At 39.9% G+C, this 123088-nt stretch overlaps 1 protein-coding gene and 1 long non-coding RNA gene across 4 annotated transcripts; one reads left to right on the top strand and one right to left on the bottom strand.

Annotated features, from left to right (window-relative positions):
- Nucleotides 1-19690: 19690 nt before the first annotated feature.
- On the bottom strand, nucleotides 19691-50219 carry LOC148789909 (uncharacterized). The gene is made up of 3 exons (XR_016079306.1): nucleotides 49992-50219; nucleotides 47431-47537; nucleotides 19691-20400 (listed from the first exon to the last, which is right to left on the bottom strand). It is a non-coding gene; the product is annotated as an uncharacterized LOC148789909 (long non-coding RNA).
- A 98-nt stretch (nucleotides 50220-50317) lies between these two features.
- On the top strand, nucleotides 50318-118185 carry LOC104590247 (putative protein phosphatase 2C 59). 3 transcript variants are annotated; one of them, XM_010248825.3, is made up of 9 exons: nucleotides 50318-50489; nucleotides 59421-59688; nucleotides 113555-113682; nucleotides 113951-114049; nucleotides 114152-114310; nucleotides 116182-116268; nucleotides 116359-116450; nucleotides 117372-117446; nucleotides 117868-118185. In XM_010248825.3, exons 2-9 carry the CDS (start codon nucleotides 59612-59614, stop codon nucleotides 118024-118026), a joined length of 876 nt encoding a protein of 291 aa, XP_010247127.1. In that variant the 5' UTR covers nucleotides 50318-50489; nucleotides 59421-59611; the 3' UTR covers nucleotides 118027-118185. The 3 variants fall into 3 exon arrangements, with proteins under 3 accessions (XP_010247127.1, XP_088748840.1, XP_010247126.1); XM_088892714.1 differs by adding an exon at nucleotides 104943-105025 and having other exon boundaries at nucleotides 113951-114310; XM_010248824.2 differs by having other exon boundaries at nucleotides 113951-114310.
- The last annotated feature ends 4903 nt before the right edge of the window (nucleotides 118186-123088 follow it).

Genomic DNA, 123088 nt, shown 5'->3' with positions numbered 1-123088 from the left:
TCTAGAGAAGGATGTAGAACATAGAGACCGTTCTCCAGTTCCCCTTATGTGATGAATTTGTTGTTTCTTTTAAAAGTAATTGTATTACTAAAGAAGACAGAATATCCATTCGCACACTGTTTCGAGACAGAAATCAAATTTCTTCTTAAATTCTGTACAAAAAGACAATCTTTAAGTACAATGGATCCCCAAGTAAAGTGTTACTTCTCCTTCACTCAGCCTTCTGCTTACCTTGAACCCCTGCAGTGAGTTACACACATGAGTTGAAGCCCCATAGTCAATACACCAGGACGCAGAAGCTACCAACAAATTGGTTTCTATGACACAAGATTTGAAATTACCTTTCTTGGATTCCAGGTATTGAGGACAATTCCTCTTCTAGTGGTCGGTCTGTTTGCAGAAGTGACATGCATCAGATGCCCTGTCCTTCTTCTACTTCTTGGACTTAGTGGCTTTCTTCTGGGGTTTCTTCTTTGCCTTCCTCTTTTTCTTGCCTGACTTGCTAGCTTCAACAAGCATAGCAATAGGCTCATCCTTCTTAATCAGATCCTCGGCCCTCTGCAACATATTGCTAAGTTCTTGAATGCTGGCATTCAGCTTATTCATGTTGTAATTCTTGATGAACGGATTAAAGGAAGGAGGCAAAGAATGCAGGGTGGCATCTATCTGGGTTGCATGATCCAGCCAGGATACAAGAGCCTCAAGCTCATTGATGTAGCCCATCATCCAAAGACAATGGTCATGAACTTGCTGCCCCTTGGACATTTGTGCGGTCATGAACTACTTCAAGACCTTTTGCCGAGTAGAACTATTCTGTTCTTCGTACATTGTCTTTAGACTGTCCAATATGTCCTTGGCATGTTTGATCTGATTAAACTGCCTCTGTATCGGATTGTCCAGGGAGGCAATGATATAGCACCGGGCCAAGGAGTTTTTCTCTTCCCAATCCGGATAATCCCTCCAACGGGCCTCAGAAGCCCTATCGCCCGGACGCTCCGGGGCAAGGTTTTTAGCCACCTTGTCCAACTTCTTAGAAGTCAGGACCAACATAAGGTTATGGTACCAGTCGACATAGTTTGGGCCCTTAAGCTTGTTGTCATCAAGACGCTTTGCAAATTGTCCGTTTGCCATTTTCAGATAAAAGAGCAAACATCAGTCCACAATCTAAGTTGATTCATGTTATCTACATAGATATGACTTTTAATCTATGTTCCATTCTCATTTATTCATCTCTGATATTTCCCTCCTATCTTATTGATGGAGACTACGAATTGTCTCTGGAAATGTGGGAAATCACATAGGGTGCATGGAGCCAACTGTTTCAGCTACATAGCCCCACCACCTTTCTGTGAAGGATCATATCCACTCATCGTATGAGCTTTCCCTTTGGCCTCTGTCAGACAAGGTTCATTGCCATTTTAGGTTGAACCTTTCTATCCAGTGAGTGCTCACCCGTCATATTCATGAACGCCAAGGTACCGTGAGAGAGTCTCTCATTTTCTGGTGAGGCCCCTCCCACATCGATCTATGACACCCCTATCATCTTAGGAAACATTCCAATAGATACAGCAGCAATTTGGATGGCCCATTTTCTGGTGCTTCCCCTCATTACTTGAAGGACCCATCTTCATGCTAATGATGGAAGGCCTTTAGAGAGTTCATCATATGAATATCCCTATCACATGCACTCATATTTCAGGAGGGAACAAAAATTACGCCGTAGTTTAATTTAGGTCAAACCAGAGTGGCTCCCACTGACTTTCATAAAGCCAGATTTCTGGTGGGCCCTAAACGATAAGGGTTCCGCACGTATCCTTTTCAGGGGTGTTGGGGCCACCACTGAAGGAGATCATCCAATGATCTTTAGGGACACCATGGCAATGGTGTGCATTCAGCCATGGTGTGCGCAAGAGTCACTGTCGTATCTGCATGAGTCAAGTACTTATGGCCCATGAACGTAGCACATCACACATCCAAACATCACATGCAAGGATATAATTGATCCAATCAATTAATATCTGTAAAGCCCATTAATAAAGCCCCATTTTAATCCATAATATTATTGATTAATATTATCTAGGTATATGGGCTGAATAGCAGTTAGCAGTTCGGCCCATATAGCTTTCCTACAATAAGTGGGCTTTTGCAGTTTTAACACCTTAAAAATGGGCCTTATAGGTGTGGGCCGAATTAAGTCTCTTAATTAACCATCAATCCCATGACCCAAAAGTGGAAAATTAGGGCTGACAATCAGCCTCCATCGAACCACAGGTTCGGTCCAACCAATTTGGACCAACCTGGTTCAAATGGGTCTAGGGTTTGATTTTTAATAAAGATTTAATTCAAGAAATGATCTAAAATTAATTTACTGATTAAAGAACAAGCAAGAATCAGTCATAAGGCTGTTCGCACACCTCCACCCTACAAAACAAATGTCAGATCACAGTTTGCAGTTTCATAAACTGCAAATCGCGAATAGCAATCTTGATATCTGTGAAATCTCCTTCTACGCCGCCATCTTCGATCAAGAAAATAAAATAAATAGAAAACCTAATTTCTATTAATATTACATCTGATCGAATCCTATACATTCAGTCTAGAAAAAAAATAAAAAATAAATTAATTACAGACCAAAATGTAAAAACAAAAAACTGCAAATCGCAGGTTCACTGCGCCAATCAAGATTTCAATCTCCATTTGTACGAACAGCCCATAAATCAAGAAAATAATAAAGAACAGTTCTAAATAAATTCTAGATTTATAAAAATTAATTTCAGATCATTCACCCTTCAACTTGGAACCGATTTCCCAGAAAAACCCCAATCTGCGCAAATCGGGTAGAACGCCTTCTGCCCATTTGCGCAGGTTCAGATCTACTCAATTTCGGTTCAAGATTTGAACCATGGCTCCGATACCACTGAAGGGATGAGAGATCCATTTTCTCTCTCTCCCATGTGGGAATCACATTCCCTGTTTTAGAAAAACTGCATCTTTCAAGGATCAATCTTGAACCAAGAACCGAACCAGATCTGAACCAAAATAGTAGGAGAGGGATATACCTGATACGAAGATGCAATATCTCCCAACGAAGGTGTTCACGCCCAAAGAAAGAATCCAAAGACTACTCCCATTGAAGATGACACAGCGAATGGTGGAGCAGAATCAGCAGGGTCCAACGAACCGAATTCTTCAGCAAGAATTGGTTGGAGGCAGTGAGTACGACTTCTAATCAGCCTTTCTCTAAAGACTGATATCAAGACTCTTCTTGATCGCTTCTACAAAGGATGGAGATCAAACTGGCTGTGGCGGCAACTGGAGGAAATCGCAGGGAAAAGATGGCGCAGTCACATTGTTGTTGTCTTCTCTCTAGGTGCTCTAAGATCTAATCTCTGAGATGCTTGGGATGGTTGGGATGAGCTGAATGGTTCGCCCCCTCCTCCTTTTATAGGCTTAAAGAGAGCTCCTAATCACATTAGGAGTTTCCTAATCCAAATCTGTATTTGGATAAGGAGTTCTCTTTAAGAGATAAGGTTAAGCCCTTATCTTATTTGCAGATTAGATCAGCTCTCTCTTAATCTCATTAGGAGGTTTCCAGATCTGAATTCAGATCCGGACTCTCTGAGTGGATAGGGTAAGACCCTATCCTATTTGCTGATTTAATCCCAGATCCACCCCTTTATTTAACTAATCAAATTAGGCCAGTTCGAAATGGGCTTTAGGCCCATTAAGTCTAAGTGCTCAAACTACTTCCAACCTACTACCCAGTTGGGCTTCTTTGTATGGCGTGGGACCCAAACATTGATCTACACATCAGCCACATGGGTTCAGCCCAGCCCTTGTTACAAGGCCTAGCCAAATTCACTGAAATGATAGAGAACCCCCTGAAGCCCATCACATGGACTCCTAATGGGCCCAACACTTACATTAAGTGGTCCCTGGGCCAAACCACGTTATAAAAACCCAGGGACTGCGGGCAGATGCAAGATTAGCCCATCAAGTATTACCCTCAATGGTCTTACACTTAACCTCTCAACCCATAATGATCAAATACTGCCCGACAAGAGAGGACCTTTCCCTCGGCTGCAAGGAACAGTGTTGCACTCTCTACTCAGATGGATCACGGGAATTAAAACCCTTTTGCAAATGTTTAGAAACCGTAATATATATATATGTATATCTTTATATAAATATATTTTGCAAAAAATAAATCTCAATGATTGAAATCAACTGCCGGCAGTTTTGGTTTCCATCAGAGAGAGTGCATCCCTGATCATTACCTTTGTCCGACAAAGGGGCTGATCCTGTCACTATCATCACCCACTCAGATGAATTCTCGGACTGTCCCAACATACCCAGGTTTTGACCCCCTCTAAGGATCTCACTGATTGGTACATCAAAGACAGCCCAATCCGACACCCAGTGTAGTATCATATCAAGTCTAGGGGTCAGGTGTAACATTCCAGTTTTGCCCACTTATCACCAAGGTCCAAGGCAACACTGAAATTCTGGTCCGGTTCAAGGTTTCAAGTTAAACCTACACTGCATGTACCCCGAGTCTCACCTTGGCGGCTGAGACAAGCCACCCCAACCAACTTGGCGGCACATCAGTGTCAGGCTTATCAGGATAGATCTCCACAGATCGACCCACTAGCTGTGAACATTCTAAACTAACACGAGTCCCGTTATGTGTCAAGTTTAAGGGTATTACACAGAAACACACCACTATAACATGAATCAAATATGTACTTTATTCATTTACAATAAATGTCATAATGTACATCAATCTGATTGGAGCTAAGGGCATACACTGTCTAACAAATAGAAGCCTCATAATCAACAAAACTGTGAGATCTAATTTGATTTTTATTGTTTGATTTATACTTTGAATATCGAATGTTCTTCTATGTTCATGTTTATGATTGTTTCGTCTGATTGCTAGGAGGCCAACTAGTTTATTATTCATTGCAATCTACTACTTGGTTAGATATCAGATTCGTAATTGTTTGATCCCTCTAATCTGCGAAGCAATTAGGGTTTAATGATTTGCTGCATTAGAAATTGTTAGATCTTAGGAAGAACACTCGACTGAATTAAATGCAATCGCTTGTGCTTGTGTTGTTTAGCTTCATCGACCTCTAATGCTTAAGGCTACTGCTGGATTAAATCTTTAACGCTTGTTTAGGGGTTACTCAGTAGTAACGGTTAAGAGGATCGCTTGTTTTCTGATTAACTGAGATTAGGGAGATGCAGGAAAGTAATTCCTACGATGAATATTCAAAGTCTGAATTGATATATCTTTGCATCGATGAGCAGTAGTGAAATTCTGATGGTGGATGTTGACTTAGACCAAGACTCATTCTTTTGATTAATTTTAGTAATCTGAATTGCATTGTTTCTCATTTGATTTTTGTTCTTTTTAATTCTGATTTTCTTTCCTTTTAGTTCTGGTTCGTTACATACCAGCCCCCCTCCATCTTTGTTCATGTAGCACACAAACTAGGTAAGATACTCTCTTTGGGAATGATCCTTACTCGCACTATTGCATTTATTTTTAGGAGTATAGGTTTTATTTTTGGGTGCCTACGACAGCACGCCAAATTTTGGCTCCATTGTCAGGGAGTTTTTCTAATCAATTTTTGTGCTTATTGTGATCATTGTTTCATTCTTGAAACTTTTGAAAAAAAAATAGAGATCACTTTGATTGTTTGTGTGGAACGACTGCTGAATGCTTGTAAATTTCTGCTACAATGATATTGCTTCAAGGAGGCTTCATGCTTCTTCTCTTGAATTGAGGCACGACCCAAGGGTGTTCTTTGGCTTCCAACAGGTATTGAGGGACTCTAGGGATGCTAGAAAGTGAGTGGGGAAGCTTTGGGACATGGGTAATGGCTTTGGGAGTTGAGCTCTCTCCCTAAGCTAGCTTGTGTCTAGGTTAGATTGTCTGTCTAGGATGTGAGAAAGGGGTGGTATTTATTGATTTTTTGAGAGGGAAATGGAGGGCTGGGATGGGAGACAACAGAGATCAATGATTGATGTTTAAGTGGTTTTTGGAGGGAGGTTGATTGAGAGAATGGGTTGTCAAGATAGGTTTGTTAGAGATTCTCTCAATCAATGAAGACAAAGAGTGAAAGATTTCACCAATTTATCTAAATTGGACATTCCAAATTTAGGTGATTGGCTTGATTGATTGGAAGTTATAGCTGGTCAAATCTTAGATTTTCAAGATGTTTCTAGAGGATGAGGAGAATTTTTGGTCGTGGAATGCCCTAGGTTCAAAGTTATTGTGAAGAGGATTCTAAATGGAGGGCCAGGATCGAGTCTAGCTCTGGGTCTCAAGATGGAGGGGCTTAACGGTGTCGGAATTGGACGATCTTGGTACCGTTGGACTCGGAATTTTGAGATCTATCCATATACAGGGCTGGATTTCATATTTTATAGGGGTTAGGATTTAGGATCAGAGATGATCCCGATCGGACGATCGAAATCAGTTCTGGCTTCGGGTCTTAATAAGAAGGGGTAAGCGGTGTCAGATTTGGGTGATCTTGGTGTTACTGGATTTGGATTTTTGGGATCTATGTATCTATGGTCTCAGATTTTGGATTTGATGTTAAATGAGGATTAGGATCAAAATGACTCCGATTGGACGATCAGAATCAGTTTCAGCTTCGGGTCTTAGGATGATAGGGTAAATGGTATCGGACTCGGGTGATCTTGGTGTCATCGGATTTGGATTTTCAAGCTCTATGTACCTATAGTTTTGGATTTCTGATTTGGAGTGATATGAGTTTTATGATCAAAATGACTCTGATCGGACGATCGGAATCGGTTCTGACTTCAAGTCTTAAGATGATTGGGGTAAATGGTGTCGGAATCGGGTGATCTTAGTGTTGTTGGATTTGGATTTTGAGGCTCTACGTACCTATAGTTTTGGATTTATGATTTGGAGTAAAATGTGGTTTAGGGTCAAAATGACTCCGATCGAACGATCGGAATCGGTTCTAGCTTTGGGTTTAAAGATAAAGGGGTAAACAATGTCATATTTGGGTGATATTGGTGTTATTGGGTTTGGTTTTTCAGGCTCTACGTACCTATGGTTTTGGATCCTTAAGGCCCCAACTTATGTAAAATTTCAAAAATACCCACAGGTCGATCACGAGGTTAGCTGAAGCATGCTTGAAGACAAAGTACTGCAGAAAGACCAAAGAGCACAAAAATGGGGTGTCTACATAGAAGATATGCCATATCACCTCCATTTACACCTTCATTCATTCTCTTGGTTAACATTCACAGCTTAATCCTTAAGAAGCTAAAGATTTATTAAAAAAAATCCTTAAGAAGATGAAGCAATTCCAACTGGTCCATCCTCTTAGAATGACAAGCCATTTAAAGAATTGCAAGGGTAATAAAATATGCACTCTCCCTATTCTGCCTAATAACTATGATTAATGATCTAGAGGGTCCAGACTTTTGTGGAGTGATACAAGTCATATAACATCATTCTCTTTATGGAAAACTTGAAAATTTTAGCCATGTAGATTGATGATTTGACTCGTGTAGTTATTGCAAGGTTTATAATCCACTAGCCATTGAAATAAACTTCTACATTTTGTTTTAAAAACTCCTCAAAATCATTTCTGCATAGAGGGGAGGATTTTTGGGTTTAAATTTAATTGTCACATGAAAATATTGGAGATTGGAGATAAATATAGAGCCCATTTTGGTTTATGTAGTTGGGTCATGGGTTATATATATATATATGGTTTTAGACTCTCCATGCTGAGAAAATTTAGTAAAACAAGCATAGTTCTCTCCATTGTACCCTTCCTAATTTGTAGTGTAGTGGAAAGTTAACCCACTTTGTTTGCTCCTATCTAAACTAACATCAATTGGAATTTTTATGGAACAATATTCACAATTTATTAGACTTTAAAAAAAAAATGGATCTTTAGAGGCGGCCAACAATGCCTCTGAATATTAAAGCATATATATTTAGAGGCGGCCGAAAATGTCATTAAAGCATTTTAGTTGAGATTTTTCTTCTTAGAATTCTTTTAGAGGCACATAAAAATGCCGCAAAATCGTTTCAAGGCTTTCAAATGCGCCTAAAAATTGAACTTTCAGAGGCAGTTTTAACTGCCTCTATATAGGACTTTTAGCATCAATGCAATAAAGGCAGTCTGCCTCTAAAAGTGCCAATTTAAAGGTGGATTATAAATTTGCCTCTGATTCTCAACCAAGCACCTCTAAAACATTTAGCGACATGACTTTTAGAGGCACTCACCTAGCCACATCCAATTAGTATTAGAGGCACTTTTTACGCTTTCAAAGGCAGTTTTTTAACTGCCTCTATAGATGAATTTTCCGGTAGTCATAATTAATATTCTAAATTTCCTTATACAATACATCATCCACCACTTTGGTGTACCTCTAAGAATTTGAAAACTAAATTTTTCGAATTGATCTTGTACTGAACCGGACCAAATTTGAAACCAAACCAAAAAGGGAAATTATACCTGATATAGATACCACAAGAGCAGATACCAAAATGTATGTCTACACCCAAATCAATCCTAAAACTAGCCTCCACTGAATATGGCGCAATGTGTAGGTGAAACTGGTTCAGCAAAACTGTGATCCAAAAACTGGTTTTCTTCAACATTTTTCTTGTAAAAAATAGAAAAAAAAAACTGATCAAAAATCAATTCTTAAAATCCTAGGTTGTGATAGGGTTTCTTGGGAAACAAAGAGAAGAGAGAACAAGAGAGAGAGGTGTTCTAATTCGGTTCACCCATTTCTTCTTTTATCTCCTTATGAAGAACTCTCCTAATCAAATTATGAGATCAAACAAATCTGATTTGGATCTGGACTCTATTAAGATATAAGCATATCCCTTTAACAAGATAGGAGCTCCATACTAATTACCAAATCCATATTTGACCCAGAGCACATGACAACTATAACTTAAGTTATCATGTGACAATTTACTTAATCTTATTAATTACGGGCCTTAAGCCCATCTACTTCAAATGCTCATGACCAAAGGTATTGCATGGCCACTTTAGGCCAGATATTGTATAGCGTGGGACCCCACAATGATCTCACATAAGCCCACAGGGGTTAGGCCCAACCTCTGAAAAAGGCTAGGCCGAATTCACAGCTCAGGGGAGTGAACCCTTAACCCAATCAGCATTGGTCCAGTTTGGGCCAACATTTACCCCTAAATGATCATTGGATTCAGTCACCTAATGAAGACCCAAGGATAATGGACTCATAAAAGACAAATCCTATCACATAATCAGCCTTGTTTTGGTCTCTTACACTTAACCTCTCGGCCCATAATAATCATAACACTGCCTGATAGGGAAGGAATTCTCCCCTGGCTGCAAAGTATAGTGTCACACTCTCTACTCGAATGGATCCCAAGATTAAAACCTTTTACAAACTTTTTTCATAAAATAGTAGTATATAACATATAAATATATTTTACAAAATCAGATTTCAAACAAAGATGAAATCCACTGTCGGTAGCTTAGGTTTCCATTAAAGTGTAAACCTTGATATTCACTTTTTCTGACAAAGGGGCAGATCCTATCACTATGATCACCCACTCAAGTGAATTCTTATACTTCCCCAACATACCTAGGTATTTAACCTTTAATGGATCTCACAGGTTGGCATATCAAAAACAACCTAGTCCAACACCTAGTGCAACACCATAATCAAGTATAGGGTTATGTGTAACTTTCCAATTTTGCCCATCAATCTCCAAGGTCCAGTGCATAACTAGAAATTGGTCTAGGTTCAATGCTTCTAATAAACACCCACCGGTTGTGCTTAGGGTTTAACCCTAACAGCTGCAACAAGCTGCTCCAACTCCTTGGCAGCATACCAATGTCAACCTTGTTAGGATAAACTCCCCAAATCTATCCAATGTCTAAGAACATTCTAAACTAACACAAGTCTCTTAAATGTCCAATTTAAGGGGTAATACATAGAAACATACCAATATTAGCGTGAAACAACAATGTATTTTATTCATTTACAAGTAAATGTTTATGTACATCATTCTGATTGGAGCTGAGGGCATACAATGTCTAACAACCACCACATACTACCCATATGAGAATGGGCAAGCTGTAGCCACAAACAAAACTTTGTTAAAATTGCTTAATAGGACAGTGGCTGGACATCAGAAAGACCGATTGACAAACTTTCTAGCACACTATGGGCCTCAATTAGGAGGAAGGGGACCACGTTGACAACATACTCCCAAGTCTATGCTCAAGAAGTTGTCCTACTAGCAAAAATACAAATAGTGCTAGTCATGGTGGCTTACACGAAGGGAAAAAATTTAGCATAGCTAACATGGAGCAGTTGGTGTGTGATAGGCTAGACACTTTGGATAAAATCCATAATCAAAGTTTTTAGCACCAAGTAAAGTACAAATAAATCATGGGCTCAAACTTTAAAAAAAATTGTCAAACCGAGAATCTTCAAAGAAGGTGGCAAAGTATTGAAAATGGCATTGCATATGCAACAAGGAAAGTGATGAAGCGCACTTTGGCAGCTCCCCGGCTGGCAGGTGACTCGGATGCCTGGCTGAATGGTGACAAGCTGGAGAGGTGGCTCTATTGCCAAGCTGAATGGTGACAAGCTGGAGAGGTGGCTCTGATGCCTAACTGAGTGGTGATGAGCTGGAGAGGTGGCTCTATTGCCTAGCTGAATGGTGATGAGCTAGAGAGGTGGCTCTAATGCGACCTACAAGGAAACAATGTCAGAGTGCCCGTGTTGCTTTACCCGGGGTGAGCACTCCAATGCTTAAGTTAGTGAATCAGAGATTTTAAGATAGCCAAATGTGAGAGAGCTGGAGAGCTACGAGAACTAAATTGCGCATCTACCCCCTAGAGTTGGAGGTAAGGCCTTTATATAGGCATTGTTTGGTGTGAGCATCACGCAACACGTCCGGGATCTCCGAGACGACGTGCCTAACTGCTCTGAAATCCTCGGAGGTAGTCATGCACGTAGGCCAATCTTTGCACCTTACTCGGTTTTTCCCAAAACATTCAGTGTGAAAGCTAATTTCAGAGAGACCCGGGAGTGATGGGATGCATGCAGAAATCGACGGCGAGCACATCTCGTAGGTCACCACCTGGACCTCAATCAGGTCGGCAAGCCCCTGAGGGAGGTCGCTCCCCACGTCGAGGTCACTTTAGCCGATACTGATGAGGTACCACAAGTCGGCCCTAGACGAGGTGCTGCTATCCGCCCTGAGTCGTGGACGAGGTCGCTGGAAAGGTTTCTACTAGGTTGGAGGTGGAGGCAGGTCACCAGGTCGACGCTAGAGGCAGGTCGCCATGTTGGTGGTGGAGGCAGGTTGTCCGTCTTGCTCGAGGATGGGCAAGGTCTAAGTGTGGGGGGATTTGCTAAGAATGAAAATTATCATATTTTTATCCCATAATATTCTGACTTTTATACTTATTTAGTACCTAATTGGACTCACTATTCTTGTATTTCAATTTAGGGCACAAAAGAAGGCGTTAGGTAAAAAACAAGGCTAATCGGGTAATTTTGCACAGTTTCGGCGCCGTGCAGTAATCTGGGCTAGCTCTCCTATCCAGAATCCGATTGAGATGATTCATGATGAATGGGAAAGATAAGGAAAAACTCTACAACTTTCGTGTTTTAAGTTTTGATAGAATCAGACTGTATAGAGGTCAAAATCGAGCCCGAAGTCTAAGCCAATTCGAAGAGAAGCCCACCTCGCAGCAGAAGCCCAGTTCGCAGAGAAGCCCAATTCACCGAGAAGCCTTGCAGCGGCCCTGTTCGTTGAGAAATCCCAATACAAATTTAGCATGCATGAATAAGAATCATAAAAGAGTCCTATATTATTCAATTTTCTATTGTATTTCTAGAAAGATAAAAGAGATTAAGATTACCAGTTAAGAGATAGGAGTAGATTAGATCTAATCTAGGCATTATCTATTAGAGAACCAAACTCCCAATGAAGAAAGAACTCCTTAGAGGAGAAGGAGATAGCTCCCTCCTAATTCTATATAAAGGGGGTGGACTAGCACCCAAGGGCACCATCAAATCCTCCAAGAGAGCTTCAACCTTCGAAGAGAGCAATCAGCAACCCAGGAGGAGAAGCAAAGTTTGCCCCCTCTCATTTGGAAGCTACAATTTCATCATGAAGTGTGTGTAAGGTTTTATTTTCTGGTTGAAAGGTTAGGGAAGCTTTGATTCTATAAACATTGTGAGATCTAATTGATTTTTATTTCAGTTCATTGTTTATGAGTATTCATATGTTTTCTGCGATTTCCTGTGAAGATTATTTTTATTGATTAAGCAAGAAGGTGCCCTTGCTCATTCAACAAGAATAATCTATGGTTGATTGAACCTCCAATTTCGTATATGATTGGTAGGTTTAATCATGGTGGAAATTAATATAATTGATTATAGAAAAATTTTTTATTTATGTTAGGAAGATATACGATCTGGTTTAAACGGTCCGAGCTTGTGAGATCGCTGACCATAATTGGGTCTCTCCCCTCTTAATGCTATTAATAGATTAAATCCTAAGAGCTTGTTTAGGATTGTCTATTTATAAGAGAAGCAATCAAAAATCTTGTTTTGGTTGCCAAATAATACGAGTAGAGGTTGGTTGTTAGAGCTTGTTAATGGCTATAATCAATTTATTCATAAACATATGAAGTTATCCTTGCATCAATGATCAATGATAAGAATCAAAGCTGAACTTGTCCCTTCAACCAGAAGCTATCTCCCATTGATTTGATCATTGCTTTTTGTTGTTTTCTTTTATTTCATCTTATTTCCCTTATCTTTACAACTCTCTACTTTGTTTACTTGGAAATAAATCCACCCAATCCCTGTGGAGACGACCTTGCTCATCACTATATACAAATATTTAATTTGAGCATGACATTTATCTTTGGTTGGATTCGACACCCACCAAATTTTGGCGTCGTTGCCGGAGATTGGTGTCCTAAGTAGATTTATTTCCTTTTGCTTGGTTTATGCCTCGTTCTTCTCATGTAGGTGAACTTCACTATGATCCTGAGATTGAAAACCCAGTTCGCCGCTTGAGAAAAGAAGCCAAGCAACGTCGCAATCAATCAGCATCACTCCCATCTCCCGGGGTGAAGTCGGCTATAGAGATCGTTGAGCCATCTAACCACCCTGAAGAAGAACTCATGGCCAACATCAACGAGAGAACTCTTAGAGAGCTAGCCGCACCAGATCTGCACCAACAACCACTCTGCATCGAATATGCAGATTTAGCGGTACCTTTCGAACTCAAATCTGGTCTTATCCACTTACTTCCTACTTTTTGTGGACTTTCAGGTGAAGATCCCCACAAACACTTAAAAGAATTCCATGTAGTATGCTTAAGCATGAAACCTCAAGGTGTTACTGAGGAGCAGATCAAACTGCGTGTCTTTCCTTTCTCATTAGCTGATAAAGCTAAAGATTGGCTTTACTACCTACCCTCCGGTTCTATCACCACATGGAACGAGATGAAAAAGCAATTTCTTGAAAAGTTCTTCCCCGCCTCCTGAGCTGCTAACATCAGAAAGGAGATCTATGGTATAAGACAATTCAGTGGAGAAACTCTCTACGAGTACTGGGAGAGATTTAAGCAACTCTGTGCCAGCTGTCCGCAACATTAGATTCCATACCAGCTCCTTATCCAATATTTCTACGAGGGATTATTACCGATGGGTCAGAGTATGATTGATGCAGCAAGCGGAGGTGTGTTGGTGAACAATACTCCTACCCAAGCAAGAGAATTAATCTCGAACATTGCAGCCAATGCACAACAGTTCGGCATTAGACAGGAGTCCATTCCAAGAAGGGCCAATGAGGTAAGCACTTCTTCCATCGATCAAAGACTAGATACTCTTACCTCTCTTGTGGAAAAATTGGTGGTAGGTCACGTACAGCAAGCAAAGACATGCGGCATTTGTTCAACTATGGGTCATCCAAATGACATGTGCCCTACACTTCAAGATGAACCCTATGAACAATCCAATGTTGTTGGAGGTTTTCCACAAAAGAGATACGACCCCTATTCAAACACCTACAATGCAGGATGGAGGGATCATCCTAATCTCAGCTATGGAGCCAAGCCCTTTGGCTTCCAACAACAGCAATCTAGACCGTCGGCTCCACAATATTCATCTTCCAAACCAGGTATGTCTCTAGATGAAATTGTCAAGGAACTTGCAACTAACACTCAACAATTTTAAGGTGAGCCAATTGGAAACTACTGTGAGTTGATTGGAATCACAAGGATCAGGAAGGCTACCCCCCCAGACCATGGTCAATCCGAAGTAGAATGCTAGTGCAATTATCTTGAGGAGCGGGAAGGAGCTGAATGAACCTAGTGAAGAAGCACCTAAAGATACAACTAAAGAAGAGAAAGAAAAGGAGACACCATCACCCCAAAAGGATTCAAGTGGAAAGCAATCCCAAGCCGTAGTCATCGCTCCACCTTTCCCTAGCCGATTAGCAAAATCCAAGAAGGTGGAGCAAGACAAGGATATTCTCGAGACATTCTACAAAGTTGAGGTAAATATCCCCCACCTTGATGCAATCAAGCAAGTACCCCGCTATGCTAAATTCCTCAAGTAGTTGTGCACTACTAAGAGAAGGCTGAATGGCGATGAGAAAGTCCATATAAGGGAAAATGTTTCAGCCATTCTCCAAAAAAGATTACCCCCTAAATGCAAGGATCCAGGTATGTTCACTATCCCCTGTAAAATAGGAAATGTCAAGATCAAAAGGGCAATGTTAGAACTAGGAGCTTCGAAAAATGTCATGCCCCATTCTATTTACGTAACCATGAATCTTGGACCATTGAAAGAGATGGATGTGATTTTGCAACTTGTTGATCGATCCACTACATACCCGAAGGGTGTTTTGGAGGACGTCTTAGTCCAAGTTAATAATATGGTCTTTCCTATCGATTTTTATGTGATTGATACAAAAGAAGATAATTCTTCCAATTCGACTCCAATTTTGTTGGGAAGACCCTTTCTTAAGACGTCCAAAACTAAAATTGATGCGAATAAGGGGACACTTACCACGGAATTCGATGGTGAGATTATCAAGTTTAATATCTATGATGCCATGAGATATCTTGACGATGTGCACTCTATCTTTTCTATAGATATTCCTGACTCTTTAGTGTAGCAAACTTTTGAGTTGGAAGATGAAGATGCGATCGAAAAGGATTACAAAAAGCGGAAAAAAGAGTTTGTGCTCAATCCTGAATTGCAAAATCCTCCCCACCCACCTTCCGCTGCATCAAAAGCTCACTAGTCAGGGAAGATTCCTTATCTTTATACTTCTATAAGCTTTCTGAATTTAATTGTGGGGGGGGGAGTATAGGATTTAATTCAAAATTTCAATTAAGTAATTGATTTTTATTTCAGTTAAAAAAAAAAAAACTCAACTCTTTTGAAATCAATTGAAACAATATTCTAGGGAAATTCTTGTGAACTTAGTAATGAGGTACAATCAAGAAGTACACGACTTACCTGAAGCCATTTCCTTTTAAGCTAGTCCTAAATTCAGGTTTAAGTAAATAGGGTAAATATTTCACCATTGCTGCAATTGGTAGGATGGAGCATAAAATGCACCTACCAGCCAAGTAATTCAATAGTAGGATGAAGCATAAAATGCACCTACTAGCTAGCAATTCAAACAGTAGGATGGAGCATAAAATGCACCTACGGACCAATTAATCCTAAAAGTGAGATGGAGAATAAAATGCACTCACTTCCACCAAGGAGAAAAAAAAAAAAAGAGAGAGAGAGGAAGTAAAAATGTTTTCCCTAGTTTACTACCTAGTTTATAGTAGTAAAGAAGGGATTGGCTGATAGTTGAGTTGAGTATAACTTGGTTGTGTTGACTTAACAGTTTGCAATAACCGACCTAGGATATTTGTGGAAAAAGATGAAGGAAGATTGAGTTTAAAGACCAGTAGGATAGTTGTTTGTTTAGTTTGCTTGAATTTTGTCTTGCTCGAGGATGGGCAAGGTCTAAGTGTAGGGGAATTTGATGAGAATGAAAATTATCATATTTTTATCCCTTAATATTCATAATTTTATACTTATTTAGAACCTAATTGGACTCACAATTCCTGTATTTCGATTTAGGGCACGAAAGAAGGCATTAGGTAAAAAACAAGGCTAATCGGGTAATTTTGCACAATTTCGAAGCCGTGCGGTAATCTGGGCATAGCTCTCCCATCCGAACTCCGATTGAGATGATTCAAGATGCATTGGAAATATAAGGAAAAAATCCACAACTTTCACATTTTGCGTTTTGATAGATTCGAACTGCATCAAAGTCAAAATTGAGCCTGAAGTCTAAGCCAATTCGTAGAGAAACCCAGTTCGCAGTAGAAGCCCAGTTCGCAGTAGAAGCCCAGTTCGCAGAGAAGCCCAATTCACAAAGAAGCCTTGCAGCGGCCCACTTCGTTGAGAAAGCCCAATATGAATTTAGCATTCATGAATAAGAATCATAAAAGAGTCCTATATTATTCAATTTTCTGTTGTATTTCTAGAAAGATAAAAGAGATTAAGATTACCAGTTAAGAGATAGGAGTAGATTAGATCTAATCTAGGCATTATCTATTAGAGAACTAAACTCCCAATGAAGAAAGAACTCCTTAGAGGAGCAGGAGACAGCTCCCTCCGAAGTCTATATAAAGGGGGTGGACTAGCACCCAAGGGCACCATCAAATCCTCCAAGAGAGCTTCAACCTTCGAAGAGAGCAATCAGCAACCCAAGAGGAGAAGCAAAGTTTGCCCCCTCTCATTTGGAAGCTACAATTTCATCATGAAGTGTGTGTAAGGTTTTATTTTCTAGTTGAAAGGTTAGGGAAGCTTTGATTCTATAAACATTGTGATATCTAATTGATTTTTATTTCAGTTCATTGTTTATGAGTATTCATATGTTTTCTGCGATTTCCTGTGAAGATTATTTTTATTGATTAAGCAATAAGGCACCCTGCTCATTCAACAAGAATAATCTATGGCCGATTGGACCTCCAATTTCGTATATGATTGGTAGGTTTAATCATGGTGGCAACTAACATAATTGATTATAGAAAAATTTTTTATTTATGTTAGGAAGATATATGATCTGGTTTAAACGGTCCGAGCTAGAGAGATCGCTGACCAGAATTGGGTCTCTCCCCTCTTAATGCTATTAATAGATTAAATCCTAAGAGCATGTTTAGGATTGTCTATTATTAAGAGAAGCAATCAAAGAACTTGTTTTGGTTGCCAAATAATACGAGTAGAGGCTGACTGTTAGAGCTTGTTAATGGCTATAACCAATTTATTCATAAACATACAAATTTATTCTTTCATCGATGATCAATGATAAGAGTCAAAGCTGAACTTGTCCCTTCAACCAAAAACTATCTCCCATCGATTTGATCCTTGTTTTTTGTTGTTTTCTTTTATTTCATCTTATTTCCCTTATCTTTACAACCCCCTACTTCATTTACTTGGAAATAAATTCACCCAATCCCTGTGGAGACGACCTTGTTCATCACTATATACAAATATTTAATTTGAGCAGAACATTTATCTTTGGTTGGATTCGACACCCACCATCTCCCCAGACTTATCCAACGGCTGTGAACATTCTAAAATAACACAAGTCTCATATGTGTCCAGTTTAAGGGTATTACACAGAAACACACCATAATAACATGAATCAAATATGTACTTTATTCATTTACAATAAATGTCATAATGTACATCCTTCTTATTGGAGCTAAGGGCATACACTATTTAACAGTTCCCACTTGCACTTAAGTCCAATCGGGTACAAGCCGGAGTCCCAGACTTTCCACGTGTTTCTCAAACACTTTCTGTGTCAGTGGCTTAGTCAATGTGCCACATTCTCCGTTGATGCTACCTTTTAGCATTAATCTCCCATAGATCCAATGTTGTCACACAACAGTGTAATGGGTGATGTGTTGAATTCCAAATTCCAAAATGAACACTGATAGGAATAAAAAGTATCATATTTTTATCCCCAAATATTCATTCTTTGACATTAAATTAGCACTTAATTGGATTCATTACTCTTGTATTTCGATTCAGGGCAAGTAAGAAGGCAACTGGAGGAAACAAGGCTAATCGGATGATTATGCACAGTTTCGGCACCATTCAGTAATCTGGGCATAACTTTCACCTCCGGACTCCGATTTGGAAGATTCAAGATGCACTAGAAAGATAAGGGATAACTCCATAACTCTCATGTTTTGGGTTTTGACAGATTCGTTCTGAATCGAGGTAAAAATCAGTCCCGAAGTCGGAGAAAATTCGTAGTAAAGCCCAGTTCACAGCTGAAGCCCAATTCGCAGGAAGCCTTGTAGCAGCCCAAGTTATTAAAGAACCCAACTCGAATTCAAGAATAAAGAGTCCCATCAGATTTAAATTTCAAATGTAATCCTAGAAAGATAAGAAGATTGAGATTAGATCACTAGATAAGAGATAGGATAGGATTAGTTCAAAACCAATGAGGACTTTCTAATTTTGAGGATAATCTCCTAAAGGGAGTTGGAAAAGGGGGGGGGACCAGCTTTAGGCATCAATCAAGAAATCAATTCAGAAGATCAGTCCATCCAATTGGGGAAGCAAAGCAAGAGGGAAGTCGACAACCATGAGCGGCTAAGCTTTTCTTTTCTGATTCATGGGGGATTTTCGATTCAATTGTGTCATCGTGAGGTTCTGTGTTTAATCTAAATTCTTGCTTTTAATTTAAGTATTCGTTGATTATTGTGCATGTTCTTATGGATGTTAATGTTAATTAGTCTGACAAATTAATTAATGTTGATATTCCTACTGCTATCCATGGTTCGATGATCCATAATTGTCACGAATAGTGGTACAAGTAGCAATTAGGTTATTATCCTACATGGGTCAATTGTTCATGATAGCCTTTGGCCAATGTATGGGTATGTTTTAACCTAAGGGGAATCAAAGGAACAAGATTCGATAATTGCAATTATCTCAATTATTGTTATTTTGGTTTTACTGTGATAGCTATGATTATAACCCTAGCAAGTGCACTAGTTATAAAGTAGTATAAAAATATCGTTCCCACGAGGATTCAACAAAATAAGTATTAGAACTACAACCTTCCCTAATTATTTGGACAATTGAATTTCATATTTGAGAATAAGAAAAAAGCAGAAAAAGGAAAACAAGAGCAGAAGTAACAATGCTGAATTATGTAACGATTGGTTGAATTTGCTAGGGCTTTCGGTCCACCTAACAATTCCAATGAATATTAATGGATGAGATTATCCAAGACAATTTGTCATTCCCATAAGCTGAAGTTTTTCCAATTTTATTTAATATTCTCTCTCGAGATATACTAAAACTACTTCTATCAGGTAACCCCTCGATCTCTCGACTAGAGTTCTCAAGATAGAAGCGCATTAAGTCCAAGGAAAAATTATTATATTCAAATGAATCATGTGTATATACCCCAATATACCATTTAATTCACACCATGAATTATGTGGTCAGCTATGCGAATTCCTCTCTCGATTCATTCACATACGCCTGATCAATTAAGAGATGGTCACTCCTAATAGCATTAAGCAAGATAATTCATAGACTATATGGAAATCACGATCTTGAATAAATCAGAATAAAAATATATTCATTGATATGATTAGGCTTTCCACAATCCTAAATACAGATAAATTAGTTCATACTAGCAGAAATAAAACAAACAAGAGGAAAGAAAGAACTCATGGTTTTGCCCTTGGAGTTGAGATCTCCTCTTCTCTTAACCGCCACCTCCTTCTTGCAGACTTCTTGCTTGATAGCTGGATTGCTCCTCTACTTCTTGATGCCTCTCTAGTCCGCCCCCTACCTCTTAAGGGGAAGGGGTGGTCTCCTACTCTTTCTTGAAGTTAATCTCTCAAAAATAGAAAGTCCTAGTCTAACCCTACTTTTATCTCTTTATCTAATGAACTCAATCTCTTTATCTTTATGGGATTACATCATAAATTTAGATCTGATAAGACTCTTCTCAGTTTCTTGTTCTTGGATTCGTGTTAGATCTCCTCTGTGAATTGGGCTGCTGCCAGGCTTTTCTGCAAATTGGGCCTTCCTGCAAATTTTCTCTGACTTCGGGCCCGGATTTGACTTTGATGCAGGCCGAATATGCGAAAGCCCAAAACAAGAAAGTTGTGGATTTTTCTCTTATCTATCCAGTGGGTCTTGAATCAGCCAATCGGAGTTCGGATATGCGAGTTAGGCCCAGATTACTGAACGGTGCCGAAACTGTGAAAAATCATCTTATTTGTCTTTCTTTGCTCCTGATACCTTCTTTCATGCCCTGAACCGAAATACAAGAAATATGAATCCAATTAAGTACTAATTAAGTATGCAAGACGAAATATTTGGGGATAAAAATGTGATAAATTCTACTCTCATCAAACCATTTTCACAAAGGTTATTGCTATCATTAATTGATATGGAACGCTATCGTACCTAGTCGGTTAATGATAAGTGTTGATCGAATGCTAGGTTTGGTCAACTAATTTAGGAAAACACGAGGTTTATTATGGCTATCCTAATAAATCCTAAGGTTAAATACTTGAATTGCAAGACTGCTGAGGTTTACCTATGATCGATGACCAATTGACTCAATCCGAACCCTTTGATCAGAGTTGGTAAGACTGAATATTCCTTGTTAGTTGTTATTTGCTCTTTTGTTATTTTAGAATTATAATTATTCAAATTTCCCACTCTTTAAATTGCGCATTCAGCTGAGAAATTAATAACTGGCTCCCTGTGGGATTTGACCTGGTACCACTGTTATTACAATTTTGTTGTAAGGTGGGACTAGAATTAATTTTGAGGGCTTTGACAACTCGTCAAAATTTTGGTGTTGTTGTCGGGGAGCTATTTTAATTTCTTAGCTTCGTGCCTTCCATTTGTGCTAACCTCTTTTGTTTTTCTCAAAAAGGTGAACTAGAATATATTCCTGAAATTGAGAAGACAAAACACCTGAGGCGGCTTGGCAATTGATCTCCAACATGACTGAGAACTCTAAACAATTTGGAGCAAGAACAAATGGAGCTATCAGACGTGTTAATGAGGTAAGCTATTCTAATCTAGAAAGTCAAATTTCTGATCTAACTGCTTTGGTTCGTCAATTAGCTGCAGATCAATTAAAAATTACTAAGGTTTGTGGCAAATGCTCAATTCTTGGGCATCCTACGGACATATGCCCATCGTTGCAAGATGATTCAATGCAACAAGTCAATGCCGTAGGAGGATTTCCTGGCCAACCTCAACGCAAATATGATCCCTATTCTAACTATTACAATCCTGGGTGGAGGGATCATCCCAATCTGAGCTATGGAAATCAAGGAGGACCACAAAGATTCCAGCCCCAACCTTTCAACAGACAACCTCCAATTCCAGCACTTACCCAAGCCCAAAATCAACCCTCAAGTTCAGGTATGTCTTTAGATGAGATAGTTAAGGCTCTAGTGACTAACACTCAACAATTCCGACAAGAAACAAGGGCCAACATCCAGAACTAAGGGAACCAAATCAGTCAACTTGCTACTTCTATTAGCAAGTTGGAGGCACAAACTTCTGGAAAACTACCATCACAGACAGTGGTGAATCCCAAGGAGAGTGCTAGTGCAATGGTGCTAAGAAGTAGGAAGGAATTCCAGTTACAACTTGCTTTGCCAAGGAAAGTGGATGAAGAGCAGAAAGAAGAGGAAGAACAAGATCCACCTGAGAGTTCCAATAAAACTTAATTCTACGGTTCTTATCGCCACAGTTGCAACACTTGCAAAAGTCCCCAAGTAAAGTGTCACCTCTCATTCACTCAGCCTTCTACTTACTTTGAACCCCTGCAGTGAGTTACATGCATGAGTTGAAACCCCAGAGTCAACACACCAGGACACAGAAGTCACTAATAAATTAGTTTCCATGACACAAGTTTCAAAAATACCTTTCTTAGATTCCAGGTAGGCAGGACAATTCCTCTTTCAGTGGTTGCTTACAGAAGTGATAGGCATCAGATGCCTTGTCTTTCTTTTGTTTCTTAGATTTGGTGGCCTTCTTTTGGGGCTTTCTCTTTGCCTTCCTCTTCTTGCCGGATTTGCCATCTTCAACAAGCATGGCTATCAGCTCATCCTTCCTTATTAATTCCTCAACTCTTTGCAACATATTGTTGAGCTCTTGGATGCTGATATTCAGCTTGTTCATGAACGGGTTGAAGGACAGAGGTAGAGAGTTGAGAATAGCATCGATCTGTGTGACCAAATCCAGCCCTGAACCAAGGGCCTCCAGCTCGTTCATGTAGCCCATCAATCGAAGACAATGGTCATGCACTTGCTGCCCCTTAGTCATCTGTGCAGTCATGAACTGTTTCACGACCTTTTGTCGAGTAGAACAAGTTTGCTCTTCGTACATAGTTTTCAGACTATCCAATATGTCTTTAGCAAGTTCGATCTGATCGAACTGCCTCTGTATCGGATTGTCCAAAGAGGCTATGATATAGCAGTGGGCCAGGGAGTTTTTATCCTCCCATTCTTGGTATTCTCTCCTTCGGGCCTCAGAAACCATTATCCCCCGGACGATCTGGAGCAGGATTTTTAGCCACCTTATCCAATTTTTCTGAAGCTACGACCAGTATAAGGTTTCTGTACCAGTCGGAATAGATGGGTCCCTTAAGCTTGTTGTCATCAAGAAACTTAGCAAATTGTTCGTTTGCCATTTTATGATAAAACAACAAAACGTTAGTCCACAACCCTAGTTTGATTCATGTTATCTACATAGACATGGCTTTTAATCTACGTCCCATTTCCATTTGTTCATCTCTGAGATTTCCCTCCTATCTCAGTGACGGAGACGGCAAAATGTCTCTAGAATTGTGGGAAATCACATAGGGTGCATGGAGCCAACTATTTCAGCTGCATAACCCCACCACCTTTCTGCGACGGATCACATCCACTCATCATATGAGTTTCCCTTTGACCTCTGCCAGACAAGGTTCAGAGTCATTTTCATTTAAACTTTTTGTCCAGTGAGTGCTCACCCATCATATTCAGGTTACGCCAATGTACCATGAGAGAGTTCCCATTTTCTGGTGAAGCCCCTCCCACATCGGTCTATGACGCCCCTATCATCTTATGAAACACTCTGACAGACCCAACAACAAATGGATAGCACAATTTTATGGTGTGTTTCCTCATTACTAAATGACCCATTATCATGCTAATGATGGAAGGCCTTTAGAGAGTCCATCATATGGATCTCCCTATCACATGCACTCATATTACCGGAGGGAACAAGATTACACCCTAGTTTTACTTTAGGTCCAACTAAAGTGGCTCCCACTGACTTTCATAAAGTCAGATTTCTAGTGGGGCTAAATCGGCTAGGGTTTCCGCACGCATCCCTTTTCAGGGTTGTGGGAACCACCAAGAAAGGAAGGGGTCAGTGACCTTAAGGAACACCATGGAAATGATGTGCATTCAGCCATGGGGTAAGCAAAAGCCACTAACGAATCATCATGGGCCAAGTGCTTATGGCCCATGTTCGCAGCACATCAAACATCCACACATCACATGATATGGAAGAATTGATCCAATCAATTAACTATTGTAAAGCCCATTAACTAGCTCAACAATAACACAATATTAACAATTAATATCATCTAGGTATATGAGCCGAATAGCAGTTAGCAATTTGGCCCACATAGCTTTTCTCACAAAAGTGGGCTTTTGCAATTTTAACACTTTAAAATTGGGCTTTACAGGTTGGGCCAAATTAATCCTTGCAATTGAACATCAGTTTTGGGCCTAAAAGTGTGAGAAATCTAGACTGAAAATAGTCCCCTTTTCGAACCCTAGATTCGGTCCAAACAGATTTGGTCCAATCTGGTCCGAGATGGTCTGAAATTGATTTTCAATTTAAGAATTAATTCAGGAAAGATCTGAAATTAATATTTTTGATTTTAGACAATCATAAATCAGACATGGAGTGTTCGCACCACCTGCAAAATAGAGGTTAGTCACTAGGGATGCAGTTTCATAAACTGCAAAATGCAGAATGCGATCCCTTCATCCGCAAATCTTCAGCGCCACCGTCTTCTTCAATCAAGAAAATAAAATAAAATAGAAATCCTATTTCTATTAATTAATTACATCCTTGATTGAATCCTATACATTCAGTATAGAAAAATAAAAAAAAAAATATTTTACAGACCGAATTGAATAAAAATTACAAAAAAAAAGGAATGCGTAGACAATTTGCGCCAATTCTGCACTTCATTCTCCAGGTACGAATAGTCCATTAAATCAAGAAATAAATAAAGAACAATTCTAAATAAATTTCATATTTAACAAAAATTAATTTCAGATCAATCACCCTCAATAAGAAACAGTTTCTTGAAACAAAACAACAATCTGCGCAATACCCGAATAGAACAGCTTCTACTGAATTGCGCAGGTTCAGATCTGATCTTTTGGTTCAAGACTCGAACCAGTGGCTCTGATACCATTGAAAGGAAAGGTAGGATCCATCGTATGGACGCCAAAACTGTTGCGGAATGGGTGGGCAAATTTCAAAAATTTCCTACCTTCCTTCCAACTAGGAATCGTATTCCCTGATTTTAGAATCAAAATTCAAGGATCCTGCTTGAACCAAAACCGAACCAGATCTGAACCTAAAACAAGGGGAAGGGTTATACCTGATACAGAGAATTAGTATCTCCCAACGTCAGTGTTCACCCCCAAAGAAAGTCCAAGATCTGCTCCTGCTGAAAATGACACAGCAACTGTGGAACAGAACCAGCAGAGTACGTCCTACGCACTGAATCCTTCCCAAGAATCCTCTAGAAACAATGAGCACCGAACTGAATCATCCTTTCAGCAAAGACCGGTATCAAGAACTCTTTCTTGATCTTTCCCTCACAGAGAAATCGTACTGGGTGGTGGTTGGCGGTGGCTGATGGAGAAGAAAGCTAGAGAAGAGAGTGGCGAATTGCTTTTCTCCTCTAGGGTTTTTGATATCTAATCTTCAGAATGCAAGTGTGTTCTCTGCGAAAATCCCTTGGGTTCGAATTCTTGTAATTCGAATTAGGGTTTTTCTCCTCTTGCTTAATGATTAAGAAAACCTCCTAATCATATCAGGAGTTGCCCTTATCCAAATCTGTATTTGGATTAGGACTCTTCTCAATCTTATCTGTAGATTAGATCAGCCTTTTGGGCTTAACCTAATCTCATATCCGCCCCCTTAAGTGACTGATCAAATCAGGCCAGATCGAAATGGGCTTTAGGCCCAATATGAATCAAGTGCTCAATAGTCTTCGAAACTGCTGCCCAGTTGGGCTTCTTTGTATGGCAAGGGACCTAAGCATTGATCTACACACCAGCCACATGGGTTCAGCCCAGCCTCTGTTACAAGGCCAAGCCGAATTCATTGGAAAGTCCAGTGAACAACTTGAGCCCATCACATGGACCCTATGGGCCCAACAATTACACTAAGTGGTCCCTGTGCCAATTCATCTTATAAAAGCCTAGGGATTGTGGGCAGATGCAAGATAAGACCATAATGATCAAACACTGCCCAACAAGAGAGGACCTCTCCCTCGGCTGTAGGGAACAGTGTTGCACTCTCTACTTACATGGATCCGGAGAATTAAAACCATTTGCAAACATTTTAAAACCATACATATCTATATATTATATATATAAATTTTGAAAAACAAAATTCCAATGATTGAAATCAACTGTCGGCAGTTTGGTTTCCAATAGAGAGAATAAATCCCCGATCATTACCCTTGTCCGACAAGGGGGCTGATCACCCACTCACTTGAATTCTCAAACTATCCCAACATACTCAGGTTTTGACCCCCGCTAAGGATCTCACTGATTGGCATATCAAAGACAGCCCGATCCGACACCTAGTGCAGTACCATAATCGGGTCTAGGGGTCAGGTGTAACTTTCCAGTTTTGCCCATCAATCTCCAAGGTCCAGGGCAATACTGGAAATCCGGTCCGATTCAAGGGTTCAAGTAATCCTACACTGCGTGTGCCTTGGGTCTCGCCCTGGCAATTGAGACAAACCACCCCAATAGTTGGCAGCACACCAGTGTCTGCCTTGGCAGGATAAATCTCCCCAGACTTATCCAACGGTTGTGAACATTTAAAACTAACACAAGTTTCATTAAGTGTCCAGTTTCAGGGTCTTACATAGAAATAAATAGACAGCATGAATCAAACATGTTCTTTATTTATTTACATTAAATATCAAAAGTACATCAGAATTGATTGAAACTAAGGGCATACAAAAACGGTCCAACAACTCCCACTTGCACTTAGGTCCAATCTGGTAAAAGTCATAGGGACTGTGGGCCCAACACTTACCCTAAGTGGTCCCTAGGCCAAGCCACCTTGTAACACCCAGGAACTATGGGCAAATGCAAGATTAGCCCATCAGGTATTATCCTCAATGGTCTTACACTTAACCTCTCAGCCCATAATGATCATACACTGCCCGACAAGAGAGGACCTCTCCCTCGGCTGCAAGGAACAGTGTTGCACTCTCTACTTATATGGATCCCGGGAATTAAAACCCTTTTGCAAACATTTTAGAAACCATAATATATACTTTTATATCTCATATAAAATATACTTTGCAAAACAAATCTCAATGGTTGAAATCGGCTGCCGGCAGTCTTGGTTTCCATCAGTGAGAGTGCATCCCCGATCATTACCTTTGTCCGACAAAGGGGCTGATCCTGTCACTATGATCACCCACTCAGATGAATTCTCGAACTGTCCCAACATACCCAGGTTTTGACCCCCGCTAAGGATCTCACTGATTGGTACATCAAAGATAGCCCGATCCGACACCTAGTGCAGTATCATAATCGAGTCTAGGGGTCGGGTGTAACTTTCCAGTTTTGCCCATCAATCTCCAAGGTCCAGGGCAATACTGGAAATCTGGTCCAGTTCATAGATTTAATTAATCATACACTGTATGTGCCTAGGGTCTCACCCTGGCAGCTGAGACAGGCCACCCCAACCGACTTGGTGGCACCACAGTGTCAGCCTTGTCAGGATAGGTCTCCCCAGACCGACCCACTAGCTGTGAACATTCTAAACTAACACGAGTCTCATTAAGTGTCCAGTTTAAGGGTATTACACAGAAACATACCAAGGGAACATGAATCAAATATGCACTTTTATTCATTTACAATAAACTCATAAAGTACATCATTCTGATTGAAGCTAAGGGCATACAAAACTGTCTAATAGCTCCCACTTGCACTTAGGTCCAATCAGGTACTAGCCGGAGTCCCATGCTTTCCACGTGTTTCTCAAACACTTTCTGTGATTGTGGCTTCGTCAATGGGTCTGCTACATTTTCCGCTGACACTACCTTCTGAATTAGGATGTCCCCTCTACCAACAATCTCCCGCAGTACGTGGTACTTCCCCTCGATGTGCTTCGATTTCGAGTGGGCTCGTGGCTCATTAGCCTGAGCAATGCCTCCATTGTTGTCACACAACAATGGGATGGGTGATGTGCTGGACGGAACTACTCCCAACTCGTGAACAAATTTCTTCATCCACACGGCTTCTTTGGCAGCCTCACTTGCGGCAATGTACTCGGCCTCAGTCGTGGAGTCTGTAGTGGACCCCTGTTTGCTGCTTTTCCAGCAAACAACACACGATCCTATCGTGAAAATATATCCAGATGTAGGCTTTCTATCATCTGGGTCTGACTGGAAATCGGCATATGTATACCCTTGGATCCGTAGTGAATTACCGTCAAATACTAGACAAAACTCTTTTGTCCTTCGAAGGTACTTAAGTATGTTTTTCACAGCAGTCCAATGCTCCTGCCCTGGGTTGGCCTGAAATCTGCTTACTACACTCACTGCCTGAGCTATGTCAGGACGGGTGCACAGCATGGCATAAATGATGCTCCCTACGGCTGAGGCTTAGGGAACGTCTTTAATGCCATCAATCTCCTCAGAAGTCTTGGGAGACATCTTCTTGGAGAGAGTGACTCCGTGCCTGAAAGGAACATTTCCTTTCTTGGATTTTTCCATGCTATATCTCTTGACTATTTTGTCAATGTAAGCAGATTGGGATAATCCTATTATCCGCTTCGATCTATCTCTATAAAGTCGAATACCAAGTATATAGGAGGCTTCTCCAAGATCTTTCAGGGAGAATTGTTGTGATAGCCATACTTTCACCGTAGTTAACATTCCTACATCATTCCCAAAGAGTAGAATGTCATCAACATACAGAACCAAGAAGGTAACATTATCCCCACTGTTCTTCTTGTAGACACAGGGTTCATCCGGATTCTGCTCGAAATCAAACGATTTGACACCAGAGTCAAAACGGATGTTCCAACTTCTAGAAGTTTGCTTAAGTCCATAAATGGATCTGTTAAGTTTACATACCATGTTTTCCTGACCTGCAGCAATGAAGCCTTGCGGCTGCTGCATATAGATATCTTTAGTAAGATCTCCATTCAGGAATGCAGATTTGACATCCATTTGCCAAATCTCATAATCATGGTATGCTGCTACAGTTAGCAGGATCCTAATGGATTTAAGCATGGCCACAGGCGAAAAAGTTTCCTCATAATCGATGCCCTCTTTCTGAGTGTATCCTTTCGCCACCAGATGAGCTTTGAAGGTCTTAACCTTACCATCGGGGCCCTTCTTCCTCTTGTAAATTCATTTGCAACCGATTGCTTTTACCCCAGAGGGCGGATCTACTAGAGTCCAGACTCCATTGGTCTCCATTGAGTCCATCTCTGCTCCCATGGCCTCCACCCACTTCTGGGAATCTATGTCCAACAAAGCTTCCGCGTAATTCACGGAATCCTCCTCACAAGTCAAGGTTTCCACCAGGTAACTATCCTGGTCATAACCATAACGGACTAGTGGCCTGGATACCCAAGTGGATCTACTAGGTTGGTCACTACCTGGAACTTGTGGGACATCCCACTGCTCCTGAGCTCTCCTCATCAAGAACAATTTCTTGACGATGGGTGTCCAGGATGTAATCAGTTTCCAAGAATTGTGCATTTCGACTGCAGAACACTTTCTGCTCACTTGGGTCATAGAATAGGTAACCTACAAAGCCTTTTGGGTAGCCTACGAATAGGCAACGGCTGGTCTTGGATTCCAACTTGTCTACACTCGTTCTTTTAACATGTGCTGGACAACCCCAAATCTTCAAGTGTCTGACACTTGGTTTCTTTCCGGTCCCAAGTTCATATGGAGTATTCGGAACCGATTTGGTTGGAACCCGATTCAGCACATAGATCGCAGTCTCTAATGCGTAACCCCAAAAAGATGTGGGTAACTCTGAGTGTAGGAGAAATGACCGAACCATATCCAATAAGGTCCTATTCCTCCTCTCTGAAACACCGTTAAGTTGTGGTGTAGTAGGAGGAGCAAATTGTGATACTATCCCATTGTCCTTTAAGTAGTCCCTGAATTCGTCAGAGAGAGACTCGCCACCTCGATCTGATCGAAGGGCTTTAATTTCTCTCCCTAACAGTTTCTCGACCTCTTGTCTAAACTCTTTGAACTTTTCAAAGGATTAAGACTTGTGTCTCATTGGGTACACATAACCATATCGTGAAAAATCATCTGCGAAGGTGATGAAATACACGTGTTGATTCCGTGTCCTAACACTCAGGGGGCCACATACATCAGTATGTATTAGGTCAAGTGTACCTGTACATCTTTCAGGCTTACTGTTAAATGGCCGTTTCGTCATCTTGCCTTGTAGGCAAGGCTCACAGGTGGGAAGATCTTCTACAGTTAGAAAATCCAAATGACCATCCTTTACCAACCTTGTGATTCGGTCAACACCGATGTGGCCAAGTCGGTAATGCCACAGACACATGGGTTTAACTGTATCACGGGCTCTCTTCTTGGGAATTTCAGCCGACGTAGTTTTGGTTATGTTAGTTTCTAGAGAAGGATGTAGAACATAGAGACTGTTCTCCAGTTCCCCATGTGCGATGAATCTGTTATTTCTTTTAATAGTAATCGTATTACTAAAGAAGACAGAATAACCATCTGCACACAGTTTTGAGACAGAAATCAAATTTCTCCTTAAATTTTAAACATAAAGACAATCTTTCAGTACAATTGTTCATTCTCTAAAAAGTAACTCCACGGTTCCTATGGCCGCAGCTGCAACAGTTGCATTAGTCCCCAAGTAGAGTGTGACTTCTCCTTCACTCAGCCTTCTGCTTACTTTGAACCCCTGCAGTGAGTTACACGCATGAGTTGAAGCCCCGGAGTCAATACACCAGGACGCAGAATCTACCAATAAATTGGTTTCTATAACACAAGTTTCGAATTACCTTTCTTGGATTCCAGGTAGGCAGGACAATTCCTTTTCCAGTGGCCAGTCTTCTTGCAGAAGTGACAGGCATCTGATGCTTTGTCTTTCTTCTGCTTCTTGCCCTTAGTGGCTTTCTTCTGAGGCTTCTTTGCCTTCCTCTTTCTCTTGCCTGTCTTGCCATCTTCAACAAGCATGGCTACAGGCTCATCCTTTCTAATCAGTTCTTCAGCTCTTTGCAACATATTGCTGAGCTCTTGCAAGCTGACATTTAGCTTGTTCATGTTGTAGTGCATGATGAATGGATTAAAGGAAGGAGGCAAAGAATTAATGATAGCATCTATCTGAGTTGCAAGGTCCAGCCCGGATCCAAGAGCCTCCAGTTCGTTGATGTAACCCATCATCCGAAGACAATGGTCGTGAACCTGTTGACCCTTGGACATTTGTGCGGTCATGAACTGTTTCAAGACCTTTTGTCGAGTAGAACGATTCTGCTCTTCATACATTGTCCTGAGACTGTCCAATATGTCTTTCGCAAGTTCGATCTGATCGAACTGCCTCTGTATCGGGTTGTCCAAGGAGGCAATGATGTAACACCAGGCAAGGGAGTTTTTCTCCTCCCATTCTTGATAGTCTCTCCTTCGGGCCTCAGAAGCCCTATCACCCGGACGCTCCGGGGCAGGATTCTTTGCCACTTTGTCCATCTTTTCAGAAGGTAGGACCAGCATAAGATTCCTGTACCAGTCAACATAGTTTGGGCCCTTCAACTTGTTGTCATCAAGCAATTTTGTAAATGATCCGTTTCCCATTTTCTGATAAAAGAGAAAAACATCAGTCCACAACCTAATTTGATTCATATTCATTTCATAGATATGGATTTTAATCTACGTTCCATTTCCATTTATTCATCTCTGAGATTTCCCTCCTTTCTCAGTGACGGAGACTACGAGTTGTCTCTAGAAATGTGGGAAATCACATAGGGTGCATGGAGCCAACTGTTTCAGCTGCATAACCCCACCACCTTTCTGTGAAGGATCATATCCACTCATCATATGAGTTTTCCCTTTGGCCTCTGTCAGACAAGGTTCAGAGCCGTTTTCAGGTAAACCTTTCTGTCCAGTGAGTGCTTACCCATCATATTCGTGAACGCCAAGGTACCGTGAGAGCCTCTCCCACATCGGTCTATGACACCCCTATCATCTTATGAAACACTCAGACAAGCCCAACAACAAATGGATAGCCCATTTTCTGGTGCGTTTCCTCATTGCTGAAGGACCCATCCTCAGGCTAATGATGAAAGGCCTTTAGAGAGTTCACCATATAAATCTCCCTATCACATGCACTTATATTAGCCGGAGGGAACAGTTAATTACGCCCTAGTTCTTATTTTTGGTCAAACCAAAGTGGCTCCCACTGACTTTTATAAAGCCAGATTTCGGTGGGCCTAAAACGGCTAGGGTTTCGCACGTAACCTCTTGATGAGGTGTGGGGCCCACCACTGAGGGAGGTCATACGATGACCAAAAGGGACACCAAGGCAATGATGTGCATTCAGCCATGGTGTGCGCAAGAGCCACTATCGATTGAGCATGGGCCAAGTACTTATGGCCCATGTACGTAGCACATCACACATCCATACATCACATGTAGGGATAAATTGATCCAATCAATTAATCATCTGTAAAGCCCATTTGAAGCCCATTTTAAATCCATAATATTAACCATTAATATTATCTAGGTATATGGGCCGAATGGTTCAACCCATATAGCTTTAAATGTCAAGTGGGCTTTTAGCAGTTTTAACCATTTAAAACTGGGCCTTTATAGGTTGGGCCGAATTAACCATTTAATTAAACACCAATCAAACATGCACTTTATTTATTTCCACTAAATAACAAAAGTATATCAAAATGATTGAAGCTAAGGGCATACAAAACTGTCTAACAGCTCCCACTTGCACTTAGGTCCAATCTGGTACAAGCCGGAGTCTCATACTTTCCACGTGTTTCTCAAACACCTTCTGTGTCAGTGGCTTAATCAATGGGTCTGCCACATTATCCGCTGATGCTACCTTTTGAATTAGGACGTCCCCACTACCAACGATCTCCCGCAGTACATGGTACTTCCTCTCGATGTGCTTTGACTTCGAGTGGGCCCGAGGCTCTTTAGCCTGGGCGATCGCTCCATTGTTGTCACACAACAACGGGATGGGTGATGTGCTGGATGGAATCGCTCCCAATTCGTGTATGAATTTCTTCATCCACACGGCTTCCTTGGCAGCTTCATTTGCGGCAATGTACTCGGCCTCGGTTGTGGAGTCTGCAGTGGACCCCTGTTTGCTGCTTTTCCAGCAAACAGCACACGATCCTATCGTGAAAACATACCCAGATGTAGACTTTCTATCATCTGGATCCGACTGGAAATCGGCATCGGTATACCCTAGAACTTGCAGTGAACTACCATCGAATACCAGACAAAACTTTCGTCCTTCGAAGGTATTTGAGTATGTTCTTCACAGCAGTCCAATGCTCCTGTCCTGGGTTTGCCTGGAATCTGCTTACCACACTCACCGCCTGAGCTATGTCCGGGCGAGTGCACAACATGGCATACATGATGCTCCCTACAGCTGAGGCATAGGGAACGTCTCTCATGCTCTCAATCTCCTCAGAAGTCTTGGGAGACATCTTCTTGGAGAGAGTGACTCCGTGCCTGAAAGGAACGTTTCCTTTCTTGGAGTTTTCCATGCTGTATCTTTTGACAATTTTGTCAATGTAAGCAGCCTGGGATAATCCAATTATCCGCTTCGATCTATCTCTATAGAGTCGAAGACCCAGTATGTATGAAGCTTCTCCAAGATCTTTCATGGAGAACTGCTGTGATAGCCATACCTTGACCGAAGTCAACATTCCTACATCATTCCCAATGAGTAGGATATCGTCCACATACAAGACCAAAAAGGTGATCTTATCCCCACTGGATTTCCTGTAAACACAGGGCTCATCCGGATTCTGCTCAAAGTCAAACGTTTTGACTGCAGAATCAAAACGGATGTTCCAACTCCTAGAAACCTGCTTAAGTCCATATATGGATCTATTAAGTTTACATACCATGTGTTCCTGACCAGCAGCAATGAAGCCTTGCGGCTGCTGCATGTAGATATCTTCACTAAGATCTCCATTCAGAAACGCTGTTTTGACATCCCTTTGCCAAATCTCGTAATCATGGTACGCTGCTACAGCTAGCAGGATCCTAATGGATTTAAGCATGGCCACCGGTGAAAAGGTTTCCTCATAGTCGATGCCTTCTTTCTGAGTATACCCTTTCGCCACCAAACGAGCTTTAAAGGTCTCAATCCTGCCATCGGGGCCCTTCTTCCTCTTGTAGATCCATTTGCAACCAATTGCTTTTACCCCGGAGGGCGGATCCACTAGAGTCCAGACTCCATTGGTCTCCATTGAGTCCATCTCGGCACTCATGGCCTCCACCCACTTCTGGGAGTCTATGTCTAACATAGCTTCCGCGTAAGTCACGGGATTCTCTTCACTAGTCAAGGCTTCCACCAGGTAACTCTGCAACATATTGCTGAGTTCCTGGACGCTGACATTCAGCTTATTCATATTGTAGTTCATAGTGAACGCATTGAAGGAGGAGGGCAAAGAATTTAGGATGGCATCCACTTGCGTGCCAAGATCTAGCCCGGATCCAAGAGCTTCAAGTTCGTTGATGTATCCCATCATCCGAAGACAATGGTCATGAACTTTCTGCCCTTTGGTCATCTGCGCGGTCATGAACAATTTCAGGACCTTCTGTCGAGTAGAACGGTTCTGCTCCTCATACATTGTCCTTAGACTGTCCAATATGTCCTTGGCAAGTTCGATCTGATCGAACTGCCTCTGTATTGAGTTGTCTAATGAGGCAATGACGAAGCAGCGGGCTAGGGAGTTCTTATCCTCCCAATCTTGGTAGTCCCTCCTACGGGCCTCAGAAGCCCTATCACCCGGACGTTCCGGGGCAGGATTTTTCACTACCTTGTCTAACTTTTCAGAAGTTAGGACCAGCATAAGATTTCTGTACCAGTCGGCATAGTTTGGGCCCTTAAGCTTGTTATCGTCTAGAAGCTTTGCAAATTGACCGTTTGCCATTTTCTGATAAAACAGCAAAATCATTAGTCCACAACCTTAGTTTGATTCATGTTTACCTACATAGATATGGCTTTTAATCTATGTTCCATTCCCATTTGTTCATCTCTGAGATTTCCCTCCTATCTCAGTGACGGAGACGACGAAATGTCTCTGGAAATGTGGGAAATCACATGGGGTGCGTGAAGCCAACTGTTTCAGCTGCATAACCCCACCACCTTTCTGTGACGGATCATATCCACTCATCAAATGAGTTTCCCTTTGGCCTCTGTCAGACAAGGTTCAGAGCCGTTTTCAGGTAAACCCTTCTGTCCAGTGAGTGCACACCCATCATATTCAGGTTACGCCAAGGTACCGTGAGAGAGTTCCCATTTTCTGGTGAAGCCCCTCCCACATCGGTCTATGACGCCCCTATCATCTTATGAAACACTCTAACAGATCCAACAGCAAATGGATAGCCCAATTTTATGGTGCGTTTCCTCATTACTGATGGACCCATCATTGTGCTAATGACGGAAGGCCTTTAGAGAGTCCATCATATGGATCTTCCTATCACTTGCATTCATATTTGCTGGAGGGAACAAAATTATGCCCTAGTTCTAATTTAGGTCAAACCAAAGTGGCTCCCACTGACTTTCATAAAGTCAGATTTCTGGTGGGCCTTAATCGGCTAGGGTTTCCGTACGCATCCCTTTTCAGGGTTGTGGGGCCCACCAGGCAAAGAGGGGGTCATCCAATGACCTTCAGGGACACCATGGCAATGATGTGCATTCAGCCAAGGTGTGCGCAAGAGCCACTAACGAGTCATCACGGGCCAAGTACTTATGGCCCATGGTCGCAGCACATCAAACATCCAAACATCACATGTAAAGGAGGAATTGATCCAATCAATTAATTACTGTAAAGCCCATTCAACGGCCCATTTAAAAACCAAGTCATTAACGATTAATGTCCACTAGGTGTATGGGCTGAATCGCAGATAGCAGTTCGGCCCATACAGCTTATCTCACAATAATGGGCTTTTGCAGTTTTAACCCTTTAAAACTGGGCTTTACAAGTGGGCCGAATTAATCCCTGTAATTGAACATCAGATTTGGAACAAAAGGTGTGAGACAATTGGACTGAAAACAGCCCCCTTCGAAACCCAGATTCGGTCCAAACAGTTTTGGTCCAATCTAGTCCGAAATGGTCCAAAACTGATTTTCAATTCAAGAATTAATTATTGAATGATCTGAAATTAATAGTTTTGATTTCTAGCAAACACAAAACAATTATGGACTGTTCGCACCACCTGCAAAACAAAGGTTAATCGCAAGGGTTGCAGTTTCATAAACTGCAAATCGCAGAAAACGATTTCTCCATCTGCAAATCTCCAGTGCCGCCATCTCCTTCCATCTTCTTTAATCAAGAAAAATAACAGAAATCATATTTCTATTAATTACATTCTTGATCAAATCCTATACATTCAGTCTAAAAAAATAAAAAAAATTATTTACAGACCGAATTGAATGAAATAAATAAATAGAAAAGAAAAAGGGTGCGCAGACCATCTGCGCTAAAACTGCACTGCGATCTCCAGGTTTGAACAGTCCATTAAATCAAAATAAATAAAGAACAATTCCAAATAAATTTTGGATTTAATAAAAATTAATTTCAGATCAATCGCCCTTAACAAGAAACAGTTTCTTGAAAAAAAGAAAACAATCTGCGCAAATCTTGAAAGAACACCTTCTATCCATCTGCGCAGGGTCAGATCTGATTTTCTTTTGGTTCAAGATTCAAACCTGTGGCTCTGATACCACTGAAAGAATGGTAGGATCCATCTGATGGACGCCATAAAGGTTGCGGAATGGGTGGGGCGAATTTCAAAAATTTCCTACATTCTCCCAACTGGGAATCATATTCCCTGAATTTAGAATACAATATTCAAGGATCTACTTGAACCCTAATCAAACCAGATCTGTACCAAAAGATAAATGGGAGGATTATACCTGATCCGGAGAAGCAGTATCTCCCAAAGTTGGTGTTCACGCCCAAAGAATGCTCCAAGATCTGTCCCTGCTGAAGATGACACAGCTGTGGATGGAACAAAACCAGCAGGGTGCGTCCTACACACTGGATCCTTCGCAAGAATCCCCTGGATGTACAAAACACTGAATTCTTTCAGTCTTTCTTGCAAGACTGATGTCAAGAACTGGTTTCTTGACTTTCTTTTCTGCAAAGATCAAATCTTGCAATAATGCAGATGGCGGCGACAGGAGGAGATCTCCAGAAACGAAAAGGCTGAACTGTTTTCTTTTCTGGAGAGTATGAGATCTAATCTCAAATTGCAGGAACCCTTCTTGCTTACCAAAACCCTTTGGGATCGAAATCTGATTTCTCTCCCTCTTGGTACATTCGAAATCTCCTCCTTTCTTCTTGATTAAGAAATCTCCTAATTAGGAGTTATCCCAATCCAAATCAGTATTTGGATAGGGGATAATCTTAATCCCTTTCCCAGATAGAGTTAGCTTACTCCTGATCTTATCAGGAGGTTACCAGATTCAAATCTGATTTGAATTTGGTCTCTAAGAGTGGATAAGGCTAAGAGCCCAATCCTTTTTGCTAACTTCAATCTCAAATTTGCCCCATGGATGGGTGATCATATCAGCCCACCTCGAAATGGGCTTTTGGCCCATTAAGTATTCAGTGTTTAATTAGTTTCCAATCTGCTGCCCAGTTGGGCTTCTTTGTATGGCGTGGGACCCAAGCATTGATCTACACACCAGCCACATGGGTTCGGCCCAGCCTTTAATACAAGGCCTAGCCGAATTCACTGAAAAACTCAATGAACCCCTTGAGTCCATCATATGGACCCTATGGGCCCAACACTTACATTAAGTGGTCCCTGGGCCAAGCCATCTTATAAAAACCCAGGGACTGCGGGCAGGTGCAAGATTAGCCCATCAGGTATTATCCTAAATGGTCTTACACTTAACCTCTCAGCCCTTAATGATCAAGCACTGCCCGACAAGAGAGGACCTCTCCCTCGGCTGCAAGGAATAGTGCCGCACTCTCCTCTCACATGGATCCCGAGAATTAAAACCATTTGCAAACATTTTGAAACCGTACATATATATGTAAATATATTAATTTTGCAAAAACAAAATTCCAACGATTGAAATCAACTGCCGGCAGTTTGGTTTCCATCAGAGAGAGTGCATTCCCGATCATTACCCTTTGTCCGACAAAGTGGCTGATTCTGTCACTATGACCACCCACTCAGATGAATTCTCAAACTGCCCCAACATACCCAGGTTTTGATCCCCACTAAGGATCTCACTGATTGGCATATCAAAGGCAGCCTGATCCAGCACCTAGTGAAGTGTCATAATCGAGTCTAGGGGTCAGGTGTAACTTTCCAGTTTTGCCCATCTATCTCCAAGGTCCAGGGCAAGACTGGAAATCTGGTCCGGTTCAAGGATTCAAGTAATCCCATGCTGTATGTGCCTCGGGTCTTACCTTGATGGCTGAGACAGGCCATCCCAACACTTGGTGGCACACCAGTATCAGCCTTGGCAGGATAAATCTCCCCAGACTTATCCAACGGCTGTGAACATTTAAAACTAACATGAGTCTCTACAAATGTCTAGTTTTAGGGTTTTACACAGAATTAAACCAAACAACATGAATCAAACATGCACTTTATTTATTTCCACTAAATAACAAAAGTACATCAAAATGATTGAAGCTAAGGGCATACAAAACTGTCTAACAGGATCATGGATTCTTTTCTTGGGGATATCAGCCGACGTAGTTTCGGCTATGTAAGTTTCTATAAAAGGATGCAGAACAGAGAGACCTTGTTCAAGTTCTCCGTATGCGATGTATCTGTTGTTTTTTTAATACTAATCGTATTACTAAAGAAGATAGAATATCCATCCGCACACAGTTTTGAAATAGAGATCAAATTTCTTCTTAAATTTTGTACATAAAGACAATCTTTCAGTACAATTGATCATTCTCTAAAAATTAATTATACGGTTCCTATGGTCGTAGTTGCAACACATGCAGAAGTCCCCAAGTAAAGAGTCACCTCTCATTCACTCAGCTTTCTGCTTACCTTGAACCCCTGTAGTGAGTTACACGCATGAGTTGAAGCCCCGGAGTCAATACACCAGGATGGAAAAGTTAACAACAAATCGGTTTCTAAGACACAGGATTCAAAATTACCTTTCTTGGATTCCAGGTATTGAGGATAGTTCCTCTTCCAATGGCCGGTCTACTTGCAAAAGTGGCAAGCATCTGATGCCTTCTCTTTCCTCTGTTTCTTGGGTTTGGTGGCCTTTTTCTGAGGCTTTCTCTTTGCCCTCCTTTTCTTGCCCTTCTTGCTAGCTTCACCAAGCATGGCTAGGGGCCCATCCTTCTTGAGTTCCTAAACGCTGACATTCAGCTTATTCATGTTATAGTTCATGATGAACGGATTTAAGGACGGAGGCAAAGAGTTGAGAATGGCATCTATCTGGGTCACATGATCCAGCCCAGATCCAAGAGCCTCAAGCTCATTGATGTAGCCCATCATCCGAAGACATTGGTCATGAACTTACTAGCCCTTGGACATTTGCGTGGTCATGAACTATTTCAAGACCTTTTGTCGAGTAGAACGATTCTGCTCTTCGTACATTGTCTTTAAACTATCCAATATGTCCTTGGCAAGTTCGATCTGATCAAACTTCCTCTGTATCGGATTGTCTAGGGAGGCAATGATATAGCATCGGGTGAGGGATTTTTTCTCCTCCCTTTCTTGATAGTCCCTTCTTCGTGCCCCAGAAGCCCTATCTCCCGGACGCTCCAGGGCAGGATTCTTAGCCACCTTATCCAATTTTTCAAAGGTCAAGACCAGCATTAGGTTACGATACCAGTCGGCATAGTTTGGGCCATTAAGCTTATTGTCATCCAAAAGCTTTACAAATTGTATGTATGCCATTTCTGATAAAAAACAGACATTAGTCCACACCCTAATTTGATTTTCATGTTATCTACATAGATATGGCTTTTAATCTATTTTCGATTCCCATTTGTTCATCTCTGAGATTTCCCTCCTATCTCATTGACGGAGACTGCGAATTGTCTCTGGAAATGTGGGAAATCACATAGGGTGCATGGAGCCAATTATTTCAGCTGCATAACCCCACCACCTTTCTGTGAAGGATCATATCCACACATCATATGAGCTTTCCCTTTGGCCTCTATAAGACAAGGTTCATTGCCATTTTAGGTTAAACCTTTCTGTCCAGTGAGTGCTCACCCATCATATTCGTGAATGCCAATGTACCGTGAGAGTCTTCCATTTTCTGGTAAGTTCCTCCCACATCGGTCTATGACGCCCCTATCATCTTATTAAACATTCTGACGGATCCAATAGCAAATGAATAACCCAATTTTATGGTGTGTTTCCTCATTACTGAAAGACCCATCTTCATGCTAATGACAGAAGGCCTTTAGAGAGTTCATCATATGAATCTCCCTATCACATGCACTCATATTTTAGGAGGGAACAAAAGTTACACCCCAATTTAATTTAGGTCAAACCAAAGTGGCTCCCACTGACTTTCATAAAGCCAGATTTAGGTGGGCCCTAAACGGATAGGGTTCCACACGTATCCTTTTCAGGGGTGTGGGGCCCCCCACTAAGGGAGGTCATCCAATGACCCATAGGGACACCATGGCAATGATATGCATTCAGCCATGATGTGCGCAAGAGCCACTATCGTATCTGCATAAGCCAAGTGCTTATGGCACATGAACGTTGCACATCACACATCCATACATCACATGCAATGATAGAATTGATCTAATCAATTAATATCTGTCAAGCCCATTATTAAAACCCATTTTAATCCATAATATTACGGATTAATATTATCTAGGTATATGGGTTGAATAGGCTTGAGCAGTTCGGCCCATATAGCTTGTTTGCAATCAGTGGGCTTTAGCAGTTTTAACTCTTTAAAACTGGGCCTTACAGGTGTGGGCCAAATTAAATCTCACAATTAACCATCAATCCCATGACCCAAAAGTGGGAAATTAGGGCTGACATCAGCCTCCTTCGAACCACAGATTTGGTTCAACCAGTTTGGTCCAATCTGGTTCGAATGGGTCTAGGGTTTGATTTTTAATTAAAGAATTAATTCAAGAAACGATCTGAAATTAAATTTACTAATTCAAGAATCAACAAGAATCAGTAACAGGGTTGTTCGCACATGTCCAATCTGCAAAACAAATGTCAGATCATAGTTTGTAGTTTCATAAACTTTAAATCGCAAATAGCGATTTTCCCATCTACGAAATCTTCTTCTCCAACGCATGCAGCTCCGATCTTGAATAAAATAAAATAGAAAAACCCTAATTTTATATTAATATTACATCAGATCGAATACCTAAATATTCAGTCTAAAAATTTTAAAAAAAATTAAGTACAGACCAAAATGAATAGAACTGCGAAATCGCAGGTTTCCTACGCCAACCAAGATTTCGATCTACATTTGTACGAATAGCCTATAAATCAAGAAAATAATAAAGAACAATTCTAAATATATTCCAGATTTATAAAGAATTAATTTCAGATTATTCGCCCTTGTTCTGGGAAACAATTTCCCAAAAAAACCACAATATGCGCAAATTGGATAGAACGCCTACTGCCCATTTGCGCAGGTTCAGATCTGATTTATTTCGGTTCAAGATTTGAACCATGGCTCTGATACCACTAAAGGGATGAGAAATCCATCATATGTATAGCCGAACCCTGCAAGAAGGTAGGGCGAAATTTCAAAAATTTCTCTCTCTCCCACCTGGGAATCACATTCCCTGTTTTAGAAAATCTACATTTTCAAGGATCAATCTTGAACCAAGAACCGAACCAGATTTGAAACTAAGACAGTAGGAGAGGGATATACCTGATACAAATAAACAGTATCCTCCAATGAAGGTGTTCACGCCCAAAGAAGTCTCCAAAGACTGCTCCCACTGAAGATGACACAGTGTAGGGTGGAGCAGTCTTTGGAGTCTTTCTTTGGGCGTGAACACCTTCGTTGGGAGATATTGCATCTTCGTATCAGGTATAGCCATCTCCTAAAGTTTTGGTTCAGATCTGGTTTGGTTCTTGGTTCAAGATTGATCCTTGAAAAATGCAGTTTTTCTAAAACAGAGAATGTGACTCCCACATGGGAGAGAGAAATTTTTTAAATTTCGCCCTACCTTTCTGCAGGGTTCGGCCATCCATATGATGGATCTCTCATCCGTTTAGTGGTATCAGAGCCATGGTTCAAATCTTGAACCAAATTAAATCAGATCTGAACCTGTGCAAATGGGCAGAAGGCGTTCTACCCGATTTGCGCAGATTAGGGTTTTTCTGGGAAATCGGTTCCCAGTTAAAGGGCGAATGATCTGAAATTAATTTTTATAAATCTGGAATTTATTTAGAACTATTCTTTATTATTTTCTTGATTTATGGGTTGTTCGTACAAATGGAGATCGAAATCTTGATTGGTGCAGTGAACCTGCGATTTGTAGTTTTGTTTTTACATTCTGGTCTGTAAATAATTTTTTTTTTTATTTTCTAGACTGAATGTATAGGATTCGATCAGATGTAATATTAATAGAAATTAGGTTTTCTATTTATTTTATTTTCTTGATCGAAGAAGGCGGCGCAGAAGGAGATTTCGCAGATATCAAAATCACTATCTGCGATTTGTAGTTTGTGAAACTGCATACTATGTTCTGACGTTTGTTTTTGTAGGATGGAGGTGTGCGAACAGCCCTGTGAAGGCTGATGTCAGCCTTCATTACCATGGTGTCCCTAGACCCATACGAACCAGATTGGATCAAACTGGTTGTACCGGATATGTGGTTCGATGGAGGCTGGTGTCAGCCCTAATTTCCCACTTTTGGGTCAAGGGATTGATGGTTAATTAAGAGATTTAATCTGGCCCACACCTGTAAGGCCCAGTTTTAAGGTGTTAAAACTACAAAAGCCCACTAATTGCAGGAAAGCTATATGGGTCAAACTGCTAACTACTATTCAGCCCATATACCTAGATAATATTAATTGGTAATATTATGGTTTAAAATGGGCTTTAATAATGGGCTTTATAGATATTAATTGATTGGATCAATTCTATCCTTGCATGTGATGTATGGATGTGTGATGTGCTACGTTCATGGGCCATAAGTACTTGGCTCATGCAGATACGACAGTGGCTCGTGCGGAACCCTAGCCATTTAGGGCCTACCAGAAATCTGGCTTTATGAAATTCAGTGGGAGCCACTCTGGTTTGACCTAAATTAAACTAGGGCGTAACTTTTGTTCCTTCCTGAAATATGAGTGCATGTGATAGGGAGATTCATATGATGAACTCTCTAAAGGCCTTCCATCATTAGCATGAAGATGGGTCCTTCAATCAGATAGTGGGCCATCCGAATTGTTGTTGGATCTGTTGGAATGTTTCATAAGATGATAGGGGCGTCATAGACCAATGTGGGAGGACATCACCAGAAAATGGGAGACTCTCACAGTACCTTGGCGTTCATGAATATGATGGGTGAGCACTCACTAGATAGAAATGTTTAACCTAAAATGGCTCTGAACCTTGTCTGACAGAGGCCAAAGAGAAAGCTCATATGACGAGTGGATATGATACTTCGCAGAAAGGTGGTGGGGTTATGCAGCTGAAACAGTTGGCTCCATGCACCCTATGTGGTTTCCTACATTTTCAGAGACAATTCGCAGTCTCCGTCACTGAGATGAATAAATGGGAATGGAACATAGATTAAAAGTCATATCTATGTAGATAACATGAATCAAATTAGGTTGTGGACTGATGTTTGCTCTTTTATCAGAAAATGGCAAACGGACAATTTGCAAAGCTTTTGGACGAAAATAAACTTAAGGGCCCAAACTATGCTGACTGGTACCGTAACCTAATGCTAGTCCTGACATCTGAGAAGTTGGACAAGGTAGCTAAAAACCCTGCCCCGGAGCGTCCGATTGATAGGTCTTCTGAGGCCCGTAGGAGGGACTATTAGGATTGGGAGGAGAAAAAGTCCTTGGCCCGGTGCTATATCATTGCCTCCCTAGACAATCCGATACAGAGGCAGTTTGATCATATCGAACTTGCCAAGGACATATTGGACAGTCTAAAGTCAATTTACGAAGAACAGAATCGTTCTACTCGGCAAAAGGTCTTGAAGCAGTTCATGACTGCACGAATGTCCAAGGGGCAGCAAGTTCATGACCATTGTCTTCAGATGATGGGTTACATCAATGAGCTTGAGGCTCTTGGATCTGGGCTGGATCACGCAACCTAGATAGATGCCATCTTGAATTCTTTGTCTCATTCCTTTAATCCGTTCATCATGAATTACAACATGAATAAGATGAATGTCAGCATTCAGGAACTCAGCATTATGTTACAGAGGGCCGAGGAAATGATTAAGAAGGATGAGCCTATTGGTATGATATCAATCGGGGATGTACTCTCTCTGATGGGAACCAAAACTACCAGCAATTGATTTCAATCGTTGGAATTTGTTTTGCAAAATATATTTTATATACGAATATAAATATATATATTATGGTTTCAAATTGTTTGCAAAAGTTTTTAATTCCCGGGATCCATGTGAATAGAGAGTGCAACACTATTACTTGCAGCCGAGGGAGAGGTCCTCTCTTGTCGGGTAGTGTTTGATCATTAAGGGTTGAGAGGTTAAGTGTAAGACCATTGAGAGAAATACCTGATGGATAATCTTGCATCTTCCCACAGTCCCTGGGTTTTTATAAGGTGGCTTGGCCAAGGGACAACTTAGTGTAAGTGTTGGGCCCATTAGGAGTCCATGTGATGGGTTTCAGGGGGTTCACTGTCTTTTCAGTGAATTCGGCCAGACCTTGTAACAGAGGCTGGGCTGAACCCATGTGGCTGATGTGTAGATCAATGTTAGGGTCCCACGCCATACAATGAAGTCCAACTGGGCAACAGGTTGGAAGTTGTTTGAGCATTTAGACTTATTGAGCCTAAAGCTCATTTCGAACTGGCCTAATTTGATTAGTTAAATAAATGGGCGGATTTGGGATTAAATAAGCAAATAGGATAGGGTCTTACCCTATCCACTTAGAGAGTCCAAATCTGAATTCAGATATAGAAACCTCCTAATGAGATTAGGAGAGAGCTGATCTAATCTGCAGATAAGATAAGGGCCTATCCTTATCTCTTAAAGAGAACTCCTTATCCAAATACAGATTTGGATTAGGAAACTCCTAATGAGATTAGGAGCTCTCTTTAAGGCTATAAAAGGAGGAGGGGGCAAACCATTCTAGTCATCCCAAGCATCCAGAAATCTCAGAGATAAGATCTCAGAGCACCCAGAGAAAAGACAACAACAGTGTAACTACGCCCGTCTTCTCCCTGCGATTTCCTCCAGTTGCCACCACAACCAGTTTGATCTCCATCCTTTATAGGAGCGATCAAGAAGTGCCTTGATATCAGTCTTTGGAGAAAGGCTGATTAGAAGTCGTGCTCACTACCTCCATCAAATTCTTGCTGAAGAATTCGGTTCGTTGGACGGACCCTACTAATTTTGCTCCACCATTCACTGTGCCATCTTCAGTGGGAGCAGTCTTTGGAGTCTTTCTTTGGGTGTGAACACCTTTGTTGGGAGATATTGCATCTTCCTATAGTTTTGGTTCAAGATTGATGCTTGAAAAATGCAGTTTTTCTAAAACAGGGAATGTGATTCCCACATGAGAGAGAGAGAAATTTTTGAAATTTCACCCTACCTTCCTGCAGGGTTTGGCCATCCATATGATGGATCTTTCACCCCTTCATATCCATACTTATTAATGAAGTATTGTTTTGTTCCTTTTCTTCGCATTGTATATCAAGCTGCATACTAGTGACTTACACTTTTTCATTGTATATTAGTAAAATACACTTACTATTGTTTCTAGCACATTATGTGCTTGTGATTATTGTTCTAATACCTCTTAGGATACCTTTAGTCGCATTGCATATTTCTTTGTTGCAAATAGCTAAACGTTCTATAAATCTCAGTGCTCACATCACAATAGATAATGTGTTGGGTAACTAGTCCCAAGCACCAAGTACATCGTAGACAGTACAAGCTTGGGAAATCAGTCTTAGGCACCACTTATTTTCTTGGGTAACCATTATATTCTTGGATGAAAAAAGCCCTAGGTAACCATTCTTGCTTGTTTTTCCTAGGAAACTAGTCCCGGACATCTAATGCCAACTAAACCATAACACTTCCACCACCATGGGGAAAGGGATCCATTTTATTTTATGCAAAACTAACTTAGGAAAACAAGTCCATTTATGTCTTATGCTCTTCAGTGATAATGTTGTTTTCCCCTTCACATGTGGGGCATGTAAAATTCTCTCTTATTGGATTTCATGGATAGAATATGAACAAGTTATACAATGCAAACTAGGGTTCAAAATTTTACAAGTATTGGGTTGTATCTATGATACGTATTGTTCCAACAAAAGTTCGATACACAGAACATGTGCAAATCATGTATTGCATTCCGTTTCATGTGCATCGAACTGATATGGGCCCAAAACAGTTCGATACATCCCAATACACTTAGTTCATTTCGGGTTCCCCCTCTCTCTCATTATTTTCATTAATCTATATTTAAGGCTGAATTCTTTCATTAATTTTGTTAGTCTTATATTTAAGTCAACTTTTCTCTCTCATTAATTAGTTAATTACTCCTATATTTGAGGCATATTCTTCAAATTTAAATTCTAGCGCTTAATTCGAATTCTCTCTCTTGTTAACCTTGTTTGTTATTCCTTAATTATACAAGTCATTGATTTTAGCTCTTGTAATTGTTAGTATAAAAATTATAAACTTTAGCAATAGCAAGATTTTAGCTTTCATTAATGGTCATTAGGTTTTAACGACCATAAGTTCACCATTAGTGACCCTCTATTTGTTTGTTATGGTCATATGCATTTTTATTTTTAAGTAAACTTTCTCCTTCCTCGGTGGAGATAAATTATACATTGATTTTTTGAACATTAATATATACATACACATTTTAGTTCTTCTTCATTTTCAACAGTTACTAATTTAGTCATGATATCTCACACTTTATATAAACTATTAAAGTATGTTTTTTTTTACATTTAAATAACTTATTTGCAATCATATAAAACTTATGATTATTGTTATTAATATATTTTTTAGGATTTATTTAAGTTTCCTAGCATACTTTTGCATAAATTAATTCATTTGTCCATATCCATTTGTATCCAAAGCGTGCCCCGGTATATCTCTTAAAATGGTCTTTCCAATACACCTTATGTTTCCGATACTTTAAACCTTGATAAAACAAACTACAAAATACACATGAACAATCTTCAAAACACAAATTGTTAATCCTTAATAATGGATGACTCCTTAGTGCTTCTTCAAACGTTTGTGACCTATAACACTCAGATTAGCCCTTGGTGTTCATTACTAGAACAAAATTGGATATTTAGGTTGAAGTTGTCTATAAGTTTTACCTAGAATTCCCGAGACTAATTGAGAGACTACTTTAGTAACTTTTTAACTAGCAAAGAGAATGTGGGCATTGCACTAAGAGAGAGAGAGAGAGAGAGAGAGAGAGAGAGAGAGAGAGACTAGAAAGTGGGTGCTCGCCTCTCTTCTCTTTGGCCTCCCAGAAGCCGAGATGAAGGTCATCGCTACGTACTTGTCCTTGATGACCTTAAAACCATCTTGGGATCAGTCGGGCAGGAGTAGAAGATAATAGAATAGAACTCCTTCTTACTAAAATCAAGGGGAAGGACATCATTGAATTCATCACCTTTGGTAGGGAGAAGCTTGCCTCGGTTCCTTCCGGCGGTGGTGTCGCTATTGCTATTTCTGCTGATGGTGGCATTGGTGCCGGAGCAACCGCTGTAATTGCTGTGGCTGTGTCAAAGAAGGAAGAGAATGTTGAAGAGAAGAAATAGTCAAATGATGATATGGGCTTCAATTTATTTGATTGAGGAGTTAGGATTGTGAAATTTCACTTATTTTTGGTAGGTATTGGAGATCCCATTATGCGTAGTTAGTTAAAATTTTGAATAATATTGAGATGATTAGTTGTCAACGGTGGCATTTTTAACAATTCTGTTTTCATTTGATTGAATACAAATTTTTCCTTTTTCGGCATTCTGTTAAAAAAAGTTAATTTTTTAGTCCAGATCTGTTAAATTTTACGGGTGCAACTTGGGTGGATCTAACCCGAGCCCAAATCGACCCAACACAATTTTACATGAGTTCGGCTTGGATTTTAGGCCCTTGGGTTGGGCCTAGGCCCAAAAGTTTGGTTTTTTTTTTTTTTTAATTTTTTGGGACAGGCCCAGGCTTAACTCTTAAATAACCCAAACCCGGTCCGAGCCTGACCCTACCTTATCCTAACCCAAACTTGACCCACCTATGTACATAATATATGCATTTTTTTATAAATCACACATAATATCCATATATGTACACACACACACACACACACACACATATATATATATATATATATATATATATATATATATATATATATATACATCTTTATATTAAATTTTAATATGGGCTGATTGACCAACCCAAGCCCCAACCCAAACTGAGTCCATCAAATTTCAGTTCAGACCGTTTAAATTAAATAATTTAGGCTCCGTTTGTTTGCGATACAAACGTCGAACCGGGGTATTTATGTACCTCAATTCATGTTTGCGAGCATTTGTTTGATACGTAAAAAAGTAATGATTATCAGAGCAAAAATGTATTTTATGACACTTTTGTACTTTGAGACTAGAGCATTATTATACCTATTTTTTTATATACAATTTTGTGTTTAACTTTTTGACCAAAGTTAAGGCATTTGAGCATAAGATAGTTGGAGCATTTAATGATGGATCCACACTTTGTACTGATTTCAATCAAACAAGATGAATGCATAAATGATTTAAAATGTGAACCGTGTTTACATTCATAAACTAAAAAATGGATAAATATATAATGTATAGATTTACGTTTGCATTGCAATCAAGCTTGAACCTTGTGTTCAATTCTTAAGGTTTGGGTATGGGTTGAGCTTAAACCCAACCCACAGCCCGCCCGGCTTGCACCCCATTTAAATTTGAGTTTCAAAAACCAATATTACATGACAATTTCCTATTTATAGGTGTAGAAAATTTTCCGCACTCTGCATGTGGAGAAGATTAGAAATAAAAAATGAAAGTGTCACATGATGCACATGCAAACGAATGTGATGGAAAACCAAGGGAAGGGTTTCTGAAAGTTCAGGGATACTTGAAATAGTTTATGAAACTTTCGGGGTATTTTAAGTAATTGTCAAATAGTTAATTTCTTCGAGGTTGTTCAACGCAACTTGCAAGAAGATGAAAAAGTCCAATGCCCCCCCCCCCCGCCCACTGACTTGCGCCCCAAAAACGTCCCACACAATTAAAAGACGCCTCGTGTCCTTCCACACGCATGTCCCATCTCCTCCCCCGTTAGCTCATACCGTTAACTCATACCGTTAGCTCCCATTTCACCCAAAAAAGTAAATTTTCCTTTTTCAAGTTTGAATTCAGTCTTTCACTCCTATCGACCTGCCCTCAGAAACTCAGATTGTCCCATCTCCTCCCCCGCCGGATCTTGCCGAAAAATCCGACGCCAATGATCATTCCGGCAGATACACCAGAACTCTCCATCCCTCTCATTTCAGATATTCTCAAATATTTTTTTTTCAGTTTTTTAACTTTTTTATACAATAGAAGAACGCAGAAGGGAAGAATCGCCGGAATATATTCTCTAATATGTTCTCTCTTCCTCCTGCAATACTCCACTCTAAATTCACTGATTTGAGTTTAACCATGGAATGCCTCCGGCTGGGGTGATACGCAGTGCAAAGATAAGAGCAAATTTCATGGTTATTTAAGGAATGAAGATGGCGTTAATTTAAAACTATAATAATTGTGTGGGTTAGACAGAGCACAATCGTTTTCGTGACCAGAGGGTTGGTTCTCTCAAAAAAAGAAAAAAAAAAGATTAGAGGGTTGAAGCTGAAGACCTCATAAACAAGTTCAGAACTTGATTTTGAGCCATAATGTGTTTCTGTACTTTAAAGGGAAATCAAGAGTAGTCGGAGGTTGAGGTGAATAAATTAATTCAGTTTGGCTTCCATCAAGGAAATGATGAATCCTTTTCCTATAGTCGTCCTTGAAGCAGTCGGTTTGTGGAACTTAAAAGTCGCATAATCAAAACAAAGAGAAAATGATGAATTCTTTCCTTCTGCGTTTTTTCAGTTGCAAAAAAGAAGAAATTAAAAAAAAATGAGAAAAACATATTTGAGAATATCTGAGAGGGATGGGAAGTACGTACCTCCGATGTATCTACCGAAACGATCGTTGGATTTCTCGGCAAGATCCGACGAGGGATGAGATAGGGTGGTCTGGTTTCAGAGGGCAGGCCAATAGAAGTGAGAGACTGAGATTGGAACTTGAAAGAGAAAAACTCACTTTTTGGGCGAAACGGGAACTAACGGCCGTCCCATTTAACTCTGCACGAGACTGAGATGATGCATGCGTGTGAGAGGACACGCGGCCTCTTTAGTGTGGGACGATTTTGGGGGGCAGGTGGGGGGGAAGATTCGAACCCAAACGGATTTGTTTATCTTTTTCTGTTACCAGTTGCACTGATGCCAGAAATTGTAGACGTGTCGTAAAATTAATGGAAGTCCAAAGTCCATAGGCACCAGCCAAAAAAGCCCCCAAACGGCAAACGCAGGCTAAAAATAGTCTGTTCAGGCGTTGCCCGAGATTGGAGACGGAGAAGAGGGATTAGAACTTGGAGACTACGACACGAGGCGAATCGATATCGGTTAAGTCTTCTTTCTTCTTTTTCTCTACAAAATAAACGGAGGACTCTTCCTCCTTTAGTCCCTTCTTCTTAGTCAAGCGAACAATTCCCTTCTTCTTCTCTGCAAACCTCTATTCTTTAACTTCATTGCATGGCGGTTCTGTCTTAATATTTCTAAATTTTAAAAAGTTCGTTGGGTTTCGTTTTATTTGGTTCCTATGGGTTATACTGCTCTGTTCAGAAAATTTGGTTTCGCGTGCTATGATTTCTTACAAGCGATGCTAGTTTTGGGATGTTTGTTTCCAATAAATTTTGTGTTACGCAAATTTTTGAATGTCGATATTATCTGTTTTGCTCTACAAAGATGACGATTCTTGCATCCTATTTTTGGCTTGGGCAGCAAAAACATTAGTAATTGGGTTTCTCTCCTTTTTTTTTTAATTTATTACCGTTTTTGCTTAATTTGTTTCAAGATACGTTTTTTCTTCATTTCCTATCAGTTCCTAATCTTCTCTATCAATTGAATTGTGGATTTCTCCATTCAGTTTCACTACCTCATTACACTGCCAGATCTTATGTCTGGGTTTGCAACCCATGAATCTGTTAATCCTTTAATCTATGTAGAGATATTTTAGTAGGTAAACTCTGTAGAATATAATATTAAATAGTAAAAGAAGAGGTTCTCATGACAAAGTGGTACTGTGGTAGAAATTGTGAGGTTCACCCCTCAGCAAGGTGACCAACTTAGTTCATTCATTCAACATGCAACCTTCAGGATTATCCATTCGAAGAATATATTTTGCCCATTTCAGTCATATTACCCTTTTTGCTTTGTACTTTGTGACCTTATACTGCAACATGATCCCTTTGATTGGAAACGCTACTATGGCTGAATGTTCCCTTTCAAAACCCTATTCCTATTAAATTTACACAGTGTTTTATTAATATAATATTCCTCCATTGATCCTCACATATCAAAATGAAAAAGAAATGAAAGGGGGGGGGGGACCTCTTTGGCGATATAGTTCAAAAATCAGACAAATGGTAAAGTCACATCTTTTTTTGGAAACATATTAAAGGTGATATGGTCTGTTGAAGATGATTATTTTTCTAGTGTGTGCTTGTCTTGCACCATTTGGTGTGAGACAATAGATTTATATAAGCACATTAACCCAGCCAACCTGGCATAATCTGGGTCAGACAGGACCGATTATTTACTAATTATTCACAAACAAATCAAAAGCTAGAATCTTCTAAAATGATAGCCTTTAAAAACACTCTGAATAACAATTAAGTACATGCACATTCATTAAGGGGAAAATGGGCAGAAAGAAAACATAAGAAGATTCTGGAAGATGTAGTCCAAAACACTATAAATAGGGCCCTGTATCCATATGGGGACCCATTAACATGATATTGATTAAACCCATTAAGGGGGGAAGAGATCCACATTTTCTCTCTCCTCCCTGAACCACCACCATCTTCCTCCGGACTTTTGGAGCTAGACCATCCTCATCCTCACCACTGGGCTTACACAAGAATCTCTGGTTGTGTGAGGTTCCAAGCTTGGATAAAGGAGGGTTGTGTTAGGTTGGCAGATGACATTAAAACTTTTGCCTAACTCTTGTAGTCATTGATCCTTAATTATCTTTTTGTGCTCATACTGGGGGTTTCCTTGGAATTGATATGCTAGAGCGTTCCTTGGAAGCAACAAGTTACAACTATGAATGGTTGCAATGAAAAATGGGCAAGGGTTCTAGCATCCTTTTGGATGAGGGTGGCTAAAGATATTAATCCAAGAAATACAGATTTGATTAGCCATTTGGAATGTAAGAATATTAATAAAAAAGACTATAGAATTAGTAGACAATGAAGACGAGAAGGATTAATATTGCATGTTTACAAGAAATTAAATTGAAGGAGAAAAGGATAAAGAGATTGATTGTTGCAAATTAATGTATACCAAAGAGGTAAATAATAGAAATGGAGTAGCAATAATAGTAGTTAAGGATTCAAAAAATGAAATTTTAAATGTTAAAAAATTGGAAATAAAATAATTTTTTTGATAAGTAAAGAAGAAATTTTATTGAAGTGTATCAAAAACAAGTGATGGAATAAGCTTCCCACACAGAGGCATGAGGCACACCCTCAATATACCAAAAAAATCACATTTTAGCCTAGAAAAGGGATCCCTATGCACCCCTTGCTTATCTAGACAGTCAGCTAGCCCATTTGCCAATCTCCTTTCCCATTGAATCCTCACTGTCATGTTAGAAGTCATCCATTTAAACCTCTTCACCTCTTCTTCCCTGTAGGCCCAAACAACAGATTCCAGAAACCTTAGCCAACTAATAACCAACTTTGAATCCCCCTCAAAGAGTAATCTATCAACATTCATCTCCTTAGCCAATTGTAACCCCTAGCAAAACAGCTTGAATCTCAGCTCTGGTTGAGTCAGCGATTTAATTAGACTTGTTTTCAATTATGTAGAGGAGATGGGCCAAATGGCCCATAGACTGTTATTTCATGTTATGTTTATGTTTTCCTCTGTAATGGGCCTTATTTTGGGCCCATACTCTGTAATGTTCTGCTTTTTGATGTCATATTCAGGATTCAGCATTATTAGGAACTCAAAGACCCTGTTCCTTTCAACTAATTTCCTGTATGTTTCAACATCATTGAGGGTATCCCTTGTCACAGCTTCTATCAGATCAATCTCTTGCCATAGAGATTTTAGGGTTGAGAAGTATGCTGCAAGTGATTTCTCCCATTGCCTTAGATTCTTCACATCACTCCTCAGTTTATAGGCTCTGGCAACATTCAATTTTTGGGAGTAGGTTTCTGCAACACTAACCCTAATTTCCTTAGCCAAGTTCATCCAAAGATAGTGTTGACTAATCTGTGGCTGCATTGAATTCACAAGCCACCCAATTACTGTGTAGTTCTCTTGCATCCATCTCTCATAAGATGGATCATTCTCTGGGGGGGCTTTCTTGCTCCTAGAAATAAACCCCCATTTTCCTCTGCTACAAATATGGATTTTCATTGATTGTGACCATGCCAAGTAGTTAGTCCCATCAAGTTTAACTGTAGTTACAACCAACATAGAATCGGCTGGGGTTCCCAAAGTCTATCAATATTCAGCAGCATTTTTGCTTTCAAGGTCCGAGGAATCCATCATGCAAAGACTCCAATTAGGGTTTTAATAAGTTTTTCAAGGTACAGGGAATCTTGATGAACTTAGTTTGAGTTGAATCGGCAACAACAACCAGCTCACAAAAAATAGTTCAGTCTTGATAACCGTGACAGTCCAACTCGGTGACAGCACTTTCTAGAGTAAGAAATACTATTTCAACCTTCAAGGGACAACTAACAGACCTCCAAACACAAAGTATTTCAGGTCCCCAACAACCATTGTCCCAAAGAGAAGAAATAATAGTCCACAGTCCTTAAGAGGCCTTTTGACAAACACTCTGTGTGCAGTAGTTAACACCCTACTGTTAACTAGTAGGAACCACTTCAATAATGTTTTGTATAGGTCCAAAACAAAGGCTGGACAGAATTTTTGGACTAGTACTATTGAGTCCAAATCAGTTTCAGCAACTTGACAGTCCAACAACAGCCGAACTGCACTCCAAAACAACTTAGAAATCTCTGAGTTGAATCAGTCCAGCAACAGCCGAACAGTAGGGCAGAATGGAGGAGGGTTTCGAATACTTTAACAGCCCTCCCAAGCAACGAAAATAACCCAGCAATAACTGAGACAACTTACATAAGTGAATCTCTGATTTGAACTTCAAACCAGGTCGAACATCTTTCTCTTTGATTTTAAATCAGGCCGAACACCTTGCTCTTTGATTATTCCTGGTCACCGAACTATTCTCCAAGTGTGTAGAGACTTGGGCACCCTCCAATGACCTCCAAGAACCAGGTGAATGACTTTAAACTTCCAGCCCTAGAACATCCTCATGCAGTTTGGCTGGACTAGAACCACATGAGGGCCACGCCAAGCTCTGGCCCGCTCTGATACCAAGTTGAAAACAATCATCTTGAAGTATATGACTGCTTGAGATTAGATGCAAAACCAGAAAAATGAACAAGAGAAGATTAAGAAGTTGAGAGAGAGAGAGAGCTGGTGGCAATGAGAGTTAGAGAGTGAGAGGTTCGAACTAAACCTCCTTCTAACACTCTAAACATTTTATTAAGTTAATCTTTGAAATATTATAGAGAGGCCCTTGAGTGGGCAAGAAATTACAAAAAACAGAACATTATAGAGTATGGGCCCAGAATAAGGCCCATTACAGAGGGAAACATAAACATAACATGAAATAATAGTCTATGGGCCATTCGGCCCATCTCCTCTACAAATTATAACATCATTAACATAATTAGTGCTTATTCTCCTCAAGTGGGTTTAGATGAAAACATTAACAAAGAACTTTGGGAAGACTTATACCAAAAGTGTTCAAAAAGCAGGTGGCCTTCCCTCACATGAAACACAAATATCACCATTTACTCCAGATTCCATGTTCGCTCAATAGGAGGTCACCCTATGAGGAAAACCATAGAAAAGCTGCCATTCAATACCTTTTCAAGTGTGACTATAGATCTTTAATAGAGGTTTGCCTACAACAAAACATAAATCCAGATTTCTTGGAAGCCCCTTTAGGCCAGCCCACAACCTTCAAATTTTGGCAAATATGAGCTTGAATTTTCAAAGAGCAAAGTCGCTTTCAAATATTCACAAATGGAATGCCAAACAAAACTTAAGCTAAAAGCCTATATTTGGGCCACCAGTTCAAATTGCTTTGGGCAAGATTTGAACTCAAGAGTTGGCCCATGCTTGAATCTACATTCCAAACCATCTTCTCCACCCACATCCTCAACTGAAGGGGTGGGGGGATTCAAATTTTGAAGACTTGAAAATTTAACAGGTGCCAAACTATTGCCTCCATCTATCAACATCCCTGGATTCCCAGCAACGGTGTCTCCCAGAGTGCACCATAGGAACCCAAGTCTTCACTCCCATTTGCTCAGCCTCTTGGACAATGGGTTTCTCTCCTCCACGGTTAGTGGCCCTGCTTTGACCTTGCTCAACAACCTGCTCCTCAATGACCTTTGCCACGTACTGTTGGAATGAAACCTAGTTTGTTTTTACCCTTGTATTGTGTCTACTAGCCTTCCTCTGCACCATAATAGAGGCAAGGCCCTCTACCAATATTCTTACTACAGAAACCTCCCCCTGAAGCTCCACCACCAATGTCTTGGTAGCACATAGGGTGACTTTGCCCAGACTAGAAAATGCAGAAAAGTTGTCTTTCCATTCTAGGTTCGAATTTCCCACTCTGACAAACCCTCTCAAAGCATTTTGAAGTTCTCTGAAAGTTTCCATACACTACACTTGCAACAATAAACCAAACACCCAAGTTCATTTCCGTTCTCTACTCAAAACTGAGAGTTTCTCAATGTAGGGTGACCATCAGAGCAGGGAAACATGACACCTGTTGAATTGAAAGGGATAGCCACCAATAGCTGGACTGCAATGACTTCTGAATACGAGGAGAACATAAGGCAACCACATGAGAGGGCTTGAATGGTTGGCTTTGACCAATAGACCCAAGTCTTCCGCTCCAAGACAGCACCCCACTTACTCGCATATCAAGCAGCTTTTGTATCAAGCCTCTCTTTCAAGAGCTCCATCCTTTCACAATGACTCTAGGAACACCATCGACCACCCTAACCACCATCTCCAATCTGCCATACCAGTCTCACATTTTTTAAATTCAACAACTACCTTTATGGCTTTCCCATACCTTTCCACACCATTAGGTTCTAATACCTTTTCCTTTGTCTTATTTAGTGTCTTCTTCACTTCAATAATTCTAATTTTGTGAAGGTACATGCCAATTTTTATACAACTTGAGTTACTAACCTCTCCTCCATTGGTACCCTCTACATGTTTTTTATTTAATAAATTTTCAAAAATAATTTTTTAGATCTTTTCTTGACTTCTTCATCTTTTATCAAGACTCTTTGATGTAACTAACACAATTTAAAACCTTAAATCTCTACCTTTACTTTCTCTCATCCTTGCTTGTTTATAAATTCAATATTCTCTTTGGTACCTAATTTATGATAGAGTCCATTACACGCCTTAAGTTTAACTTTTTTTTTGTTTTTTTTTTATCAGTGAAATGTAAGATTTATTAAATCATAGCCAATAGTACAAATTAGGGAGAGGCACGAGATGCTACCTCCCCTTTTAAGGCGGGGAGATGGAGGAAACCATCAACCCTTTAGTTAATAAGCATAACAAAGGATAAAGAAAATTACAGAGAAGCCCAATACAAAGAAACCCGAGTAGACCCTTGTTTAGCAAGATAATCAGCCAAGGCATTAGCCGATCTACCCATCCACTGAAATCTATCTGTCATGTCCCTCAATAGCCATTTGACCTTTTTTAAAATATCCTTAAAGTCCCAAGTGACAGTACCCAGGTCAGCCAACCATCCTACTACCACCTTGGAATCTCCCTCAATTATTAAATTCTGCACTCCAAGTTGATAAGCAATCTGTACTCCCTGTGCCGCAGCTAGGAGTTCAGCCCTCACAGAGTCTCCTATTCCCACCGATCCTGAAAAAAGGGCAATGATGTTGTTGTTCTCATCTCTTAGTACACCACCAATCCCAGACGGTCCTGGGTTACCCTGACTACTTCCGTCAAAGTTTAGCTTAACAAAACCCTCCATCGGCGGAGTCCAAGTTACTTGAATTCTAGGCTTCCTAGAGGAAGTGAGGACAACTGCAGACCAATTCCTCAATAAATCCTCAAAGGAGTAATCTTCAAAGAGCTTTAAGGATTTCAGCCACAAAATAGTCCTTGTAAAAATACACTCTTTGACCTCAAGAATGCTTCTTTTCTTCTCCTGAAAAATTCTGGAATTTCTCTCTTACCAAATAGTCCAAAGGAGAGCTGCTCTTATACACTTCAACATAATTCTCCCTCTTCTTGTGGTCCACACAAAGGTAGATGGGGAAAACAGCAAATTTACCTCAGCTAGCAAGTTCCACCTGCACTCAAACAAATCAAATACCCAATTCCAAATGGTTGCAGAAAAAGGACAAGAAATCAATAAGTGGTAATAGTCCTCATTCTGCAGTTTGCACAAAATACACCAGTTAGGGGATAAACACAAGAAAGGTCTTTTCTTCTGCAGGTTATTCATCGTATTGATTTTACCGTAGTAAACTTCCCAACAAAAAACAGCTATTTTTGGGGGAATAGGTCTATACTAAACTTCCTTAACTGGGAAAGCCCGAGGAAAGGAACTGGAGCAATGGGATCTAAAGAAATATGCACAAGTAAACGACCCTTTCGGAGTCAAAGTCCAAAACCTCCTATCAGAATTGAGTGGGTCCAAGCAAACAGAATCAAGTAACAATAAAAACTCAGAAGCTGATAAGGATTCCTCATCCCTCAACCCTCTACGGAAGTTAAGTTTAACTTCACTTACTTTCTTTCTAACTTCCTTTCTTATAGCTTCATATTTTTCCAAATTTTCTACATTTTTAGTCTTTTACAATCTTGATAATATATTTGCTTTACTTTGATAATATTATAAATGATATAAATCTGATCTGCACTAGAATTCTGTTAGTATTAGAGTTGAAGAAGTATTAGAGAGACTAGAAGAAGGAGAAGAAGAAGAGAAGAGAATTCTGGTTTGAACTAGAGAAAATTGACACTGCCTCTAGTCAGCCAGATTATATTTATATGTTTTTATCCAATTAACAAAAGACTATTATATCCCTACTTAAGTATGGGGCACATCACTTAACATAACATTACACATCAGCTTTAAACATAAATATAAAGACTAAAATACCCCTATATAGTCGACACTAACAATAAGCATCTTCATTCCTCTACATTTTTAGTTTCTTTAGCACTTTGTCGTTTCCCTTTAAATTATCCTAAAATGTCCTTTTACTACTTTCTTTATACAATAAGCCATTTCAAGCCACATATCATTAGTCTTTCCATCTGAATTCTATTTTCCTTTTGCTGTTAGCCTATTTCTAAATTGTACTAGTTTTTCTCCTTTTAGGTTTGCCCACCTAATTCTTGAACACCTATTTTATTTCCTATTTCTCTTCCATTTCTTAGTGTACACATCTACAACTATTAATCTATGTTTTGTGGTTAAGTTTTCCCTTGGAATAATTTTGTAATCCTTACACATAATTCATTCTACTCTCCTAATAAGGACAAAAGTCTGTTTCACTTGCACTAGGTACATTTTTAAATGTTATTAATGCTCAGTTTAGAAGGAGTATAAATACAAATATGTACAGTGCAAATACATACAAAATAATACAAAATACAAGGTTTTGTACTCTACAAATTTGTATTTGTACTCCTTCCAAACTGAGCCTAAATGTCCATCCTTCTTTTCAAAATGTGTGTTTACTATTCCCATATTATAAGCTATTGTAAATTCTAAAATTGCATCACCTATTTAATTCCTCTTGTCAAACCCAAATCGTCAATGCATCATATCATGTTTTGCATTTTTTCCTCACATACCCATTTAAATTTCTCTCTCTTCATGTGGAGTTATTTTTCTTTTTTGATCAATTTCATTTGGAATTTCTTCAATGAATTATTCTTTTTTCTTTTGCTTCATTGGGTTACACAACGAGGGATAGCCCGTCCCCCAAACCCTAGTGGCAGTGGGATTTGATCTCAGGTCTCCACTGCAAAAAGCAGAATTTAGTTGTAATCATTAAAGTTTGATTGGTTCATCTGTACTTTTGTCTTTTTATGAACTTTATTTCTAAATTTGAATATTTGTTCTTTTAATTTGGGTGTAATTTGTTAAATTTTGAGATTTGATTCAAGTAAATCTTTCTTTTGTGTGACTTCTAATTTGGAAATTCTTTCTCATGCAGATTAGGGTTAAAACATCGTGAATGGAGATGATGTGGCAATTAATGAGATCTTTGGGTTTCAATTCAGCTTATTAATAGACATTTTCTTTGTTATTGGTTTTCTTTCAAATCTGTGTTTCTTTTATTGATTGTCTCCTTTTCATCTAAGAAAGAAACAAGTTGAGTAGTTTGGAAAGTTATTATTGTATATTATGGGCTATCTGAATTCTGTATTGTCTACAAGTGGAACCCAAGTTGATGATTCCCCTGTTAGTGGTGGAGGGCTAAGGTATAGTCTTTTCTAATATGCCTTCTTGGCTGGATTTATAACTGTTTATTCATGGTTATTTGGGTTTGCAGTAATTATTTTGTTCTGTTTGAATTATATATGGTAATAATTCTTAGCTTGAATGTAAGAAATGACTGCTGTCTTTCTTTGCATGTAATGCTTATTTTTATGTTTAATATCCTGTATATATGGTAGTAATTCTTGTTTTGCATGTGATTAATGTCACACATTCAGTTTGTACAAAAGAGCTCAACACAAAGTTTAGGGTGAAAACAGAATCAAACGACCCCATCCTAGAGAGTCAGAATATATATATATATATATAGAGACAGAGAGATGAAATGTGTATTTACAGAAAGACCCTTATGGGGCAAAGAAGAGAAAATAAAAGAAAAAGAAATAACATGATACTGTACAACAAGGACTATAGTAATAAGGTACAGCATCAGCATTCTTCACACTCCCCCTCAACTGATGTGAGTGCATTAGCATCAGTTTTCCCATAAAAAATAGATGTTTGGATCTCGTCTTGGCCTTGGTGAAGATGTCAAGAATCTGCATGTTAGATGCCACATGAGGAAGAAAGATAGATCCAACAAGAAACAAATCTTGAATAAAGTGGCAATCCACCTCAATGTGCTTCGTCCTTTCATGAAGGACAGGGTTAGAAGCAATATTTATAGCACTAGTGTTGTTTGCATGCAGAGGGATAGGATGACCAAGGTCTTTAAGTAGCAATTTAAGCTAAACAATTTCATTGCACACCAACGACATTGCCCTGTATTCAACTTTTGTGGAGGACTTGGAGATAGTTTATGTTCCTTCCATTTCCATGAGATAAGAGAATCACCCATAAACCACCCAGTAGTGGAGCGATGAGCGTCAAGACAACCTACCCAATCAACATCAGCATAGGCCTTCAAATGGATAGGAGAGGATGGGGAGAATAATAGTCCTTGTGATAAAGTGCCACAAACATAGCAGATAATTCAATGTACGTCAGTCAAATGGGGTTGACGTGGAGCAGAGACAAACTGGTTGACAACCTGAACCGCGTGAGAGATGTCAAGTCGAGTCATAGTGAGATATATAAGGGACCCCACAAGTTGATGATAGATGGAGGCATCAATGAGTAAGGGACCTTTTGACTTGGACAATTTAATATTCAGCTCCAAGGGAGTATCAACTTGCTTATTATCTGTAAGGCCGGCCAACCTAACAAAACCAAAGCATATTTGTGTCGGGAAATAAAATATCCCTGATGATTTCTTTGGACTTCAAGTCTTTAACCCAAGTCCTTCATGTGAAAGGATATGTGAAGAAGAGACTTGAGGTCTTGAATTCCTTCTATATCATCTCCAGTCAATAACATGTCATCCACATGCAAGAGGAGAATTGTAATACCCTGAGGCCTTTTCTAAACAAAGAGAGAATGAATAGAATCACTCTGACTATACCTGACATCCACAACAACATCTTTGAATTTCTCAAACCATGCCCGAGGGGCCTGCTTCAGCCCATAGAGAGATTTCTTCAAGCGACAAACAAGAGATGGATCACTACAGTACCTCGGAGGGGGTTTCATGTATATTGTTTCCTTTAAATGTCCATGTAGAAAGGCATTTTTCACATCCAATTGATAGATAGACCAGAAGTGCACAACAGAGAGGGCTAAAAGAACACGAACTATAGTGGTCTTGGTCACCGAAGCAAATGTCTCCTCATAATCAATGCCATACTCTTGTGTATAACCTCGAGCCACAAGATAGGCTTTGTATCGATCTGAGGAACCATCAGATTTCAACTTGATAGAATAAACCCATTTGCTAAGCCATTAGAAGGAGTTGGGACAAGGTCCCAAGTGTCATTCTTATGCAAGGCTTGAATCTCTGCATCCATGGCATCTCTCTAGTGGGGATTGCTAATGGCCTACTAGTAAGAATGAGGAATATCTGTGGAAGACAAGATTGCAGAAAAGGAACTATGGTTTGAAGGGAAACCATAATGATCATGGGGTCTAGAAAGGCGAGTAGAACGTCGCAAAGGAACAAATGGAACAATAGAAGAATCTGAAATAGAGGTATCACTTATGGGGTTATTGGTGGCAGGCTGAAGATCTAGACCGGGAGGAAGGAGGGTCGTAGGCGTAGGTGTTGGACCGCTAACTCGCTTGTGAGTGAAGACAAGAAGATCCTTCACAACCGTTGAAGACAAAGCGCCCTGTGAATCAAAGTCATACAAAACAGAAACAAAAGGTGCAGAAAACTTGACTACTCCTTAAAAGGAAATATGCTCAAGAAAAATGACATTCCACGAAGTATGGATGCGACGGGAAAAAATAAGATCCTTCATAATTGTTGAAGACGGAGCAACCTATGAATCAAAGTCATACAAAACAGAAGCAAAAGTTGCAAATAACTTGGGTACTCCTGAAAAAAAAAAGGAAATATGCTCAAGAAAAATGACATTCCAAGAAATACGAATGTGACGGGCAAAAGGATCATAGCAAAGAAATCCTTTGTGGTTGGGACTATACCCCACACAAAGGCTCATATAACTAACTGAGCTGAGAGTTTAGAACGTTCCTAAGAGGAAGCTGTACAAAACATAAGCATTCAAAAACATGATGGTTGGAGAGATTGGGAGGACAACCAAATAGGTTTTGATGAGGAGACAAGTTAGCCAAAACAGATGAAGGAACACAATTAATTAGATACACAGCTGTACTAGCTGCCTCCACCCAAAATAAAAGCGGTGCATGTGACTCTTGAAGAAGAGTTCTCAAAATGCTAAGGATGTGTCCATTCTTGTGTTCTACCACACCATTTTGCTGAGGAGTGTTTGGAGAGCTCCATTGAACTTGTATTCTAAGATTTCTCATGTAGGACAAAAATTCACCATCATTATATTCCCCCCCTGAGTCTGAGCATAGGATGCGAACACTAGATTGAAACCGAATTCGGACCATAGCATGAAACAATCAAAAGGTTGGAAAAACTTCTAACTTGTGTCTAAGCAAGTAGATCCAAGTGTACCTAGTGTAGTCATCAATGAACAGTACAAAATACTTGTATTCTAATCGTGAAACAACAGAGGAAGTCCACATGTCACTATGTATAATTTCAAAAGGTGAAGTAGCATGTTCAACTTTGTGAGGAAATGGCAAGGTATGACTTACTCAAACAACAAGTAACACAAGATGGTTGAACTTGTATTCTAAGATTTCTCATGTAGGACAAAAATTCACCATCATTATATTCCCCCCCCCCCCCCTAAGTCTGAGCATAGGATACGAACACTAGATTGAAACCGAACTCGGACCATAGCATGAAACAATCAAAAGGTTGGAAAAACTTCTAACTTGTGTCTAAGCAAGTAGATCCAAGTGTACCTAGTGTAGTCATCAATGAACAGTACAAAATACTTGTATTCCAATTGTGAAACAACAGAGGAAGTCCACATGTCACTATGTATAATTTCAAAAGGCGAAGTAGCATGTTCAACTTTGTGAGGAAATGGCAAGGTATGATTCTTACTCAAACAACAAGTAACACAAGATGCATCAAAAGTTTGCAAGGAGGGAATTTTATTTCTAATGAAACCAGAGTCAAACAAAAATTTAAGTTTTTCAGAGTTTGGGTAACCCAAACTTTATGCCATAAATCCCAAGTGTCATTTCTTTAACCTAAACCGGAATTCATCAATGAAGAAAAACTAAAATAAGCAAATGATTGCGCTGATTGAGATCCCTCGAATTCTAGTGCAAACAAGGGGCCCAGTCTACACCCCTTCCCTTTCACCTTTCCAGTGCACTGATCCTGAATGGAAAAACCATCAGAAGAAAAAGTTAGAATGTAACCTTCATTAACCAATTGACCAACTGAAACAAAGTTAGTGGTAAGCTTGGGAACAAAGAAAGTTTTGGTAAGGGAAAGGGAAGCCGAGGGTGAGAGCTTTAAACACAAATAATTACTCCCAATGATATTCAATTTCTTGCCATTAGTAGCAACAATATGCTTACAATGGGTTTCTGAAGATTTATTTGATGGTTCGGGGTAGGCTCCAATCATATAATTGGTAGCCCCAAAATCAATTATCCAAACATGAGAGGAAGAGGAACAATAACCAGAGAACTCACCAGATAAGCCAATAACAGAAAATGTAGATGAGATAGCAGACTATACCGGTTCTCGTATCTCTTTCCTATTCATGGGAGCAGAAGATTCACCTTTGACACTGGGAACATCAATCGTCTGTCCTTCAAATACCTGGTAAGCCCATGGCTAATTCTTCTTTATAATACCTTTACAAGGATGAACAGGGCAATTTGGAATGATATGACCATGTTGATTACAATATGTGCAAACATTCTTCTTCTTGCAGTGTGAAGCAATATGTCAAAAACCTTTGCATTCATAACATTGGGTTTTAGACATATCCTTTCCACCAGATTTCTTACTCCCTTGTGCATTAAAAACTGTCTCAGCCCCAGATTCAAATTGCTTCCCTTCCAGATTTGCAGCAGTCATAAGTCTAGTCTCCTCTCCCAGCAATTCTCCCATCATAGAATCTAAATCTGGTAGTGTACCCCTACTCAAAATATTGGACCAAATAATTTCATTTTTAGGTCTCAGTTGAAGGGATGAGAGATCCATCATATGTGTTAGAATGAAATCTCTTTGCATGAGTGTTCAGCTGATAAGAGTTCTTATTTAGCCCATACTTAAGTTTAAGTTATCCTATAACTGGGCCTAAGCCTGTTTAATGTTTTAAGTTAACTGGGTGCCCCATCACTAATCAGGGGCATTCCAGTAATTACTTGTATCATTGTACTACAGTCAAATATAAATAATAGCATGGTCGACTGGGTCGACATTCACAGCATACCAGTGGTGTTCTTCTCCTCTCCTCTACTTCGAGTACAGCTCTCAAGCTCACATGGTATCAGAGCACTAGCTTCTCTTTGGTTTCAGCCGACGCACTAGCTTCTACTCTCTCTTCTCTTGCTGTTCTTTCCATCTTCTTTCTTCTTTTCTGGGTTGCTAAAAAACTAGGGTTGTAAGAGAACAAAGCAGATTCGAACCTAGGGTTTCCCTTGGTTGTAGGGCTCAAGGGAGGTAAGGCCCAGAAGTGGATGTCCTACTAGGTTCCTTTTTCAGCAAATAGTAGCTATTTGGCTACTAAGAGAGGTTTGTATAGGACAGACCTAGTTGAGGACTGATTTCAGCAGTCCTAGCCCTAGCCGAAAGGGGGAGAGCTTCTCCACAACTGCAGCTTCGAAGCCCCAGCAAAACCAGCATAGCACAGTGGTAAACAACTCCAAGTTCAGGTTGGTTATCATTCCAGAACCTCCCACCACTGCTGTACCCGAATTGCTTCAGCTCAAGTGAAGATTACCTAGGGAGCTGCCAGCTCCAGATTGTCCAGCACTGTGAACACTTCGGCGAGCTCTAAACCTACTCTAAGACTGAAGTCAGCATGTCCTCTCTATCCGGAGAAGTTTCCTCCAGAGATAACAGACCTGCCGCAAGGTTCTCTAACCTGGAAAACCCTAATCTGCACAGTTTACAGATTACAAACGTGTTGCTGGATGAATATAACTTCAGAGAGTGGTCCGTCTCAGCAAGGCTGTTCATTACTTCTCGTGATCTCACAGGCTATCTGGATGGAGACAAGAAAGAACTTGAAGTTGGCAGTCCTGAGCATGTCGTGTGGCGCAAGGAGAATGCCACAGTCATGTCTTGGTTGTTGGCCTCCATGACTCCTCGGGTGGCTAAAACTGTTCATCATTTCCCCACAGCCGCTAAGATTTGGGAGAAAGTATCCAAGACCTAAGGCAAGGAGACGTGTCCGTGGCAACATATTTTGCAACCTTGGAAGGCCTTTGGGAAGAGCTTGATCATCACTTGATATTGGATTGGGAAAATGCCAGGGACAAGGAGAGACATGACAAGCAAATTGAAGAGAGCAGAGCCTTTAAGTTTCTAGCTGGCCTAGACCCAGTATATGAGGGTATAAGGTCACAAATTCTAGGGAGAGATGAATTACCGGAGCTTCACCATGTCTATTACCTGGTGAGGAATGAAGAAGTTAGGAGAAGGGAGATGCAAGTTGACTCCCAGACACAGGCAACTGAACTATCTGGAGAACATTCAGCCCTAGTCTCCACTAAGGGAAATAGATATCCAAACAAGAAGTCCCTCAAGTGTACCCATTGTGGTGGTGAGAAACACACAAAGGAGAAATGTTGGGTCTTGTATCCTCATCTGAAGCCAGCTACTTTGAGAAAGGACAAAAGACAACATAAGGGTCACACAGCAAGTGGGAATCTTGCCACCAACAACAGTAGTGACAACTCACAAAGTACTCCGACAGTGTCCTCTTCCTCCATAGGGCAGGTCACCGACTCCTCTGGACCAAGTACTTTGGGCTTCACGGCTAGTGAGGTAGAGATTCTCAGCCGGGCATTAGCCGGTCTGAAGAACAATTCTTTAGCTTCCACCTCTCTTGCCAGATCAGGTACAGTCTCTGACTTTAGTGCAACTAGTTCCATTGATTTCACCTCTTGGGTGATTGATTCCGGAGCAACTGACCATATGACACATATGTCCTCCTTATTCTCTTCATATCATTTGTTGTCTGGCCAGGATAAGATGAGAGTGGCTGATGAGTCTCTCTCCACCATCTCTGGAAAGGGGGTGGTTGACCTAAGCAAGGACCTCTCTCTTAAATCAGTCCTACATGTTCCTAGTCTTACCTCAAATCTTTTGTCTGTTTCAAAGCTTACAAAAAATTTGAACTGCAGTATAACTTTTTTTCCTACTCATTGTGTCTTCCAGGACAGATTGACGAGGAGAACAATTGGGAGTGGTCATGAGTATGGGGGCCTCTACTATTTTGATGCAGACATCAGCTCAGCCCTACAAGCTTCTGCTACTACTAGTCCGAAAAGTGTGGAGTCAATAGCTAGGCTGCACCTGTGGCATGCTAGGCTAAGTCATTTGTCTTTCTCTTCTTTAGCAATGTTGTTTCCCGAATTGTTTAAGGGAATTCCAAGTCAGAGTTTAATTTGTGATGTGTGTCAAATGTCAAAACAATGTAAAACAGTGTATCCAACTTCTAATAATGAAATTCGAGCTCCTTTTGATTTGGTTCATTCTGATGTTTGGGGACCTTCACCCATTGTTTCCATTGATGGCTTCCGTTACTTTATCAGTTTTATTGACCATTATTCTCGGTGCACATGGATTTATCTGTTAAAAGGACGAGATGAAGTACCACGGATAACTATGGCTTTTTGCAAGATGATTGAAACACAATTTGATAAGAAGATTAAGCAATTCCGGTCAGACAATGCAGTTGAATACTTTGAAAGATCCCTGAACTCATTCATAGAAGATGCAGACATGTTACACCAATCATCCTATGCTAGCACCCCTCAGCAAAATGGGGTTGCTAAGCGCAAGAACTGGCACTTATTAGTGACAGCTCGAGCCCTACTATTCCAACACAAAGTGCCCAAGCAATATTGGTCTCAAGCTATACTCACTGCATCATACCTGATAAATTGGATGCCATCTAAGGTGTTGGGTATGAAGACTCATTTCTCTGTTTTGTGTCCCACTCTTCCAGAATTTCCTCTTCCCCCACTGGTTTTTGGCTGTACATGCTTCATACATGTGAAGGATCCAAAGAAAACCAAGCTGGATCCCAAGGCTACAAAGGGAATATTTTTTGGGTACTCTCCTACACAAAAGGGGTACAAGTGTTATGATCCTGTCTCCAAGAAAAATATGTTACCAGAGATGTAGTCTTTTTTGAGTCTCAACCCTATTTCCAGTCTTCTCAGAATCCTCTTCAGGGGGAGACTAGTGGGTTGGAAGAGGATTCTCATTCTCCCTTCTTGTTTGTTCCCCTTTCATCACCTTCCACTAATCCTAGCTGTGACATTCCGGGTCAACCTAGTGAGGCTCCCACTGTGCCAGTTACTTCTCCTGATACAGCAGATGCTCCTGAAGGTTCCAGTAAGCAAGAGAAAGAGATACTTACATACAGCAAAAGAAAGAAGGGCCCTCAACCTCATGATTGCAACCAGTTGAACTCAGATCAATCTGTCTCTGCAATCCAAGGTAATTCTAACTCATACACTTCGGATTTGGATCTTCCTATTGCTCTCCGTAAGCCTGTTTATTCTTGTACTGTTAGACAGTTTTGTATGCCCTTAGCTCCAATCAGTTTGATGCACTTATGACATTTATTGTAAATGAATAAAGTGCATATTTGATTCATGTCATGTGGTGTGTTTCTGTGTAATACCCTTAAAACCGGACACTTGTGAGATTTGTGTTGGTTTAGAATGTTCACAGCCAGTGGGTCGGTCTGGGGAGACCTATCCTGATAAGGCTGACACTGATGTACCGCCAAGTCGGTTGGGGTGGTCTGCCTCTGCCACTAGGGTGAGACCCGAGGTACATGCAGTGTGGGATCAGCTTGAGACCTTGAACCGGACCAGAATTCCAGTATTGCCCTGGACCTTGGCGATTAGTGGGCAAAACTGGAATGTTACACTTGACCTCTAGACTCGATTATGGTACTGCACTGGGTGGCGGATTGGGCCATCTTTGATATGCCAATCAGTGAGACCCTTAGCGGGGGTCAAAACCTGGGTATGTTGAGATGGTTCATGAACCCATCTGAGTGGGTGATCATAGTGATAGGATCAGCCCCTTTGTCGGACAAAGGTAATGATCGGGGAAATGCACTCTCTCTGATGGAAACCAAAACTGCTGGCAATAGATTTCAATCGTTGAAATTTTGTTTTGCAAAATATATTTATATAATATATATATTATAGGTTTCCAAAATTGTTTGCAAAAGGTTTTAATCCCCAGGGTCCATGTAAGAGGAAAGTGCAGCATTGTACCTTGTAGTCGGGGGAGAGGTCCTCCCTTGTCGGGCAGTGTTTGATCATTATGGGCTGAGAGGTTAAGTTTAAGACCTTTGAGGGTTAAACCTAATGGGCTAATCTTGCATCTGCCCACAGTCCTTGGGTGTTACAAGGTGGCTTGGCCCAAGGACCACTTAGTGTAAGTGTTGGGCCCATAGAGTCCATATGATGGGCTCAAGGGGTTCACTGGGCTTTCCAGTGAATTCGGCTAGGCCTTGTGACAAAAGCTGGGCCGAACCCTTGTGGCTGATGTGTAAATCAACGTTTGGGTCCCACACCATACAGAGAAAGCCCAACTAGGCAGCAATTTGGAAGGCTTAAGTGAGCACATACACTTAATGGGCCAAAAGCCCAATACGAGCTGGGCTAATTAGATTGGCTTGAATGGGGCGAATCTGAGATATGGACCAGCCTTAAAGGATAAGGGAAAGTCCTTATCCACTCAGTAAGAGTCCAGATTTAAATATGATTCAAATCTGGAAACTCCTAATCAAATTAGGAGGGTTGATCATGATCTGCAGATTAGATAAGGACTCTACCTTATCACTTAAAGGGATCAACATCTCCTAATAGGATTAGGAGCTGACCCCTTTAGGGTTATAAAAGGAGGAGGGGGCGGCAGCCTCAAAATACACTCATCTGAGATACAGATACAACACAGAAGAGAGAAATCAGCATACACTGAGAATGCGCCAATTTCTCTCTACCGCCTCCTTCCTGCCGCCGCCTCCATTAGCAGTTCGTCTCCACTCACGTGGGAGTCATCAAGAAGCGTTCTTGATTTCAGTTCTTTGTGAAAGAATTGAAAAGAAATTGTGCTCACCTGTCGTCTAGTGGGTTCTTGCGAAGGATCCAGTTCTTGTGAAGAATGTTGCTGATTCTGCTTCGTCCTACATTGTGCCATCTTCAGTGGGAGCAGTCTTTGGTGACTTTTCTGGGCGTGAACACTTTCGTTGGGGGATACTAATTCTCCGTATCAAGTATTTCCCTCTCCTACTGTTTTGTTCAGATCTGGTTCGGTTCTTGATTCAAGATTGATCATTGAAAATTAGTTTTCTAAAATAGGGAATGCGATTCCTAGTTGTAGGAAGGAAAGAAATTTTTGAAATTCGCCCATTCTTTTCCGCTGCACCCAGGCGTCCAGTAGGCAAGAGAAAGAGATACTTACATACAGCAGAAGGAAGAAGGGCCCTCAACCTCATGATTGCAACCAGTTGAACTCAGATCAATCTGTCTCTGCAATCCAAGGTAATTCTGACTCACACACTTCGGATTTGGATCTTTCTATTGCTCTTCGTAAGCCTGTTCGTTCTTGTACCACCCGACATCCCATAGTTGATTTTGTTTCTTACTCACACTTATCTCCTGCCTATCACTCCTTTGTGTCTGCTCTTTCCTCTGTATATGTCCCTTCCAGGTACTCAGAGGCAGCATCTGATCCAAGGTGGAAAGAAGCCATGAATGAAGAGATGAAAGCCCTAATGAAAGCAAGAACGTGAGAATTAGTGGACCTGCCAAAGGGGAAAGGCACTGTTGGGTGCAAGTGGGTATTCACAATAAAGCACAGGGAAGATGGATCAATCGAGAGGTACAAGGCCACTTGTGGCAAAGGGATTTACACAAAAGGAAGGAATTGACTACAAAGAAACCTTTGCCCCAGTAGCAAAGCTCAACACAATCCAGGTTCTACTGTCACTAGCAGCAAATTTCTCTTGGAAACTCCATCAGCTGGATGTGAAGAATGCCTTCCTAAATGGTGATTTTCATGAAGAGGTATTCATGGAACCTCCACCAGGCTATGATGTTGGAAAGGTGTGTAAACTAAGGAAAGCATTATATGGTTTGAAGTAGTCTCCCCGGGCATGGTTCGAGAGACTTTGTATGGCCATGAAGAAAGTGGGGTACACTCAGAGCAGTGCAAACCATACATTGTTTACAAGGAGACAGGATGACAAACTTACGGCACTCATTGTTTATGTGGATGATATGGTGATTACCGGAAATGACTTGGAAGAGATGAAGAGGCTGAAGGAGTTCTTAGCTTCAGAATTTGAGATCAAAGACTTGGGAAATCTGAGATATTTTCTTGGATTGAAGTTGCTAGATCAAGAGAAGGAATCTACATATGTCAGCGGAAATATGTGCTAGATCTCTTAGAGGAAACAAGCATGATGGGGTGCAGGCCAGCAGACACTCCAATAGAACCAAACCATGGACTACAAGAATCAATAGGTGAGGAATACTGTGATAAAGAGAGGTACCAAAAATTGGTAGGAAAGCTGATATACTTATCCCTTACTTAGCCAGACATTGCCTATGCAGTGCATGTTGTCAGTCAATTCATGCTCTCACCAAAGATCCCTCATATGATCGCAGTGGAAAGAATTCTCAAGTACTTGAAGACTTGCCCAGGGAAAGGAATTCTATTCAGGAAAAACAACAGACTTGAAATTGAAGCCTTCATTGATGCAGATTGGGCTGGGTTTGTTGGAGACAGAAAATCAACCTCAGGTTACTGTACATTCTTGGGAGGAAACCTGGTCACATGGCACAGTAAGAAGCAGAATGTAGTGGCTAGATCAAGTGCAGAAGCAGAATACCGAGCTATGGCACACGGGGTTGTTGAATTCTTATGGCTCAGAACTCTTCTTAATGAGCTTGGTATTAAGGTTGAGGATCCTCTCAGGTTGTATTGTGATAATAAAGCTGCTATCAACATTGCCAACAATCCCCGTGCAGCATGACAGGACAAAACATATTGAAATTGATCGACACTTTGTCAGAGAGAGAATTGTCTCGGGAGAACTCTGTGTGTCTTATACTCCATATGAGATGCAAATTGCAGATGTATTGACTAAAGGGCTGGCAGCAACAAAGTTCAGGGACATACTTGGCAAGCTAAACATGATTGATATACATGCTTAGCTTGAGGGGGAGTGTTAGAATGTTAGAATGAAGTCTCTTTGTATGAGTGTTCGGCTGATAAGAGTTCTTATTAGCCCATACTTAAGTTTAAGTTATCCTATAACTGGGCCTGTGTTAATGGGCCTAAGCCTATTTAATGTTTTAAGTTAACTGGGTGTCCCATCACTAATTAGGGGCATTCTAGTAATTACTTGTATCATTGTACTACATTCAAATATAAATAATAGCATGGTCGACTGGGCAGTTCAGTTCGACATTCATAGCATACCAGTGGTGTTCTTCTCCTCTCCTCTACTTCAAGTACAGCTCTCAAGCTCACAATATGGATGGCCAACCCTGCAAGAAGGTAGGGCGAAATTTCAAAAATTTCTCTCTCTCCCACTTGGGAATCACATTCCCTGTTTTAGAAAATCTACATTTTCAATGATCAATCTTGAACCAAGAACCGAACCAGATTTGAAACTAAGACAGTAGGAGAGGGATATACCTGATACGAATAAACAGTATCCTCCAATGAAGGTGTTCACGCCCAAAGAAGTCTCCAAAGACTGCTCCCACTGAAGATGACACAGTGTAGGGTGGAGCAGAATCAGCAGTGTTCCTCCTAAGAACCGAATCCTTCAGCAAGAATTCAATGGAGGCTATGAGCACGACTTCAGATCAGCCTTTCTCCAAAGAATGATATCAAGAACTATTCTTGATCGCTCCTACAAAATTGGAGATCGAACTGGCAGTAGGCGGTACTAGAGGAGAACGCAGGGAGAAGATGGCGCAGTCACACTGTTGTTGTCTTCTCTCTGTATGATCTGAGATCTGATCTCTGAGATGGTTTGGGATGAACTGAATGGTTCGCCCCCTCCTCCTTTTATAGACTTAAAGAGATAAGCTCCTAATCCCATTAGGAGTTTCCTGATTCAAATCCTTATTTGAATCTAGACTCTCTTTAAGTGATAAGGATAAATTCTTATCTTATCTGCAGATTAGATCAACTCTCTCCTAATCTCATTAGGAGCTTTTTAGATCCAAATTCAGATCTAGACTCTCTTAGTGGATAGGGATAACTCCCTATCCTATCTGTTGATCCAATCCCAGATGCGCCCCTCTTTAATTAATCTAACTAAACCAGTTCGAAATGGGCTTTAGGCCCAATAAGCCTTATGTGCTTAGTGGCCTTCCAAACTGCTGCCCAGTTGAGCTTCTTTGTATGGCGTGGGACCCAAACATTGATCTACACATCAGCCACATGGGTTCAGCCCAGCCTCTGTTACAAGGCCTGGCCGAATTCATTGAAAAGACAGTGAACCCCCTGAAGCCCATCACATGGGCTCATAATGGGCCCAACATTTACACTAAGTGGTCCCTGGGCCAAGCCACCTTATAAAAACCCAGGGACTGTGGGCAAATGCAAGATTAGCCCATCAGGTATTACCCTCAATGGTCTTACACTTAACCTCTCAGCCCATAATGATCAAACACTGCCCGACAAGAGAGGACCTCTCCCTCAGCTGCAAGGAACAGTATTGCACTCTCTACTCACATGGATCTCGGGAATTAAAATCTTTTGCAAACATTTTGAAACCATAATATATATATGTATATCCGTATATAAATATATTTTGCAAAACAAATTTCAACGATTGAAATCGGCTACCGGCAGTCTTGGTTTCCATCAGAGAGAGTGCATCCCCGATCATTACCTTTGTCTGACAAAGGGGCTGATCCTATCACTATGATCACCCACTCAGATGAATTCTCGGACTGTCCCAACATACCCAGTTTTTGACCCCCTCTAAGGATCTCACTGATTGGCATATCAAAGACAACCCAATCTGACACCTAGTGCAGTATAATAATCGAGTCTACTGGTCAGGTGTAGCTTTCTAGTTTTGCCCATCAATCTCCAAGGTCCAGGGCAATACTGGAAATCTGGTCCGGTTCAGGGTTTCAAGTAAACCTACACTACATGTACCTCGGGTCTCACCCTGGCAGCTGAGACAGGCTACCCCAACACTTGGCGGCACATCAGTGTCAGCCTTGGCAGGATAAATCTCCACAGACTTATCCAACGGCTGCGAACATTCTAAACTAATACGAGTCTCATAAGTGTCCAGTTTAAGGGTATTACACAAAAACACACCACTATAACATGAATCAAATATGTACTTTATTCATTTACAATAAATGTCATAATGTACATCAATCTGATTGGAGATAAGGGCACACACTGTCTAACATCAGTGTCATGAGGAGATGGTTCACTTTCCTCTTATCAAAGTGTTTTTGTAGGTACGTAACGCACTCTGTTGAATCAGATAGCTCAATGTGAATTAATTCATATTCTGCCCACAAATCAAGAAAACCTGCATAATACTCCTGTATCTTTTTATCTCCCTGGCAATAGGTAAATATTTCAAACTCAATTTGGTACTGTCTTGACATATTGGACTGATGATAGACTTTCTTCAATTAAGAATACATTTCATAAGCCGTTCGTATTCTCCTCGTAGGAATAACAATGTGAGAAACAATAGAACTGAGAATCCAGGAGACAATTTTTCCATTGTGTAAATGCCTTAGTGTCTGATTCTTCAAGTTTATTAACAGCCCCATTTAAGTATCCTTGAAGCCCTTTTCCTTCAACAAAGAAGTCAAAATGGAACTTCAACATGCTGTAGTTAGTTCCATCAAACTTCACCGGAATAACGTTCCACCTTTTCAGCCATCTCAATCAAGAAATATAGTCTAAAAAGTGAAGTAACAGCCCTGATAATTAGTTTCAAGGTGCACTAATCTCTACACTTGATCCAGAGATTATGCAACTGCTGAAATCAATATCCCAGCAATCAACCAAGAGAATCTCTCAGAAGATGCACCCTTGACAGCAAGGCTGAAGCAAACAACATGGAGAAATAGCAAAGAGATGAGGTCCAGCCGATATGTATAGTCATTCACCTCAGTTATACAATCCACAGAGATATGCCAAACTATGGAGGAATCAAAATCCTTCAAAGAAAATGCCAAAACAGATCTTACTGATAGTTCTAAGTGGTAACAGTCCAAGCCAGCAGTGTTTCAGGACTGTCGAACTGGAGAGAAAAGAAATACTCTCCGGAACTGATACCAAACTGCAACTGAGTAGTTTATAGAGTGAGAGTACACCAAAACTAGGGTTCCAAGAAAAAAGGATAGCTGATTGAGCAGAAAATTCAGATTCACCAACCTGATGTGCAGATTTCCAGGAACTGTCATCCAAGAGAGGAGAGATCAGAAATCTCCAAATACTTGTCCAATCACAATAAGATTTTCTGAGTAGGTAAACTAGGTCTGGGCAACACACCAGTTACAGTTTCCCTTCAAACAGATGTTTTCCTAAAGAGTTCTATGAAAATCTCCCTTGCTGAAATTGCATACAGATAACCATGATTAGGGTTGACTGAAACAACCCTAGCTTCAGTCGATGAGTCCAGAAACTAGTAAGATTTGAGAGGTTAATGAGTGAACATGGAGCAGACACAGCCTATGGAGTAACCTGCTCTAATACCATGTCACACATTCAATTCGTACAAGAGAGCTCAACAAGTTTAGGATGAAAACAGAATCAATCGACCCCACCTATATTATATATATATATATATATATGAAATATGTGTATTTAAAGAAAGGCCCTTGTGGGGCAAAGAAGAGGCACAACATCAGGATTCTTCACAACTGATTGTTGGTGATCCTAGGATTATACGTAATACTTATTTTGTATTGTTTAATATCCTGCATGTATGTTAACATTTCTTGGTTGTGTAAATGGTATTCAACTTGTAACAAACAAAGAGAAAGAAAGAAAGTAGGAGAGAAAAGGAAGAAGAGAAGAGGAATAGAAGAAAAGAGAGGAGAGAATTGAATAATCTCTGCCCCTGATAAGTATGAGACATATTAAAATAGGGATAGATCTGTAATGTTGTCCTAAAGTAAACAAAACAGACTTCATTACCCCTGACTGCACGTTCCCAAAACAGACTTCTAGTAAATGGATCTGCACATTAATTTTCTGACTGTACAAACATTGTAGAGATAGTCTTCCAAGAGTTTTTCCCAGACAAAGTGACAGCCAACCTTTATATGTTTTGTTGTTTCATGGAAAACTGGATTGGAAGCAATGTGAACTATCACCTGGCTATCACAATATAGATTCATGGGAATTGAAACACAATATCTAAGTTTTTAAAGCAGGTGTTCAAGCCAAACCAATTCACACATGGTATGTGCCATTGCCCTTGTGCTTTTGTGACAATTCGTGTCACGAACCTTGTTTCTTTTTCTTCCAAGTGACAAGATTGCTGCCAACAAATGTACAGTATCTCGTGGTTGATGAAAAGCTGATTTCTGCTGGGATGAAGCTTAAACTATGGCTTATGATTTCAGTCAAAGAGGATCTATACAGGGAGCATCAGGAGGTTGGGGATGGCAATGTGTCCTTAACATACATGGCTGCAGAAAAATGGATGGTAAAGGTGGTGGTTGGATTTATATTAAAGAAGTAACTGAATAGATGCATACAATGAAAGGATATCAAAGGACCATTGGTGAAGTGATATCTGAACCAGTAATTGTAAACGGAATGGTGCAGTTTAAAACTTATGCCACAGTAACCAGTAAAAGCCTGATTGAGATCAGCAAATGATAACAGTGTTCACCATTGGATTCAAAATCAGGTCAAAAAAGCTGCACAGGACCAGTGACTAGGATGGATTAGCACATGTCCTTTAAGTTGGCATGTAACAGGTTGCTGTGAACCATTTCAAGGCATCACGACGAAGCTAGGTGCTAGGGTGGTGTAGGATGGTAAGGGGTCCTACCAACTTATGATTTGGTGGTGGGCTCCAGGGGGTGAATGAGGGCTGTCAGTGATTAGCGATGAAGAATATGAATGGACAAACAATTAGAAATGGTTGCTGTTACCAAAGAATGAGAAAGAAATTAGAAGAAAGAGGACTCTTGCTCTTAGGGTAAGCAACAAAGAGACAAATTGTTTAAAAGAAGAAATAAGAGAGAGGGAAAAAAGAAAGAGAAAAATCTTCTGGCAACAGCCAGAATTCACTAAACCAATCTTTATTTCATCAAGTCACTCTCCTTCAACTCTAATTGCAATTACTCTATTTATAGACTCGACTTGCTAACTCGGATGTCCCTTTTCAGACTCCAATTTGGACTAGGAAATTGACCCAACACAACTTCTAATTGCCGTAGAACTAAGACAAATCCATAACTAACCCATTAGGACACTTAAATAAGGACTTAAGTCCTAAACAACTCTAATAACACTTTCCTTATCCAACTTGTTAATGTCGACTGTGTAGGGGTAAGTTTGTAAATCAAATGATAAGTTTGTTTCAGATCATATGGTGGGAATTCAGGTTGTAGTGTGTTGGGGTTTATGCAAATTTCAGTGTGATTCGAAGGGGGAGTGATCCTCAAACAGTGTGGTGAGTTTTCAGGTAGTCGTGTGATAGGATTGTGGTGTAGAGAGTGCAGTTTTCAGTAATAATAAGTGATGAGAACAGTGTGGTTCAGTGTGCAGTGTGGTTTAGTGTGCAGTGTGCAAAATTCAGCAATAACAGAATTCAACAATGGGAGACAACAGTGACAATAAAACTAGTGTGATGGTCCTTACTGACTAACTGAATGTTCAGATGACCTTTATTAAACTGAATGGAGAAAATTATGTACCTTGGGCAAAATTTGTAGAAGTCTTTCTTAAGGCAAAGAAGAAAGTGAAACACATAAGGGAGGAAAAACCCTCTAAATCTCATGAGTATGATGATTGGGAACAAGAAGATGCACAAATTATCACATGGTTATGGAATAGTATGGAACCCAATATTAGTATGAATTACATGTTTCTTGATACTGCCAAGGAAGTGTGGGACCATGCTAAGACTTGAAAGAAGAAGAAGAAGAACTATTTACTGTATTAGAGAAGTAATACAGGTTCAAAGAGAAGAAAAGAGAGAGAGAGAGAGAGAGGGAGAGAGAGAGAGAGAGAGAGAGAGAAGAGTGAAGAGAGGAGAAAAGAAAGAAGGGGTGGTTTGGTGGTTAATGATCTGCCGCCCCATAAACTTCTTTATTTATAGCTTTAGATTCCTTACAAGAATAGGAAATAAACAAAAATTAGAAACAATAATGCCAGCCGACCCAACTTAAAAGAAAATAGAAACTTCTAATAAAAGAAATTAGAAACTACTAGGTGTGGGTATGAAACCACACACACTAGAGCCTGAGTGTGGGTATGGAACCACACACTCATGGCTAACCAACTATTTCTTCACTCCCCCTCAAGTTGGGAGTAGATATTTGTCATGCCCAATTTGCGTAGATTTGTCTTCAATTTGCTTTTTGTGACTACTTTGGTGAAGAGATCAGCTAACTGCATGTCTGAGGCAATGCAAGGAAGGCATACTTCTTGAGATGCAACTCGCTTTTGGATAAAATGTCTGTCAACCTCGATATGCTTAGTCCTGTCATGCTGTATTGGGTTGTGAGCAATATTAATTGCAGCTTGATTATCACAATACAACATCAGAGGCTTCTCATAATCAACCTCCAACTCATTAAGCAAGGATCTCAGCCATAACACTTTTGCAACACCATTGGCCATGGATCTGTATTCTGCTTCTGCACTGGAGCGAGCAACAACGTTTTGTTTCTTGCTTCTCCAGGAAACAAGATTTCCCCCCACAAATGCACAATATCCAGAGGTGGACCTCTTATCATCAACACATCCAGCCCAATCCGCATTTGTACACATATTTTCATATGACCATTATTCTTAAAGAGTATACCTCTCCCTGGACATCTCTTTAAGTAGGCAAGGATCCTTTCTACTGCAAGGAGATGGGTGGTCCTAGGAGAATGCATGTATTGACTGACAACACTAACAACATAAGAAATATCTGGTTGGGTTAGACAGAGATAAGGAAGTTTTCCAACCAGCCTTTGGTACATAGCCCTGTCCTCAAGGAGTTCTCCACTTTCTACACTGATCTTATGGTTAGGCTCAATGGGAGTATCAGCAGGTTTCACTCCTAACTTGCCAGTTTCTTCCAATAAATCCAAAACATACTTCCTTTGGGAGATGAAAATGCCTTGCTTAGATCGAGCTACCTCAATTCCTAGGAAATAGTGTAACTTTCCTAGGTCTTTCACTTCAAATTCCTTGTGAAGGTGTTGTTTAAGGGTTTCAATTTCACTAGTGTCATTTCCTGTTATCACAATGTCATCTACATAGACTGCAAGTAGAGTCAGGGAATGACCTGTCTTCTTAAAGAAGAGAGTGTAACCTAACTGAGCCTGTATGTATCCGAATTTGTCCAAAGCCTGTCTAAACCTATCAAACCAAGCTCTCGGGGATTGTTTCAGCCCATACAAGGCCTTCTTCAAAAGGTAAACTTTCTTTTCTGCTTCTGTACTATAAAAACCAGGGGGAACTCCATGTATACTTCCTCTTACAAGTCTCCTTTGAGGAAGGCATTCTTAACATCCAGCTGAAATAGTGGCCATGAGAAGTTTGTAGCAATGGATAGAAGAACTCTGATAGTGTTCATTTTTGCAACAGGTGCAAAGGTTTCTATATAGTCTATGCCATAAGTTTGTGTGAATCCCTTTGCAACCAATGTGGCCTTATACCTCTCTACAGTACCATCAGCATTATATTTCACAGTAAACACCCATCTGCATCCAACAGGTTTCTTACCTCCAGGTTGGTTAACTAGTTCCCATGTGTTCTTGACAAGAGCATCCATCTCTACTTGCATTGCTTCCTTCCATTCAGGTATCAAAAGAGCTTCTTGCACTTTTCTGGGTATAGGAATAGCAAAAATAGATGCCAAGTAAGATCTGTAGGATTTTGAGAGACAATTATAGGAAAGGAACTTGGAGATGCAATGGGTGGTGGATGAGGTGCAACGACGCTTCCTTTTATGAATAGCAATTAGAAGATCAAGGTCATCTGTCGGTGAAGGCTGAACATCTATAACAACAGGATCAACAGTGGGAGCAGTAGTAGTGTTTGAATCTGGAGCTGTAATGTTGGAATTGGCCTGGACTGCTGTTGAGTACGAGAATCAACCAGCCTCCCCCCCCCCCTCAATAACCAGGACAGCTAAAGGAACTCTTGGAGCTGAAACTGAAATCCCTTCCTCACTATTCTCCCCCTGAGGAGAAGCTTTATGATAGTAGGGCATATCCTCAAAGAAGGTGACATCCATGGACACAAAGCGCTTCCCTGAAATTGGCTCATAATAGCAATATCCCTTTTGATTTTGTGCATACCCAAGGAAAATACACTTAGTGGCTTTGGGATCAAACTTGGAGTGATGAGATCTAAGGATTTTGTTCAAGTACACCCAAAAGTTTTGAGGGGAATAGTGAATAGGTCCTTATCTGGATATAGAAGACTGAACGGGGTTTGCATGTTTAGGACCCGTGAAGGAACCCTGTTAATGAGGTATATGGTTGTACGGGTTGCATCTCCCTAGAAGCATATGGGAACATTGGAGTTGAGCATGATGCTTCTGGCTACCTCTAAAATATGTCTGTTTTTTTTCTCTTAGCAACCCTGTTTTGCTGAGGTGTGTGAGGACAAGTGCTCTGATGAATGATCCCATGATCAAGGGTTTTGCAAAGTATTCCTTGGCATTTATTAGATCTAAGAATCTTGATCTTGGTTTCAAATTGAGTTAGGATCATCTGATGGAAAGCTTGGGTCAGAGAGGGGACCTCATCTCGTGAGTGCATAAGATAGAACCATGAAAAACGGGTATAGTCATCGACAAATAATAAGAAATATCTGTACCCCCCATGGTGGGAGTATGGTAAGGCCCCCAAACATCAGTATGCACAATCTCAAAAGGAAGGTTGTTTCTTTTATTACTTAAAGGATAAGATGATCTACTATGTTTTGCAAGTTCACAACTTTCACATTTTAACCCAAACACTTCTACTAACTTAAACAAGTTTGGAAAAAGACTCTTTAAAGACCCAAAAGATAAATGACCTAAGCGGTTATGCCAAAGCATAATCTTACTACAAGACTGAGAAACAAACAATTTCCCTGCTTCACTCTGCTCCCCCTTTGAATGTTCCAGCAGGTACATTGATCTCACGGCCAATCCCAATCACCTTCGTTTCCAGATCTTGAAAAATACACTGATCAGGGAAAAAAGTTACCGAACAGTTTTGATTTTTAGTAATACTACTAACTGAAAGTAAGTTAGCACTAAGCTTGGGAACATGCAAAACTGAGGATAGGGTGATGGTATTTGATAATCTGATGTCTCCCTTGCCAGAAATTGGTACAAGAGAGCCATCAGCAATAGAAACTGTCTCTTCCAGCTGGGGGTACAACACCTAACAATCGAGGGGGATTCCAAAGTGGTAGTGGGTTGGTTGAAAAATCCTGAACAGGCTGTGGCGTTACAAGAATGAAATGAAGAAATTTAGTTGGTTGACAAGGAATATGTTGGTCACTGTACAGTGGGTGGGGAGATCAGCAAATACTTTGTCAGATGTGTTAGCCAAGCAAGGGGTAAATAGGGAATGTAAAGAGACTGGGCCGAATGGGTCCTAGTATCTTGTAATATTTTTTCTTTTCTTGTTGGCTAATGGGCCTCTCTTAATGGGCCTGTTATTTCTTTTTGTTTAATCTCTTTATGTTACTGCCTAGCTGGCCGCCCACTTGAGGGCATACTTGTCATTACTCTAACATTAATTCTTAATAAAAAAAAGGATTAGAGGAGAAAGGGAAGATAATTCGAATCTTTCTTCTTCTTCCTTCTCTTTTCGCCATCTTCTTCTCTTGTACTGCTGCTCTTACTTCTCTTCTTTTTTTTCCCTTTAATCTTCAAATTTACACCTAATATTTGAGGACTGATTTACATCTTGGTATCAGAGCAGGTCTATTTCTTCCTTTTTTTCTTCTTACTCTTTTCCCATACACCCTTAGATTAAGAGTGTATGGAGAGATAGGTTCTCTATAGTTCAGAGGATCTCTGGCCTAGTTGGTAGAGGGTTTGGAGAGTTTAAATCTGGCTGGATAATGCCAAGAAGTGTTGTTCTGTTGCTGCCCAAAACCCTAGTCGATTAAAGATTTTCGAAGGTACAGGTAAAGGTGAAGCTTTGGGTGTGGCGCTCTGTGCTTGGGAGGTGTCTTTTGATTCCTAAAGGAGGGCGGTTCAGGTTTAGAAGAGATTGGGAAGCTCTGGTAGGAGCTGCTGCATCTTCTCTCTTCCTCCCCAACAGTTGGACGGAGTAAAACCCTAGTTTTCAAGCATTTGGGTTCTGGTTTGACTTCAAGTAAGTTTATATAGACAAAATTTCTGGTTCTTTGATTTTCGTTTGATTAATGGAGCCATACGGAAGTGAGTTCAAGCAAGTGCCGGTTTCCGGCCTTGGCTCAGTAGATTTCGTTTTGACTGGTGTGACCACAATCAAGCTAGATGGGACAACTTATCTTGCTTTGGCACAATCTATAAGAATTTATGTCTATAGTAGAGGAAAACTCGGGTATCTCACAAGTAGTAAAGTGAAACCCGAAGAGACAGACCCTGAATTTGATAAGTAGTGAGGGTTGGTCATAGGATGGTTGGTCAATTCTATGCAACCTCATATAAGTCAGCATTATCTCTGGATGTCTTCGACTAAAGAGATTGAAGGGATGAGAGATCCATCCTATGGACGCCCAAAGATTGCGGAATAAGGGGCGAATTTCAAAAATTTTATCTCTCCCTTCAACTGGGAATCGTATTCCCTATTTAGAAAATCATATTTTCAAGGATCAATCTTGAACCATAAACTGAACCAGATCTGAACCAAAAGGAGTGGGAGAGGATTATACCTGATACGGAGAAATACTATCTCCCAATGGAGATGTTCACACCCAAGGAAGGATCCAAAATCTGCTCCCACTGAAGATGGCGCAGTGAAGGATGAAGCAGAATCAGCAATGTTCTTCAAAAGAACTTGACCCTTCGCAAGAATCAACTGGACGGCTTGTGAGTACAGCTCCAATCAATCTTTTCCCAAAAGATTGAAATCAAGATCCAATCTTGATTGCTCCCAAGAACTGGAGATCGAACTGAATGAATGGCAATGGCAGGAAGGTGGCGGCAGGAGAGAACTCGCAGTATGCAGGAAATCTCTCAATCTCTCTTTCTTTAAGAGAAGAATGCTGTTGATGATGTAAAAGGCTGCCGCCCCCTTCCCCTTTTATAATCTCAAAGGGATCAGCTCCTAATCAGATTAGGAGTTGCCAATCCAAATCATATTTGGGTTAGAAGTCCCTTAGTGATAAGGGATAATCCTTATCTTATCTGCAGATCAGATCAGCTGTCTCCTAATCTAATTAGGAGGTTTCCATATCTAAATCTTATTTAGATCTTGGACTCTCTGAGTGGATAGGGTCTAAGCCCAATCCTTTTAGCTGACCCACTTCAGAATTCGCCCCCTTTAGATGACTGATCAAATCAGCCCAGTTCGAAATGGGCTTAAGGCCCATTAAGGTTATGTACTCAAAAAACCTTCCAAATTGCTGCCCAGTTGGGCTTCCTTGTATGTCGTGGGACCCAAGCATTGATCTATACATCAGCCACATGGGTTCAGCCCAGCCTTTGTTACAAGGCCTGGCCGAATGCACTGCTGAAGACAGTGTACCCCCTGAAAACCCATCAAATGAGCTCTATGGGCCCAACACTTACACTAAGTGGTCCCTGGGCCAAGCCACCTTGTAACACCCAGGGACTGTGGGCAGATGCAAGATTAGCCCATCAGGCATTATCCTCAATGGTCTTACACTTAACCTCTCAGCCCATAATGATCATACACTGCCCGACAAGAGAGGACCTCTCCCTCGGATGCAAGGAACAGTGTTGCACTCTCCACTTATATGGATCCCGGGAATTAAAACCTTCTTGCAAACAATTTAGAAACCATATATATTCTTTTATATCTTATATAAAATATATTTTGCAAAGCAAATCTCAACGGTTGAAATCGGCTGCCGGCAGTCTTGGTTTCCATCAGTGAGAGTGCATCCCCAATCATTACCTTTGTCCGACAAAGGGGCTGATCCTGTCACTATGATCACCCACTCAGATGAATTCTCGGACTGTCCCAACATACCCAGGTTTTGACCCCCGCTAAGGATCTCACTGATTGGTACATCAAAGATAGCCCAATCCGACACCTAGTGCAGTATCATAATCGAGTCTAGGGTTCGGGTGTAACTTTCCAGTTTTGCCCATCAATCTCCAAGGTCCAGGGCAATACTGGAAATCTGGTCTAGTTCAAAGATTCAATTAATCCTACACTGTATGTGCCTAGGGTCTCACCCTGGCAGTTGAGACAGGCCACCCCAACCGACTTGGTGGCACCACAGTGTCAGCCTTGTCAGGATAGGTCTCCCCAGACCGACCCACCGGCTGTGAACATTCTAAACTAACACGAGTCTCATTAAGTGTCCGGTTTAAGGGTATTACATAGAAACATACCAAGGGAACATGAATCAAATATGTATCTTTATTCATTCACAATAAACTCATAAAGTACATCATTCTGATTGAAGCTAAGGGCATACAAAACAGTCTAACAGAGATATGGGACAGTGTTACTGAGACCTATTCACAGAAGTTGAATGTAGCCAAAGTCTATAAGTTGAAAAGTGATGTGAAGAACCTAAGACAGGGGGAGAAGAGTGTAGCAATCTACTACTCTATACTGAAATCCCTATGGCAAGAAATTGATGTTATGGAGACAGTTGTATGGGAGAGTAAGAATGATGCTGAAATGTATAGGAAGTTGGTGGAGAGAAATAGGGTGTTTGAATTTCTCACTGGACTCAACCCTGAGTTTGACATCATTAGGCAAAATATCCTAGCCAGAGATGAGGTTACTCTTTCCCAAGCATATGCTATGATAAGTAGTGAGGAGAGTAGGCGGCAGGTTCAGTTGCAAAGTCCACCTATAGAACACTTTGCACATGTTGGAATAAAGCCAAAGGGTCCTATTGAGAAAAAGGAGCAGATATATGAATATTGCAAGAAGCCGAGGCATACAAAGGACACTTGCTAGAAGCTTCATCCTGAGCTTCTTCCTGATAGGTTTAAGAATAACAACAGCTCTAAAAAGGGCAGTCAGGTAGGAAAGCCTAAGACAGCTAATGTTGCTACAGTACCTGAAGGAGGAAATAAGGAGAGTGAAGAAAAATCAATCATTGAGCAGTTGGCAGCAATGAAGGCGGATTTTGAAAAGTATGGGAGGCTACTAAATCACTTGGAAGCTACTGTTTCTTCATCTTACTCTTCCAACAACAACACATCATCTTCATCTGCATTTGCTCACTCAGGTATTCGTGCTTCTGCAAATCATGCTTCAATTTCAGGTAATCATAAAATCCCTTGGATTATTGATTCCGGTGCATCAGACCATATGACCAGCCTGTCTAATCTCTTCTGCTCATACCACCTTCTCTCTGGAAAAGATAAAATATCCCTTGCTGATGGGTCTCTTGCTCCCATCTCTGGTAAAGGAGATATAAAGACCTCTGACACCCTTTATTTATCCTCTGTCCTTCATGTCCCTAAACTTAACACAAACCTTTTATCTATTAGTAGCTTAACTAAATCCATGAATTGTAGCATAACCTTTTTTCCCACTCATTGTGTTTTTTAGGACCTGCAATCTCAAAGGATGATTGGGAGTGGCCATGAGGCAAACGGAATATACTTGTTGGACACACCGGATAGAGCTTTTGGACCACCTCATGGAGTTGCCTTAGAGTCAGTTTTGTCAGAGTCTGTTAATAAAGTCTTGTTATGTCACTTTCGGTTTGGTCATTTGCCTTTTTCTGCTTTGAGTCATTTGTTTCCAGAAATGTTTAAGGGAGTGTCTTTATCGAGTCTTCATTGTGAGTCATGTGAACTGGCAAAGCATTGTAGACATTCTTATTCAGTAAGCAATAAAAGATCTTTCTCCTTTTCATATTGTTCACTCTGACGTGTGGGGGCCATATCATTTGCCAACTATGGGGGGTTACAGGTACTTTATCCTTTTTATTGATGACTACTCTCGTTGCACTTGGATTTATCTCATGAAATCCAGGGATGAAGTACCAGCTATTGTGCAAAAATTTCATGAACTCATCCTCACCCAGTTTAACACTCGGATCAAAATATTCCATTCTGATAATTCTAAGGAGTATTTTGAGAAAACCCTCTCCGCCTATCTTGAAACTTTTGGGGTTATTCATCAAAGTTATTGTTCCTACACTCCACAACAGAATGGGGTGGCGGAAAGAAAAAACAAATGTGTGGTTGAAGTTGCCAGATCCCTCTTGTTTGCATCCCATGTTCCTATAAAATTTTGGGGAGATGCTATTCTTACTGCTACTTTTTTTTATCAACCGTATGCCCTCCCGGGTCCTTAACTTCAAAACCCCCTTTAGCCTTCTCTTCCCGGATGAGGATATTTTCTCTTCCTCTTCGTGTTTTTTGGTGCACTTGCTATGTGCATGTTCACAGTCATCAAAGGCACAAGTTTGAACCTAAGGCTCGTCAATGTATTTTTCTGGGATATGCTTCCATACAGAAGGGATATTGTTGTTTTGATCCAGTTAATGGCACCCGCTTTGTATCTCGAGATGTCACATGTGCTGAGTTTACTCCTTTCTTTAGCATTTCTCCTGAGGGGGAGAAATCTAAAGAGCCCTTTGCTATGTCTCCAGCTGTTCCTCTTTCCATTCCTCTTGAGTCCTACCATGAGGTGTCTACTTCTCCCATTGGACCTACCTCTGATATTCCTATTCCTCCTCCTCCTCCACTTCATTCTCTTATAATTCCTCCTCATCCTGTTCTCCAAAGGTGGTACCAAAGGCACAGATTTAGACATGGGCAGGTGTTTTCACTCCTACAGAAGAGCCTCTTGCTCCTCCCATCATTACTGAGGTAACAGGTCAGCCTTCTTCTGACCCATTTACATCTTTCCCAGACCTACTATTGCTCTCCGCAAGGGCAAGCGGAAGTGTACAGTCCATTGTATCTCCAAACACCTGTCTTGCAGCCTTCTCTCTCCTTCCTACTACTCTTTTCTTGCTTCTGTTTCTTCCCATGTGATACCCAGGTCCGTACCGAAAGCCTTATCTAAACCTGAATGGAGGGATGCTATGATGGCTGAACTGGATGCTTTGCATAAGAACCATACCCGGGATATTGTTGACTTGCCTGAAGGGAAGGAACCAGTGGGTTGTAAATGGGTGTTTACCATTAAATATCACTGATGGATCTATTGAGAGGTTTAAGGCTAGGCTGGTTGCTAAGGGCTACACTCAGATGTATGGTATTGACTATCTTGAGACATTTGCTCCTGTAGCTAAGATGACCTCAGTCAAGGTTTTGTTTTCTCTAGCCGCTACTTTTGATTGGCCCCTACACCAGTTTGATGTTAAAAATGCCTTCTCGAATGGAGACCTACATGAAGAGGTCTATATGTTTTTGCCTCCAAGGGTGTATGGGAAGGAAATGCAAGGCAAGGTGTGTAAACTATAGAAATCTATTTATGGTTTCAAACAGTCTCCTCGAGCTAGGTTTGAGAGGTTCAGGGCTTCTTTTGTCTCTTTTGGTTACACACAAACTCAATATGATCATTACCCTGTTCTTGAAGAGAAATGGCTCTCTGGTGACCTTCTTGATAGTTTATGTTGATGATATTGTGGTCACGGGTAATGACACTCAAGAGGTCAGTAAACTAAAAAGATTTCTTAACTCTGAATTTGAGATCAAGGATTTTAGAGATCTTCGGTATTATTTGGGCATTGAAGTTGCTAGATCTAAGGATGGTATCTTCATTTCTCAGCGTTTTCTGCTACCGATGGTGAGCTTTTATCTGATAAGGGGGTGTTTCAAAGACTGCTAGGGAAATTGTTATATCTTTGTATGACTCGGCCAGATCTTTCCTATGCAGTAAGTGTTATTAGTCAATTTATGCATTCTCCCAGAGATAATCGTTTAGCTGTTGCAGAAAGGGTTCTATGTTACTTGAAAGGTAGTCCAGGGAAAGGTATTCTATTTGCCAAACATGGACATATGAAGCTAGAAGCTTTTACTGATGCTGATTGGGTAAGATGTATTGATGATAGGAGATCCACTTCAGGTTATTGTGCTCTAGTCACTGGGAACATTGTGTCATTGAGGAGTAAGAAACAGTCTGTAGTTGCTAGATCCTCGGCTGAAGCAGAATATAGGGCAATGGCACATGGTGTGTCAGAATTACTGTGGCTACGATCCCTTTTAGAAGAATTGGGGGTTGACTACGAGAAGCCAATGATGCTCTATTGTGACAACCAAGCAGCTATCAACATTGCACATAATCCTGTTCAACGTGACAGAACTAAGCACATTGAGGTTGATAGACATTTTATAAGGGAAAGAGTTTCCTCAGGAGAAGTTTGTTTGCCATTCATCACATCAGATGAACAATTGGCTGATATCTTGATCAAGGGAATTCCAAGAGGGAAAATGACACACTATATAATCTAGCTAGGCATGATTGACATCTATGCTTAGCTTGAGGGGGAGTGTAAAGAGACTGGGCCGAATGGGTCCTAGTATCTTCTCTTGTAATATCTTTTCTTTTCTTGTTGGCTAGTGGGCCTCTCTTAATGGGCCTGTTATTTCTTTTTGTTTAATCTCTTTATGTTACTGCCTAGTTGGCCGCCCACTTAAGGGCATACTTGTCATTACTCTAACATTAATTCTTAATAAAAAAAGGATTAGAGGAGAAAGGGAAGATAATTCGAATCTTTCTTCTTCTTCCTTCTCTTTTCGCCATCTTCTTCTCTTGTACTGTTGCTCTTACTTCTCTTCTTCCTTTTTTTCCCTCTAATCTTCAAATTTACACTTAATATTTGAGAACTGATTTACATCTGGGAAGAATTGTTTTGAGCTCAATTGTGATTCTTGCTTTTCTTTCCTAGTTTACTTGTAAGATCCAAGGAGGGGCTGCAACTTGCGCCTCTCCCTGGGATGTTGTATGAACTCACTCTAAATCAGCTTCTAAATTAATAAATTTATTATCATTCATAAAAAAAAAAAAAAAAAACTCTCTCTCCCAGAGGATAAACAATAGGTGCTAAATAGAGTAGATATGCTGGTCATATGATCTGAAGCACCTGAATCTATTACCCAGGAAGGTCTAGTATTACCTGGAACAGAAGCATGGGAAGCAGTAGCTCTTGTACTTGTATGAGCAAGGGCTTAAGTAGGCTGTTGTGCCTGATGAAGTTGTACTATCAGTGTTGACAGCCATATTAGCATTCCCTGTCTTATTTCTGAGCTTTGGTGGAACTAGATGAGGGTGCAACTTCCAACAGGTGTCCTTAGTATGTTTATGTTTCTTGCAGTATTTTCACATACTAAGTCCTTCTTAGCTTCCTTCTCCTTATCCCCCCCAAGTTTAGGTCTAACTGCTGCTAAGGCTGATTCGGAGGGTTGTTGTTGCAACATAACCTTTCTCCTAGTTTCTTCACTGCACTAGGGAATATGCTTGTGATAAAGTCACACTATCTCTTGTCAACAACTGCTGTCTCACAATGTCATATTCAGAATTCAAACCAGCTAGAAACTCAAAAACTCTGTTAATTTCAACTTGCTTTCTATATGTCTGTGCATCTTTCTGACTCTCCCATTCAATTGTTTCAAGATGGTCAATTTCATGCCACAGGGATTTTAAGGTTGAAAAGTAAACAGAGACTTCTCTCCTTGCCTCAGATTTTTAACCTCACATTTTAGCTCATAAGCTCTAGCAACATTAAGGGGCTAAGAGTAGGTTTCCTTCATAACATCCCATATTTCTTTAGTTGTTTTGGCCCACAAGTAGTTTCGGCTGATGTGTGGCTGCATAGAATTGCACAGCCATGTCATCACCAAAAAATTCTCTTGGGCCCACCTTGCATAAGTAGGGTCCTCCTTGGAGGGTTCCTTCACATCCCCTAGCAAGAAGTTCAATTTTCCTCTACCCCCAATAGCCATTATGGCTGATTGGGCCCATTCCAAGTAGTTTGATCCATCAAACTTAACGGTTGTAATCTGAAAGGTGTTTTCAATCATGTTACTTGAACCACCAGTCCCAAAAGCACCTTCCCCTTTGTTCTTGTACTCCATTCTAAGTTAAGAAGAGGCTTTAAACTACCGTGACAAGAAAAACTATATTTCAAGGCTGATAACAGTCGGCCTAGGACAATGATTTTGCAGTTAAATAATTGTCAACTACTGTCCTGGGATTGATATCAGTCCTGGATTGATTGATATTAGTCCTGAGATTTTCTATTCGTACCTCTCTGAATGAATAACAAAGTCCTTTTGAGTATCAATCTCAAGAAAAGGTACTTACTTTATGAAGAAAAATGCCCAGAAAACTGATTGCTACCTTTAGTCTTCAAACTTTGATCAATTGATTATTTTCAGCACCTTGAATCTTGATCAAAGGACCAAGAAAAAGCTGATCGGCACCTCCAATCTTGATCAAGAATCGTTCTTAATCACTCAATTCCTGCCTGATTCTTCCTGATTACAAGAAGCTCTCTCCAATCTTAAGACAGCTGCTAAAGCCTTCTTGCAACCTCTAAGAATCAGTCGAAGTAAGGATCTTTCTGAACTTTCAGCCCTAAACAATTCTCATGTGGTCAGCTGAATTAAATCCACATGAGAAACCCTAGATCGAAGGCTCTGATACCAACTTGAAAGAAGAAGAAGAACTGTTTACTGTATTAGAGAAGTAATACAGGTTCAAAGAGAAGAAAAAAGAGAGAGAGAGAGAGAGAGAGAGAAGAAGAAGAAGAAGAAGAAGAGTGGAGAGAGGAGAAAAGAAAGAAGGGGTTCGGTGGTTAATGATCTACCGCCCCATACACTTCTTTATTTATATCTTTAGGTTCCTTACAAGAATAGGAAAATAAATAAAATTTAGAAACAATAAGGCCAGCCGACCCAACTTAAAAGAAAATAGAAACTTCTAATAACTACTAATAAAAGAAATTAGAAACTACTAGGTGTGGGTATGAAACCACACACACTAGAGCCTGAGTGTGGCTAACCAACTATTTCTTCACTGAGAAGTTGTACTCGGGTCAAGACAACACAACTAGAGTATATCGGTTGTATCAGGAATACTTTAATTTGCAACAGGGTAATCAAAGTCTTGAGGAGTACTATGCTAGTATGAGAAACGTTCGTAATGAGTTGAATGTGTATCACTCCCTCACCTCTGATGTTAAAATTCAGCAACAATAGAGAGAGCAACTAGATGTGACCCGATTTTTGGTGGGGCTGAAGTCTGAATATGAGCCAGTGGGGGCTCAAATACTAGGAGGATCAGCTCTCCCTTCCTTAGAGGAGGTTGTTAGGGACTACCTAACTCAGGGACTCTTTCGAGGGAGCCTGCCTCCTGAATGAGAGAGAGAGAGAGAGAGAGAAAGAGAGATTGTATTCCCAAATCGATAATCCCCTCCTAACTTCCTTTCCTTATACCAGCCTCTCCACTTGTCCAGTCCACTTGTCTAGTTTGTTATTTAGTTTGTTCTAGTGGTTGGCTGTTAGTTACATTCTTTGAAGGATGGTGTGGCCTTTTCTTGTACACTTGTATTCCTTTTATTTATTTGTGTCTCAACAGTCCCTCCTCCCTTGAAAGCAACCTTGCCCTCAAAGTCAAGATGTGGGAATCTATTCTGTAAATCCAAGTAAGGTTCCCAAGTTGCATCCTCAATTGGGAGACCTGACCATACCACCAATGCCTCTGGTTCGATGTGATTCCCTTTGCGTATCCACCTGAAGTCTGTTATCTGAGTGGGCTCAGTTTGAACTTGGCCATCTTCCGAGAATGATGGGAGGGAGGTTGTTGTTATTGCTCTTGTTTTTGGCCATTTCTTCAATAGGGATACATGGAATACAGGGTGTAATTTTGATGTTGCTGGGAAGTCAAGCCTGTATGCCACCGACCCAATGCGTTCCACAATCCGAAATGGGTCGAAGTACCTAGGGCTCAGTTTGTTCCACCGGTGGCCTGCTACTGAAACTTGCTTGTATGGTTGTAATTTAAGGAAGACTTTCCCCAATCTGGTGTTGGACAAGCCTATGCCTTTTGTTGTATGAGTCTGCCATCCATTGTTGGGCTCGATGGAGGTGGGATTTGAGATCTTGTAACACCCTATCTCGCTGGAGGAGTTGGTATTCTACTGCTGCTACTACTATAGACGCTTTCTCATATGGGAGTAGGGGAGGTGGGTCCCGTTCATATAGAGCCCGGAAGGGAGTCATTCCTGCTGCACTATGATACGTGGTATTGTACCACCATTCTGCCCAATGAAGCCACTTGAGCCACTGATGTGGCCTATCCCCTGCATAGCACCTTAGACAGGTTTCAAACTTCGGTTGACCACCTTAGTCTGCCCATCTGTTTGAGGGTGGTAGCTGGTAGATTTGAAGAGTTTCACTCCCTATAGTCGAAAAAGTTCTGCCCAGAAACAACTCATAAAAATAGGGTCGCGGTCTAAGACAATAGAATTAGGGGTACCATGCAGTCGTGCCACCTCCTTAGTAAAAATCTCAGCCACCATGGAGGCTGTAAAGGGGTGGGACAGAGGGAGAAAATGGCAGTATTTGGTGAATCTATCAACCACTACAAGAATGACGGACTTGCCATAGGAAAGCGGGAGCCCCGTTATAAAGTCCATGGATATATCTGCCCACACTTGTGTAGGAATTGTGAGTGGTTGTAGCATTCCTATTGAAGATGAGTGGAACACTTCCAGAAGCTACTGAATATGGGCTGAATCCTGTGGTATCACCATTCGGCATTTATACAACAGCAAGTTGTTCTCCACTGCGTACCCTGGGTGGCTAGTAGGGTCCTCTTGGACCTGTGAATGCAGCTTGCTCAGTTGTGGGTGCCTTTGAGCTTCTTCCCTTAGCTGACCCATGATGGAACATGTTGGGCCCGTGAGAAGTAATGGAAATAGTTGTGGCTGGCGTGATAGTGCATCCGCCACCTTGTTAGTGTGCCCTGCCTTGTATTTAATGACATAATCGTAGCCAAGTAATTTGGCTATCCATCTTTGCTGTTCCGGAGATAGTACAGACTGCTCCAACAGAAGGTAGGGTCGCCACCTCTGAACTGCGAGAACAATTTCTATCAGTTCGTGTTCATATACTGATTTGGCCCATTTCTGTGTTGTCATTGCTTTGCTGAAAAACGCTAGTGGCCTTTCTTCTTGCATGAGGACTGCACCAACTCCTTGGCTTGATGCATCACATTCAATGATGAAGTCCTTTGAGAAGTCTAGAAGTGCGAGCGTCGATGGGGATGAGACAGTTGTTTTGAGTGTCTCGAAGGCCTGTTGGGCCTCCCTAGTCCAGCAAAACCCATTCTTCTTAAGTAAACTTGTCAAGGGGGCAGCAATCAGTCCATACCCTCTAATGAATCGCCGGTAGTACCCTGTTAAACCCAAGAAGCCTCGTAACTCCTTAACATTTTGAGGTCGGGGCCAATTTATCATGCTTGAGATCTTTTATGGGTCTGCTGCTACAATGTCGTTTTCGACCACATGCCCTAAATAGTGTACTTGTGTCTGTCCAAATGCGCATTTTGACTCCTTTGCAAGGAGTTTATGAGTCCTTAGCAGTTCCAAGGTGATTTGTAAATGTATTAGGTGTTCATCCCATGTAGCGCTATATACAAGTATATCATAAAAAAAAAAAACGAGTATAAATTTGCGCAAATGGGGTTGAAATATGTCATTCATAAGGGCTTGGAACGTAGTTGGCGCATTGGTCAACCCAAACGGCATAACCAGAAATTCATAATGCCCTTCGTGTGTACGAAAGGCAGTCTTGTGGATGTCTCCCTCATGGACCCGAATTTGATGATATCCCGATCTCAGGTATAATTTAGAGAATATGGTGGCCCTGCCGAGTTCATCTAGTAGTTCATTGATTACCGGTATGGGAAATCAATCCTTCACAGTAATGTTGTTCAGAGCCCTGTAGTCTATACAAAACCACCATGTCTCATCCTTCTTTTTCACAAGTAATACTGGCGAGGAGAATGGGCTTTGGCTGGGTTGTATAATTTTTCTGTCAAGCATATTTTGCACTTGCCTCTCAATCTCTAGTTTCTGAAAATAGGGGTAACGATAGGGCCTTACAATTGTGGGTGCAGTTTCGGGCAGCAATGGAATGCAATGATCATGGGCACGTTTCGGTGGTAGTTCCTTAGGTTCTTGGAAGATCACTAAGAACTTCTGAAGTAGCTACTGTAGTTGTGTGCGGCCTTCTTCGGATCTGCTTCCTTGGGCTAGAATGGGGTCGTTCCCGTGGGAGTCTACCTGCATTAAAACGATGTGGGCTGGGTCTACTGCTTGTTTCCTTAGGGAGGCAAGACTAATAGGTCCTGGACCCTTGGACAGCTGCCCTTGAATATGCACCTGTGAGCTGCCCACTTGAAAATCCTTGGTGAGACGGGCCCAATCACATATCACTAGCCCTAGTTGCCTTAACCATTGGACTCCGAGAACTACATCTGCTCCACTAATTTCCAGGGGGTGCAGATCTACCTCGAACTCATGTCCTTGTATCTTCATCTTTAATTCTGTGCACGTACTGTCGCACACCAGGTTGCTCCCATTAGCTACGTGCACCCAGAAGGCTGTACATGGTTGGACCAGAATCCCTAGTTGTCTGACCAATGTTTGGGTAATGAAATTGAGGGTGCTGCCACTGTCTATCAGAACCGACACATGGCGCCCTTGTACTAGTCCGGTTACTCTCATAGTTTGAGAAGAAGCAAGACCAGTCAAGGCTTGCAGGGATACTTCTGGGTATTCCTTTGTCCATTGCCCCCATTCTTGGTTGTCCATTGGCTCTTCAATGTCTATTGATTACTCGACATATTCGGTTTCAGGTTGAAGGAAGAAAACTTGAGGGATCTTACAGCGATTGCCCGACCCGAATTTGTCTCCACATGCATAATAAAGGCCCTTTTCCCGTCGGGCTTGCATCTCAGCCCAGGTTAACCTCTTGGCTAAGTCGGGGCCTGAACCAGAGTTGGCGTCCTTGCCTGTGATTCCCACTTCTGATCTGGGCTCCGGTTTACCCAAGATACCTGGTTCTGGGTTCGGTATACCTGGTCTGGTCACAGCTCCCAGAGGTCGATTGTTATGGGCCCAGGCATAGGATCTCGTCACGGGTCGGTCCACGGGGAGAACCTCTTGCTTCCCCTTGCGCCTTCCCTTGCGTGCAGACCCTATTGTGGAAAACCGAATGGGTGATTTGTCCAAGAGACCACCCGAACTCTCCTCACTCTTCTCTTGACTGGAAACTCAATACCTTATTCCCAAATCACAGCTCCTTAAATAGGAGATTACAAGAGGAGACTCCTTACTTCATTCAACTAAGCTAGGACAATCCAACTTTAAATCAAACTCCTACTTCTAACAGACTTCTAACAGAACGCAGTTCTTATCTCTAATAGATAAGAACAGAACTAGATAAGTAAGAACAGAACTGGAATAAGTAAACTATTGGCGAGCTGGCAAGAAGAGCTGACGTGGCAAGATAAGCTGCTGTGTGGGCCCCTCTCTAGTGCTGCTGTCGGATGGTGTGTGCGTCTCCTAAGTGCTGCTGTCGGGTGGTGCGTGCTGTTGTGCGTGCTGCTGCCTATGATTGCGTGCGTCCATAACATCGATTAGTCCTTCTTGCCCGATTCAGTTTGTCTTCATGTAGTCGAGCTAACGCTGCTGCTTTAAGAACGGTGGTGGGCTGCATGGCTTTTACCTCCAACCGCAATTCTTCCCTGAGTCCACCAACAAAACTGCCGACAAGCGCGTTTTCTGGCCAGCCTTGCACGTGCACAGCTAATCTTTCGAACGCCATCTGATAATCTTGGATGGAGCCAATCTGTCGTAGCTTAGCAAGGCTTTCATCATAGTTCTCAAAAGCCGAGACTCCAAATCGCATGTTAAGGTGTCGGTGAAGTCTGCCCATGTGTCTCTTGGGTGCCATCGCCGGTACCACTGGTACCAGACGATCGCCTCACCTTCCAGGTGTGCAAAAGCTAATGGAGCACGATCAGGTCCTTGTGTGTCATGGTAATCGAAGTATCTTTCTGTTCGCAGAAGCCAGGATGTGGGATCTCCCCCTGCAAAGATAGGAAACTCGATTCTTGTTATTCTTGATCCACTTCGATGACTGGTGTCACTGCGCTCTTCCTGATTCGGCACAGGTAGTGCCTGTGCCAGTCGTTCAAGCAAGGATGCAAAGCTTTCTTTGATTTCTTTGACGTCAGCCGATATTCTTTGCATTTCTCCTTCCATGTTGTCGACTCTATTCTCCATTGCGGATGACCTTGTGCTTGGCATCTTGGCTCTGATACCAACTTGTTAGGGACTGCCTAACTCAGGGATTCTTTCGAGGGAGCCTGCCTCCTGAATGAGAGAGAGAGAGAGAGATTGTATTCCCAAATCGATAATCCCCTCCCAACTTCCTTTCCTTATTTATATACTGTTGTTACAATTCTGTTATACCAGCCTCTCCACTTGTCCAGTCCACTTGTCTAGTTTGTTATTTAGTTTGTTCTAGTGGTTGGCTGTTAGTTACATTCTTTAAAGGCTGGCGTGGCCTTTTCTTGTACACTTGTATTCCCTTTATTTGTGTCTCAATAGAGGTGCTTGCTCAACTTAGGAGGATTTCTATTGGATCTACCGAGAACTCTACTGTTTCTGATAGATCAGCCTTTGTAGTATCAAGGGGCCGTGGTGTTAGAGGTGGAGCTTGGGGAGTTCCATCTAGTCATAGTGGTAGCAGTGGACCAGTATATGGTTGTAGTTGTGGTGGTGGACCTACTTATAACCATGGTGGCGGTCGTATTGGAGGTCGAGATTCAAGGGGAGTCTGCGGCAGAGGACGTAGTTCAGGTCCGAGGAGATGTACACACTGTGGTATAGATGGACATACCATTAATTATTGCTATTATTTGCATGGTCCACCATCAACTTAGGTCAATCATGCCATGACCAGTGATAGCAGCTTCAGACAGGAGAGTCATTCAGCTGATCAAATGCTTCCTACATCCACACATGTTCCCAAGAAGGAGATGATGAGTGTTCCCCGTGATGAGTACGAGAGGTTTGTTCAGGCCACATCTCAACAGAACACAACCACTCTTGCACACTCAAATTTGGTTTGTCTGGCATTCACACCCAATCCTTAGATTATTGACTCTAGAGCCTCCGATCACATGACTGGAACTCCAGGTGTGTTTTCTTCCCTCTTTCATTGCCCAACATCACAATCTGTTACCCTTGCTAATGGTTCCACATCCTCCATCTTTGGTGTTGGTAATGTTAACATGGACCCTTTACCCTTATCCTCAGTTTTGTATGTCCCTAAATTTCTGTTTAACCTTATGTCCGTTAGTAAGTTGACCAAGTATCTTAATTGCTCTATTACTTTTTACCCTTCTTCGTGTGCTTATTAGGATCTCAAGACGGGGATGAAGATTGGTGGAGGGCATGAAGCTAGTGGATTGTATTATCTTGACAGTGGTAGAAGTACATCAACAACTCTCCAATCGCAATGGCAATGTCGATTTGGTCATCTTTCGCTAAAAGTTCTAAAGTCTTTGGTTCCTTTGTTGAGTCATCTTTCTGTTTTGGATTGTGAGTCGTGTTAGTTGGGGAAACATCGTCGTGTTTCCTTTAGTCCTAGGGTTGATAAACGCATGTCAAGTCCTTTTTTTTTTGTTCATTCAGATGTTTGGGGTCCTTATAAAGTAATGTCATACAATGGGTATAAATACTTTGTTATTTAATGAAAGAAATGAGTGAATTGTTTGCCATTTTCCAAAAATTTTATGCTGAAATTTGTAACCAATTTGGTGTCCACATTAAAATTTTTCGTTCTGATAATGGTTGTGAATATTTTTCTACATCATTTCAACAATATTTGGACCAACATGGCATTATCCATCAGACTTCATGTACCTACACCCCACAACAAAATGGGGTGGCTGAGAAAAAGAATCGTCATCTTTTGGAAACTGCTTGATCCCTCATCACCACATGAATGTACCTAAACCTTTTTGGAGTGATGTTGTGCTTACTTCTTGCTTCCTGATTAACCAGATGCCCACATCTATCCTTGATGGTCATTCTCCATTCACCACTTTGTTTCCTACCTTGTCTCCGTTTCCTCTTTCTCCTCGGATTTTTGGGTGTGTCTGTTTTGTTCATAATCTGGGATCGGGAAGGAACAAGTTAAATGCATGATCCATTAAATGCATCTTCCTTGGCTATTCCCGAACTCAGAAAGGGTATAAGTGTTATCATCCTAGCTCTTGACATTCCTTTGTGTGTGTTGATGTTACTTTCTTTGAGTCCACCCTGTTTTTCTTGGGGTCAGGATGTTTCTTCCTCTTCATCACCTCCTCCTCTTCCTCTTCTAGTTTGTTCATCTTGTTCTAGTTGTGACCAAGTCCTTGCCTCTAGTGCCACCACCTATTGAACGGCCACCTATTCGTCAAGTGTATAGACATAGCCAACATATATTGGCTCCTCCTCCAGCTCCATCATCGTCGATAGATCCAGCAGTTGTTCCCACACCAGCCCCAACCCCAGTGTCTGAACTTGATCTTCGCATTGCCTTGTGGAAAGGTAAACACAGTTGTACCCTTCATCCTATTTCTAATTATGTTTCTCTCACTCACCTTTCTGCTTCCCATCGCCAGTTTATTTCCTTGTTGTCTTTTATTGTTGTCCCTAAGGATGTTCAGGAAGCTCTTGCCTCTCCAGGGTGGCACCGTGCAATGGAAGAACTCTCAGCTCTAATTCATAATCATACATGGGACCTCACCACACTTCCTCTTGCTAAGCAGGTTGCTGGTTGTAATTGGGTTTATACTGTTAAGTACTTACCTAATGGTAGTGTAGAGCAGCTGAAAGCTAGACTGGTTGCCAAAGGGTACTCCCAAACCTATGGTATTGACTACACAAAGACCTTTTCCCCGGTTGCTAAGATTGGTTCAATTCGTGTTGTGTTATCTCTTGTTGCTATGTATGATTGGCCCCTCTATCAGCTTGATATCAAGAATGCTTTCTTACATGGTGATCTACTTGAGGAGGTCTATCTGGAGCAACCATCGGGGTTTGTTGCTCAGGGGGAGGATAGCAAGGTGTTCCAACTAAAGAAGGCCATTAATGGACTTAAACAGTCTCCTCGAGCATGGTTTGGTAGGTTTAGTGAAGTGGTAAAGAAGTTTGGTATGAAACAGTTCCAAGTTGACCATTCAGTCTTTAGTCATGACTCTCGAGCAGGAAAGATCCTATTGGTGGTGTATGTAGATGATATTGTTATTACCGGGAATGATGAAGTGGGAATTGATAGCTTGAAAACCTTTCTGCAAGAACACTTTCAGACAAAGTGTCTTGGTAAACTAAAGTATTTCTTGGGGATAGAAGTAGCAAGGTCTAAGCATGGTATTAACTTGTGTCAAAGGAAATATGTCCTTGATTTGTTGGAAGAAACTGGACTGTTAGGTGCTAAACCAACTAAAACACCTATGGAAGCAAACACTAAGTTGAGCAGTGATATGGGTGAAGAGTTTGAAGACCCTGGCAGGTACTGGTGGCTTGTAGGTAAACTGAACTACCTAACCATTACTCGACCAGACATTTCATTTGCGGTTAGTGTGGTAAGTCAGTTCATGCTAAAACCTCGAGTTCTACATTGGGATGCATTTCTAAGGATTGTGAGGTATTTAAAGGGGGCTCCTGGTCGTGGTTTGATATATAGAAGTGGAGGAAAACTTGAAATAGAAGGATATACTGATGCTAATTGGGCTGGTTCTATATCTGATAGGAGATTCACTACAGGCTATTGTACTTTTCTTGGGGGTAATCTGGTGACATGGAAAAGTAAGAAGCAGACAGTTGTGGCAAGAAGCAGTGCAAAGGCAGAATATAGAGCTATGGCACATACTACTTGTGAATTAGTGTGGCTGAGGAACCTTCTATTGGAGATGGGATACATTGTTGACACTCCAATGAAGCTCTACTGTGACAATCAGGCTGCAGTCTATATCTCTTCTAATCCGGTGTTTCATGAGAGAACCAAGCACATAGAGGTTGAGTATCACTTTGTGAGAGAGAAGGTGCTGAGTGGAGTGATAAATACTGCATATGTTAACAAAGGAAACCAGTGGATAGACTTATTTACCAAAGGGTTGAGTCGGGGAAGAGTGGACTACATATGTAACAAGCTGGGATTATATGATATATACTCACCAGCTTGAGGGGGAGTGTTAATGTCGACTGTGTAAGGGTAATTTTGTCTTTATGCTCATGTTTAAGTTGCTGATGTGTAAAGTTATGTTAGTTCTTATGTCCCTCACTTAAGTAGGGGCAAAGGTGTCATTTCCAGATTAATAGAAATATAAAAACAGATCTGGCAGAACGGGAGAGATTGATTTTTATCTCTTATTCGAACCAGACCTTTCTCCCCTTCTATTCTCTTCTTTTCTTCTTCTCTCTCTTCTCCTCTTTCTCTTATTTCTGCTGTTATCATTCTAACAGAATTCAAGGGCAGGCCGAATTCTAATACAACTAAAGCCACATTAGTTTTAAGACATCATAAATTACTAAAAATAGTAAACCACAAGTTCTCTAAAAATAGAAATTATGAGAATTACTATAAATAGTAAGTTTGAAAGTTACCATAAATATTAATTTCATAAATAACAGAAAATAAGTAGACACCACTTTTAGTTTTCACTGGCTCTCCTCCCATAAATTTCATTCAATATGAGAATGAGGAAAGTCTTTTTCAGACCATTTCTTCCTTCTCTTCAAATCTGTTGGCTTCCTTTTGGGTTTCCAAAGAGGCTCAAACTGATTTAACCAAGTGTATGCTGCTGCATCATAGGGGGAGGGGTCTTGTCACCTAGGCAATGGGTTTCTTTAAAAAAAAATATAAATCCTAGGGTGGTTCTCTAGGTTTCATGGCAATTGGCAGCCATCGTTCACTTGTAATTTCCAATAATCTCATGAAACAAGTAGAAATCTTGTATCAAAACATAGGAAATCAACATATTCATGAGAAGAAAACAAAGAAAAAAATCCTTGTATTGGACACGTGAACAGATCTTATAATCAAAGAACCAGTCAAAAACAAGGATTGGGAGCAAAGAAACAGCCAAGTAGAACAGTATAAGGGACACTTCAGATGGGTACAATCAAACATCAAGATTGAAATCAATTTAATAGCACCAAGTCGACTATAGTAAGCAGAAATATCCACTCTAATCAAGTTCCCATGTATTGTTCCTTTGAAGAGCATTAATTTCTTCTTTCATAGTATTTGCCCATTTAGGTAAATCTAATGCCTTTGACATTCTTGGGAATAGGAATGTTAGTGATAGAGTAAGGCACAAAAAGAAGGATATACACTATTAGTAGAAATAAAATGGGCAATGAGATATTTTCTAGTACATGGTTTGGCACCCTAATGTTTAGAAATAGGAAAATTAAGGTCATCCATAGGGACAGAAGCATCAATATCGAGAGGAACAAAAACATTGATAAGAACTAAGGTACCTAATTGAGAAGAAAATGCACTACCTTCCAAGTTTGCCTCTAGAGATTGATGGTATTGGTTGCATGGCTTCAAATCTCTCCACATCTTCTTTAGTTTGTTGATCCTTGTGTTGTTTCCATTAGTAAACATGAAGAGGAGAGGATCCAAGGAAGGCATAGGAAATTGAAGTTGCCTCTCCTCCAGACTAGTGCTTATTTTCCCCTAAGGAGAGGCAAGAATGAAAGGTTGACTCTTAAGAAAGGACACATCCAATGAGATGAATATGGGATGAAAACATTTATTATCTTTCTTGGAAGAGGGGTAACCAAGGAAAACATAGGGAATTGACTTGGAATCCAGTTTTCTTCATACAAGACAAATTATGAGTGAATCAACAACAATTAAAGACATAAAGGGGTATGGAAAATGTCAGCAAATTAAGAAAGACAAGATTTGCGGCAAATTAAGAAAGATATGATTTCATTTGAATAAATTTAGGAAAGATTAGATTTGAATAAATTTAGGAAAGTCATATCCTAGGATTAAGGGAAAGATTTAGTCAATCCCTAATTGAGAGAAATTCTAGGGGTTTTGTCTTTCCTATCTTTTCTTATTTAAGGTGTATGCTCAATATGTTTTTATCAACAATAAAGAAAATCTTCTTCTTTTCTCCCTCTATATTTCACAACATGGTATCAGAGCTTTAGGGTTCGATCATGAATTTTAAAGCCGCCATGGTTGGCTCAGGTTCAGCATCTTCGGATGCTACCAGTGGTGTGATGTCTTTGGAGGGATTCAGTCAGCTGCTATTTCTCTTTCTGAGAATTCCCTTCAGATTACCATTCACAAATTGAATGGAAAAAATTATCTTGAGTGGTCTCAGTCCGTGCGGTTGGTGATTGACGGCAAAGGGAAACTCAGCTATTTGAATGGCGAAGTGAAACCGCCAGCCACTGATGATCCCAAGTACAGGCAGTGGCGTTCTGAAAATTCTATGGTTACCGCCTGGTTGATCAACTCTATGGATCCTGTGGTTGGAAAACCATTCATGTTTCTACCGACGGCTCGCGATGTGTGGGAAGTTGTTAGGGAAACCTATTCAGATTTGGACAATCATTCACAACTATTCGAACTGAATACCCGAATGTGGAAGATGCAGCAAGGTGAACATGAAGTAACAACTTATTATAATGAGATGATGGCTGTTTGGCAGGAGTTGGATTTATTTGAAGAAGAAAAATGGGAAAGTCCCAGTGACAGTGCGGCGGCAAGTGATGTTGAAAATTGCTTGTGAAACAAAAACAGAGAATGAAGGGTCCGCTCTTGTGGCCCGAGGTGCAGACTTAGACAGAGATAAACGAGGAGGAAAGCAGAGGCCTTGGTGTGATCATTGTAAAAAGCCATGGCATACTCGGAAAACCTGCTAGAAGCTGCACGGGAAACCGGAGGGTTGGAAGAAAAAATCAGGCAGTGACAACAAGTCAGGGGGAGATGTCTGCGCACTTCAAGTAAGCAACTCGGATCCAGGGCAGCAATCACCCTCAGAGTCTCTTCCTTTCACAAAGGAACAAATTGAGCACTTATACAAAATGTTTCAATCTCAATTAAGAAATTCTAACTCATCCTGTTTTCTAGCTCAGTCAGGTAATTTTTTCACTGCAGCCATTGCTTGTACCAAATCTAATGGCTCCTGGATACTAGATTCAGGTGCCACTGATCATATGACCGGCACTTCGCAATTCTTACTGCTACCTATCTTATAAACCGTATGCCATCCAGGGTTTTGGGGTTTAAGTCTCCCTTCAATCTTCTTCATCCAGACAATGACCTTTTTCCTGTTCCTATTCGTGTCTTTGGTTGCACTTGTTATGTACATGTTCCAAGTGTCCAAAGGCATAAATTTGAACCCAAAGCTCAAAAGTGTATCTTCCTTGGTTATTCCCCCACACAAAAGGGTTATTGTTGTTTTGATCCAAAGTCTGGCAATCGGTATGTCTCACTCAATGGATGTCACCTTTGATGAGCTTTCCCCCTTTTATGGTTCCTCTCCAGAAGGACATTGTCCACAGGGGGAGGATTTGTCATAGGTGTTTGCTCTTTCTCTTCCTGTCCCATCGAATCAACAATTCGGTCCAAACAGTTTGAACCAAATCTAGTGTAAATCAGCCCAAGTTTTGGTGTCCAGTTCAAGATTTAATTCAAGAATATTGATATGAAAACAAATTAATTCAAGATAATCAAATTACCAAGAAACTAAAATCAGAGGGCTGCACTAGAGAAACCTATTTTTTCTATTATTACATCACATCGAATTCCTATACAATTAGTCTAAAAATAAAAATAAAAATAAAATAAAAAAATTATTTATAGACCAGAATTGAATAAAAGAAAAATCTCAAGGTGTGCCATTCTTGGCACCACAAAGATTCGATCCTTCATCACATTTGTAGCCCAAAATTTCAATAAAAATTCACCGAACAATTCTATAAATTTCAGAGAATAATAAAGATATAAAAATTCACCGAACAATTCTATAAATTTCAGAGAATAATAAAGATTTATTTTCCAGATCATCTGCCCATAATCTGGGAACCAATTCCTAGAAAAAGCGTTAACTACACAAATCGGGTAGAACGCCTTCTGCCCATTTGCGCAGATTTATATTCATGTTTCTGTCGACGGCTCACGATGTATGGGAAGCTGTTAGGGAAACCTATTCAGATTTGGACAATCATTCACAACTGTTCGAACTGAATACCCGAATGTGGAAGATGCAGCAAGGTGAACGTGAAGTAACAACCTATTATAATGAGATGATGGCTGTTTGGTAGGAGTTGGATTTATTTGAAGAAGAATAATGGGAAAGTCCCAGTGACAGTGCTCGGTACAAAAAGAAGATAGAGGTCGGGTTTTTGTCTTCTTGGCTGGTTTGAACAAAGAACTCGATGAGGTCCGGGGACGTATCTTGGGACGAAAGCCCCTGCCTACTATAAGAGAGGTTTTTTCAGAAGTGCGTAGAGAAGAAGCACGGTGGCAAGTGATGCTGAAGAATGTTAGTGAAACAAAAACAGAGAATGAAGGGTCCGCTCTTGTGGCCCGAGGTGCAGACTTAGACGGAGATAAACGATGAGGAAAGCAGAGACCTTGGTGTGATCATTGTAGAAAGCCATGGCATGCTCGGGAAACCTGTTGGAAGCTGCACGGGAAATCGGTGGGTTGGAAGAAAAAATCAGACAGTGACAACAAGTCAGGTGGAGATGTCCGTGCACTTCAAGTAAGTAACTTGGATACAGGGCAGCAGTCATCCTCAGAGTCTTCCTTTCACAAAGGAACAAATAGAGCACTTATATAAAATGTTTCAATCTCAATCGTTAAGAAATTCTTACCCATCCTGTTCTCTAGCTCAGCCAGGTAATTTTTTCACTGCAGCCATTGCTTGTACCAAATCTAATGGCTCCTGGATACTAGATTCAGGTGCCACTGATCATATGACCGGCACTTCGCAATTCTTTTCTTCATATACACCCTGTGCAGGGAATCAAAAGGTTAAGATTGCAGATGGTTCCTTTGTTACTGTTGCTGGGAAAGGAACTGTATCTATTTATCCTTCTCTAAACCTCAAAGATGTTTTGCATGTTCCTAACCTATCATACAATCTCTTATCAGTCAGCAAACTTACCCTTGATCATAATTGTCGAGTTAATTTTTGTTCTTGTTGTGAATTTCAGGATTTAACCTCGGGGAAGATGATTGGGGGTGCTAAACAGGATGGTGGTCTCTACCTCTTTAATAGAGGATCTACCTTTGGAAGGAAAGACCGGCAGACTTGTTTCAGCTCTATCTCTATTTCTAGTGACAGTGAAGTTTTGTTATGGCATTATCGATTAGGACATCCTAGCTTTCAATATTTAAAGCATCTATTTCCCAAGTTATTCATGAATAAAAATCATTCAGTTTTCAAGTGTAAATCTTGTGAATTAGGAAAACATCATCGTGCTGTTTTTCAGTCTCAACCATATAAAAAATCAAAACCATTTACCATGATTCACAGTGATGTTTGGGGCCCTTCTAGAGTAACAACCCTTTCTGGAAAACGTTGGTTCATTACTTTTATTGATGATCATACTAGGGTAACTTGGGTTTTCCTTTTAAAAGAGAAATCTAATGCTAAAATTGTGTTAAAAAATTTCTACAACATGGTTCAAACACAATTTCAGACAAATTAAAATTTTTCGAAGTGATAATGGAAAGGAATTTTTTAACAATGTGTTAGGGAATTTTTTTTGCTAAGAAAGGAATTATACACCAAAGTTCGTGTAATAATACACCTCAACAAAATGGGGTGGCTGAAAGGAAAAACAAACATCTCCTTGAAGTTGTTAGAGCCCTAAGTTTTCAAACTAAGGTTCCTAAGTATCTTTGGGGAGAAGCCATTTTAACAGCCACTTATTTGATTAACAGACTGCTTACATGGATTTTGGATTTTAAAACACCCATTAAGGTTTTCATTGACTGTTTTCCAAACTCTCGGCTAGTGACAAATATTCCCTAAAAATTTTTGGAAGTGTGGCCTTTGTTCATAACCATGATCCTAAACGTTCAAAACTTGATCCAAAAGCACATAAATGTATTTTTGTAGGCTATCCCACTAATCAGAGAGGGTACAAATGCTTTGATCCAGTTTTGAAAAGGATGTTTGTGACTATGGATGTCACATTCTTTGAAGGAACCTCGTACTACAACAACTCCCATCTTCAGGGGGAGAGCAACACTAGTGAAGATGGTTTTTTAGATGGTTCTGATTTAATGTTTGAATTTGTCCATAATGATGTTCCTCATAACTAGTCACCGAAAGAAAGTGAAGCAGAAAATACAAAATTAGTGGAAACAAATGAATTAAATATTGAAAATGAACAACCTTTGGTGATGCCATCTCAAAATGAAAAAGCTGAAACAACAGAGATGCATGCGAAACAGTATAAAGGCCTTGTATATTCAAGGGAATATCTAGCATAGAAAAGGAGAGACTATTCCGCAGCATTAACAAGAATCTGATCTAAGGTTGGATCATGAAATTCATGATAATTCTCCAAAAATCCCTGAAAATATTCCTCCAGGTAATTCTAATTCTTTCAGTCAGCTTGATTTTCCCATTGCTCTTAGGATGGGTGTTAGGTCTTGTACAAAACATCCTCTGTCAAATTTTGTATCTTACAAAAATATTTCACCTTCATATTGTGCCTTTATTTCACAAGTGTCTAGTGTATCCATTCCTTACAGTATCCAGGAGGCTCTAAATGTTCCTGAGTGGAAAGAAGCTATTTTTGAGGAGATGAGAGCTTTGGAAAAGAATGCTACTTGGGAGAAAGTGGACCTGCTGGATGGAAAGACAGTTGTTGGTTGTAAATGGGTGTTCACTCTGAAGTACAACTCAGATGGATCCTTGGAGAGATACAAGGCTCGCCTAGTAGCTAAAGGCTTTACTCAGACATATGGAGTAGACTACTCTGAGACCTTTTCTCCAGTGGCGAAGCTAAATACAATTCAAGTACTCTTATCTGTTGTAGCTAATCTTGACTAGCTACTGAATCAGCTAGATGTGAAGAATGCCTTTTTGAATGGAGACTTGGAAGAAGAAGTATATATGGAGCCTCCACCTGGTTTCACTGAGAAGTTTGGAACTAAGGTATGCAAGCTAAAAAAATCTCTATATGGACTTAAATAGTCTCCTAGAGCCTGGTTTGAAAGATTCACAAGGTTCGTTAAAAGTCAAGGATATAGTCAAGGACAATCTGATCATACTCTTTTCAGAAAAAGATCCACCAAAGACAAGGTTTTGGTTCTGATTGTCTATGTTGATGACATAATCTTGACTGGAGATGATGTTGAAGAGATGAGCATACTAAAGCAAAGCTTAGCCAAGGAATTCGATATTAAAGACTTAGGCCAACTAAGGTACTTTCTTGGAATGGAAGTGGCAAGATCAAAGAAGGGCATTGTGGTTTCGCAACGAAAATATATTTTAGATCTCTTGAAAGAAACTGGAATGAGTGGATGCAAACCTTCAGACACTCTGATAGAAGCTAATACTAAACTTGGAGAAGTTAAAGATGGGGTTCTAGTAGATACAAGAAGATACCAAAGGCTGGTAGGAAGATTGATTTACTTGTCACATACACGTCCTGATATTGCCTTCGCTGTGAGTATGGTGAGTCAATTTATGCACTCCCCGTACGAAGAACATCTTGAAGCTGTGTATCGAATTCTTAAGTACCTAAAAGGCACACCAGGAAAAGGACTCTTCTTCAAGAAAAATGAGAAGAGAGGGGTTGAGGTGTATACAGATGCGGACTGGGCAGACTCAATCACTAATAGAAGGTCAACTTCGGGGTACTGCACATTTCTTTGGGGCAATTTAGTTACTTGGAGAAGCAAGAAGCAAAGTGTAGTTGCTAGAAGTAGTGCTGAGGCTGAATTCAGATCAATGGCTCAAGGAGTGTGTGAGGTTCTTTGGCTAAAGAGGGTGCTAGCAGATCTTAAGATACCAGTGAGCTTTCCTATGAAACTGTATTGTGATAACAAGGCAGCTATCAGCATTGCTCATAATCCGGTTCTACATGACAGGACTAAACATGTTGAGATTGGCAGACACTTTATAAAGGAGAAGCTTGAAGAAGGAATAATCTGCACTCCGTTTGTACCAACCACGCAGCAAGTTGCAGATGTTTTGACTAAGGGCTTGTTGAGACAGCCATTTGAACTTCAAGTTAGCAAGTTGGGCATGATAGATATCTTTGCACCAACTTGAGGGGGAGTGTCGGCAAATTAAGAAAGACAGGATTTGCGGCAAATTAAGAAAGATATGATTTCATTTGAATAAATTTAGGAAAGATTAGATTTGAATAAATTTAGGAAAGTCATATCCTAGGATTAAGGGAAAGATTTAATCAATCCCTGATTGAGAGAAATTCTAGGGGTTTTGTCTTTCCTATCTTTTGTTATTTAAGGTGTATGCTCAATATGTTTTTATCAACAATAAAGAAAATTTTCTTTTCTCCCTCTATATTTCGCAACAGAAAATAATGGAGACTAGGGAAACAAAAGCTGATGTGGGACCTTGTATTACAACATACAAGAGGACATCCTATTAATCAAGTGGGCAGCAGTGAGAACAACATCAATCCAAAATCATTTAGACATTCATATGTAGCATCAAATCACGAGCCAACTCAAGTTAATGATGATTTTTTTTTCTCTCTGCAACACCATTCTGTTGGGGTGCTTGGATAGGAACTTCAATGAATAGAACCACATACAACAAATAACTCATTCAAGCCACTTTTGAAGTACTCCTTAGCATTGTCAGATTGAAAATTTTGTATCTCTACCTTGAGATCAATAAAATTGATAAAACGTTTATAACCACCTTCTGAAGTCACAAATGTAGGGCCCCAAACATCAGAATGAATAATGTGAAAAAGGAAAAGTAGCTCAAGTTGTTCTTTTTATTACTTGGACTTGGAGGAAATGAAGTTCTATAATGTTTATTTAACTTTCATGTTTAGCACTGTAAGGAAGAAGTAGAAACAGACTTAAACAACTTCAAGAACAACAATTCTCATCGATCAAAAGATAAATAATTAGGGCAACTGTGCCACAAATAACCTTGGCTCTTATTACACCGACTAATGGGACTAATAATAAACTGGGCTGCCTTCAAATCAACTTTATTTGCTAGCATGTAGAGACCATCAACCATGATATTCTCTACAAATTATCTTCCCTGAAGTCAAATTCTAAAATACACAGGAATTTGGAAAGGAAGTTGCACGATAATTCAATGGTTTGATAGTCTTTTAATGGACAAAAGATTAATAGATAACTGGGGAACATGTAAAACACAAAAAAAAAAAGAGAATGCCATGAGGAAGAGATGCAGATCATTGACCAGTAATGGTTGAGGGGGAACCATTTGATAAGTTCATTTTATCTCTTCTGGAAAGAAGATTGTATGAGGTAAAGAGTTGGACTTACCAATAATGTAGTTAGAGGCCCTTAAGTCAATAACAAGGATTTAAATATCGATATGATATGTCCGATACAGGGCATACCGTATCGGTATTGGTTTGTAACAGTATGGGATACACTACGAATAGAAGTGTATCCTATAAATCATGCTTATCGAACCGATACAGATATGTATCGTCCGGTATAGCATTGTATCGGCCAATGTGCACTAATATGGACCGATCTGCGTGATACACCGCATATCTTTCTCAACAAAAAATGCAATATGGTGACTCGAACCCAAGTCACCTTAAACATGTTAACCATTTGGCGCGTTTTTGAACCATCGAACCACAATTCATTTTGTGGTAGTAAATGAAATAAAATAAATTTTATTGTCACATGTTTATATTTAACAAAAAAAACACATGCAAAATAGTATTTTATAAACTAATAGAATAATTATTTTAATACTTAAAATTTATAAATTTGCACATGATATGCATCTTAAAATTTTCATGCATTTTAAAAATTATTAACTAATATGTTAATTTACATTAATAAGTAATAATAGCATATTTATTATTCACAAAAAATAAAAGTATTGTTTACAAAATTGAAAAATATAATATTAAATTGAATCTATCAAATCCACTAATCTACATTTATTTCAAAAAATGATTTTTTATTTCATATAATTTATAGAAATAAAAATATTAATAATGGAATTATTATTTTAGTAATTAAAAATTATAAATTTGTATATCATATGTATCTTAGAAATTTTAACAAATTTGATATTTTAATTTACATTTGAGAATTTAATATTTATTTGATTTTTTGTTAATATTAAAAAATTAAAAAATTAAAACAAAAATAATTGATATAATAATTAAAATATTATAGGTGCATATATTTAGCGTCTTGGACTCTTGGTTGATGCATTATAAATAAAAATATACGATATCTATGCATCCTGGTATATTAATTGTAATATATTTCTTCATATATACCATTAAAAGATACATTTTTATGTATTTATATACTATTTGTGACTATTTTAGTCTTCAATTTAGTATTGTTAATGTATTTTTGGAATTTGCATATATTTCCCTAGTGTACCCATGCGTTTCCATACTTTTCATCCGTATCCATGTGTTTCCAAAGCATACCCCTATCCGTATTTGTATCCAAGTTGTCCGGTACAATACCTGATGCCAATACTTTAATCCTTGGTCAATAATCTGAGACTTGGAAGGAAGAGGGGACATATGGAAGGCAGTACCATGATTACCTTTTCCAAAGCATACCCCTATCCGTATTTGTATAAGTTGTCCAATACAATACCTGACACCGATACTTTAATCCTTGGTCAATAATTTGAGACTTGGAAGTAAGAGAGGACATATGGAAGGCAGTTACCTTTTGTAGATGCGAATGAGGTGGACAGAGTACAAGGTGCTCTCTCCAAATGGTGCAAGGCTCTAGCTTACTGCTCAACTTGATCCCTCATGGCACTAAAAAGATCCTCCTTAGTAGCGGAACTAATACAGTGCTTCTGAGATGAACTGATAGTAGTAGCACCACTTTGAGAATCTTGAGATGCAACATTAGCTAAGTTAAACTTCTTGATACCTGCTTCTTTGTGGGATTCTTTGGCCTTTCAACCAAATTCCAACATGATTAGTGTGCCTAGGATGCTGGCAGTGAATACACCAAAATTTGTCCTCATCACCCTTTGGCTTCTTACTTGTGTTACCTTTTTTCCATTCCACCACGCTACCCTTTGCTACTAAAGCAATCTACTCTCCTTCAAGAGGATCTATGGCATTTCTCCTACTTTCTTTTGACTGCACAAGAGCATATACTTCTTGAACTGAAGGTACTCCTTGCTTCCTAAAATCTGCACTCTTAAGGGATATATTGGGTTAAAACCCACCAAGAAAGCAAAATCTCTCTGTTTTGACACAAGTTTCTAGTGAGCCTTAGCATCACTCTCATCTTTCCAATCAATGGACTGATAGTGATCCAATTCTTTCCACTGTGGAAAGGCTTCTGTTGCCTTGCTGGCATGCTGAAGATTCTGTTAATAATTGATACACTGAAATAGTGTCTCTATTTAGCATAGGTGGCTTTGACCTACTCCCAAATTTCATATGCAGTATCAGCCCACATAAAATTCTTTCTCAACTGAGGCTGCCCTATTCTTGGTTATTTTAATATACCTGGCCTCCCCTTTCCAGCTATGAACAATCTTACATTCTTTGACCACTCCAAGTATTTCCAGCCATCAAAGGGAGTGATGTCAATGAGAAAGTTAATGCTATTCATGCTGTTATTAAGCATAGGTTGAGATGAGGTAACTCCAGAATCTCCTGAATCCTTGGTTGGCATATAAAGCAGTGTGTAGAACACTTCAAGTAACCCCTCCACTGCCTTTATCAACAACAAAAACACACAGGCTCAGTGATTTAGAAGGTGCACCTGGTGTGCCTTGCACTTCAGCCTAGGTGCGCACCTTTTGAAAATGTTTATTTTTTTTGTTTTTTATGCTTGAAAATGTGCATTTTTTGAAAATGTACATATTTGCCAATGTTTCTCATTCATTCATCCTAATAAAAGATATTTTTAAAAGACACTTCCAAGTTACAAAACCTTTTTCTTGTGTAGAGATTGAAAATTTAAGACCCTGATATGGACTTGTTTGGGCTTGCCTCGAGGGGCTTGGTACAAAGGCAGCTTGTAGAATCAGGAATGCATAATGTTTAACATCACATTAGCTATTTGAAGTAACACAATTGGCAAAAGAAAATTAAGAGATCAAGAGTTTGCATGCTTGAATATGTTTTATATGTTATGCTTTGATTTTATTTTTAAATTTTCATTTTAAATATGTTTTACATGTTATGTTTATGTATTTTAATTTGAGACAATAGATTTTTTTTAAAACATTTATTTTATAACTTAAGTTTATATGTTTAATTAATATTGTTTAATATTTTGCATGTTTTTGCTTTTTCTTTGAATTTTTTATCATTTTTGCGTCTTGCTTCAAAAAGGCGCATGCCTCGCCTTGCACCTTCAGCGCAAAATGGCCCTTGCGCTTTTTTCATGCCTTGCACTTTTAAAACACTGTACAAGCTGCAAGTGAAACTCCAGTGGGGATGCACAAATAGATACATATACACCAGAATACGCCTTGAGATACCCAATGGTGACTAGAAGAAATTATAACAGATCAGAATCATAAGGTGCATTAACTACCCAGCAGGTCCAATAAGCAGTCCAACCACAATGAAAACCCACAAATCAGAAACAGCCCTATCAACTCAATATTTCTTCAACCATAAAAAGGAAAAAACTCTTCACAGGTCCAAAAGTCAAGGCTGGCAGCACCCTTTATTATTATTTTATTAGGGTAACCAAACAGTATATAAAAGAAAAAAAAAATACCCCTGCAGCTATATAGTACAAATACAACAGAGAAAAAGAAGAGACTCACAATAGAGGGGGCAGTCTGTCCCATTTGACTAACCCAAGAGAAAAGAATATACTTTATATCAAATGGCTGAGAAATTACAGCAGTACCCTTACTGCACATACAAAGGTTAAAAGAATAGTGTTAAAATACATATGATGTACAGTGATAAGGTGGAAGATATTCCAAATACTGTCCTACTTTGTACAGTCTGATACAAAAAAAAAAATTCTACTTGATTTGTCAAAAGAAAATAACTTTGAAGTACCATTCAAATCAATGGTTGGAACAAAAAAAAAAAACTTAATTTCTAAAAACCGTCAAAAGGCTGATCAAAATACCCAGATAAAAGATCCAAAATTCCAGGAAAAAAATATCAGCACCTAAAATAATGTTTCTCACCGAATATTAGGGGAAAACCTGTTTTTTATTGTTTGGTCAAAGTTCTCTTGTTATCAATGAAAAGCCTAAGCTAGGGCTATCTGGGAGAAACATAGTTTTTGAGGAGATTTAACTTCTAACTGGACCCACAAGACTTCATGTGGAAACATTAAGCAGCTCTTGGTCCCAAGAGATCCAATTTAGGTTTGAGAAAATTCTTTGGTTGTTTAAGCCTTTTTTGTTTGAATCAGGAATCTCGGTTTTATGTCTAAAAAATTTTTAAACAGAGTATATGGGGCCCACGTTTTTATTTGAATATTAAGAAATTTGTTTAATAAAATAACAAATAACATCAAGGTAGTTACTTATGTTCCTGTATGATTATTATGGGACCATCAAGAAATGTGTCTGAAAGTTGTATACTATCTAATAGGATGCTTGTAATACTAACCTGACATGTTTTTCCCTCAACAGTCAAAATGGGAAATTTAGCTATGGATATGCAAGCTCTCCAGGGAAAAGGTCTTCAATGGAAGATTTCTATGAGACTAGAATTGATGGTGTTGATGGGGAGATCGTTGGTCTTTTCGGAGTCTTTGATGGTAAGTCTGTATATATAATGCTATATTGTTAATTTCACAATAATTAGAAATCTGCATGATCATAATGCATGGCAATAGTACAGGTGAAATATTTCTTACCCACAAAATACTGGGTGCCGTTCATTCTCCTGTAACTCTATCTTTGCTCAAAAACTACTGACAGATTTGGAATCCTACTAATTGTAAATATGAAATATGTAACTTCAAGATGTTTTGAAAATTTAATAGATAAACTGTTGCATATTTACAAGTCTTGTGATTGTTTCAGGTCATGGGGGTGCTCGAGCTGCAGAATATGTGAAACAAAATCTGTTTAGTAATTTGATCAGGCATCCAAAGTTCATATCTGATACCAAATCAGCCATAGGTGCATGTCCTTGTACTGATTTCAATATAAAAGCTTCATCTCTATTTTATGTAATCTTACAATTGCTTTTCTGGGTTTGCCCCAATTATACCTGTTTTGCAGCTGATGCATACAGCCATACAGATTCTGAATTTCTCAAATCAGAAAATACCCAGAACAGAGATGCTGGCTCAACAGCTTCCACTGCTATACTTGTTGGTGATCGCTTGCTAGTTGCAAATGTTGGGGATTCCAGGGCTGTTATTTGCAGGGGTGGGAATGGTAAGTAATGGCATGCTAAACTGCTCTGATATTTTTCCATCAGTAACTCAATAAGAGATTTCATAAAAGAAAAACCTTTCTATCCAAAGAAGATAGCTTGATCACACACAAAACTAGCCACCATCATTGGAACTGTTACATAACTGAAAAAACAGCTACGAAGGCATCCCTTTAGCCTATTAAACAAGCTTACTTTTGATAATGTGCCCCTGTACCTGGAATTCCCCACTAAAGGTTTGGTTTACTTACACTTTCCCTTGCCATAAAGTTTGTCAAAACATTTCCAGTTCTAGAATTTGCCTGAAAAAAAAACCAACTGTGAAGAAGAGAAACTATAGACTCTACCTCTCTCAAAATGAGCCCAAAATGCCATGGGGCCCTGTCAGCTGAAGTCATCATTTTATTGCAACTAGACATCAATTATTCCATGTAGAGGAATAAGCAAAATTATCCCTTGGAGAAATGCAAGCAATTCTGCTTTTAATGAAATCCCTTCTTTTATTGGTTCTGAAAGACTCAGCAGTATGACCCCCTCATGTCCTGAATGCATCTTCAAATTCCAAATGATCCTGATAGGTAACCACCCATCAAATTTGAATTTTACCTTTATCATTTATGGAGAAATCCAATCATTAAATGTGTCACCTATATTATATATTATATATTATATATTATATATGTATATTCTATATATTATTTATATTATATCATAATTTTTTATTACAATTCTAATCAAATCGGATATCCGATAAGATATTCAAATTCGAATTCGAACCATACTCTTGAAAATCCACTGGATTTTTATCGGATTTGGATCAGTCAGATTTCTTATCTGGTATACCCTTTACTGAATCCAACCCGATCCGTTTCAAGCCCTATCTAAATTAAAACCAATTTGAACAGATTGGATGGCCCAGAAATTGAATTGGACCAGTGCAGAATGGTCCAAAGTATTCATTGATTGGATTGGACCTGGTCCATCTGTAATGGACTCATATTGGAATAGGTCGGGTTGGACCAATATCCAGTCCATTGACAGCCCTAATCTTCACCACTCTGATACCATGTTCTCAGACTTGCAAAGTTTTTGGAGAAGAAAAGAGAAAATTGAAAAGAATGGGTGGCAGAATCACTCTCTGGCCAACCCTAATTGTTTTCATTAAGATTTTCATTAAAAATACATAAATGTACAATAATGCCCCTGATTAGTAACACTAGTTGAGTAATGACTTAAGAACATTATTGGGACCAAGGACGAAATCCCAATAACTACTAACAGTAATAAGAAGAAAGAAACAAAACATATAACAGGCCTACAGGTGATAATCATCTATAACAACAATTTTTTCAGATTTCAGCCTTGCATCAACTTTTTCTTTTTTTCTTTTCCTTTTTTTACCTTTATGGAGGTATACAATGGGGGTAACCCGTCCCCCATACCCATAACCCCCCCCCCCCACACACACACACACCCCCTGGTGGCAATGGGGTTTGACCCCAACATCTCCACTCCAACTAGCAAGAGAACTTACCAACTGAGCCACCATCAGTTGGTCAGTCTTGCAACAACTTGTCAAAGGCATCAATTAAGAGTAATGACCAAATGGTATACCCAGAATTTCCATTTATATAGTCTAGTTTTGATCATTGACAAAAAGAGAGATTGAGGATGATGTTAGTTATAGAATTGTAGTTGGATAGACAAAAGAGAAGGTTTTCCCTTAGAATGCAAATTAATGCATGCAAACCAGAGTGAAGGAGATGTTGTAAGACAGATGTAAGGACACTTATATTCATTAAATGTTCTTCTTATGTTGTCCATTTGCTTCATTTAGCCATCACCTAAGAAAGCTATTTTCCAACTTTTGCAGCTATAGCAGTTTCACGAGATCACAAGCCAGACCAAACTGATGAGCGACAACGGATTGAAGATGCTGGAGGTTTTGTGATGTGGGCTGGTGAGGAAATCATCTAATTTAGATTTTGCAGGGTTTTAATTATCTATGTACCATGTTAAACCATAAGTTGACCAGAAAATGTTGCTGTAGGCACTTGGAGGGTTGGTGGTGTTCTTGCTGTTTCTCGTGCATTTGGTGACAGGCTTTTAAAGCAGTTTGTTGTTGCAGATCCTGAAATTCAGGTCTGAATGTATGGACATTATATGGTCTACCTCTTCCTATCTCTAAAATTTGGCAGATGATAAATTCATTGCTAGGATTTCACAGTTCAAATCTTCAATGCAAGGGATATTGGTCCAACCTGAGACTTCTTGTATCAGAAAGTGGCATTTTTTTCGATAATCAATGTCAAAAAGTATTATGGATATATAACATCTGATCTATCTACTATATTCTTTTGGATAATTATAAAGATAGGTTATCTATTAGATGATAACTGTATAATGATCCATAACATGCCCATAGCCATAAAACTGATGGTTATTAGCCATCTTCTCAAGTTGTGATTGACATGTGAGATGTGACATTTTGTAATTTGAGTCCCATCAAACCTGGCATGCCACACTATCTGAATGAACAGAACGTATAGATCAAAATTGGTTTGCTAGTCGGGTCATCAAAATCTTCTGCATTGAAACTTAATTTTGAGCTCGAAGGAATCCCCATATTCCTTGCACATCCTTTACTCATTGGTAAAAATTGCATCCCATAAGATATTGCCAAGGGTTCAAAAAACCCTCTTTTATGGATTTTTATATTTAAGAAAAAATTAGAAGTATTTATGTCTGTTATTCACCAGGCAAATTTGGTATGGTAGTAATACAGACTGGAATACATGGCCAATCTGGTAGTCCCTGCTTGATGGACAGTCAGGTTCTTTCAATGTGACAAAAATAAGTATAGAGGGAAATAGTATTAGGGCATCAACCATTATTAAGCTATGGTTATTGCATACTAATATGCCCATTATTTATATTTTGTAATTTGTTAGCCATTGTTGTTATGGTGGTCATTGTAAGAGGCTAAAAGGTCTACAGGTCTACCTGCCTTCCCTCTCTTGTCTTCTTCTGTGTGTGCTGATTGCTTTGCTGTTTAAATTGCAGGAAGAAGTGATTGACAGTTCCTTGGAATTTCTTATTCTTGCTAGTGATGGGTTGTGGGATGTTGTCTCAAATGAGGTTTCTTAATATTTTTCATCTCTAAATTTCTTTATGTTCAATTTCCAATTGAAGACACTAGTTGTTCCTTCATGCTACACGCACTTCATCCATGGGCTGTTTGGATTGGACTGAAAAGGATGTCTCACCTTTTGGATGGAAAATTAGCTAAAAGCTTCGATACTATTATTCCTCAAATTTCTCCAACTTTTCTTTTCCTGTAGCTATTCAAGTTTTTGCTTATTTTCCTGTGCTTGGTTACCGTGGTTGATTGATATGATTTCTGCTATGGTCCATCCAAGAGGTGGTGCACCATTGAATAACCCAGCTTTCTGAGGCCATGATGTGCCACAAATATAAGATTGCATCAGGGACACAGCTTTCTGTGGCCCATGTCACATTGAAAAACAACTTAATTTTCTTTATTTCTGAACTCTTTCAGGAGGCTGTTTCCATGATTAAATCAATAGAGGATTCAGAGCAGGCAGCTAAGAGGTTGATGCAGGAAGCATACCAAAGAGGGAGTGCAGATAATATTACTTGTGTGGTTGTTCGTTTCTTGGCCAATCAAGGGGGCCCTGCTCACAGCAGCTCTGGGTAAGCAGTTCTTATTAGCTTAGCAATTTGGTGTTGCAGTGTGATTTGTGTACCTTATGTATATGGATTGGAATAAAATTCCTCTTAAAATTATGTAAAAGGAACAGCGTTGTAGAATTGGAGTCCAATTGCTAGAAATAAAACAGAAAGGAACCTTGTTTCAGGCTGTGCAGTTGCATTCATATTTTCAGCCACTGGTATTGAGCTGTATGAATTTAGGCTAACCCTTCTTTACCATGTTGTGGGATGTAGCTAGCATGGTATTGTATAAATCCTTAATGATTAAACACAGTTTCCATTTTCCACCTTGTACTTGACGATAGTTTGTTGCTATTAACTGAGACTAATTTCTGGGAAAGGGAGCAGTCAGTTGTATAGGGGCCATCACTTGGTATAATGATAAAATCTTGGGCTGACAAGTGTGAGCAGGTGGTTTGAGAGTGGCTACTTTGTGAAAAAGAAAAATGCCAGAGCCCAGAGGTTAGGTTGGTCTCCAGTCAAAAACCCCTCCCAAGATCTCAGATACTGGGACCAAAATTGAGTAATGGCCTATTAGCTATCTGATCTACAGGGGCTACAAACCCATGAAGCAGTACTGTTGTGCCATGTTAAGGGACTACCAAAGAGATATCCCTACCTTCTCTTTCAAACCAGACAGCCTAAAGGAACATTTTTCTGCTTCAAATTCATACAGTAGGATACATGGTTATCATGTACATTTGTAATATGTAATGAGGCATTCTCTTAGGTTGGCTACACGGGTGATCGGTTCCTTTCCCTATTCTTTCTTTCAAACCAGACAGCCTAAAGGAGCACTTTTTCAGCTTCAAATTCATACAGTATGATACATGGTTATCATGTACATTTGTTATATGTAATGAGGCACTCTCTTAGGTGGGCTACATGGGTGATCGGACCTTATTTCTCATATTGTCCTTAGCCAAGTAATCAGAGTGTGGAATGGGGACAGACCGGAGCGGAAGTGGGATTGAGGTGCCAGCCCACAGAAGCTCCTAGGATGGTGTTTGAGGCTCAGGAGTTTCAGCCTGAATGGTACTGTTTGAAGCTATTTCCCTATATAGGAACAACAGGGAGTTCTTTTCTTTTTAGGCAAAAAACATTGGAACACGATATCTTATTGTTTCAAACGTGTGTCAAGTGTTATTGGGGTTTGATCCCGTGCCTCTATGTTGAAAAACCTGGGAACGTTCTTGAGCGTGACACGTTACCATGGGTGCGGGGTAAGAGAGTAATTGCAATCTATTTTCTTTTGGACAAGAAAAAGACAAACAAGGGACTGAATAGTTAACGTGTCATGGTTAAGGTTCAAAATTTCGTTACAGTATCGTAAGCTTAAAACCGATCCTTGAAACATTTTTGAAAAAAAAAAAACTAAAAATTTGAAAGTTATCAAGTACTAAAATACCTGATACACCTGTTCGTGCACATTGTGCATTTCGATACTTTAAACCTTCATGCCCAAGAACTTCCCAAATCCTAACAGCTAAGCTGTTGGCTCTTAACAGCTAAAGTTTTCTCGCCATATTTTTGGGATGCCAAGCGATCATCTCAGCTATTGCATCATATAGCTTCCGAAAAAATGCAATTGGATCAGGCTAAACCGGGCAGGGATCTGCTATCAAAAAATGCTCCCAACAGTATCCCAACTGGCCATTGCAGCTGTGCATTGGGAACATCTCCCTTCTCATTCATGAACATATTTTCTAATTTGTGGCTACAGTGCTCAGTTGGGACATGTTAGGAGCGTGTTGTTGGTAGAAGATCCGAACTGGTGAAAACCCTATTCAAGAAACACCATTTTGTTGCAGTGGAAAATTAAAAAAGAAAAAGAAACATTAATTTGAGGTTTCTTCCAAAGTTCAAATGCTCCTGTGTGAAAACCCAATGTAAAATGTGGTCTTCCTATTTTCTACATGATGCTCGTGTACCGGCATTTCAACTTGAGTGGAATGCTACCAAACAAGTTCAATTTAGGGGTTGGTGTGTACTGTAAAAATATATTGATAATAATTGGGCCCTTGGGGGCCCATGTGATGCATGGGTTTCTTAAGTGAAGTTGAACTAGAAGAACCCTATGATATCCTCAATTTAGCCCAGTCGATCCAAGTGTAACTCAAGCATTCTTTTGATGATTGTATCTAGTAAGTCTGACAACAATCCAAGTTGGTTAGTGAAATTGACCAAATTTTGTGTTAATTTTAATTAATTTTATTATGTTTGAAGGAAACTACAATGGTGATGGTGATGATGATGATGATTTTTATAAGTTTTTTTATTGTTTTAAGCAAATTAATTTTATACTAGTGGGGACCCACGTGAACTATACGAGCTTTATTAAACGAATTTGAGGCAAAAGAAGCTAGGGGTGGAACTTAGTTGAGTCTAATCCAAACTTGACCCGGCTCAATTAAAGATTTTTGCACTGGTTGGGCTTGAGTTTTTAAACTTCAATTATTTCTAAATATTAAATATCATCAAAAATAATTTACATCATCAAGGCATTATCATACACAATTTAAAATTTCAACTTTACCCTCCATTAATTTATTTTCTGAGACAACTTTCAAAGAATAATTCTTCCTACTCTTCTTGGACAAAGGTAAAAAGGACAAGAGAGAGAGAGAGAGAGAATGGTAATACAACATAATAAAGTAAAATATTATTAAATCAAATAATATAAATAGATTGATATTAAACAATAAAGCACAACACAACAAAAATGAAAAATTATTAATTTAAAAATCCACTAAACTTCTACTTAAAAATAATAACTATTAACAAAACTTAGTAAAAATTAAAACACATTTATCTTTTAGTTTCCTTAAAATGTTAATTAAAAACATTCCAATTCCACTTAATAAACACTAATAAAAATAAAGAAATTTAAATACAAAAATAATGATTGGTAGTTTTAATAATATTATGATTTAAACATGTGTTTGATATAACCTATGTATTAATGCATTTTTAATTATTTAATTAATAATAATGTTAAAATTAATAATTTTATGAGTTGAGACCTTTATGGTTTGATATAACCTGTGCTTAGTGCACATGCTACATAAAAGACATATATAAAAAAGAAGCCTCATTAAAAATGATATAGAAATAAAAATTTAATAAAAATTTAAATTGTAAAACATGTTTTATCATTGGGTGAAGAAGACGAACTAAATGGGTCTATGTTGACCCATTTCCAAAAGTGGTTTCAATTCGTTTGGAAACCCGTAATGTGTGATACACAATACAACATATCTTAACACATACGATAATATAATAATAGTAATCTATATATAATTTGAAATCTAATAACTATAATTAATAAAAAATTACTAAAACTAATAAAATTAGTAGTTCATAAATTAAAAAACTAAAATACAATTTAATTCTATTTAAAGATAATTAATATTAATAGGATAGCTAAAATTAATAAAAAAAGTAAAAGATTATGAAAAACTAATAAAATAAACCATTTGCATTCCATATAAAAATGATAAAAATTGATTAAAATAATATAATAAAACTTATAATGGCCCAATTAGAAATGTCATAAGACTCCTACTTAGGTGATCATTTATAACTTGGCCCAACCTAGCTAAACCTACAATTTTTTTGGCTCAAGCAACTATTTTTTGACTCAAATTACTAAAGTTAGAAAATATATATATTAAACTTTAGCAAGTTTTATCTAGAAACTACAAAAAAAAAATCAGAAATTAATAAAATTAGTATTGATAGGATAATTAAAAGGGAAAATTATAGTCAAAGTCAGTTGTACATTTAAAATTAAGCTGCAAGGTTGGTCCAGAAACTAACAAAATTCTGATAACTGGCTCTACATTTCAAATTATAAAATCCCTTGCCATGTCATCAAAGGCTTATGTGGTCGTTGCCAACATGTGACTCTTAATCCATATTGGACACAGCAAAAAGCTTATACTGAAAATAGGTTTTCAACTTCTCTCCCACTCCTCTAACTTCAGTATACAACCAAATCAAAACCTCCATTTCTCTCTCTCTCTCTCTCTCTATCTATCTATCTATCTATCTCTCCCTCTCTCTCCCTCTGTGTGTGTGTGTGTGTGTGTGTGTGAATCTATCATTCTCCCTTAATCTCTCTCACTCTCTTTCTCAATCAATTTATCCTTCTCCATCATTATCTTTCTCGATCAATATCTCCTTTTGTCTCAATCTCTATCATTCTCTCTCAGTCATTCCCTCGCTCCCTCTCTCATTCTTTTTTATTTTTCATACAAAATTATATTGTATTAATCAGATCGTATAAGAAAACATAAAAACAACTTGATATATTTCTAAAATCATTACACCAAGTTGGTCAAGAATTGTTGGAAGGTGAAATCCATCATATGGCTGGCCGAACCATGCTAGATGGTTGGGCAAAATTTCAAAAAATTTCTTTCGGCCTTACAGGAATCGCATTCCCAGCTTTAGAAAAACTACATTTTTCTAGGATCGTTCTTGCACCAAAACTAGATCAGCTATAAAACCAAAAGGAGGGAGAAATATACCTCATACGGATTCCATAGATATAGCTCCCAAAGTGGTAGTTCACGCCCAAATCAAAGCCCAAAACCAGCTTCCACTGAACATGGCACAGCTTGGAGTGAAGTCGGTTCAGCAACGTAGTTTTCAACAAAACTACAATCCAACTATATGGATCAAACAAGGGAGGTGACCACAGTTTTTCTTGAGGGGAGTGAGAGTTCCACCAGATGGACGCCCAAAACTTGCGGAATAGGGTGGGCGAATTTCAAAAATTTCTCTCCCTTTAACTAGGAATCGTATTCCCTATTTTAGAAAAAATCATATTTTTCAAGGATTAATCTTTAACCAAAAAATGAACCAGATTTGAAACGAAACAGTAGAAGAGGGATATACCTGATACAGAGAAATAGTATCTCTCAATGGAGGTGTTCACGCCCAAAAAAGATCACCAAAGACTGCTCCCACTGAAGATGACACAGTGGATGGAGGAGCAGAATCAGCAGGGTTCATCCCACGAACCAAACTCTTCAAGAAGAATT

Source organism: Nelumbo nucifera, chromosome 8, assembly GCF_055504915.1.
Source record: "Nelumbo nucifera cultivar China Antique chromosome 8, China Antique-T2T, whole genome shotgun sequence".
Classification (NCBI taxonomy): Eukaryota; Viridiplantae; Streptophyta; class Magnoliopsida; order Proteales; family Nelumbonaceae; genus Nelumbo; species Nelumbo nucifera.
This window is presented reverse-complemented; position numbering and strand designations above follow the sequence as displayed.

Excerpts from the sequence above, each read along its gene's own strand:
- LOC104590247 (XM_010248824.2), top strand. The coding sequence starts at position 59,612 with ATGGGCTATCTGAATTCTGTATTGTCTACAAGTGGAACCCAAGTTGAT. Across the intron at positions 116,451-117,371 it reads TTGCAGATCCTGAAATTCAG|GAAGAAGTGATTGACAGTTC; the intron begins GTCTGAATGTAT and ends TTTAAATTGCAG. Across the intron at positions 117,447-117,867 it reads GGGATGTTGTCTCAAATGAG|GAGGCTGTTTCCATGATTAA; the intron begins GTTTCTTAATAT and ends GAACTCTTTCAG.